The sequence below is a fragment of the Rosa chinensis genome, chromosome 6 (assembly GCF_002994745.2).
Source record: "Rosa chinensis cultivar Old Blush chromosome 6, RchiOBHm-V2, whole genome shotgun sequence".
NCBI classification, from domain to species: domain Eukaryota; kingdom Viridiplantae; phylum Streptophyta; class Magnoliopsida; order Rosales; family Rosaceae; genus Rosa; species Rosa chinensis.
The window spans coordinates 58988284-59114900 of NC_037093.1; the positions used below are offsets into that span (position 1 = coordinate 58988284).

General features: G+C 37.6%; 14 protein-coding genes, 2 long non-coding RNA genes and 1 other non-coding gene across 34 annotated transcripts; 11 read left to right on the top strand and 6 right to left on the bottom strand.

Annotated features, from left to right (window-relative positions):
* The first annotated feature begins 3337 nt into the window (after positions 1-3337).
* On the top strand, positions 3338-8983 carry LOC112168749 (neurochondrin-like). Its single transcript, XM_024305655.2, is given in 19 exon segments — positions 3338-3455; positions 3535-3712; positions 3869-4019; positions 4112-4248; positions 4431-4534; positions 4693-4788; positions 5020-5053; positions 5056-5112; positions 5257-5377; positions 5490-5689; positions 6011-6102; positions 6178-6233; positions 6601-6690; positions 6787-6886; positions 7109-7213; positions 7295-7367; positions 7973-8136; positions 8349-8403; positions 8565-8983. Coding segments are annotated over 19 exon segments (1872 nt in total). The 5' UTR covers positions 3338-3452; the 3' UTR covers positions 8621-8983.
* A 3858-nt stretch (positions 8984-12841) lies between these two features.
* On the top strand, positions 12842-16512 carry LOC112172436 (hydroxyproline O-arabinosyltransferase 1). Its single transcript, XM_024309781.2, has 8 exons — positions 12842-13382; positions 13736-13803; positions 13911-14112; positions 14221-14318; positions 14423-14492; positions 14683-14754; positions 14943-15056; positions 16031-16512. The coding sequence occupies exons 1-8, from the start codon at positions 12969-12971 to the stop codon at positions 16088-16090; spliced, it is 1098 nt and encodes a 365-aa protein (XP_024165549.1). The 5' UTR covers positions 12842-12968; the 3' UTR covers positions 16091-16512.
* A 1008-nt stretch (positions 16513-17520) lies between these two features.
* LOC112172437 lies at positions 17521-19279 on the bottom strand. The gene is made up of 4 exons (XR_002925291.2): positions 18969-19279; positions 18722-18831; positions 18279-18600; positions 17521-17706 (listed from the first exon to the last, which is right to left on the bottom strand). It is a non-coding gene; the product is annotated as an uncharacterized LOC112172437 (long non-coding RNA).
* A 197-nt stretch (positions 19280-19476) lies between these two features.
* Positions 19477-21325, top strand: LOC112172435 (flotillin-like protein 4). Its single transcript, XM_024309780.2, has one exon. It carries the CDS (start codon positions 19682-19684, stop codon positions 21107-21109), a length of 1428 nt encoding a protein of 475 aa, XP_024165548.1. The 5' UTR covers positions 19477-19681; the 3' UTR covers positions 21110-21325.
* Positions 21326-23850: 2525 nt separating this feature from the next.
* On the top strand, positions 23851-36196 carry LOC112169360. Of its 4 annotated transcripts, XM_024306384.2 has the most exons (19): positions 23861-24310; positions 25036-25909; positions 26032-26120; positions 26226-26324; positions 26926-27622; positions 27775-28869; positions 28974-29073; positions 29810-31656; positions 32210-32333; positions 32492-32627; positions 32741-32824; positions 32987-33286; positions 33587-33682; positions 33832-33993; positions 34292-34471; positions 35219-35332; positions 35409-35591; positions 35823-35867; positions 35985-36196. In XM_024306384.2, exons 1-19 carry the CDS (start codon positions 24230-24232, stop codon positions 36117-36119), a joined length of 6441 nt encoding a protein of 2146 aa, XP_024162152.1. In that variant the 5' UTR covers positions 23861-24229; the 3' UTR covers positions 36120-36196. The 4 variants fall into 4 exon arrangements, 3 of the variants coding, with proteins under 3 accessions (XP_024162152.1, XP_024162156.1, XP_024162157.1); XM_024306388.2 differs by lacking the exons at positions 23861-24310; positions 25036-25909 and having other exon boundaries at positions 26040-26124; XM_024306389.2 differs by lacking the exons at positions 23861-24310; positions 25036-25909; positions 26032-26120 and having other exon boundaries at positions 26931-27622.
* Positions 36197-36396: 200 nt separating this feature from the next.
* LOC112169361 lies at positions 36397-40767 on the bottom strand. Its single transcript, XM_024306391.2, has 3 exons — positions 39734-40767; positions 38979-39512; positions 36397-38092 (listed from the first exon to the last, which is right to left on the bottom strand). The coding sequence occupies exons 1-3, from the start codon at positions 40658-40660 to the stop codon at positions 36542-36544; spliced, it is 3012 nt and encodes a 1003-aa protein (XP_024162159.2). The 5' UTR covers positions 40661-40767; the 3' UTR covers positions 36397-36541.
* Positions 40768-41569: 802 nt separating this feature from the next.
* On the bottom strand, positions 41570-43710 carry LOC112169362 (40S ribosomal protein S11). Its single transcript, XM_024306392.2, has 6 exons — positions 43591-43710; positions 43463-43503; positions 43279-43379; positions 42170-42314; positions 41996-42085; positions 41570-41866 (listed from the first exon to the last, which is right to left on the bottom strand). The coding sequence occupies exons 1-6, from the start codon at positions 43600-43602 to the stop codon at positions 41776-41778; spliced, it is 480 nt and encodes a 159-aa protein (XP_024162160.1). The 5' UTR covers positions 43603-43710; the 3' UTR covers positions 41570-41775.
* A 2059-nt stretch (positions 43711-45769) lies between these two features.
* On the top strand, positions 45770-49715 carry LOC112169363. Its single transcript, XM_024306393.2, has 9 exons — positions 45770-46039; positions 46305-46480; positions 47045-47226; positions 47334-47618; positions 47712-47770; positions 47864-47900; positions 48036-48107; positions 48687-49011; positions 49139-49715. Exons 1-9 carry the CDS (start codon positions 45910-45912, stop codon positions 49517-49519), a joined length of 1647 nt encoding a protein of 548 aa, XP_024162161.1. The 5' UTR covers positions 45770-45909; the 3' UTR covers positions 49520-49715.
* Positions 49716-60769: 11054 nt separating this feature from the next.
* On the top strand, positions 60770-62007 carry LOC112174203. Its single transcript, XM_024311940.2, has one exon. The coding sequence runs from the start codon at positions 60889-60891 to the stop codon at positions 61564-61566; it is 678 nt and encodes a 225-aa protein (XP_024167708.1). The 5' UTR covers positions 60770-60888; the 3' UTR covers positions 61567-62007.
* A 4168-nt stretch (positions 62008-66175) lies between these two features.
* On the top strand, positions 66176-69820 carry LOC112173624 (calcium uptake protein, mitochondrial). Its single transcript, XM_024311309.2, has 7 exons — positions 66176-66635; positions 66724-66791; positions 67539-67762; positions 67846-67929; positions 68017-68230; positions 68886-69182; positions 69405-69820. The coding sequence occupies exons 1-7, from the start codon at positions 66293-66295 to the stop codon at positions 69573-69575; spliced, it is 1401 nt and encodes a 466-aa protein (XP_024167077.1). The 5' UTR covers positions 66176-66292; the 3' UTR covers positions 69576-69820.
* Positions 69821-70676: 856 nt separating this feature from the next.
* LOC112174304 (protein PHOX1) lies at positions 70677-74412 on the top strand. The gene is made up of 3 exons (XM_024312048.2): positions 70677-73303; positions 73384-73622; positions 74050-74412. Exons 1-2 carry the CDS (start codon positions 71272-71274, stop codon positions 73530-73532), a joined length of 2181 nt encoding a protein of 726 aa, XP_024167816.1. The 5' UTR covers positions 70677-71271; the 3' UTR covers positions 73533-73622; positions 74050-74412.
* Positions 74413-77017: 2605 nt separating this feature from the next.
* On the top strand, positions 77018-80097 carry LOC112174305 (protein MEMO1). Its single transcript, XM_024312049.2, has 8 exons — positions 77018-77238; positions 77457-77541; positions 77636-77704; positions 77858-77970; positions 78284-78395; positions 78492-78635; positions 79101-79275; positions 79743-80097. Exons 1-8 carry the CDS (start codon positions 77187-77189, stop codon positions 79866-79868), a joined length of 876 nt encoding a protein of 291 aa, XP_024167817.1. The 5' UTR covers positions 77018-77186; the 3' UTR covers positions 79869-80097.
* Positions 80098-80395: 298 nt separating this feature from the next.
* On the bottom strand, positions 80396-87460 carry LOC112174303 (topless-related protein 1). 4 transcript variants are annotated; one of them, XM_024312043.2, is made up of 25 exons: positions 87305-87460; positions 86672-86782; positions 86405-86584; positions 86203-86316; positions 85955-86113; positions 85583-85712; positions 85353-85464; positions 85188-85252; positions 84956-85106; positions 84741-84850; positions 84593-84662; positions 84416-84489; positions 84231-84326; positions 84058-84153; positions 83836-83960; positions 83496-83730; positions 83164-83328; positions 82778-82909; positions 82361-82471; positions 82049-82231; positions 81846-81974; positions 81665-81760; positions 81348-81542; positions 81049-81212; positions 80396-80689 (listed from the first exon to the last, which is right to left on the bottom strand). In XM_024312043.2, the coding sequence occupies exons 2-25, from the start codon at positions 86749-86751 to the stop codon at positions 80485-80487; spliced, it is 3177 nt and encodes a 1058-aa protein (XP_024167811.1). In that variant the 5' UTR covers positions 86752-86782; positions 87305-87460; the 3' UTR covers positions 80396-80484. The 4 variants fall into 4 exon arrangements, with proteins under 4 accessions (XP_024167811.1, XP_024167814.1, XP_024167813.1 ...); XM_024312046.2 differs by having other exon boundaries at positions 85625-85712; positions 87305-87459; XM_024312045.2 differs by having other exon boundaries at positions 80396-80683; positions 87305-87459.
* Positions 87461-103087: 15627 nt separating this feature from the next.
* Positions 103088-104050, bottom strand: LOC121050052 (topless-related protein 2-like). The gene is made up of 4 exons (XM_040508608.1): positions 103965-104050; positions 103694-103873; positions 103496-103609; positions 103088-103385 (listed from the first exon to the last, which is right to left on the bottom strand). The coding sequence occupies exons 1-4, from the start codon at positions 104048-104050 to the stop codon at positions 103088-103090; spliced, it is 678 nt and encodes a 225-aa protein (XP_040364542.1).
* A 1512-nt stretch (positions 104051-105562) lies between these two features.
* Positions 105563-107002, bottom strand: LOC121049706. Of its 3 annotated transcripts, none has more exons than XR_005801114.1 (3): positions 106777-107002; positions 106051-106087; positions 105563-105726 (listed from the first exon to the last, which is right to left on the bottom strand). It is a non-coding gene; the product is annotated as an uncharacterized LOC121049706 (long non-coding RNA). The 3 variants fall into 3 exon arrangements; XR_005801113.1 differs by having other exon boundaries at positions 105563-105808; XR_005801112.1 differs by having other exon boundaries at positions 106064-106087; positions 106777-107000.
* A 7106-nt stretch (positions 107003-114108) lies between these two features.
* LOC112174478 lies at positions 114109-116640 on the top strand. The gene is made up of 3 exons (XR_005801132.1): positions 114109-114592; positions 114691-114915; positions 116073-116640. It is a non-coding gene; the product is annotated as an uncharacterized LOC112174478 (transcript).
* A 5055-nt stretch (positions 116641-121695) lies between these two features.
* LOC112174580 lies at positions 121696-123941 on the top strand. 10 transcript variants are annotated; one of them, XR_005800958.1, is made up of 4 exons: positions 121696-122118; positions 122336-122429; positions 122854-123098; positions 123663-123938. XR_005800958.1 is itself a non-coding variant. In XM_040507496.1 (4 exons), exons 1-4 carry the CDS (start codon positions 121964-121966, stop codon positions 123874-123876), a joined length of 507 nt encoding a protein of 168 aa, XP_040363430.1. In that variant the 5' UTR covers positions 121706-121963; the 3' UTR covers positions 123877-123941. The 10 variants fall into 10 exon arrangements, 2 of the variants coding, with proteins under 2 accessions (XP_040363430.1, XP_024168147.1); XR_005800959.1 differs by having other exon boundaries at positions 122869-123098; XM_040507496.1 differs by having other exon boundaries at positions 121706-122118; positions 123055-123098; positions 123663-123941.
* The last annotated feature ends 2676 nt before the right edge of the window (positions 123942-126617 follow it).

Sequence of the window (126617 nt, forward strand, 5' to 3'; positions counted from 1 at the left end):
GGACCATTTGGTCCAATCATACGGTAAACTTTTTTTTTCTTTTTTTTTTTTAAACGAATAGTTATGAATTCGATTCAAATATCTTGTATGATGCTCTTGTTAGGATTTTAAATGGTGGCCATCATAACTCGAAATATGTGATAATATTGGTTGATGGTGTTTTACAGCTTTGCAATATTCCTCTCTTATCGGTCCATATTTAAAACTAATTAATATCCACGAGACATTAAGAATCCACAAAGAGGAGTACTTTGATTTCTACCTCAAGTTTAGAGAATGACAAAAGAAAAAATAAGCGTTGCGTAATCCAACAATGAATTTTGTACATTCTTACTTAAATTAGGTCAACGTTGTTTAAATAATGATTATTTTTGTCATACTCATAAATGAATAGTTGCTATGTGTAATATTGCTCCTAAGTAATGAAATTGGCGTCTTATATTTAAGGAAAATATATATGAACATGAACATCCCACATTCCATCCAGTAGAGACTAGTAAAGTATAGAAAAATTGAAATTTTTTTTTTTGACCTAGCAAAGCTCTGCTAGGGTTGTGGGCAACGCCCTTAGGGCTTTGTTTCTCTAAACTCTTCCATGTAAGATCCTTACGACACCAGCAATGGTGGCATCATCTTCATTTCTCCTGATTTGTCAAAGCGATTAGGTACAGAGTTGTGTGCTGTGGTATGGTAGTTTTTTTGGCTTGGTTGATCAAATCATTCCCTAATCCGCTTCATCTGTTTATGTTTATGGGTGGGCAGCGACCTAGCCCGGTCGATTGAAGGTTCTCCAAGATTATAGATCCTTAATAGTGTGCGTTTGGGGGATAACTGTGTTTTTAGTGGTGCAACATTGGATGGGTTTTGATCCAATACAAGGTCTAGCCACGGTGGGTGATGCCGGTGTCGGGGTTATTCGAAGACTCTACAACAGATGTTTTAGACCATCTTGGAATTGGACTTCCACCTTGCAGGTTATGATGTTCGGTGGTGGTGCTTGGTCAGTGAACGTAAAGGAAGCTGTGCTGTTGGGTTTGTTGTGCCAGTGGAGGTATTGGATGTTGAGCGTCAGGGATCGGTTTGGTGCCGGATCCAGATTTGGGATCTGGGTGGAATTTGAGTTTGGACTTCGGCCCACTCTTTTTGTTTGGCTATTTTCCATATTTAGAATGGTTTGGGGCCCCTGCTGGTTACTGGTATTGGAATTATTTTTTTTTCGATAACATACTGGTATTGGATTTCTGACCTAGGTATATGGTATATGTTCATATATGATCTTGTCAACATGGCCTTTTATTGACATCGTTGGCCAGCTTCGATCTTTGGGTGGAAGATTGCCCTATGTTCTGCACCCAAATGATTTTTGTCATTTTGTGCATTGTATTTGCATGGGTAGTCAAACCACTGACTACTCACTTCACTACATGACTGCAATCCATGGTGTGAAATTAATTATGCATTCAGACGCTGCTGCTTTTACTTCAATATTATTTCTTTGTATTTCTGATGCAATTTTTGCATCTTTTCTTTTCGTAATGTTTGTTTTCTTTATTGATGCATTTTTGCTTGTATCATTGTACTCTTTCTATTTCAAAAAACTTTGAGTGGTTCTAATTGGACTTCTAAATTTGCTATAAGGACCTCCATCATTTTTCAATAGTTATTAGACTTTGTCAATTCATATAAAAAGACATATAAGGATACAGAGAGAAAGAGAAAAGAAAAAAAAAAACTCTTCTTACCTCCCACGACAAACTAAGGACGTTTTTCTTTTTACTTTTAAAGTATGTTCTTCCTTCAATCTCCATGCTTGGATGCGAGATAATACATTTGTAGAAATTTTTAAATTGTAATTTTTTTCTATTAAAGTCCCATATTTTGAAGATGGAATTAGATAAGTCTGACCTTTATACTTGTAAGCAAAACTACTCCTTATTTGTTTCAACTTTAGGAAGGGATAGATAAATGCAATAGTAACAAAAAATACTTGTAATTTCTTAGTTTGTTCTGCTACTTCCCTTAACTTTTTCTTCAAAGTTTCAATTCTCCATGGCTTACGACACTCCAAAATGTTGAATTGATTGATAGATCCGAGGGAACCAACATCAAAGAATCTCGCTTTTAGGAAAGGCTCTTCTTCGAGTTAGAGCGTTAATACCCGGAAGACTCACGAGCAGCGTTAATACCTGAAACTTGACTTACTTGACTAGTCCAAATCTGCAATTTGATTAATTCATTCTTCTTCTTCTTCTCTTAGTTGAATTAATAGAGATAATAATAAATAAAAAAATAGAACAAAAGATTGTTGAAGAATAAATTTAATTGGTCAAGGATATTTTGATAAAATTAAGGAGGTGCACTTAGCTATTTAAGTATTTTAAAAAGTGAATTAGAGGTCCAATAAGTAGGAGAGGTCCAAATAGCAAATTTGGAGGTCCAACTAAAACCTCCCATAAACTTTTTGACCTCCTTATTATAAAATTAAAAAAATAAAAAAAGTATAGAAAAATTTGTGCAAGGATGGTTCTAGTTGGACCTTCAAATTTGATATTTGGACTTCTCGTATTTATTAAACCTTCAATTTAATTTTTTTGAATACTTAAAAAGCTAAGTACATCTTCTTAATTTTACCAAAATATCCTAAAAAAATTAAATTCATATCTTCACTATTTTTTTATTTTATTTTTTATCTCTATCAATTCAATCACAAAGAATTTTGCATGGGAGTTGCCTACATTTTTGGTGTATCTAGTGGTGGAACCAAAAATTGATTCTTGGAGGGGCCGAACACTTGTTCGATTATGAAGATTTTTTTGTTAATCCAAATCATAGTTTGTTTTTTTTTTGCAATGTGAATAGTTCTAAATCTAATAGAAAGAGTTGACATTGGATCTTAATTAGTAATAACTACACCAAAATACTTAATGAATTTAATTTAAGGAAATTTAGAATTAGATTTTTTTGAATTTACTTTTGTATCATATGAGGGGGCTATGTATAGAGATTAATTATTTTTAAATAATTGTTTTAGGTAACTTATATTAATGGGGGAGGTAAAAAGAGTATTTGTTTTTCTTTTTTTCTATCTATGTCTTTATTTATCTTTTCATATGAGTTGACAAACTCTAATGATAATTGAAAAAGATAGAGGTCAAAAATCAAATTTTGAGGTCCAATCTGAACCACCATTTGTGTGAAAAGAAAAAGAGAAGGGTATAGAAAAAATGAATCCTTTAAAAAAAAAAATGAATTGGGCCAAAACTTTCACAATGATCCCAAAAGCATGGGCCCTCTAATACAAAGTTGGGTTTGGATATGTTCGTCCCGGCCCAAAATCAAATCACCCTGACTCCAAAAAGACACGGGAATCCCCGAAGCCTCCAGAAGTTCAAAAAACCCTCCAAAAATCTCCATCAATTGTTAGACTCTGCTTCTCAGCTCTCAATTCTCCCATGGTAAGCAAATCCCTCTCTCCTTCTCTCTCTTCCTCTCTCTCTATCTCTCTCCTAATTTCTTCTTCTGCCTCCATTTCAGGACCAATCGTCTCCGGCGCTCGATGACTGCTTGAAGCTACTGAAAGGCGAAAGAGACGAGCAGCGCCTCGCCGGACTTCTCCTCGTCACCAAATTCTGCAAAGGCGACGACCTCTCCTCTCTCCTCACTATCTATGACGCCGTCGGCGTCCAATTTCTCGACCGGCTCCTCCGGACTGGTACTGTAGTTCTACGACTTGTTATATTTGAACTTCAATAGCTGACGATTTTGAAACCCTAAATAAATTTGAAGTTCATTTCGAGCTTTGAGAATTAATTAGATTTAGAAATTGTAGGCAAGCATGATTTGGAGTTTTGATTTTTTGACTGGTTAGGAATGGGAAAGGGAAGCATAAGCGAAAACCAAGAGGCGTATTTGCAGCTTTCAGTTACTGTTCTTGCTGCATTCTGCCGTGTTCCTGAAATTGCTGCTTCAAATGACATGGTTTCGAAGATTCCGCTAGTACTTGAAGTTTTATCCAAAGAGTAAGTTTAGGTTTAGAATGAGACTACCAATAATTTGTGAATAACAGTGTTGTTTAGGTTAGAAGCTGATTAGATTACTCGTTGAAATGCAGATCAGGCCCAGCCGTTCTTGAAGAATGCTACGAGTTTCTATATTTGGTTTCTACGGCTTCTGAAGATGGAATTATGACATTTTACTCATCTGGGGGCATGAAAATGCTGGCTTCTCATATGCCCAATTTACCTGATGGTATTGCTCTTATTTCGTTATTGATTGTTTGCTATAATTGCATTCCCAGAACTGTCGTAACTGTGGAGTTTCTTCTCATTGTAATAGTTACCTTCTCATCTTATGCAAAACATTCTTTTGGTGACTCGTGGGATTAGTTCATCAATTTTGTAAAGGACTTAAGAGGTGAAAATACTGTGCAGGTTCACATCAGATGAAAATCACTATGAAACTTGTGCAGTTGCTACTAACTAAGTTCTATCCTGACCGCATTAACAATGACTATCTACCAGAGCTGTCAATAATTGTGAGTTTGTTCTAACATATCCTCTTACAGTGCTCTTCTCTTCCCCGCTCCAGATTTTGTAGTTTAGCTGGAAAAATGAATTGTTATGAGAATTGTGAATCTGATTTGAATATAAGGTGGTATATGATTTTAAAAACTATTTTGCCCTTTCATTTTAGGTGGCTGCAATAGCAAGGCAATTTTCTATCTTGCATGATGCTATGAAATTTGATGCGCTGCACATACTGACGGCCATCTTCTCACCAAAATTTTCGGTATGCAATAATTGTTTTTCTGTCTTTTCCAGAAGACAAGATCATTGGACTGAACTTGCTTGGTTAAACTATAATGGTTACATATTAAATCTTGTTGACGAAACAAAGCTCTTTCAGTCTCAACTAAACTACTGGTGCCTGTTATGACTGTATCTGTAATTCTTGACCGTGGTCTGCAGATTGATATTGGTAATTTTGACACTAAATCTGACATCTATCTGGTATTTTCAGGCACCGCTTTATGATTCTCTTCGTGCACTTCCCGAAAAAATTGGCCCGATTATATGCGTGATGGTATTGCTGCCATTCTACAAAACCGTGTTGGTATGTTGAACTCATGCATATTGTGATTTTTGAGATGACTGGTTCTTTTCGTTCGTTTTCTTTTGTTGTTGCCCATAATGTTATCTTATATAGGCCTGAAAAATTGACGGTTACTGATTTCCTATTCTCATGTGTTGACTGCAGCACCTACTGAAAAGCTTCAGGCACTTATTTTGGCTGAGTCTATGGTGACGATATTTGGGGAAAAGTGGCTGGTAGGTCAGATAAATTCAGCTGATGGAAAAGGGCCTTTTCCAACAGATAGGTATGCTATACTGGTGATATTTCATATCTGCATGGCTGAGTGTGGTGTACTTAGTATATTTCATGTTATGTAATGGGTGGGACTCACAGTCAGTTTTTCTTACATTTGTCAGGTGCTTAGTGCTAGTGCTGGAGCAATCAAGGGTTGAAGTTGCTGTTCTTCTGAATGAGCTAGCTTACTTAAAAGATGAAGCATCTAAGAAATCTTCACCTGCTGCTGAGACAATCTTTTTAAAGAAACGGAATGTAGCTATTGCCTTTTCCATACTGGAAAAGATAATTAATTTAATATCAAATGCGAGTGAGAATGAAGGTATGTCATGTTTACCAGATTACTGTCCTTCTAAGTTCCATCAATCTGTTAGATAATAATCCTAGTGTTCTTTCACTCTTGTTAAAGAGTTGTGACCCTTGAAGCAGGGAAATGTGCATATGAAACAATATTTTGAATGTTCCTGTCCCTTTTCACATTTGGGAGTTCCTTCAGTTTTTGATCTTCTTAGTCTGATATGAATTAAAATCATACAAGACAAGATAAATTAGTCTTGTTGTGTTGCAAGGGAGCTGTTTGAAATTCTAAATGCTTTCTTGTTTGGTCATTGATAGTAATCATCTCTGTTGCAATCATTTGTAGGGGACCTTATCCACGAAAATACTTTGTCAATGGTCATTAATGGCCTTAATGAGACAATTGGTGTAGTTCTAGAGTATTTACAAGATGCAAAGGTAATAGTACTGACATTATAACCTTGGATTTTACAGTTTTTACTATGTTATTTTATTCATATTATGGTTTTCCAGGAACATGAACAAAGGAAGGGAGATGATCTTCTGGCTTCAGTGCGGGTTATAGGCAGGTATTGTGTCATCTCTCTTTGTAATTATATTGGGGAGATTTTTAGAGAAGGTTGCTTTGTTAAATTGTTGGTCTTGAAAACTTCTGACGGTAGTGATGGGTGCATTGTGCATATGAACAGATGCATGTTCACATGTAAATCCATGTTTCTTCCTAAGCTTGCTACTTGAAATTTTAAGTAATGACATCTAAACCTGTTTACGATGCTAAAATTAGTCATCAGCTAATGGCTTTTAGCTGTAGTAAGCAGGATCTGATGTTGCATGAACTTGTAATCATACCACAGAAAAAGCTAAAATTCCTGTCCTTTATCATATGGTATTTAGATTAGTGAAGATAATACTGTTAAGCTGATATATGTGTTGCAGCTATCTTGCAGAAGCACCTCTTGCATGCAGAGAGAAGGTTAGAGAACTTTTAGAGTATATGCTCTCTATTGAAGGTGAAGATGAACCAAGGTTTAGTAACTCTGGCATAATTATTGCTTAATGAGCCAATAAACCTTAAATGTGGTCTATGAGAATGATCTTTATCTGTAACATGTCTAAATGCAGACCCTTCTATGCTATATGCTTTTTGCTTCCAATGCTGTGTCAATTGACAATGGAGGTCAAAGGATGTAAAGCGTTGATTTCTTGTGGAGGTCATAAGTCTGTAAGTCGGTGTCATTTAATTCCTTTAATGTAGATCCTCATACTAGTTTATATCCGACCGAAATACATATTTTTGTTTTCCAATTTCACTGTTGTGGTTTTTATATAGTGGCTTATGAAGCATGTTTAAGTGGTGAAGAATTTGCTATAAATTTTTACATGTACTGGTGTGCGTCACCAACATCTACATGCCATTTAGAAAGCAAATTGATTCTACTTGCAGGTTGTTGATTGCCTTGTAAATTTGATTGGGCCACATGGTTACAAGGTGGAGGATAGGGGCTGCATCTTTTTGGCATGTGACACCATCTTGAATCTTCTTCTAAAGGTAGTGTATCATCATCATTTTATACCATTGGTTACTTAAGTATGCAATTAACGAACATTGTCCGTCTCTTTTCATGAATAGAAAGAGCAAGTGCAAGCCCCATTGGATTATTCGACTCTCGTCAATCTATTGAAAGCGTTGGCACACTGGACAGGTACCATCTAAATTTTCCCTTCCCTTTAATATGCACAATGCACCTGCCTATAATTTCTGTGTACTGCCTATTATTTCTGTTTTGGAAAATTTGTATGTCTTGTACTATCCATATTTCTTGCATTTCTAAAAGCATTAACCTTTTGAATAGTACCTATCTACTAGTAACTTTTAAACCTGAGATCTCTTCCTGTGCTTCTTTTAGAAGCATAAGACTAGATAAATACTGGAGACATGTTGTTTTCTCTGAACTAGAAAAACTCTTAATCTAGAATACTTTTCTCTTTTGCCATACTGTCTTAAACTTGTTATGTCTTTCTGTTCAATGATCATTTTCTGTCTCTGGGTTTCTAATGTCAGATCTTACAATTCTTACTTTTAAGGGATCTTACAATTCTTACTTTTAAGGGAGTTTTGTATCTGTGTTTCAACAATTCTTATTATTAAGGAATTTTTGTTTGCATATTGCAAGTAGTTCATTAGCAATGGGAAAGTTGATAGTGAGCTTAGAGCTGTATTAACGGCATTCATTTTAATTCTAAGCATGTTGTTCCCCTTAATGTAAAAGATATGTCATTAATTGGAATTCTTGTACACTGATTTCAGAGGGTGTAGATGACCCGTCAATCATAATGATGGCATCAAGTATTTGCACACTGCTGTTTGACTTTACTTCGGAGAAGGCTCTTCTTAAGCATCCCGACTTTGATGAGAGCTGTCTTAATAATCTGTCTCGGCTCATTGCAAGAAGTATGGCTGCATGGGGACAGGTATATTGCTGATGTGTTGACTGGCACATAAATATAATACGAGTGTGTTTACACTGACCTTCATGTTTAACATGGAGAGCGAGGCAGTTAGGCCCAATGTATAGCCAAATTGAATTTTGCTTGGACGTTGGACCTTTATCAATGTGTTCACATTATTAACTCTTGAATGGTGCCATAGGAAATTGATTTCCCTTTTTAACTATTTATTGAAGGATATGTCTGATGCTGCTAAAGCAGAAACAGATCTTCTTGAGATTGTTACGGCAGGTTTGTCAGCTGCTCTCTTCGATTTATTTCCTTTTTCTTTTCCTTTGATGCTGTGGGGTGGGTGGAATGGATAGTTTTTTAAGCTTTGAAACATTAGTTCTTTCTCTCTCAGAGAGAGAGAGAGAAGGACTGTCAATCTAACAAAGTGTCCTTTGTTGCAGGATATTCTCGATGGGTCACTCGCTTCCCTTGTGTAAGAGATGCTGTTGAGAGATAGGTAAACCGATCCTTGAGTGAAAAGTTGGTCATAACATAAGTAGATAGATGATTTATTAGTTCTTGTATTGACGCTTTTTTCTCACAAATTAGAATTTCATAGATTGAAAGGTTGTATAAATGAGATAGATTGCTTGACTTGTTCTCCTTAGTCGGATTCAACCAGATGAATGATGAGAATGGGGCAAGGGATTATTCTTGTGTTTGATTCAAATGTGCAACAGCCAAAGAGTAACACCTCATGTGCTCCTGCTTTCTCTGTTTCATCATCGCTTGTTCTGGCATGTTGTATGTATTATATTAATACTCGTATTTTTTCACCTTTTAGAAGAAAATCTTGTAGAGAACTATAATAGTATTAATAGACATAGCTGTGGATGGTCACTGGCAAGAAAAGAAAATGGTTGCAGGAAGAACAACTGAACAAGCAGGCTGTAACTGGCCAAGCCAAAATACTCCAAGCAACAATGATTGGAGATGCCCTTATGATAGTTGCTTTGACCAAAGGAGAAGAAAAAACAACTCTTTTTTCTTTTTCAGTTTTCTTTTCTGGTGTGAAAAGATAACCAACTTGTTTTTGCATGATCATCGTACTGCATATAGGTGAAGCGTATGAGATAGCCACATATTTGACAAAAACTTGAGGAAATGTGGATGGAAATATCACAACGATGCGTTTAAGAGTGTATACGACCGTTTCTAGAGTCCAGGTACTACCAAAATTTCAGTCTCCTCTCACCGGCACAATAACCGTCAGATGAGATATGCTTTTTTCCTTTGGTTGGAAATGAGATTAAAAAAACAAATGATTGGGAGGCGAAAGTAGAAAGAAGAGGAGCACTACGAACTGGCTCCCCAGTCCCCACTTATTGGACATGGACTCAGTAGTGTTGTGGGATGACCGGGCGTTGTCTGCAAACCACCAAGAATAATCATATCTAGCCACAAAGACGGTCTGTCAAGGAGAGGTTAATCTGAACAAGTCAACCCACATAGGACACAGAAGATGAAACTGTGAACGAAGTTGTTACCCAAGGGCATTTAAGGGAGAGGAGAAAGGCATGTGCTTTATTATTGGAGAAGGATCCAAACTGAGAAAGTCTTCTCGGTCATCTTTCATCTCTACAAAATATCAAGATTCCCTTTGAAGTTTGAAGTCCTCGCTTGGTTGATGTCGTGGAGCTCCGGGATCATCTAAAGTCCTCGCTTCTCCGAGCTTTTGATGAAGAAGTTGCAATCTAGATATTTGTTAAGGAAGACTGTCGTCTTAGCTGTAAGCCTCATCCAAGATTTCAAATGACCATAAAGCCTTACTGTTTTCACCGTGACGGCACTCCAATTACACTTAACGGCCTTTTAACAGTCAATTTTTTTTTTTTTGCAGAGAGCAGTCTGAAGTCGTCCTTGGGCCCACCCTGGTGCTCTCTGCATTGGTGCCGTGCAGGGCTGCAGCCTACTCCCTAATCCCTATCATCGCCGTTCTTTTCTTGCAATTAAGTCGTTTCTGCAACTCTACTTCCACTTGTTTATGGACAATCCCTGCAAACCATCTACCTGAGCTTTCCCAGTCATCTAGCTAGCTCTCAAAGGCAACAACTCACTTCGGTATCTTTCTACTAGGGCAGGTGTGAATTCACTTCTTTTTCTACTCCTTTATTTTTCTCCGGTCGTAAAGAACGAAGCATTTTTCTCCTGTGCATGAAATTAAATGTAATTAATTAAGCAAAAGTTGTCGAGTTTACAAATACGGCACATGCTTCAGATCGAGCATGTACGGTAAAATTTTCGCTCGATTAATTAATGGATTTTTGATTCGTCTCCCTGCATATGTTTCTTTGGAATGTAGACATCTTATTCATATTTATACAAATATATTTCATTGAACTCAAAACTGAATATGTTGTCCCTTCTTTAAAAAAAAAAAAAATTATAGATTTCCTTTTAGAGAAAGTTGGTTGACTGTTTGATTCCCATAATCCTGTATTCCCATGAATATTAGAAGTAGGTGTCAAAATGCGGTACTTCCAGCTTGTAAATAAGATTTATTGCTTTTTATGTAGAAATTGTTGAATTTACCACATAGGAGTTTTTAAGGCATAGGAATTGCTATCTGGATTTTTATCTTTGTTTATTTGCTCTTATGAATCCCGCACAGGTACATTTACATTTACAATGTCTGGATTTGCTCAACATAAACAAAGGAGAATGGAAGTAAGCAATCAAGCTACTCCAAATAAAAAAGGAAACCCGTACATTTCGTTGGAAGCTTCAATGGGTGAGGAGCTATATAATGTGTCTCGTGTATCCCCAGTGCGTTGTATCTATCGAGTTCCTTACCGACTGAGACATGTACATGAAAATGCCTATACACCCAAATTAGTTTCTATAGGGGCATTTCATCATGGTAACGCAGCCTTAAAACCCATGGAAGAACACAAAATGAGGTACCTGAAAGCTTTTTTAGATCGGAGCACACTTAACTTGTCGGGTTATATACTGAAAATAAAGGCTCAAGAAGAAAGACTGCGCAGTTGTTACATTGAGACTATTGAGCTTGATAGTGATGAATTTGCTAGAATCGTTCTTGTGGATGCCGCATTCATCATTGAAGTCTTACTAAGGTCCTATTATGGTCATTTGGTAGATGAAGATGATTGCATTTTCCGAAGACCAAGATTAATAGTGGATCTATTGCCTGACATGTTGTTACTTGAAAATCAATTGCCTTTCTTTATTCTTGAGGATCTTTGCCCAGACTTTATCGATTTAAGCTCCGGTGGAACTTCTGAGAGGCTTTCAATGGTCTCTCTCTCTCTCCAACTCTTACATAAAATGAGAGTATCGGGAATAGAAGGAACTGCGCAGGAAAATGTGGTCAATATACGTTCTCAACAAGTAAAAGTAAAACATCTTCTTGATCTGTTGAGAACGTTATTGATACTACCAATTTCGAAATCACAAATTAGAGGGATTTTTCAACATTTTCCTAGCACGACAAAGCTACACCAAGCAGGAGTGAAGTTTAAAGTTGGACCAAGCAAAAACTTGTTTAGCATACGATTCACTAATGGGATTTTGGAAATTCCAAAGTTAACTATTACGGATAACACAGAGCTCATAATGAGAAATGTTGTTGCCTACGAGCAATGTGAATTTCCCTTTGAACTTCACATAAGTGCTTATGTTGTCATCCTTGATTATTTTGTAGATACTGCAAAAGATGTGGAGTTACTTGTCGATTATGGTATTATTAAAAATTGTCTATGTGACAACAAGGAGGTTTCTCGTTTGATCAACAGTCTCAGCAGTGGAGTTGCACTGTATCATGGTGAATTTTATTTCTCTACCGTTTCTCAAAAACTGAGCGAGTATTGCGATGTGAGGTGGCATAAAAGCATAGCAAATTTGAGGCAAAATTATTTCAACACACCTTGGCGTACCATCTCTGTGGTTGCAGCTGGTACTTTCCTTGTACTCACTTTTGTTCAAACTGTGTGCTCTGTTATCTCAGTTGCTTAAATGTACGTAATCCATTGATGAGATATTTTATTGAACTGAATAATAGGAGACTCAAAACGAAAGGTTCCTTCTGGAATCAAAGACTCGGGTTTCCTTGGTGCAAATTATTGTAATAAATTTGTTGAAGCATGCATGTAGGTGAGATAGTGTTGTCGAGTGATTGAAATAAGATTTCGCAAGTGTTGTGGTTAATTTGTAGCTTAAAGTGTTGTTAATAAGACAGCTTGGAGGAGAATCCCTTCCTCTCTCTGTTCATATATATTTATCTATTGCCTCAATTATGTAATGTTTCAAGGAACTCAGATGTTGATATACTAATATGTTGCTCAAGTGATTGTGTTGAGCACAATCCATCACATTGCAAATCTAATTTTCTCCGTTTTCGGCGTTAAACCATTAAACATATCTCGTTGATGTCAGTTACGCTGCCGAAAATGAGAAAACCAAGGTGACAGATTCCAACTTATACACTCGACGGGTCAGGATTCTCATCAGGGATACTATTCACCTCATATCTTTGAGCTTCTATTGAATCGAGAAATCGGTTTGATCATCCATTCTGACACTACCGATTAATATGCTTCTTGGTTTGGCAACGAGCCCACGTAAAAAAAGCCCACGCCCAAAAAACCCTGTTTGCTTGAACTCAGGCCCAAAACCGAGAAAGCGAGGAAACAAAAAAAAAAAAAGTCGCTTCAGCGCTACTGAAAAACTCAACGTTACAGCGACGACTTTCAGAAGCCGCCAATTTTCTTCTTCCTCAGTTCCTGTTAATCTCTCGTCTGCCATTTTTCACAGAAACCAAAAAGTTGAGAGAAAGAGAGACAGCCATGGGCTGCGGGAACTTCTTCTTCACCATTCTGGTGACCTTCTCCGTAGCTCTAATCACATACAACATAATCATCTCGGCCAACTCTCCACTCCAGCAAGACCTCCCCGGCCCCTCACGGTCGTCGTCTTCTTCCTCGATTTCCGTGGACCCCATCATCAAGATGCCGACGGACCGCTCGCGAGGGAAATCGGCCAACTCCAAGCGACTGTTCCACACGGCGGTTACGGCCTCGGATTCTGTGTACAACACGTGGCAGACTCGGATCATGTACTACTGGTTCAAGAAGTTTCAGAACGAACCGGGTTCGGAAATGGGCGGGTTCACTAGGATCTTGCATTCCGGTAAGCCTGATAAGTATATGGATGAGATCCCCACCTTCGTTGCTCAGCCTTTGCCTGCTGGAATGGATCGGGTTCGTCTTCTAATCTCACCTCTTCTTTTACTTTTTCTTCGTTTCTGAATTTAATTTAGCTCTAGAATTTCCATATTTGTTGAGAAAATTAGATTGCTGAAGAAATGAGAGTTCGTTTACATCTAAATTGAGCTATTGTTTGTTAGTTTAGTGAGGTTTTTATAGTTATAGATATGTAGTATGAATTTACCAAATTTGTATCTGAAATTACTGAGTTTAATAGTTGTAGATTACTGGAGGTGAAAGAATTTAAGCTTCCGTAAAGATAGTTTGTTCAAGAATTGCAGAAATTCTGGAAATGTGTGTAGGATTTACCTTTGGATAGTTGCTTACTTCACTTCTTGCGATGACAGGGGTATATAGTTCTCAATAGGCCATGGGCATTTGTACAATGGCTTCAGCAAGCGAACATCAAAGAAGAGTACGAGATGCTTTACTATTAGCTTCGGTTTGTAATGAAGCAATCGTCTTTGTTGTGTTGTTCGTTAGGTTTAACTTGTGTGCGTACTTTTGTTATTGCGTCTGCAGTTATATACTGATGTCTGAGCCAGATCATATAATCGTCAAGCCCATACCGAACTTGGCAAGAGATGGGCTTGGAAGTGCATTTCCTTTCTTTTACATTGAACCTAAGAAGTATGAGACAATACTCCGGAAATACTACCCTGAGGACAAGGGACCAATAACTAACATTGATCCAATTGGAAACTCTCCCGTCATTGTTGGGAAGGTATTTAAACTCGTTGTGGATCAGTTTTAACTACAGTTTAGGTTTCCAGTCTTTTGACTGTGTTTCTTTAAATTAATGATTGATTTTCTTTAAATTAATGATTGATAGGAAGCTCTTAAGAAGATTGCCCCCACCTGGATGAATGTTTCTTTGGCAATGAAAAAGGATCCTGAAACAGACAAATCTTTTGGCTGGGTGCTTGAAATGTGAGCTCTCTCTTGTTAACATAGTTCTTTGTTGACATTACAGTAGATTCCCCATTTCTTTTGCATGATTATCAGACAAAAACTAATTCTGTATCATGATATAGGTATGCTTATGCAACGGCATCCGCTCTTCATGGTGTTGGTAATATCTTGTACAAGGACTTCATGCTTCAGGTTAGTTGGATTATTATTTTTTTAATTTTTTTTTCTGTATGACATATAAAACCTTCATGATGGTAGTTATAAAATGTTTGGATTTAGCCATTTGTTATCTTGAATAGCAAGTGGTTGCTTCACACACATGATGGGGTTGAATGTGGTGTGGTTTTACTTACTAATGTTCTTGTTTTGTGATGCATATCAGCCACCATGGGATACAGAAATTGGCAAGAAGTTCATAATTCATTACACTTATGGATGTGACTATAACATGAAGGTACTCTGTTGTCTACGAGCTCTTGTATACCTTCATCTGAGGTGCTTAGGGAGAAGTATATGGGGAAAATATTGCTTTCAGCTGTTTGATTTATTGCTCAATGTGTTTCTAGTTTTGGAAATGAACAAATCTGTCAGCTCTCTTGTGTAATGAGAGTGGCTAATAATGTTTGATGTTTCTGATTTTAGGGTGAATTAACGTATGGAAAGATTGGAGAATGGAGATTTGACAAAAGATCTTATGATAATGCTGCACCACCTAAAAATCTTCCTTTACCTCCACCTGGAGTCCCAGAAAGTGTGGTATGTAACTTGTATTATCTCTTACCTATTAGCGTTGCTGTAAAATTTGCCATGCTAGTGAATAGAAAAAAACTGGCATTAAGATTGGGTATGACTGGGCAGTCTAAATGAATTGCTGAAATTGACTCGTCTGTGAAGCAAATATTTTATTTTATTTATTTATTTATTATTATTATTTTTTTAATTTGCAAAGTTATCAACCAGTCATGTAACATCTAGGTATTACTGGTCTAGCTGATGAGAAGTGGGATGGGGATATGGTAGGTTGAGTTGGTTCAAATCTAGCCAATAGAAGTAAAGTCTGCCTTTTACTAAATTCGTACACCTTAAGAATTTCCTGTCTGATAGATTAGATGGCCTACAGTTAGATTTTGAGTTTGTCATTTATGGTCATCCTCCCTTAACCAGTTATTATGGTTCACCTGAGCGCAGTCATAATAACAGGGCTGAACTCTAATACTATCATGCTGTTATTACCTTCTAAGTTGTCAAAGTTTAGGCAGTATGCTAATATAACTATGATGGCTTACGCTTACTTTAATCAGTGAAGTTTAGGCATACTGTAATCAAAGAAATTTAGGTTGCTTCATGTTTATTCTAGTTCAGAGACAGTCAAATGGGGTTTCTCTCCAACCCAATGCGTAGTCCTCTGGACTGGGTGCCGAGGACACCTTAGTAATGGAGAGAGCTCTCTGTTTCCTTTTGCAGACCCACAATATATGCATGTATGTGTGTGCGCGCGCATAATATACACACACACACACATTTTTTTTGGGGGGAGAAAAAGGGGACCCACAATATCCTACAGATCTTTTGGCAAAAGGTCTTTATGATACCATTTGCAAAAAATATTACACAGAAATTTGGGCAATGGTGTGAAAATGTGCAAAAAATTAGAAGCTTCTGTTTTGATGTTTGCGTATACTTGAACAATTTCATCCAAGTGACATTTACAAAAATACCAAACCCTGCAGGTGACTCTGGTTAAAATGGTGAATGAAGCCACAGCAAACATTCCAAATTGGGGGTCATAAGAGCAGAGTCGGTTCGAGCTGATGTAGACACACAGCCTGTACATACAAGCTGTGCTGCAATTTGGTACAGAATGCCACGTATGGAAACATTTGTGAATTTCATGTCTCCCTGTCAAGTTGGGTTGAACACTTCATGTCCAACTCAATTCGGCTGCATATATGCCTGATTATGGGTGTAAAAATCAGGCACAACACAGCTACATTCTGTGATGATTGCAGCTTATATAGAAAACTGTAGTATACAATAAATGTTTGCGATTAGGGTTGTATCCCCAAGTTACATAGATAACAAATGAGCTAGATGATTGACAGGGCGTGGCATTGTGATCGATGAGAAATGGTAATATCGGGTTTTTTGTTGCTACATTATTTCAGTTTTTTGTGTGTGTTACAAGTGCTGGGATCTCCTCCCCTTTGTTAGATATCTCTATGAACCTTTATATTAAGTATTCGTATCAAAAAAAAAAAAAAAACTTATCAAGTATACTAGTTGTAACCTCGACGTTTTCATGGCATGAGCTGAAAATGAAGCAGCACAAGGAAAACTTAAAGCCGAACATCTAAAGAGCAATCTCTTGGTTCCCGAACGTACCATGCCATTTCTACCAACATTTATTTTTTCTTTTTTCGTTAAGGCATTTCTAGTGACATTTTTTTTCGGCAAGGCATTTCTGCTAACATTACGCCTGGTGGAGTGTTTGGATAAGTTGAAAATGCATTCCTTTTGTCATTAAAAGAATTTAGTTTCCGGATTTCAGTGCTTCATTTTTGCACATCTTCTCAGTCAAATCTCGTTTACAATTAAGGCTTAGTTTGGGATTGCTGTGCTGTGAGAAGAAGCACTTTCGAACTTGCTGTGAGAGGAAGCACTTCCGAACTTGCTGTGAGAAGAAGCAGCTGAGGTGTTTGGTAAACTATTTTTAAAACTGTTGTGGGAACGAAAAGCAATTTCTAGGTGTTTGGTAAGTTGCAAGGCAAAAGTGCTTTGGCTGGGTATAATTACCAAAATGGTCATACATGCTAAAATATGCTACTAAAATACATAATTTTGTTTTTTGATTATGTAACTATATCAAATAAAAAAATTTCTCATGTATTATCCTTGTACCCTTGCTTGGACCGAATAAAAGATTTACTTTAAACCCTTCAATATGCATATTATGTTTTACTATTACACAAAATAAGTCTAGAATATTTGGATTAATTTCCCTACCAAAGTTTAACAACAACCATTACACAAAATATATTAAAGTCACTTAAAATTTGCAAGTAAATGCTAAGTAGATGCATTCATTAGACTTTGTGTAATTATATTTCTTAACACCTCCATTTCTTGTCTTCTCGAACCATCTCCTTCATGTTCATTATCCTTCATCGCTTCACTTGAGTAATTTTCACTTTCATCAAAATCAATATCTCGTTCAGATAGATTAAAAAAATAAGGTGCCAACTAGCACCTCTATATTTATGTAGTGTATTTTATACTGAATTTTTAAATGAATCAAACTACCCAAACTAAAAATTTACAGATAAACCCATCAAAATTTAAACATCAAGACTCTTCCACCCCAAGGCTTCAACCCTTCCTTTGATACTGCAAACCTTCTACGAACAAGCTGCAAGATAAAATTTGTAGTTATAGACAACTAATACATTAATGCTCATAATATACTTATCGACCTTATTTAATGGTTGGTTAACAATAACCTGCAACACTTTAAATCCTAGTAGAGAGTAATAAACGTTTAACTGACGTACACTAATTAATGAATTCATGTTTTTGACATGAAAATGGAGAAAAAACCAGGCATCACATTCCAGTTTATCATAAACACACAAAATATAACTTACATATCTTCCTTTTACCAAACGGAATGGTCCAAACGCAGGTTTTCTGATTGCCTATAATTATGTCAAAACAGATTTCACTTACTTAGGTCCAGACTTCCATAGTTTAACTTGTTGGAATATGAATTACATCTCCCCGTGTGTATATATATATTGTCTGTAACTTCAATATATATAAGATTAAAAAATTTGTTGTTAACTACAATTACCCTGAATAGAAATACTGAAAGACAACTGAATTAGCTAGACAACATTGTTGAAATCTACAACATCTCAAGGTGTTGAAATCTACGACTAGATAAAGTTGCTACTAATTTTCAAGACAGAGATCGAAACGTACAACTAACTGTAAGTTGGAGATTTGATCACAGCGATTGCTGAACCAAGGGGATTTGATCACAGCAAGTATTGCAAGGTCATGTAACAAATCACAGTTGCTGCTGAACCAAGAGTGCCTCCACGTCCACGTCCACCTCTACCTCGATCCTACATCGCCACTTACACGCCCTCCACCACATCGGCGCCTCCACTTCCTCTACCTCCACCTCTACCACGTCCTCCCCTCCCCTCCCCCTCCACCTCCACCTATGGCAGCTGTTGAGGTAATGATCAAGAACAGCACGAACACAACTTTCCCAAGCATCCTTACCAAAGTTTTAGGACTGAAATATATAAAAGAGAGCAATTCGTACAAATCAATACAGTTTACCAACCCAAAATATGTAACTTGATCAATGAAGCATATAACCAAATTAAGAAACTAGATAGTAAGTAGGTGATTACCATTATACAGTTTCCCAAATAATCATATAAAACTTTGGTTAAGGTAAAGAGGTAATTGCATTGCCCAATTTCCCATGCCCACTGGTTATTGGTCAATCGAAATTCGAGAGCTGCATCAGAAACAATAAACAGAAACCCAAAACTGATGTAAGAGCAAAAGCCAAATTCCAAAAGGAAAAGAAAGGTCAAATAAAATTCAAAAAATATATAATTGAATAAGAATGATCATCTGGCTCATCTTGTTTACATTTGTGTGAAACCTGGATCTGGAGGATGAGAGGCGTACAGCCCACATGGTGACCCGCCGATAGTTGCAAGTAAGATCGAATTTGTGAGTCAGATTGAGCAGTAAATCACTAGAATCCAGATCGATCAGAATCCCGAACGGTCTCACCCATTGGTAAAGGGAGAGAAGAATCGGTGAGACAATCACAGAGAGAAGGAAAGGATTTTTGCGAAGGAAGAGTGCAGTGAGATCGACAGAACAAATCTTATGTTGGTGTAAAACTCATAAAAGAATGAGGACAATTTTGGGAGTTCATTGAATTTCATTAAGTCTCCGCGTCTTTTAATTGATTCCCGCAGAAGCAGAATTCCAAAGCTGCTATTTGTAGCTTCTCTGTTTCCGCTGTTTTGAAAAGCGCTTCCAATCAAAAGCATACTTTGGTTGGTTTACCAAACAGCTCAGAAAATTTCAGGAAGTGCTTTTGGGCTCAAAAGCAGTTTTAAAAGCAATCCCAAACTAAGCCTAAGAGTCCTAATGGAGTTCTATTAACAAACCTCTCGTTTGATTATAATTAGAGTCCTAATGCAATTCCTTCGCAGAATCATATCGCAACTCCAACTCTTCATTCATGAAACCCTGGCCTGTCTATATTTGCCAATCTCAAACTTTACAAGCTTCATTTAAAACAATCAGATCTTCATTGCAGTGAAAATATTTCATCAAACTTTTAAGCCATGTATAAAGTAGCAAGCGCTTCCGAGTATCTGGTGATCACAGGGGCCGGAATCCCCGACCTGAAGATCGCAAAGAAGGCATGGGTACTCCCTGGCCAGTCCTACGCGGTCATTGACCTCTCTCCGGTGAACTACACATTCGAAGTCCAGGCAATGAGCGCCGAGAAGCTCCCATTTGTTCTCCCTGCCGTCTTTACCATCGGCCCCCGAGCCGACGACAGGGAGGCCATTGAGAAATACGCCAGGCTCCTCGCCAGCTGCGACAAGAACTCGAAACACGTCGAGGAGCTTGTCCAGGGCATCATCGAGGGTGAGACTCGCGTCCTTGTGGCGTCGATGACCATGGAGGAGGTGTTCAAGGGGACCAAAGAGTTCAAAGAGGAGGTTTTCGACAAGGTTCAGATCGAGCTCAATCAGTTCGGGCTTTTTATCTACAATGCAAATGTTAAGCAGTTGGTGGACGTCCCTGGACACGAGTATTTCAGTTACTTGGGGCAGAAGACTCAGATGGAGGCTGCCAACCAGGCCAAGGTCGACGTGGCCGAGGCGAAAATGAAAGGTGCTGTTGGCTCCAAGCTGAGGGAGGGGCAGACATTGCAAAACGCTGCCAAGATTGATGCCGAGACGAAGATCATAGCGACTCAGAGGGAAGGGGAGGGGAAGAAGGAGGAGGTTAAGGTGAAGGCGGAGGTCAAGGTTTACGAGAACCAAAGAGAAGCTGAGGTGGCTAAAGCAAATGCTGAGCTGGCAATGAAGAAGGCAGGGTGGGCTAAGGAGGCGCAGGTGGCCGAGGTTGAGGCGCAGAAGGCGGTGGCGATGAAGGAGGCCCAGTTGCAAAAGGAGGTGGAGAGGATGAATGCACTGACTATGACAGAAAAGCTCAAGGCCGAATTTTTGAGTAAGGCAAGTGTTGAGGCCGAAACTAAAGCTCAAGAGGCAAACTGGAAGCTCTACCAAGAACAAAAAGCGGCGGATGCGATTCTTTACCAGAGGGGGAAAGAGGCAGAGGCAATGAGAGCAGCTGCCGAGGCTCAGTTCTTTGCTAAGCAGAAGGCTGCTGATGGAGAGTTTTATGCTAAGAAGAAAGAGGCCGAGGGACTTGTGGAACTAGGAAAAGCGCAAGGTGTTTATCTAAGCACTCTTATGGACTCGTTGGGTGGCAACTATGGGGCAATGAGGGACTTCTTGATGATCAATGGTGGGATGTTTCAAGAGATTGCTAGGATCAATGCCGGGGCAGTGCGTGGGCTTCAGCCTAAGATTAGTATATGGACTAATGGCGGAGAGGCTTCCGGTGGCGGCGGCAATGCGGCTATGAAGGAGGCCGCCGGAGTTTATAAAATGTTGCCACCGTTGTTCAAGACGGTGCAGGAACAGACGGGAATGCTGCCGCCAAATTGGATGGGCACTTTGCCTGCTGATAATTGATAAGCAAGGGAAGCTTGAGACTGAAGTAATGCAACTTTAGCGGTAGTATCTGTCTCATTCAGTTCATTTGTTTGATAGTTTCTGGTCTTCAGTTGCTTTTATTTTTTATGGAATTTTTTGGGTAGCTTCAGATTTGTTTGGATGCAAGCATATATTCTTCATTGTTTCTAATGACTGTTTCCATAATTTATTATTGAAACATGGTTAATAGTTCCCTTTCATCAGATCGAGCTAGTAATAGTGTAGTGTTATTTTGAGTCTTTCACGTACTCGACTGATTTCTTACTCAAGTTTTATTCAATTGTTTTTAAACTTAAGTGTTATCCTTGACAACTTTTTACTTAATAATTCTAATTTGAACACTAAAATTGTATGAGCAATCGCTTTGACGTCAAAAAGAGAAGAAAATGTTTCTAGTTATACGTTTATATTTGGTAAGAGGTGAACCAGAAATTTAAGTTGAGAAGGTTAAATTTCTCTTATGTTGCCGAGTTTTTCTCTAAGAGCATATTTAGCAATGCTAGTCATTTTTTAGTCAAATTTTAGCTAAAGTAGTTAAAAAGTCATTTTAGCTAGCCACTTTAGAATTACGTCTGCATCAAGGCTCTCTATTTTAACTAGTTTTGAATTTATAATATTTTTTAAATGAATATTAAATAGTTTAAGGGCTAAATACATATTACTACCCTGTAGTTTAAGCCCAAAATCAATTCAGCCCTTGAACTTCTAATTTCATCAAAAACACCCATGCACTTTCAATTTTAATCTAATAGGTCCAATTTGTTAGTTTTCCGACAATTGAGTTATTTAACTTGTTAACGTGGCTCATCTATGACCTATGTTTTATGATGTGACGTCTAGGTGGCCTACATAGTCAATTTATGAGTGAGTCATACTATTAAAAATAAATAGTTTTTCAACAAATAATCCAACTATAACTTGAACCCATAACATAATATTAACGAATTAGATCTATTAGATCAAAATTGAAAGTGCATTGGTGTTTTTGATGAAATTAGAAGTTCATGGACTGAATTGATTTCTGACCTAAACCACATGGTAGTAACCAGTATTTAGTCCATAGTTTAAATGTATTTATAAATTACATAAAATAACTTAAAATGAATTTTTTAAATTATAAAGAGCTTCATCTCGCTCTCTATATTTAGGAGCGAGATAGCTAAAAGTTATAATAGATAGCCACTTATGAGTATGGTGCAGCTATTAAAATAGATAAAAAACTAAACATGCTCTCCAAAATAGCTAAGGAGCCACAATAGAGAGTCTGCTAAAGATGCTCTAAGTTCATTCTTTTTGTTTTTTTTCTTGTGCATGTATAATACGAATAGGCTAGGGCTCTGAAATAGCCATGGAGAATCAAATACGGTGGTGGAACTAAAGGAAAAGGAGCCAGAAATAGCCATGGTGGAATTAAAGGAAAATGAGCTAGAAATAGCTATAACAAAAAAGAATGATTGAGTTGTTAATTAGACTTTTAAATTTATGATACCATAAATAAATATGGTGAAATTTGGATGAATTGTCATTTCAATTGTGAAAGTTATCAATACATATAATTTCGAAAGTTGTAAGATACAACTAGACTTAAAGATAACCTCGCTAACTTGATAGATATAAGAAACAGAAGATCAATTGCATTTATCTTCATAGAGAATATGTGCAGGACTCATCAACAAAACTTATCGAGATTGTAATGGAGAAAAAACCTTCTAAATAAACACGCTAGATACAGGAGACTTGGATGATAATTCCCAATACTCCCTTTAATTTCGTGCCTGATTGGTATTCACATTTTCACTTTTGATTTTCAAACTTCTACCCACGACTTCCTAACAAAAGAGGGAGATGGTCATCATGGTTTTGCCTTCTAGGACTTTATATAAAGTTGGTGTGGTTATTTTGTAGTTTCAAGGGTGACATATTACCGTTTAGGCCAGAATGGCTTATGGAATCGATTAATAACGATATGAATGGTTATATTTTTGATAAAAAAAAAAAGGGTGACATATTACCTAAACGAGAGAGGACCAATCACTGTCCAGCAGGGGGGGTGTTTTGGGTATTGCAATTTAGGGAGTATGGACAGTTTTGAAAAAGATGGAAAATTTCATTTCTTTTGATTGGGTGGCCGTAAAGCCACATGGTGGGGAAACCCCAACCTAAGAATTTCTCTACATATTTTTTTTTACTTTGTCAAGGGGAACCCAAAGGCTTTCTAGGCTCAAGATAAACCCCTTCGGCGCATGTGAAATGCTCTAACTGTACATTGCAGCACAGTACCTGGCCACGTTGATAGCTTCGGAGTTCGAACCTAGGTTGAGGAGCACACCCAACTAGGCAAGAGCCACTAGGCCACTTGCAGTGGTTAAGAATTTCTCTACCTAAACAGGGTAAATCACTGGTTCACTACCCTGTACTTGCAAATGCAGGATTTCCTCCCAAAAATCTGGAGGGACGAATTAATGTACTTATAAATGCCACCCTAATACCCAAACATAATCTCAGTAATGGTCCTCTCTAGTACCCACCAGTCACCCGCTCCCACGTGTCCTACTGCCTTGACTACTCAAAGCCTCAGAATCTTTATTGCCTTTAATCGCCCTTGTGACGCCACTGTCTCTGACCCTATGATGACTCTCGCTTCTCCCACCTATGGCACAGAATCCGAGCTGTATTCACAATCAGCGGTCCACATCCCCTCGCTAAGCCGCCCTACCCCAACTAACCAATCCAACGGCTGAAATCTCTCCAGTCCAGACGTGCTCGTGTCAGTTGCCTCGAACCACTACACCATTGGATTCTCTCTCTCTCTCTCTCTCTCACACACACACAACACAAGTCTCCTGCTTGTTCTTGTTTCTTCACTCAGAGCTCCTCTGCTCAGTGCAATTCTCTCTCTCTGCAATCTGTTTCTTCTCCCTTGAAAGAAAGCTAGGGTTTCTCTGTTGCTCTTCACCTCTGTGAGTTCATCGACCGGTATAGCTATGAAGATGGAGTAGCGGTTGGACTGCGTATAGGAATTTTGATCGCCGATTATCATTTCCGGCTGCATTTTACGGCTTTGATGGCGGCAGGCTAGGGTTTCGAGAGCTCCGAAAGATGGAGAACTGCTGGATGAACAAATGTAATTCGACATTGCCTTCAATAGCTTCGTCGTCTTCTCAGGAGCTTCGGAATCAGGTAATTAGTGGTTTAATCTTTATCAATCTATGATTATTCTCTAAGGAATTCTCTTTAGTTTCGTTTCCTTAGCTTTATTGTGTACATTGAGAACGGTCTGTAGCAAATTGTAAGCGAAGCCCATTTCAGCCAGCCTAGGGAGAATTTAGTATGTGGTGTTGAACTATGAAGATGAAGACAGTGTGAAAAGACTAGACTAGCTGAGCAATACGTTTAGTTTACTTGGCAATCTCAGGGCTTTATTAGTTCTAGTAGTTCCACTCAACATTTACTGTGATGCTGATTTCTAGAGCTTTATACCTTTTGGAGGAAAATGTGTATGCATGCTTGAAAATTTGCGTGCTTGCGCGGAAAGGAGATGGACATACATTGTTGTTGTTGACTGAGAATGCCCTAGGGAAACAACGGTTTAAAGGAAACGATCCTGGTCACATTAATTTTGAACGTTTCTCGTGAACTTGCAATGGGTGGCATAGTGATTAGTGTTTGCGCCTTGTTTTTACAACTTATGCTTGTAAAAGATTGTGCTGTTGGTGGAAGTTTTTGTTTCTTTAAAATTAGGGTGTTTTGCTGTTATATGTTTATGTTCTTCACGCAGGTGAAACACATAAGTTTACTAGATTGTACTAAATAGCATTGTAATCTCTGTTTGTATAATTTCTCCTTTCTGTCCTTGGCACGTTTATTTTCATATTAGTGACAAAAATTTCCAATTTTCAATATAGATGGAGAATGCAGGCTATTTTTCTTGTCCGCATGGCTCACAAGATTTGAGACCGGCGATGCTTGGTAGGTTGCAGGATCCTCTGCTTACCAGCATCCAGAGTTCAGGTTCCCACAGATCAGAACATGTTAATTTGGGAAATTCTTTTCTGTCTCTCCTATCTGGGTCGCCATCACTATTGCAGCGTGATTTTCAAGATTTCTCAAATTCCCAACCTATTGGTACCTCTGGTAAAATTCTACCCGAGGGTAATAATTCCATTCTAAACGGTACTCAAAATGCCATCCCATTGTCATCCATCGGGCTACCATCAGAAAAGTTGAGTTGGAAAAATCTGCAAAGTGGAGCAGACTTCTGTCCCAATGGATCATCAAAGGTAGTGCCAAGTTCCATTTGTGCCAGCAATTCTGTATTGCATGATCTGCAGAGTTCAGACCTGGCCAAGGTAGTCATCTGTCACATGGGCCCTGGTAATGAGAAACTAAAGACTTCTTATGCCTCGAGTGGGGAATGGCACAGTGCTGCTCCTGCATCTAGAGGAAATATTCAAATTTCCGAAAAAATGCCACTGGAAGCAAACACCTTCGTATCTAATCAGGCATCTAGAGTATGTCATAGCGCTAGTCCTGCAGATTCATGGAAGGCTTGTAGAGAAAATATTCATACTTCACAAAAAATACCACCGGAAGCAAACTCTTTTATTTCTTATCAGGCATCTAGTTTATGGCATGGCGCCAGTCCTGCAGACACTGGGAAGGCTTGTAGAGCTAACATTGAAACTTCACCAAAAATGCCAGTGGAAGCATACTCTTTTATATCTAACCAGCCACCCAGTTTTATGAATGGTTGCCCTCGTGTTTTCTGCTCGACTACTAGTGAGTGATTTTATGGATATTGAGTGTATCTTGAATTATATGGATATTGTCTTTTTTTTTCTTGTTTGCTGTTATTAGAACCTTTTCTTATATCTGAAATGGTGTTCCTATTATTTGTAAAGGTGGCTATCTACTTCTTAGCAATACAGGACTTCTTGGTATTGTTTGCTCTTGCCATTCTTTCCGCATGTCTGCGTTTAAGTTTTGTGAGGTAGGTTAGTGATTTCTGTTTGCCTACAACATTTCTGGTTGTTTGTATTTCCATAGCATCCGGCTTGTTATTTTCTTAATATTGCATACTGCTTTTGTTTTGTAGCATTCAGGATTATACGGTGTTAACCCAGGGGATGCCATTCGCATGGACAGTGGAGAGACCATTGCTCAATGGTGCAAGCTCTATCTCCTGAAGTTTGGGGTAAGATCTTTTTGGCGAGTACTTAATCTTTTTAATTTTTTCTTACACATGTACTTCTATTTGCATGCACCTTCCTGTACACATATCTATGCGATCCATTCACATGAGCCTGCATGCTTACGTGTATATCTGTATCTCTGTGTGCACATTTTCTGGCGGTTCTCCCTTGATGTGTGTGCATTACGTGGACGGAGGTATGTGTGGGAAAAGTAATATGCTGTATGTGAGATGAGTGTTTTTTCTGTCAATCAATAGTGTTACTCAAGGAACCTGATATACACATTACCTATTCTCATTAAGAATCGCCTTGTGCTCTCTTTTGCTTATTTTAGGCGCAAGGTCGATTACTTTTGGTCATGTTGCATTGTTGCATCTAATTTCTTTCTCTTGGTTCTACTGAAACTATGAGACCACTGGATATCCCCTCTTTTTCTCTTTCATTTTCATTAAAAAAAAAACTTCTTAACCATTCATGGTGGTGCATTTAGTCTTGTAAACAAAATTTTTGTTTAATTCTTGTTTTATGAGAGTTTGAAAATAGATTTTTTAGTGTTTGAAGTTTTGAGAAAACTGGGTTCTGATACATTACATGATGCTTTAGATTAGGATCCCTGCAGATAAGAATGAATGGGACTGGCCTGAAGAATTATCAGCGACTGCCAGTTGGATGAAATCTAGTGTGCCTATGCCAAAGATATCCAATAGCTCGTCTGATTTGGTCTTTTCACCTGGAGGTTCAGTAAGTTCTAAACAGTCTTTTGATGGTGTTTCGCTATCAAAGAATTTTATTCCAAGCCAGAGTTTGGTTATTAGTGCTGTATCAAATAAACCCGAAAGGGCATCATCAGATAGACCCGAAAGGAACATTCAGGGTACTAACAACCTGTTTCTCAAGGCTTTGACTGGTACTTCACAGAGCAATTTGCATATGGCAGATAACCTGCTAATGGAGCGTGCCATGTCAACATCAAAGTTAGTTGGTGATGGAGCACAAGATGGTTGTCAGTCTATTTCTGCTTATAGTGGATCTATGCACAATAGAACCTCTTCCATTGCCCACTCCACTTTACAGGAACGAAGAATCATTGGTACAGAATCAGACTTTTGCAGAATTGAAAACACAAAGGATGGTGCCTTCCGGGATCCTGCGATTTCAAATATAGAGCTGAGGCTTGGTCAACCTTACCAGTTGGCTCAAACTTCAGGAACTCCTGATCTGTCAGCTGTAGGACCACCGCTCTTGGGCACTGTCGTAAATCCAATGAAATCTCTCTTCCCTCAACAGATGATTGTTAACAGTGCGTCAACGTTCATTCTTTTTTTACACTCCTAAAGCTTATTATCTATGGCACATATATGTGTGTGTGTGTGTGTATTCTATTATTTAGATTTTCCTTTACCTATAATGGCTAGTCAACTATGTAACAGTTACTTTTGGATCTTTTTGCAGGAGCGAATTGCAGGGAAGAGGTGGAATTGGGGCAATGTGATCATTTTTCTGTGGACCCATCCAATCCCAGCAGAAATAGAGATCGGAACCAGTTAAACCATGGAATCAATGCATTTGTAATCAGGAATGCCATAGATGATGAAAGGGTAGAGAAATCCAGTAGCAACCTGGGCCAGAATTCTGTGATTTCAGTTCTTACCAATCTCAAATCTCCATCTAACGAAAATACACAATCAAAAGCCAATAACTATATGTTCAATGACAGTGGGAATACTATGAGAAATACACTACATTCTGAACCTCTACCTGTCAAGTATGACCTGGCTACTGTCCTGCGGAGTGCAGGTAATAGTGAAAGGCAACAAGACATGTCGCACTTTGGCTCCTATAAACTAAAAGACAATGATAAAGGGCTGAGTTTTGCTGCTGATGGCTCTTACCTTGCAAAGGATTTGGGGTATAGAATATGTAAGGAAATGGAAGTTTCTAGCTCTTTCAATAGGTTGAGTGGTAATGGTGAACCTAATTTTTTAACAGCATATAGAAACAGCTGCTACTCACAGCAGCTGTCTGGTATACCACTGGGTACACCTGATTCCAGAATAAGTTCCAGCTATCCTGAGAAGGTTATTTCTTTTGCAAATAGTGGGCAAGTTGATCATGTCTGCCTTCGGCCCTTGGCTTCATCTATGGGATCTGGGATGAAAGTTCCTACTCAGGCAGTCTCAAAAGGTGTTCCTGTGAGTGCATCAACCTCTTTAGCAGATCTGATACCACCTTTCTGTAGGGAAGAGTTCATTGGAGTTCACACTCATTTGCGTGATGATAAATTACAAGTGTCTGCACCCAGGCAAATGCAAGAGATATCGAAGCAACCGCATGCGCTGCCTTCCCTTTCTAAGAACCAAGGGGAAGGAAGATTTGGTTGCTCTTCCTATATGCAGCATCCTCTTCTAGAAACTTCAGCATCTGGGAAGCAAAGCCACAAACATAGTCTTAGCAGTAAATATGATGTTTCTGAAGCTGCAGTTAATCCACGCCAATCTGGTGTTACCTGTAGGATTGGAACTGATGAAGGTTTCGTTTCCATGACAGGCAAGTGCACACTCTGTTTTTTACTGTCAATGTACAATTTTGTATGGGGAATCCTCATTTACTCTAGTGGTGTAGAATCTTACTGAAGCTTTGTCATCATGCAGGTGTTAACTGCTGTTGTCACTTCTCACGATATAAACAACGAAATGCATTAGATTCTAAAGAAGTTGATCTGAAACATCAAATTGGGCAGCCCTCACCAAGGTTAGTTCAGCATCTATAATGGAAAATCAGTTGTACCTTTTTTATCATTTTTCACATTAGATAGGTTGATCCTACTTATTGTAAATTAATTTTGACTGGTTGGATTTCACAATTTCTGCTAAATGGACTCTGAAATGTCATGTTAACATCAAGTAAAGGTTGCAACTTGCAAGATGTGATGTTTCAAGGTTATGACATTTTGCAATTTTGAAAGTATTCTTATTGCCAAAGAAAATCATCCATTGTGCTTTCTAAAACTTGCATTTGAATTTGCTTATGAACATATATATATATGTATATGTATATGTCAATATACTTTGGAATTCACATCTGATATAGGTTTTCAAATTATTTTGTGACTGGTTGGAGGCCTTCTATCTGTGTTTATAAATTGATGCCAATTTCCTTCAACCATCAAGTGCACACACTCATGCAGTAACAAATGTAAATCCATTAGACAGATAACCATATACTTACACATACAAAAATATCACACTTCCAACTCTCAGCTTACAGCCTGCAAATTCAAATTAGAAGGTTCAACCCCCCATGCCCACCCACAGAAACATAAATAAAACTGTATCTTATTGCATACTTGGCAACTGTTTGTTCTACTGGTTTAGTCATGAGATTTCCTTCTTTCTGGGTTGGATCTATAATGTTGTTTTTCTTAATTGATTCTCTGCTGCGCTTGTCCTCTAACGATTATCTTCTTTATTTGTTCTTTTTGGCATAGGATTGGAAAGAAGTCCAATAATGTCCCTGAGCCTAGTGAGCAAGAAAGGTGCTGTCACAAAGTGCCCTGTGGTAATTTTCATGGCAGCTCCAGTTGTGCAGCCTACAGAAACTGTTTAGAAAGGAATTTTGAATCAAGAATTGGAAGCTTACCTACTGTGTCCAAGGGTCAAATGGGAACAGTCAATAGTGAAGTCTCTATGATATTTTCTCCACAATTTGCTAACAGCCAAATTATTCCGAAGGATAAACCTGTTTCCTTAGATCATAAGAGAAAGTTGAGTGGAGAAGTACCCAATAACAATGCTTATCATACTTCTCAGTGGAGAGATGTGCCAAGTAAGGTCAAAGGGGTTTCTGACGTGACGCGTGTGGACCGTTTAGCTAATCTGTTTGATGCAACAAGAGAAGACCGAGAGAAACTTGGAGATACTTGCGTTAAATGCTTCAATGGGACTGTGCAGATGGCGAACTCCATGAAAGAGCATGAAGTATCTGATATATCTTCTGGATGCTCTGCGCCCGCGGTTAGTCAGCCATCAATAGAGGTTAACAATATGGGTTCTTCAACTAATGATGCCGGGGATAATGGATGTGGAAGCAATTTTGTTGTTGATGAAGGATCAGGCATTGACAAAGCGTGGTCATCGGATGATGCACTTGAAAGTGAAAAAGGTGCCGAGTTCCTTGCCTCTACTGGTTCCAGCCTGAGAAAAGTCGGGCCTCCCAAGAATTTAAATCGTCAATCTTCATCTTGCCTTCTTGATGACCTTAAACTCCTAAACTCTTTAACATGGCAGAAGGGTCGAGATCATATCCCAGCTGGGCTCGCCCTTCATGATAAAGACAAACATCTTCATAACTTGGAACAAGGCTTGAATATTAAGAAGAGAAAGAGAGAACTGGGATTGAAATTGAATGCTTCATGTCCCAGTTCAGATTTTTCTCGAGTAAGACAAGAGAATCCCAAAAGTAATGGCACTTCTCAGTTTATTTCCCGACCATCGAAGAGTTTAAAGATGCTTTTAACATCAGGGAAATCGGAAACTCATGCCATTGGGAACTGCATTACTCAATCTGGTTCTAAACGCAGACTACATATATCATGTTCAGCAAAGAAGCTCTTGCGTAGAAGTGGTTTACACAGACTACATAATGATAAAGACAGTGAAGTAAATAGTGTTTTCCCGAGAGAACTAAATGGTGGTACTAACAATTATGAAATTGCTGAAGTTTCTGGTGGGGAGACAGGTAAAAGAGATTGCAGTACCAATGCTTTTAGTCAGTTCCAAATAGAAGAATCTAGTCAAGAAGATGCTAAAAAAACAAAGTGCAATTCTGTAGATGGTTTCAAATCAACTTCTAGTCAGCAAGTGAATATTGGTCATAGGAAGGCAAGGCCAATAGTATGCGGAATATATGGTGAATTAACTGATGGAAGCTTGACTGGACAAATGTCAAAACCGGCAAAACTTGTTCCTCTCAGCAGGGTTCTTAATTCTTCCCGAAAGTGCATGCTCCCCAAACATTGCAACTCTAAATCAACTTCCATGAGGAAGAGGAACCTTGGTGGGGATGTCATATGCAATACATATGACTTGAAGACTGAAAAATACAACAAATGTTGTAATGCTACAGTTAAAATCAATGATACTTCCATGAGAAAAAAGAAGAAAGAACGCTCCACTGGAGATGGGGAATTTCATAAAGAGCTGTTCTCGTTGGAGAAACAAGGAGATGCTCAAAGTGAAAAGGATCATCGTAAGCTAGACGGTATTACCCATACTCAATCGCAGCTGAAGCCTAAGGAAATTCGGAAACGCAGCATATATGAATTGACAGAAAAAGGTAAAGATAAGAATATTCTGGTTCTGTTTCATTTAATCTTCGGTTGAAGTTATATAGTTTTCAGTTTCCCCTGGTATAGGAAGTATTCTTGGTTATAGTAGAGCTTTTAGCCTAAGTTCCTTTTAGGGCCTGCCATCCCTGATTGCCGCTTCCCTGTACAGTTTTTAAAACCAAGGAACAATCTTTTCATAATATTGTTGCTGGTATTAAAAAACAAAAAGTAAGTCCAGCTGTTAAACTGGCAAGCAGTTGCACTTCCTGCTCATGCTCATCTAAAATGAGAATACATCTTAAATGCCTAAGTGAAAGTTTAAACTAGCTTACATGTGTATTTAATATTGATTATCATACTTCCTTCCAAAAAGACATGGGGATAAAAAAGAAGCATATCTTGATTTTGCAACATCAGAAAGACAATCACTGATGTAGGGGAAAATTTTCCGAAATTGTGATGGTTCATAAAGAGGGGATATGCAACTGTTACATATTTAAGTTTGCTGTTTACATACTCAATTGTGATGGTAACTTGCTTTTGGCTCTATTTGTTCATCAGGGGAGGATCCTGGCTTTAAAAGTTCTTCCGTCTCAAAGATTTCAATTTGCCTGCCAGCAATGAAAGACTGCAAACTTCTAAATACCGGTGAAGTTAGTGGATTATGCCAACATAGTGCTAAAAAGTGAGCTTGAAAAGATCCCTTTAGTTATTTTGCATTTGTAGTTTTCATATATAGCTGCAAGGAATCAAAAATGAAGGTTTCCGATTCTCACCTTCTAATGATGGTTCTGAATTTGAATTATAAATTGGAGATGATTGGTTATAGTGTTTTGGTTTTAGCAAATTCCGGTGCAGTTCTACTCAAGAGCACTGGTGCCATAGTGATCTCGACTCAGTTGCATTCTGCTGTGTCTGTGGTAGCTCAAACCAAGATGAAATCAATAACTTATTGGAGTGTAGTCAATGTTTAATCAGAGTATGTGGCTATCCAGAGCATGTTCAACTTCAGTTTCCTCTGTAGTTTCTCTTTCAAATACAGTTTGGTGATTAATATAGTGTGGCGATTCTGAGTAGTGTCATGATCAATAGGTGCATCAGGCTTGTTATGGTGTGTCAAAAGTACCTAAGGGCCGTTGGTCTTGCAGGCCATGTCGGACGAGTTCAAAAGATATTGTAAGAGGAAGGCTGTTATTTCAAATTTATTGGCCTATCTAATTTAAAAATTAAAAATTTCTCTTTTTGTGAGACATGAGAGATTGCAAGAGGGATTTCATTTTCATTCCTTTTCAACCCTTATAGTAATTGGCTTTCCAATTTACTTGTTCTTGTGTTTAGGTATGCGTTCTTTGTGGTTATGGTGCTGGTGCCATGACTCAAGCACTGCGGAGTCAGACAATTGTTGAAAGCATTTTAAGAGCTTGGAACATTGAAACAGAAAGTGGGCCCAAGAATGAGCTTTGTTCTGTTAGTAAGACTAAGGTACATAACAGCATTACCATGGGATTAGTTGATTCAGCAACTAAACAGTGGGTTCATATGGTTTGTGGGCTTTGGACTCCTGAAACACGATGCCCGAATGTTGACACCATGAGTGCTTTTGATGTATCTGGTGTTCCAGTCCCTACTGCAGATATGGTAAGCATTGGCAACAATAAATGGACGCAGAATAGATATATGAACAGTGATATAGGATGTGTAACAGATGTGAAACATTTGGAGTCTTAAATCACAATTATTTTTGGGGAATCACTCCAAAGGCAGAGAAAGCATAAAAACATTTTCTGTCAATCACATGATTTATATCCCTTCTTCCCTTTAAATGCATTTGGTGGTATCCTCTATAGTAGGTGAAGTACTAGGTTTTGTTCTCTATGTGGCTTGGCATTATTTCTTATTCTTTTTCTTTTTTCTTTTTTCTTTTTTTCACTTTTCCAGGTTTGCTGTATGTGTAAGCGAGCAGGTGGCTCCTGTATACAGTGCAGGGTTGAAAATTGTTCTGTTCGATTTCACCCATGGTGTGCTCATCTGAAGGTCTTTTTTCTTTCTAAACTGTTAAATTGTACATTTATGACCTTATATATAGTGGTTTCATTTATAGTAGGGAGGTAAAAAAAGGATAAGGCTACTCTTCCCTATGTTGTGCTTCTTGTCATTCGTTTTCTTCTGCATGCCCTATTCAGGGTCTGTTGCAAACCGAGGTTGAAGGCATTGACAATGAGAATGTTGGTTTTTATGGAAGATGTTCACTTCATGCTACACATCCCATTTGTAAATCAGACTATCCTGTTGACACTGACTCTGGTTGTCTGGAGGAAAAGAAATTAGCCTGTGCCAGAACTGAGGTAGTTGGCCTTTCTTTGAGGGTTTTGAATTTTTGTCTTTGTTTTGGTTCTTATATGTGTAAGGGTGTGAGTGTGTGACTGGGGTTACGGGGGACTAAGGCAATATATACATACATATGTGTGTGTGTGTGTGTGTGTGTGTCTGTGTCTGTGTGTGTGTGTGTGTGTGTCTGTGTGTGTGTGTGTGTCTGTGTGTCTGTGTCTCTTTGTCGAGGTGTTTTGTATGTGTTTAAGGTACCTGGGGACTGAGGCATTTATTTTATGATTTTCTTCGTTTTGGTCATTTGTATGTATTTAGGGTTACAAGGGCCGTAAACGTGATGGCTTCAGGCATAACTATTGTGATCGATCGAAAGGAAGTGATGGATCCCTTGTTCCTCAGGAGCAGTTAAATGCTTGGGCTTATATTAACGGGCATAAGTCATGCACACAGGAGCTTCCTAAACTGGCAGTATCTGATATAGAGCACGACTCTCGGGTATGTATAAGAGTGCGTCATCATTTTATTTGGTTAGTGTATCTGTGTTGTATAAAGTATGATGCAATCAAACCCTATGGCTAACAAGAGGTGCATGTAAAAGGTATGCCTCATTTCATATCATGTTAGAGATGCTCAAACTTTGTTTAGTTTTCAAGTCATCATTCCCTTGTGTCATACATGCAAATGAGATGTGGGGTTTTTGGTTGTCCAACATGTTTTGTGGAAATGTGGTGTGGTAAACTATTAGGGCTGACCCACTGAAGAAAGATGGATATGGTATATCATTTCATTATGTGAGACATGGAAACTAGTTGGCTCCTTTATCTTCCTTTGTCAGCTATATATACAACTCAAACACAGACGTATATAATAATATGTTTAGGCTTACGTTTGCAATTGAGCAATATTAGATTTTGGGGATCATATTAGAAACTATCTGGTTCTTGTGTTTTAGAATCCAGTTCTCTTTCAATTTTCGAGCAAAACGTTGCAGATGCTGTGACCTTTATATTAAAAAAAATAACAATCCGTGCAGTTTAACAAGTTTGATGTATTTCATAACCAAGCAAAACGTTTGTTCAACTGGTGTCATTGAGTTTCATCATTTCACACTTTTACAATAAAGAACAACTAATGAATATGGTTTGGATTTGTTTGACTGCTTGTTGCTTTTTGAGACTTCTTCCTCTTTATGACACCATGCACGGACTACTTTACCCATATAACTTTTCCTGTTACTTGCAGAAAGAATACACACGCTATAAGCAAGCAAAGTCTTGGAAGCATCTTGTAGTATACAAGTCCGGCATACATGCCCTTGGTCTTTACACATCTCGGTTCATTTCCCGTGATGAAATGGTTTGATATTTTTATTTTTTAATAGGCACATACTTTTCTATTATTGCAAAAATGATGTATGCTTGGGCTTTTGTAGGTTGTTGAGTATGTTGGAGAGATTGTGGGGCAACGTGTTGCTGATAAAAGGGAAAATGAATATCAATCTGGAAAAAAGCTTCAGTACAAGAGCGCTTGCTACTTTTTCAGGATAGACAAAGAGCACATCATTGATGCTACATGCAAAGGAGGGATTGCTCGATTTGTTAATCATTCCTGCTCGGTAATTCTCTGGTCTTCAATTGGAGTTGGATATGCTTTATGAGACTTTTAAGGCTTTTAGCTGTATGTTTATGTCAAATCTAAACTTTTTGTAAACCAGTTGCTGGTTTTCTTGGATTCCAGCTTCTTTTTCGATCCTAATCTTGTTTCTTGATTCTTTTTCTTTTTTCTCTCAAAGAAAAACCAGTCTTACTCTCACTTTGTTTGTTCTGTTGTTGATGTACCTCACCAGCCAAATTGCGTTGCCAAAGTGATATCAGTGAGGAATGAAAAGAAGGTAATTTTTTGTTCCCTTCTGAAGCATTGTTTGTCCATATAAAAAGGGTACAATTTGCGACATTCAGAATTCGCATTCTCTAGTTAGTAATGCCTTGCTGGTTTTGCCAATTGGCAGGTTGTATTTCTTGCAGAGAGGGACATTTTCCCGGGAGAAGAGATTACATATGACTACCATTTTAACCATGAGGATGAAGGTAAGAAGATTCCATGTTCTTGCAACTCAAAGAATTGCAGGCGCTACTTGAATTGAGACGATGTTATTGTAAATCCTTGTATTCAAGCACAAACTGATCCAGCATCATGAATGCAGCAGTCTTTTTTCTTTCCTTTTTTTGGCCTCTTTGAGACTTTGAATGAACAGTTTAAAGTGCACAACTGCATACCGCACGAAAATCAATTTTCTTCCACGAAAATAAATTAGACCTTCTCATAGGCACAAAAGGAAGTAAAATAAATAACTAGCTTCATAAATTGGCCGAAATGAAAAAATAGTTTTATAAAGAACAAGCAAGTTTTTAGGTGCCTTACATCTGATACTGAGTTACCAACAGATAAAAATTTCAAATAGACCAAAGACCAGAGATAAAACAAAAAGTAAAAAAACCTTAATGCTAAATGCTGACAATATTAGCTCCCCACTAATGCCATCTTAATCAACCACATTCCCAAGCTTCAATTCCTACGCTGAGAATCTTCAACTGACAAAGTTCCCATCCAACTGGGAGGCTGCATTCCAGTTTGGTCTTGGACCGTCTGTAACAATGGTGGCAGTGTCTTATAAAGGCCCGCAATCTCCTTCATAGCTGCATTGCCATTGCCAGCACCAGCACCACCGTCTGCAGCGTCTCCCCCATTAGTCCAGATGCTAATCTTGGGCTGAAGTCCTTTCACAGCGTCAGCATTAATCCTTGCAATCGCCGAATACATCCCACCATTGATCATCATGTAGTCTCTCGCAGCTGCATAGTCGCCTCCATTTGCCTCCAGAAGAGTGTGAAGATAAGCGCCGTGGGCTTGTCCGAGTGCCACCAGTCCCTCGGCCTCTTTCTTCTTTGCATAGAATTCTCCATCAGCAACCTTTTGACGAGCAAACAACTGTGCTTGAGCAGCTGTTTCCGTAGCCTCAGCCTCTTTCTTCTTTTGGTAAAGAATGGCATCCGCTGCCTTCTGCTTCTGGTAGAGATTCCATTCTGCCTCCCGCGCCTTCGTTTCAGCCTCAACGCTGGCCTTGCTCAAGAGATCAGCCTTGAGCTTTTCGGTCGTAGTCTGGGCATTCATCGTCTCCACCTTCTTCTGCAACTCGGCTTCCCTCAACGCCACCGCCTTGGTCGACTCCACCTCCGCCACCTGCGCCTCCCTGGCCCATCCGGCCTTCTTCATTGCCAGCTCAGCATTGGCCTGAGCCACCTCAGCCTCCTTCTGATTCTCATAAACCTTGACCTCAGTCTTCACCCTAATCTCCTCCTTCTTCCCCTCTCCTTCCCTCTGAGTCGATATGATCTTCGTCTCTGCATTGATCTTCGCCGCATTCTGCAGGGTCTGCCCCTCCCTCAACTTAGCGCCAACCTCCCCCTTCATCCTGGCCTCCGCCACGTCAACCTTGGCCTGGTTGGCCGCCTCCATCTGAGTCTTCTGCCCCAAGTAACTGAAATACTCATGTCCTTGAACGTCCACCAACTGTTTGACGTTCGCATTGTAAATTATAAGCCCGAACTGGTTGAGCTCCAGCTGAACCTTGTCCCAAACCTCCTTCTTAAACTCTTTGGTGCCCTTGAACACCTCCTCCATCGTCATAGAGGCCGCGAGCACACGAGTCTCGCCCTCGATGACGCCCTGGACCAGCTCCTTCACGTGGTTGGAGTTCTTGTCATGGTTCGAGAGCAGCTTGGCGTACTTCTTGACGGAATCCATGTCGTCAATGCGGGGGCCGATTGTGAAGACGGCAGGGAGCATGAACGGAAGCTTCTCGGCGCTCATGGCTTGGACTTCGAAGGTGTAGTTGACTGGAGATAGTTCGATGATTGTGTAGGTCTGGCCGGGGAGGATCCATGCCTTCTTTTTCACCTTCAAGTCATCGATCCATGCACCGGTGATCACCAGATACTCGGAAGCGTCGACCACTTTGTACCAGCATGGGAAACACATGATGTCGATCTGTATTTGATTGTTTAGCAATACAAAAACAAAGGTTGAGATTATGAGTCTTTTGAACTCTGTGGTTGGCTATATATACAGGTACTACTGTATGAAGAACCTTCGTTTCCTTGATGGATTCTGTTTCCTTTCTCTTCTCTATGTAGTAACTAGAATGCTGATTGAATACGAGAATGATAAGGACTTTGCATTAATTCAAAATTTCAAATCCAAATTAGAGACTAATTAGGGTGTTTTGCTCCACCTCTAATTTGTGTGTTTTGCTCCACCTCTAATTTGTGTAACACTAGGATTCCATTTCCGAATCTCACTAGAATATTGTGTTTTACGTGGTTTGTTTTCCCTCTCGCTGTAAATTTCTTGAGCCATTAAAACTAGGACCAAATTAACTAATTAAGCTCCTATAGAGAAATCCTTTGATTGAATTCATTCTTAATCAACATGCACGTTACGAAAAAGAACCTTGCACAAATAGATGAAATTCCTCTCAACTGAAGAACAAATCCGGTCAGATGGGTAATACTCAGTACAGGCTAAACCTTTCGCATACAACTTCATGCAGATTTTTATACCTCTCTCAATAAACAAATAGATTTCAGTGTTTCTATTACATTGTTGTAGTATACGATATTCATCAAAAGAGGAATCTCGAAATTTATCTGACTTGGACCACCGAGAAAACAAACCGTATCCATTTTTTTTATCATACTCAAGCAGAAACAGAAATTAAATGAACAAAAATAAATAAATAAATAAGGGGCATGACTTCCGTCGTGACTTTTGTCAGACGATAATTTCGAATTAATCTGTTCACTAAACAGAACCAATATTAGAAATAAACCTCCAAAAGTTCCAACACTTGACAGAACAAATTAATGATAACGACAAACCAATTTAGCATACAAAAATGAGAAAGATCGGCACTGGGGCTATGCATGTGCACATTTCAATTTGAAGTCAAGTCGCTAGAGCTGCCTGACGGAGATTTATCAGGCAAAGTAGCCCTCCAACTGGGAGGCAGCACTCCAGTTTGTTCATGCACTGTCTTGAACAACGGTGGTAACATCTTGTAAACTCCAGCAACCTCCTTCATAGCTGCATTTTCATTGTTGCCACCACCATCCACGCCCTCCCCGCCATTAGTCCAGATACTAATCTTCGGCGCAAGCCCTCGCACAGCCTCGGCATTAATCTTAGCAATTTCTTGAAACATCCCACCATGGATCATCAAGAAGTCCCTCAACGCTGCATAGTTGCCTCCCAATGAGTCCAAAAGAGTGCGCAGGTACACACCCTGGGCTTGTCCAAGTGCAATTAGTCCCTCAGCCTCTTTCTTCTTGGCATAGAATTCTCCATCAGCTGCTTGTTTACATGCATAGAATTTTGCCTCTGCCATTGCTTTTTGGGCCTGCGCTTCTTTCTCCCTCTGGTAAAGAATTGCTTCCGCCTCTTTTTGTTGCTTGTACAACCCCCAATTTGCCTCTTGTACCTTTGTAAATATATCAATGATCAAACAAATGGTAGTTTTAGCTTAAGAAAAAATAAAAAGCTAAAATGGTTCAATAAATGAACAAATATAAGGTTGAAAAATTTATGGTACATTAACATATTAATTAGTACATCAAAGATAGAGCTACTACTTATCACAGTTGTCTACTTAGTGTATCCATATATGAATGTAGAGAGGACAAATCCATATATTAGGGTTACCTTGGTTTCATATTCGACAGTAGCCTTGCTCAAGAAGTCAGCCTTGAGCTTCTCAGTCATAGTCAATGCATTCATCCTCTCCACCTCCTTCTGCAACTCGGCATCCTTCATCGCCACCGCCTTCTCCGCCTCAACCTCGGCCACCTGCGCCTCCTTAGCCCACCCTGCCTTCTTCATTGCCAGCTCAGCATTCGCTTTAGCCACCTCAGCTTCTCTCTGATTCTCATAAACCTTGACCTCCGTTTTCACCTTAATCTCCTCCTTCTTCCCCTCCCCTTGCCTCTGAGTCGAAATGATCTTCGTCTCGGAGTTGATCTTGGCTGCGTTTTGCAATGTCTGCCCCTCCCTCAGCTTAGAGCCAACCTCTCCCTTCATTTTGGCCTCCGCCACGTCAACCTTGGCCTGGTTGGCCGCCTCCATCTGAATCTTCTGCCCCAAGTAACTGAAATACTCGTGTCCCCTAACGTCCACCAACTGTTTAACATTGGCATTGTATATCAAAAGCCCGAACTGATCCAACTCCAGCTGAACCTTCTCGAAAACCTCCTTCTTGAACTCTTTAGTCCCCTTGAAGACCTCCTCCATCGTCATCGAGGCCGCGAGCACACGTGTCTCGCCCTCGATGATGCCCTGGACGAGCTCCTTGACATGGTTGGAGTTCTTGTCGTGGTTGGAAATGAGCTTGGCGTACTTCTGGAGGGCCTCAATGTCTTCGGCGCGTGGACCGATGGTGAAGACGGCGGGGAGGACGAAAGGAAGCTTCTCGGCGCTCATGGCTTGGACTTCGAAGGTGTAGTTGACTGGAGATAGGTCGATGACCACCGAGGACTGGCCGGGGAGCACCCATGACTTCTTTGCGATCTTGATGTCTTTGATTCCGGCACCGGTGATAACTAGATACTCCGATGGGCTTGCTATCTTATACATGGTTTCGTTTCTTAATCACACAGAAACTTAGCTACTAGCAAGGACAATTGTTCTAATGAGTAGTGGACGTATGAATTACGAGCTTCTCTCAAGTTATAGAACTTTACTAGGAGTGAACAACGAGTTTGTTAACAAACAGGAGATAATCACGGTTCTAATATATCGTGTTTGAGTATATTGGTTCAAATGAATATAACTGATAGTAATTCAAATGATCGAGTTTAAGATAAGAAAATAGGCTGATAAGTATTCGATTGTTAGTCCTACAATCCCACTACTAATTTTCAGCCATCTTCTAGAATACACACACTCTTGGTCAGCAAGGAAATCTGAAAATTATGATCTCCAACCTAGATATTTTTTTGTTCGAGATGGATTGTTTTGAGAACGTATATGATAACAGAAATGGTGATTCATTGAAAAGGTTCAACCTCAGTGGCAGACAGATTGGGCCGCCAAGCTCTGGTTAAAGGGTGTGACTTGTGTGTTGACCAATTCTGATTCTTTATTTTCTATTGATTCTTTTCCAATGGATCCATGGTGTGTGTCATATGGATCTTGTTCATGCGACGAAAGAATACATGAGACATCTGATACGACTTCTAAATTAGGGTAGGGAATGAAGGAGGAATGTTGCTGAAACAAAAAGCTACGCGAAAATACACCAGCTAACACACAATCACTGGACTAACGACCAAAAACTAGTTTTGCTAGAGGAGGCCAACAAATTCAGACAGGCAGAAAGAGGGAGAAAACAACAATAAGCATGCATCTCAACACAGATACAACTCAACCATGTATTGGTCACAACCACGTGGATGGGAGATGACACTGAGGCAGAAACCACAATGTGCATTACACAAGTATGAAAACAAGCATGCATACAGCCAGTGCGATTCTGCCCACACATAATCAGACAATGGCAATATAACAATTGTTGTCAGCAGAAAACACAGTATTTTGATAATACGATTCAGAATTATGGTACTGAAGAAAACCTTAACATTCAGAGTACATGAAGGTGCAAATTAAAATGGCAAAATTTAGATGTTCCAAAAGAAACTCAATCTAATGTAGTTGCATAAATAACACTAAGAGACCACCCAAAATGCTGTCTAAGCTCCAGTAAATGCCTTCTTCCCACCAGCAGAAGCCCCAGCTGGAATGACCTTCAAAACATTAAACCTAACCGTCTTTGACAATGGCCTACAAGAATTGAAAGAGTAGTTCAGATTAAACACACAGGAAATGCAACATAAGATTCAATGGAGGTGAAACCTACAGAAAAGTGAAACGGCAACATTTTCAAGATCAGGTAATATGTTTGAATCTAACCTGCACTGCCCAATGATGACATGATCTCCCTCCTTCACACGGAAGCATGGTGAAACATGGGCTGGGATGTTTGAGTGCCTCTTCTCATATCTAAAATGCATTCACAGTTTAATTTCCCTGATGCAACTAATAGAACACAACACACTTTTTCATGGTGATAGTCACGTGAATTACCTCTGATATTTCTTTATGTAGTGGAGGTAATTGCGCCGAACAATGATAGTCCTCGACATCTTTGCACTGTGGCAGGTACCAGCCAGAATGCGACCCCTGATGGAGACATTGCCAGTGAAAGGGCACTTCTTATCAATGTATGTTCCTGCAGAGAAAGACAACCAATTTGTTATTGTATACCATAAATACCAAACTTGCTTGGAGATTTTAGCAAAACAATGCACCGAGATAATTTCGTCCCTACTTCCACTCAAGTAACAGAATCACCATTTGTCATACCCTGATCAGGGAACCATTTTAGCCAACGCACCTAGCCAACTTTGTGGTGGCTTAAAATTTCATTCAAATTCCAAAAAGGGCGGAGCTAGTTCGTTTGAAACCTAGGAATATCTAGTTTTGAAATACTGGTGCCATGAAGAAGATTGAACAAAGAAAGCTACTAAAAGACACCAAAAGAACAAGACTGTTTTCAAAAATTCCTGCAGCAGACCTGTAACTTTGGAAAATCATAACTAAATCAAGAAAAATCGTTTTCAGGAGATGTCAACTCTCAAATACTCACTGACAAGTCTACTACAAATTCTCAGAAGAAAATAACTTCAAATTATGAACAGAAAAGTACAGTTTTACAGAAACACATTGTTGGGTCTGCAAAACTGTAGTTTATGAAAATATACGTATAGGTGAAACCAATCTGATAATCATGCAGCTACAAACGAAACTGATGTTAATTGAAAGGTAAATACATTGAAATTGGACTTGGTATTGGAGATTGGAGAATATATATGCGCCGTTATAGAGTTATAATTGTCAAGATAAATTATTTGGACATATACAATTGAAAAAGAGTTTGAGTAATTAACATCATAGAAGTAAAATGTGGGTAATTTAACCAAGTACAAGAGCTTATTCCATTTGGTTTCTATAGAAACAGGCCTTAATCAAAGAGAGAGCTAAAAGATATCATTTTTCAATCTTTTTCTACAGCCAAACAAGTAAACAGAATAGAGCTTTGCGGTTTTGATCAAATCAGATTAGGAGGACGATAAGTGAATCTACAGCAGCAATTAAACTTCCAGCATGAGAAAAATAAGGTGATGGAAGCGAACCTTCAATGGCATCTCTGGGAGTCTTGAATCCCAACCCAACGCTCTTCCAGAAGCGATTGCCTCCCTTTCCTGGCCTCTTCCCCTTGCCAGTCTTCTTGGAGCTGCAATCAATATTCTCTCTCAAACTCAACCACTCTATAAGCTTCAGCATTTAACAACACTATAGAATTGAGTTGCTGCTTACCTGAGGAAGACCTTGGGCTGTTTCAGGAAAGCCTTCTCCGTCTGCAACACAAAATCACAGATTCAGTAACACGTACCGGAAGATGAAGTCAGAGAAGGAGAGAGAGAGAGAGAGAGAGAGAGGCGAACCTGTTCCGCCATCTTTGAGCTTTCTGGGGGAGTCTGGTTGAAGACGAAGAAGACGACGACGGCGCGCGAAAAGGTGAGAGTGCGAAGCTTAGAGATGAAAATATATGCGGAACCCTAGTTTGTATTTAGTTTGCGAGGCCTATTGGGTAAACTAAATTGTTGTTCCCGGGCCCGGCCCATATTGAAAAGTTTCTTTGTTTTGGAGCCCAATGTGAGGCCCAATCTTGGAAGGCGGGAAAATGGGAAAGCCGAGAAACCAGCCTGAGATTGTGGTCCTATTTACAATTCCTCGAGTTACGAGCCGTTTAGGCACACACGGTTTTTGGGACCCAATCACCTTTTTGAATTTCTACACCCCCACTTTAAACTCGCTCGACATTGACGATTCTACCCTTCTTCTTCGGTGGATTTGATTTGATTTTCATTTTTATTATTGTAGTTAAGTGCTTATGCCATTTTCTATCTAATTTTTTTAAATACTAGGTGATTTAGATTATGTTGTAACTTGGAGCTTTTTAATTTTGCGATGAAAGGAATTTTTTTATTCAACAAACAGTTACAAAGAAAGATCTAAAACGAGTTAAAATAATTGAAAAATAAACAAGTCCAACAAACAAACAAAAACAAGGCCAACAAGCCCCACAAGCTTCAGCCCATGTGCAAATCCATTAGAAGAGATCAGACGTAGTGATGTCACAAGCCAAAATCGATCATGACACAGAGTCATAATCGGATCAGCCTGCTAATAACTTAGATGCCGACCAAATTAATCCCGCGCTAGAACCCCAGCACATAACACATCCAAACTAACACAATATCTCCACAATCCAAATCTTAAAGCCATACAAAACATCTTCAATTACCAACATTATTCAGGCAAGTACATGCAAGGCCACAAAATAACCTAAGAAAAAGAAAGATTGAGATCAGCAGTAGCGGATTTTGCCAATGAGCTGATGTGAGACAAGTAATACAATGCTGAAATCGGAGCTCCGAAAGACTTGCGAACATTCTTTTAAATTGATTCTGATGGGTGAGGAAGATGTGTGTCCTAATGATGAAGATCCATAAAAGTTTAAAAGTAGATGAAGAGGAGAGAAAAAGAAAAGAGAGAATAGGAGGGGAGGAATGAGAAGAAAGAGAATCAGTGGAAAAGACGAAGAGAATGGAAGAACAGTGGGTTGAAGAGGATGGGTAATCTAAATTGAAAGATTAGGAAGGTATGGAGGAATGGGATAGGGAAGGAAAAGAAATTAAAATTAAAATCAAAACCATACCTGTCACCGCAGGAGCAGAGAGCTACCACGAAGAGGATAGGGAAATATGAAGAAAGAGAAAGGGAGGAGGAGGAGAGAGAATAGAGCTTTCCCTCTCCAAAAGGTTTTTCATACCAAGTACGAACTTAAGTTTCCGTTGTTAATTTGTAATTGAATGGTTACATTTGAACCTATAGTAATGTACTGTAGTTAAATGTTATGTAATGTTGTCACTTCATAGTTGACTGTATGGATGGACTTGAACTTAGAGTAACATAGAGAAATTTAAAATTTGGGAGACATATAGCATTAAATATCATAGGCGGCAACTGTATTATTAATATTTAAAACCTATCTCAACATTACGAAACTTATTTGTAACTTCTTGTAGTAATAGGTAGAGTATGTTGGATCACCATAAATAAAAATTTAAATATTCATAATCACAAAGTACAAACTTTTGCACACAAAGTGATCATACAACGATGTAAGAGCACCTTACCCGTTGAGCATAAAACATAGGGAGTGGTTATGCATGATATAAAATCTAGGTAGAAGGTTGTTCTTCTCTATGCATAAAACATGTACTGTAGATTGGATTTTGCATCTTAAAAGAAATATACGAATTGTTTTCACATTGTAGAAAATAAATTCATCCTTATTTGTAACATCATGCAACAAAAAATTTATGTTCTACATTTGCTTAATCTTATCTTTGTTTGCATTCTCCCAAAAAAAAAAAATCTTATCTTTGTTTGATACTCTCTTTTTAATAATTTGCGTGAAAATTATTAAAAGAAAAAAAAATAGTTCACATTATATATGCAAAAAAAAAAAAAAATCATGAGGGTATTTCTGTCAGAATAGCTCCCGGCTCACAAATCCAAAAGAGATATCGACATGCTGGTTAGTGGAGGGCCGGAAGTGTCCAACGTTCCTCTCCCTCCATTCCCATTGCAAGCTAGACCGTTACTATTGCTCTCCGTCCCTCCCTTCTTCTTCTACTTCTTCTTCTCTTCCCCTGAACCCCTCTGCCTCCCTCTCTCAGCCTCTCAAGTCTACAATGATGTTATACTACACATCTCTACCCTCCTCTCTACTTCTGGCCACTTTTCTCTTTCTCTTCTTCTCGCACGGGGATTCTCACTTTTCAACCCTCCAACTCCAAACACCACCCCCCTCTACTTCACCAGGTACTTACTTTGCTAATGCCAACCATTTCTACATTTGGGTTTTTTTTTGTTTTTTTGTTTAGTAATAATGCTTTCACTTTCGCTTTTTCCATCACACTAGTACAGATGAAACTTCCAAATAAGTAATTTTGGGTACTACATTGTCCACCACAGTTGGGGCTGTTCCTTCTTAATGGAGGATTACGCTGATACAATACCCTACTGTATATATATAGCCTTCTATTTTTCTATTGTGTTTTATGTTGATTTCTTGCTAATTTTGCAGGATGGGATTTTGAAGTGGGATTTTCAGGGAAGTCTCTTGTGGAGGGACCCTTTAGTGCTCCGATTGAGACCTCGTCGGTTGTGTTAGCTGCGCAGCGAACACGCCGGAAAGATCCTCTTGATGGGTTCAAGAGGTACACAGGAGGTTGGAATATCAGTGAGCGCCATTACTGGGCTGTAAGTTCGTCAAACTTTCTAAACAACTTTGCTTTTACCCTTTTTCCTTTTGAAATAAATAAAGGTTAAATAAACATTGTCCCCTTTTTCTGTTAACTGTCTTCTATTATTATCATAAAGGTGTTTTCGAAATCAGGGAGAGAGGAGAAAGTTACTACATTTTTGTTTTCTAGTGAGAAATTTCTTTAAGCAAAAACAAAAATGTAAGAATTTAGTGTTATTTTCAGCATTTTAACACTTTTCACTGGCTTGGTAACATGTGTAACCTTATGAATGACATTTTCATATTATCCAAATCCACAATCTCAATCAGTTTTGAGAGATATCATAAACTGATGTTCAAATATATTTGAATCTTGATCTCATACTCATTTTAGAGGTATCTATTGGTAGTTTACTTGTTTATGGTCAGTCATTCTGGTGATCTTTTAGTGGCACATTCTAGCATTTCTCTTGCATGTATGTTATTTCTGATTGCCATATAACATTTCATTTTCATTCAATATGGACTGTTGGATTTCTTTTCACATACCTTTTTTGTCGATATTTTTTGTTGGAATGCAGTCTGTGGGTTTTACTGCAGTTCCCCTGTTTGCCATTGCTGCAATCTGGTTCCTGGGCTTTGGTTTGTGCTTGCTGCTCATCTGTATCTGTCACTTTTGCTGTCAAAGACAGGCTTATGGCTACTCTCGAACAGCCTATGTTCTTTCTCTTATATTCCTTGTACTATTCAGCATTACCACAATGTACCTCTCTCTCTCTCTCTTATTTTGTTTGCTTCGTGTTTAGCTGCACTTCATAAAATAATAAATAATAAACAAATAAAAACTGATCTGCAATTTGGTTCTTTCAGGATTGGCTGTGTTGTGTTATACACTGGTCAAAAGAAGTTTCATGATAGCTCAACAAGTACATTGGAGTATGTCGTAAATCAGGCAGATATTACAGTTGGCCAATTAAGGAATGCATCAGATTATCTTGCTGCAGCTAAGCAGCTTGGAGTGGATCAAGTGTATTTACCTGCTAACATTCAAACTGATATAGATCAGATTGGTGGAAAGCTTAATTCCTCTGCTAACACCCTTGCTCAGCAAACAACAGAGAACTCAGATGACATTAGAGATCTCTTGGATTCTGTGTAAGACAACAACTATCCCAGGCCTTCTTTTTTTTTTATCGTATTTTTTTTCTTTTATCTCAGCATACAATTGGTATCTTAATGTACATGCAGGAGACTGGCACTTATAATAATTGCTGCCATTATGCTTGTCTTGACGTTTTTGGGATTCTGTAAGTTGTTGATATCTTCATTAAGATGGTATATCTGGTTCCGAACATGTTATATAGTGGTACTTACACATTTATTATGACTTTTTTCTCCAGTGTTTTCAATGTTCGGCATGCAATTGCTTGTGTACATGTGAGTAAGAATCAGATGCTGCAGTTGTTTTTATTGCTTGTCTTTTTTTCTCCTCATTTTCTTTCTTTTCCCCTTGGTATATTTTAGTTGTTAGTGATATTTTCTCACAGAACAGTTCTGTATCAACTGCTGCAGACTAGTGATCACGGGATGGATACTTGTTGCTGGAACACTTATTCTGTGTGGCACATTCCTTCTTCTTCATAAGTAAGTCTTGTGTAGTAACTATCTAGTACAAAAAAACAAATTCTTCTTCAGTATATGCGAGTGGGTACTTTGACCAAGTATTTATGCACATGCATAAGTTAAACTCTTGGTTTTTTTTTTCAGAAACAGATACTTTGGTACATAGTTTCACATAATTTCCCCCCATGATTGAACTATTCTTCTGGTTTTATCCCATGGATATTGATATCAACATTGAATTTTATGTAAATCTGCTACTTTGAGTCCATTATCAATTTGAAGCCTTTCCTAGCTCAGAATTAGATGAGGTGTTGTTCTTGTCCATGTTTCTGAATGCTGAGAATCTCATGGTAACAAATGCCCTTCTTGGCTTTTAATCTAAAGTTTTCCATAAATTTTCAGCTCTGTAGTTACTTTGGTCATCAATATAAAAGTTCAATTCCATCTTAGCACTAGTTTTCACTTTGCTTTTATATGTCTCTGTAAGTTTGTGTGCGTGTCAGCGTGTGTGTGTTACTTTTTCTTTCATAGGTTTGGCAGTTCCTTACTGGTAACGGTTATGATTATGAAGCTAACATGTTCTTCCCTTTGACATACTAGTGTGGCTGCTGATACCTGTGTTGCAATGGATGAATGGGTTCAAAACCCAACTGCTCATACAGCATTAGATGAAATACTGCCCTGTGTGGACAGAGCAACTGCCCAAGAAACCATGTTGCGAAGCAAGGAAGTCACTGCTCAACTAGTCAATTTGATCAATGAGGTCATCACCAACGTCTCAAACATAAATTTTGCTGCCAACTTCGTGCCAATGTACTTCAATCAATCTGGTCCATTGGTGCCACTCCTCTGCAACCCATTTTCTCCCGACTTGACTGATCGGGCTTGCACTGCTGGCGAAGTGAACTTAAACAATGCAACAGAGGTAAAAGTAGCCGAAAACCTCCAAAATTAGTACATAACTACTTGATTGATCGAGTCTTGGCAAATTTAGGATAACCTGCATTACATTTATAGACCAATTTTTTAACCTTCACTCACAATTTTTTCAGGTATGGGGAAGCTATGTCTGCCAGGTTACACCTAGTGGGATTTGCACCACAACAGGGCGTTTGACCCCGACATTCTACAGCCAGATGATTACTGGAGTAAGTCTGAGTAATGGCTTGTATAACTATGCTCCTGTACTCGTTCAACTACAAGACTGCACATTTGTGAGGGAAACTTTTAGTGACATATACAGGGATCATTGTCCTGGCCTAAGAAGATACAGTAGATGGATCTACATTGGCTTGGTGATGGTCTCTACTTCAGTTATGCTCTCACTCGTCTTCTGGGTGATATATGGGAGAGAACGACGCCACCGTGTTTATACTAAAGAGTCAATGGCTGAATCAGCTCAAGGTACTGAAGGGGAAAAGGACATTTCTTGAAGGAAATTTTTGCATCATTCCACTTTGCTTAACAATATTACATAGCCTTTGGATTCGATCTGTTCGGTTTTTGCAGACTTGGTACATATTGAATGCTAGCTTTCTATGTTCACTTCTTGTTTTGCAATTCTTTTCGATTCCCAACCTTCATGAGATGTTGACAATTACAAGAAAGGAAAGGTTGTCATTTTGCGAATGGCAGTAGGCTTATCTAGTCTTCATAAAGTTCTGTTCCTGGGTCCTTTCTCATGAAATATACACCCCATAATTCAATTAGTATACATCCACATTATTCAAACATTTCCCCATTGCTCAAAGTCACAATTAGGTCTAATCAAAAAATTGAATGATATCAATTTTTTCAAATAATAAGTCACAATTAGGTTTCATTGCTATTTATTTCATCACACCACCAAGAGTTGGACATGAGGAGAGTCGGTGAGGAAGTCGTCAGGGCTAGTTTAGAATTGCTGTGACTTTTAAAAAAAAAACTGATACTGCTGTGTTGTGAGAATAATTAGCTGTAAATTAAAACAATTTCGTGTTTGGTAAATAATATCTTTAAAAGTGCTGTCAATACATAAAACAACTGCAGAGCGTGTTTTGATCCATAGCAGCTTCTAAGAGCAACTTCTGGGCTGTTTCTAAAATCTGCTGCCAGTGACCTATAACTTTCAATTAAAGTTGTTTTTTTATTTATTTACCAAACACAATAAAATCTAAAATTCTAATTCTCTAAAAGCGAAACAATTTAAAACCCCTAGATTCTCATTGTCCCTAATTTTATGTCACTTCAATTTATTATGCCACATGTAAATGACTAGATGTTATTCAACATTTTCCACTCAAATAGACCAACTATTAAATTGAAAAATATTTCATTTTCATCATTCGCTTTCAAAATTCTAAACAGGATAAGTAGGGCGAGTCTGAAAATTTTCAAATTGTCGAGTCACTAGAGTCCTATCCCACTCATAAATTGTGGATGGGGACCTGGAACCTCCCTGATAAAATTCATTTGCAGTAAGACATGTCCTGAATTTGCCTCCTGGTCTGGGAAAAATGTTGATAAACTTCTCTGCTAGACATAGAGATGAGGATGAGAACAAACAAAAATAACACAACTTCCAGATTAGATTTTGGTGCTTCATAGCTCAGATAAGACAGTAGTACTCAGTAGCTACATGTCCCAGCTGTCTTCCTCAAATGATCTCACCCTCATGAACTACTCATCCATGTGCATGCTCATGTGAAGTGTTCTTCACCAACTTGGGTCCCCAAGTTCTTATTATTGCATTGCAGCTCCAAGCCTCCAACATGTGACTCATCCCAATCCAACCATGCCTTTCATGACACTATTCCATGTTCTGCTATACTTATATGTAATAGGAAAAACACTGTTTTGGGTGAAAACATGCATCATAATCAAGAATAGAGGCGCTATAATATTTAAGATTAGAGAATTAAATATCTTTGTTAGAACTTAGAAGTTAGAAGCAGCTTGGCAACTTGCAAGTTGCAAGTGCAACATTCTCAAGGTCAAAGAAACTTTCTTCTGCAGTTAATTTCATCGGTTGACCTAATCGACAAGGGAAATAATACTTTATTGCTGCGACAGGCTTGATTTTTTCTTTTTTCTTTTTTCTTTTTTGCAATTATTGGTACAACATGATTATTGTTTTAATTTTTCTCCACGATTTGATGCAGATATCTTATGCTTGAAGCTGAAGGTAAGTTTTAGCAGAATGATGTGCTTTATAGCAAGTACTTTGCACAGGTCTTCAATATTATGCTTGAAGGAGAATTTTGTAGAATATATTATATGTTTTACTCTGCACCAGTACTCTACAAGTCCTTCATATCACAAAGCAAACAAGTTCCTATAAACAAGGATCGTGTATATAATGCAGTACTTAAAAGTCATTAAAAAAATGAAAAATATCCTGAGTGAGCTATAATATTAGATCAGCTTTTATTATGCTTTACCAGAAGTTTATACATAAATTCCGGTTCATAATGCTTAACCAAAAATAGAGATCAGATTCATAATGTTGCTCATAGTCTGGAATTTTATAATTTATTATTCCCATTATTTAACTACATTATTACAGAAGAATATTATACAGAAAATAGTACATTAAATTCGAAAATTGGGATTATGTTCGCTGGTTTTGTACATATGAATACAGTTGAATTTGGTTGCAAAGTAGTTGGCTTTGTTTATCTTTGGAAGTCACTTAGCAGGTGAGCATTCATTGTGATATTTGCTATAGGTTGCCTTCAATCATTTCCCTGTCCTTAAAATCTGAAACATTGAGAGTGGCTTGCTGACTTACTCCCTTTCTGACCAAATTCTAAGTATGATCATTTTTTTTCTTTTCTTTGAAGCATCAGAGATTAAGCGATATTAGCGCCTCGAAGACAGATAATATAGGAAACATGTCCCACCTTCAAATCCGAAGGTGAAGAGCTTGCCCCATTTTGGGAACCCACCGCCCGTCCCCCTATTCAGTTTATTAATAATAAAGGAAAAATACAAAGTACAAAAGAGGTACAAAAATGTCGGTGAAAGAGGAGAGAAAGGGAACAATTCTAAAAGAAAGAAACAGCCACGAAATTAAAAAGCTAGCACCTAAATCTAAAATATGCCAAATTTTCTCTTGCATCTTCCTGAAGTTGATCATGTAGTTAACCTTGCACACAACTTCTTGAATTAAAAGCATCTTCACAAGGTGTGTGCAATAACAACAAACCAAGAGAATTATCTGGGCCATTATAGTGTCGGTGAATTGTCAATTGAGTAGTACTCTCAATAACAGGGAAAACCAATTACTCAATAATACTCTACAAGCGATATACTTGCTCCAATACCACGTTAAATCCACGGGTAGATTAAGCCTGTTTTCATAAACTGAATTTCAAGAAAATAACAATGGTGTGTGCACGATAATACACTCAAAGAATATTCAAATGATTTGAGACTAAAATAACACGCACGAGCATTCAAGCAATACTCTCTTTCACTTCACCTTTCACAATTTGGCCGGGCTACCACTAGTACAGTGGTGGTGCCTGATAACCAAGATAGATAGTCCAGCTTGATAGTCCAGATTGTGGGTACTTCAATATCATTTACTCTATGAATCAATGGCAGATCCTAAATCAAAGAGTATTGATTTCCTGATTGTTATCTGTTTCTTGTATCTGCTTTCAATCCAATATATTCTGTAAATCAATCAATCAGTTTTTACCTTAGATAGACTATAATCCTTGTATAAATCTAGGCTTTGTACTGTAAAGTAATCATAAAATTACAACAGATTATTCTAATCTTTTCTTATGTTCTTTATGGTATCAAGAGCCTAATTTTTTTTCCCTCTCTCTTACACGTCCCATGGCCTCCTCATCCTCCACCCCTGAAAATACTCCTTCTATTACCAACTTCCTCACAATCAAACTTGACCGAACCAACTATCCCCTATGGCTTGCTCAGATCCCTCCTATTCTGAAATGTCGCAAACTTTGGGGTTTTGTTGATGGTACCAATCCATGCCCCCCCTTGCTTCCTGCAAGACAAGGAAGGTAACCTCACTGATCAAGTCAATCCCAACTTCGAGCCTTGGCTTCTACAAGATCAGATGGTCCTGATTTGGATCAATGGTTCCCTCACCCCCAAAGTCCTCTCTACTGTAGCCCGCTGCACCTCTTCTCAAGCTACGTGGACTGCCTTAGCAACCCGATTTGCTTCTCAATCCCAGCACCGTGTTCTTCAAATCTGTGCTGATCTTCTTCGCATCACTAGAGGTACTATGTATATTTCAGATTACCTGGACAAACTCAATTCCATTGCCGACAACTTGGCCCTTGCTGGTTCTCCAGTTCCTGATGCGGATCTTGTCAACATTATCATGTCCAATGTTGGCCCCCTCTATGAAACAACAATCAGCTCCGCTCAAGCCCGTGATTCTCCTATCACTTATGAAGCCCTTGAGGCTCTTCTCCTCAGTGCGGAACGCCGCGTCTCTGAATATACTCTTCCCGCTTCTACCGAAGGTATCCATGCACTTCATGCCTCTCACTCTCGTGGCCGAGGTCGGAACTCATTCATCTCTGGCCGTGGGGATTCCTAAACAACGCCAAGTCCTCAATTTTGGTGATTCCTCACACTCCCAAGCTCTAATTTCCCCTTATCTCCCAAATCAGAGTCCTTCTTCGCCCTCCTCTGCACCAACAGCTGCGTCACCACTTCCTTCCCCCTCGTCCCACATCGATCCCCTTTCGTCCACCTCTCTCACCACTAACAATCCGATTCCACCATTGTTATCCTCTCCTTTGGGGTCACAGGTGCATAATCATTGAGGCATAGTTACTCGCAACAAACATGGAATTAGCAAGCCTAATCCCAGACATGCTATGCATGCTACTCTCCTAGCTCTTCCTCTTGAGCCTACTTGTTAGACACAAGCTGCAAAGTCTCAAGAATGGCGTGAAGCAATGGGTCACGAGTTCAACGCATTGCAACAGGCAGGTACTTGGTCCTTAGTTCCACCGTCCTCCTCAATGAATATTCTTCCTAATAAATGGGTATTCCGAATTAAGAAACGCTCCGATGGGAGTATTGAACGATATAAGGCGTGGCTAGTCGCCAATGGCTTTCATCAGCAAGAGGGCCTTGATTATACTGAAACATTCAGTCAAGTTGTTAAGCACTCCACAATTCGCCTTGTTCTTGCTCTTGCAGTCAGTCATCGATGGCCAATTCGACAGTTAGATGTCCAAAATGTGTTTCTCCATGGCTATCTCAATAAGGATGTCTATATGAAGCAACCTGTTGGCTTTGTCGATCCCAAATTCCCACAACATGTCTGCAAGCTCCACCGTTCTTTATATGGTTTAAAACAGGCCCCTCGGGCTTGGTTTTGGTGCTTTTAGGATTACTTAGAAGAACTTGGCTTCCTGGAATCACGGGCTGACTACTCTATGTCCACATTCAATAATAGAGGCATCTATATCATTCTTCTCATTTATGTGGATGACATACTGATCACGGGTAACAACTCTTCTCACATATCACACCTCATTCATAATCTCAACTCCTTATTTTCTATGAAGGATTTGGGCTCTGTTCATTTCTTTCTTGGTATTGAAGCTGTTTATAATGGTGATCATTTGCATCTGACACAACACAAATATATTGTGGATTTGTTGAAAAAGACCAAGCTCCATGATTCTAGACCTTATCCTACACCTGTTTTATCTGGCAAAAAGCTTAGTGTCTATGATGGTGTCAAGTTAGAGGATCCTTCTGAATATCGAAGTATTGTTGGGGCTTTACAGTACCTCACTCTCACTCGTCCTGATATTTGCTATGCTGCCAATCAAGTGTGTCAATTTATGCACTCACCAACTAATGTTCATTGGGTAGCAGTCAAGAGAATCCTACTATATTTGAAGTGTACCATTAATCAGGGGTTAGTTTATCAGCTAGGTTCTCACAATTTAGTTGCCTATTCAGATGCCGATTATGCCGGTGATCCCGATGATCGTCATTCCACTGGTGGGTTCTGTGTTTATCTTGGTCCCAACTTGATTTCTTGGAGCTCAAAGAAACATAAAACAGTCTCCAAGTCCAGTGCTGAAGCTGATTACCGGCAGCTTGCCTACACGGCTGCTGAATTGTCTTGGCTTCGTTCTCTATTTCGTGATCTTAATGTCTTTCTCTCATGTCCTCGGATCTGGTGTGATGATGTTAGCTCTATATCTTTGGCCTCCAATCCAGTTTTCCATTCCAGAACCAAGCATATCAAAGTTGATTATCATTATGTGAGGGATAAGGTTGTTTGACAAGAGCTGGCAGTTTCTTATGTTTCTATTGATGACCAAACAACTACATTTTCACCAAGGGTTTATCTACTCAGCGTTTCCAATTTCTTGCATCCAAGCTTCCGGTCCGTGCTCGTCCTCTCAGCTTGCGGGGATATGATAACCAAGATAGATAGTCCAGCTTGATAGTCCAGATTGCAGGTACTTCAATATCATTTACTCTATGAATCAATGGCAGATCCTAAATCAAAGAGTATTGATTTCCTGACAGTATCTGCTTTCAATCCAATATATTCTGTAAATCAATCAATCAGTTCTTACCTTAGATAGACTATAATCCTTGTATAAATCTAGGCTTTGTACTGTAAAGCAATCATAAAATTACAACAGATTATTCCAATCTTTTCTTCTGTTCTTTAGTGCCTCCTATGGATGGATCGGAAAGCCTTGAATTCCTCCCCAATTGATCCATATCAATCACGGAGGATCTGTAGTTTAAAGTTTCTTCCTCCTCAAGTTCTCAACCAATTTCTTAGAACATTCCCACCACCATCAATTTGACTATTGGAGTAATCATTAGTCTTCTTATAATTCAAGACACCTACTACAGGGCTTATGTTGTCATGGACAAGACAATAATGTAGCATCTTATTTCATAGGGTATCCAAACCAATATGAAGTTACCAAAGGGTGAAAACTATTCTTTGCTTCAAGCAATCATTTATGTAGCCATCAATAAGAGTCATCCGTCCCCTAAACTTTGCCAAAGGGCAAAGGGATACACACACACACCAAGTCATAGCTATTGACTTAACCTAATAAGCACACCGAATCAATAAAAAATGTATCGACACGATAAGGTTTTATGTTCCCTTCTCAATTTTGACAAGTTTTTTATTATACCTCTTAAACAAATTTATACTTTGAGATTTCTGATACACTTATTCAATCACTATGAGGTTCAGATGGCTAAGTTTGTATATCTTTAACCTTTCTCTAATGGGGTTCGAACCCCCACTTGCCCATTTTTCTATGTTTTATGCCTCTTTTTTTTCCACCCATTTTCTTCTCCATTCTTCTTTGCTTACAATATTTTCTTCTCTTGTTTCTTTTGCTCTTTCCCCCTTTTTTTTTTTTTTTCTCCCAAGTCTTTATTAAAGAAAAAAAAAATCTTTTTTAATTCTCAGTGTCTCAAAAATTTTAGAAACAAAGACATTTTAGATTAGTTCACCTCATTTTTGTATCCTGAATCCGCCGTTGACTACTGTAAGTTAAAAATCAAGTTTTATTCTATGGCCTGTCTCAACTCTCACGCAACAAAACTATGGAACTGTTAAGACATGTATAACTGTATAAGAATCAAGGTCCCCAAGAGACCAAGGCATATAGAAGAATGGGACAATCCTTCCGAGTGCTTTGCTTTTCAGAGCTACTTTAGGTCATGGTCAAAAGTTGAGACTATTTTCACTCTTTTGTAAAAGGTTGCTTTCTTTTCTCCTAGCTAGCTCCTAAGCACAAAACCAAGATTATAGAATCATCTGCAACACCTCGCCTATGTGACTACTACATCAAATTAAAATAAGGCTGCTTTACTTAATTACTTTGGGTCACTTCCATGACCATACAGTTGTCATATTCTCGATACTCTATTATCATCCTCCGCTTCCTTATTAAGGTTTCGTTTGTTTCGCGGATTTGAGGACTTGGGAAATGAAAGTTATTCATTTCCTTTGTTTGGTAACCACAAACTCCGGAAATGCTTTCCTGACATAGGGGAAAGTTGGGGGTAAACTCATTCCACTCAAACTTCATGAGATTGAGTTTCCCATCTCATTTCCTAGCATTAATTGCAATAATTTTAGACAATAATACCCCATCATTAATTGCTTGAGTACCCTTGGTAGTGTTGAAAATTCAAATAGTCTTTCCTGGATACTTTCCCTGCTTTACCAAACACAGGAAAGGAAATCTGACAGGAACTTTAGTTTCCTTTCCCCACGGAACAGACAAGGGAATTGATTTCCGTTTCGTGAACCAAATAAGGCCTTAGTCTACCTCCATATCTCCTTGAATATCACAACAACTTGTATTGATACCCCATAAAACCTTTGTTTAAAGCTCATGACCTTATCCTTGAAGAGCACTAAGTGACAACAAGACCTGGTAAAAGATATGCACCAAGTACTTAAATCATTCTACAAGAATAGTGTTTTAAACTATTCAGGGCTACACTCGATCCCCATTTGACAAATGTGAAGTTATCTATTGTCTATTGATGAGAATTAAGGACTGCAACTTATAATATAGGCCGGTTGAATCTTATACTGTGGAAGGACGCAAGTTTCCTAGTTAAGGGTGAAACGCCCAATGATTAGCTAGCTAATAACCTTCTGTAAGATTTTCCAACAGATCTGCAAATTGGATAGAATGAACACCAGCATAGTTTAATATTTTCTTGGGTAATATCACAAATTATTATCTAGCAGAAGGAGACGATAGCTATGAGATATAGTAGGTTAAGTTTGGTCAAATTATCCAAGATAATGCTTAACCTCTAAAATCGATTAATGAGGTACCTACAGTACCAAATCACCCAAAACCTAGTCTTAGCAATAGCAACTAAGGAGAGGGGATAAAAAACACTCAGATTAATTCAATTTTCACCGGGGCAGATCTTAATCATGATTGGAGAGGGGGAGGAAGACGGATATCTGTTTCGAGGGGAGACATTAATATGAGAGTTTGGATGCCTAGTTGTTTGACATACTGAAGTTCAGACACCATTTATAATACCACACCATTTTATCTTAAGTTCTTAACTGCATCTCATATTCTCATTTCAAGCAAAACACTTGCACTATTAGCCACGCAGTCAAATAATGCAGAAAATAAAAGAATCAAACTGTTCCTAGGTTTCATTCTTTTACGGATTGTGATGTTAAGAGGGCTAAATTATGATATTAAGTACAAGATAAAAGAATCAAATTGTTCGTAGGTTTCATTCTTTACCGGATTGTGATATTAAGTGGGCTAAATTATGATATTAAGTATGACATTTGAGTTCGTCAAGTTGCAGAGTACTAATTAGGTCACCAACTCTAGGTTTCCCAATATGTTAGTGGCAGGAGTCAGAAGTCAGAACAGAATGAACTTGAACCACTATGAGCCATACGCATTAATGCAGAAATACAGGGAATTTCAATCACCATCATCGTCCATCACCACCATATATCCTGGTGGAACCCTTCCTTCTTTTTGAAGAAGAGCTTTTGCATACGACCCCTAATAGAATAGGTAGGTATATTTCACTTGGTCCCCAAATCAGAATTGGGCGAAGAGTTTATGCCAAATTTAATTAGGTTCAAAACTGCCCAACTAATTAGTTTGGGGTTTGGAAATTCTTCTTCATCAACTTTCACTTTTCCATGCATTTTTGCTTGTGAAACAAGGAATCTGATTACCCTTTTGCTCACTAGCCTTGGAAATCGTTTATGCATATGTATGAATGAAGTTATATTCAAGAATCCAGAATTGGTTGTTTCAATAAAATCTGCAGGGTAAAGATTAGTCTATTCTCTCCGCCTTCTTCTGCATCTTCTTGTTCTTCTTCTTCAATCCTAAGACATGTTGACCAATTTGAATTAGTCTATTAAAGCAGCCATTCATTTCAACTTGATCATTAATTCAATAGTCAATGCTAAACAGGTTACACATGAGAGAATTGGGATGTAGTTCTAGCCTGATGCGTATGTAATTGTTTACTAATCCATGTGTGGGGACTCTAGTGTCCGTACAAGAACCGTCACTTAAGTTTTTTTTTTTTTTTTTGCAAGCTTACAAATGATAATTACATTATAGTGATTATACAAGGCACAACGTTAAAACATCTAATCTCAGTAGAAAGTTATCAAACCATCTAGATCAAGATAAGCTCAATTCTCTTCTCCATTCTAAAGCTCAATTTTGATAGTTTAGTTAGATTGGTTGTAAACATGTCATTTGTGTTGTGCAAGATCTAGTAATTTAGCACCAGCTCTCATAATAGGTGGTCCTGGAGTACCACGTGGCACTGCTATGTGGTGGTCCCAACCAATAATATCACTAGAATGTGGTGGGATCCATGCAGGGGTGAAAAAAGAAAAGAAAAATTAATTTAAGATACCAATCAGAAATCATTACGAGTCACATGGGCCAATAATATCATTCCGGACCACTACGTGTACTATAGTCCAGGACCATGTAATAATTTCCCTAAAGTCGCATAGGTAAACACATTTTCTTTGAGTTTCTTCTACTTGTAGAAAGTGAATTTAAAGATATTATAAATTTGCATTCAAAGTTGGTACGTGATTTATTCTAAAAAAAAAAAAAAATCATTAGTCAACCCCACCCTTACATATGTTAGTGAGAATCGAACTCATGACCTTTACAAAATTGGTACGTGATTCATTTAGTATATCACAAATTTATGTAATTATGGCATTGTGCATCAGAATAATTTTTTCTTTAATATCTTCAAGTAACGTAATAGTAACAATTCACAACATGCTAAATTGAGCAATAATCATTACTCTACCAATTTAACTTATATATGTTTTTTTTTGGTTGAATCGTAATTTGACACTTTGATTACCAATAACTAAAATTGTATGAATGACAAGCTTCCCATTCATCAAAAGAAAGTAGATCCAACTATTCAAAAACATAATCAAATCGAATCAATGTATGTATGGTAAAAAATATTGAAAAAAGAAAAAGAAAAGAAGAGTGCTTTTCAAAGAAGATTTGAAAAAAGAAATCTCTAGAGGACAAGATGTGCACACTTAATTGAGCATTACAAAGACCACGCCACCTAACGAAATGAATTTCAACCTAAAAGGACCTAACTCATCATTATTATTGGGAACAACCCAATCACAATACAGTTATGCACCCCATTTTTTTTTATCTCCGCATCTCAAACTTCTCAATAACGTCATTTCAAAAAAAAAAAAAAAAACTTCTCAATAACGTAAACAAGAAACCCAAAACCTACCAGTCTTCTCTTTAAAAAAAAAGGAAAAAAACAAAAAAACAGAAAAACCTAGGACAGTAGGAGGAAAAAGGTAAAAGTCCGGGTCAGTTTGGGAATTCCACTAAGAACCAGCCAATGGCAAGCCGTAATTAAGGTAACGGACCTGGGCTTCTGGTACATTCACGTGCCAGCGTTTCCAAACGTGGCAGGCTCTCCAGTAAAAGCTGTTGGACAAGCGGCTCCAACCCTCGTCCTTTTGCTCCAGGTCCCTATCACCACAGCCGTTGGATAAGATTCCCAACGTCTAGAGAAACCACCACACTGTACAGAGAAATCCCCAAATCACCACTCAACTTCCAACTAATTCCCACCCGCCCTCGCCCCTCAGATCTATAAAACCCGCCCTTGAGACTCGTTAGGTTTGCCAAACCAATCCCCCAAAGGGGCCCTTAGGGCAAAAGAAAGAAAAAAAAAACCTCCCCCCGCTCTCATATTCTCCTCCTTCTCACCTTTTCTCTCTCTAAACTCTCCAATGGCAACTGCATCTGCTTCATCTTCCCGAACCAGAACCCGGTCCAGTGGACCAGTTCTTCGCTCTCTTTCACCCTCTGGAAGGTTCTACACCGGCTCTTCCAATGCCTCAATCCAATCCACCGCTTCGGCTTTCGCCTCCTCCACCAGCTCCAGCTTCTCGTCTCGGTCGTCCGCCTTTTTCAACAACCACCAGGACCACCAGAGCCACTACCACCACACCGACTACCACCACCACCGTTCGGCTTCACCGACACGTGTCAATCTCTACACCTCCAGTGCTCTGTCACCAGCAGTCCGCTTCTCCATCGAGCACCGCTCCATCTCCCCAAACCGATCCATCACCGCTTCCAAGAAGAACGGCCCCATCGCGGCGGCCAGGAAGACGTGTATGTGCTCGCCGACGAATCATCCAGGCTCGTTTCGCTGCAGTCTTCACAAGAATCAAGGGAGTGCGAATCATCACAGCCACAATCAGACGCCGTATCCCAACAACAGGCTGAACATGCGTCGATCTGCCATGACGAACTCGCTGGTTCGAATCAGCGGCGTCGAGGGCGAGTGGGTGAAGAGAGCCTTGACGGCTCTGATTCGTCCTTCTTCGCACCAGCAGAGGCGGAGAGCCGGGTTCCAGCCACGGCAGAGCAGACTCTCCGTCATGTCCAAGGCCGGTTGCTGAGTGATGGATCTCTCTGAATTTTTTTGTGTACAGAGCGACACAGGTTGGTTATTTTCCGGTCATTTCTCTATTTTTGCGATCTTAGATTCCGGTGAGTCAACTCCGAGCAGCCGCAAGTGAACAGATCCGAGCACATCAGATCCAAGGCTCTTGCTCAGTCCAGCTCAACTGGGACGAATTTTGAAGCGGTGGCGCCGAGTCAACCCGGCGAGTTTTGTGCGCTACTGAACGCCAGCTCGAAACAACACTGTTGAAGAGAAACTCCATATTTGTACAGTTGAAATGATATGATTTGCTATGGAAATTGGAAGGAACAATTTTCGGAACCATTTAATCTAATCCATCCCTTAAAAATCTCCAAAATAAAATGTTAATCAAGGGAGATCCCTAGCAGATCTTCGGGTAATAATTTCAATTGTAGAACCGGTTCAGTTTGGTTCTCGATTTTGTCACACAGCCGTTACATCCATTTGTGTTTGCAGCGTTTGGGGTTCGTATTGTTCACCGTTGTGTTTACCCGTTCACCGTCCCGTTCAGTGGATCGTACCTTTCACTGCCCCGTGCAGTTCCGTTCCGTTCCGTTCCGTTCCGTTCGGTGGTTCGTAACGTTCACCGTCCCGTTCCGTTCAGTTGTTCGTACCGTTCACCGTCCCGTTCAGTTCCGTTGCGTATGCTGCGTTCCGGTTACTCCGCCGTATTGTTTAGCAGGTTGCGTTGGGTTTATGCCAGGTATATTCCTTCATTTATTTCATTATTCTTCTTTGTTATTCTTGTCTGGTTAATGTCATTGCCGTCCTTTGAATTTTGAATTTTATTCTTTTCTTGAGCTGGGTGCGTCTGTTGCAGGCAAGATATTTGACTATTTTGATGGACTTTTGAAGGTTGAAATGTTGAAAAATATGACTTTGGAAAACTGGATTTCTATGAGGCTGTGTCTCCAGTGACATTGATGAAAGGAACAATGACTTCAGGACAGTAAAAGGTTAAAAAGAAGAAGAAGAAGCTCGATCCTAACTGTAATAAATGTGACAAAAACGAAATTCAATAAGAATATTCTTTAACATGGTAACTCCGATATTTACCAAACAAGAATCCAAGAGTAAAGGTAAGAGTGTGTTTGGATGAGGGAAAAAATGATGGAATTTAATTGAAACTGAGGATTTCATAATTTCTAAAAACCAATTCCCTCGTTTGGCATTATCAGATTGGAAATTTTCGCTATTTAAATTCCTCACTTCAATTTCCACCAAAATAGGTGTCATTTACGAATTCCTTTGCAGTATTCAATTTTTATTTCGACTTTTTTCTATTTTATCTTTTTATTTGTTTTAAACTTTCTTAATGTATTACACATTTCAAATCCTAAATAGATGCAACCAAACAATAGAAATTGCAATTAATAGAATTTTAGATTGATGAAATTAAAGATTCCATCATTTATAAATTTCTACGGATTTTATAATTTTCTCATCCAAACACACCATAAAGGAAATTCTAAATAAAAAAAGAATCTTTAGGGGACCAAACTTATTAATGAGAAAATAACTGGCATGTTTGGGAAGCAAGAAAGTAATGGCAGAAGATGACCTGGAAATTTGAAGGCAGAAGGCTGGAAACCACCATTAATATCACCTCTCACCAGGCGTTAAATTTTGACGTCAGGCGTGATCGGTGCCGTGATTGGAAAACAAAAAAGAAAAAAAGAAAAAGAAAAAGAAAAAAAAAAAAAAAAAAAAAAGGTAAAAAGAGAATCTTGAATGGGAGTTATGGACACTAGAAATGCTACATAATAATGGGTGATGATGACGTATGCAGCCACATGGCATCATGGCTCCGTCTCATGACTCATGAGAAGCATCTCCAACCTCAAGCTGAAAATCTTTTTCAACCTTTTGAGGTGGCTGGTTGCGATGTCCATATCAATATTCTTTACAGAAACTTGTTGCAGCTGGCAGCCATGATCTAATACGACGTCGTTGGCGGGGATGAGGCGATAAACACCCACCCTTCTTGTGTGGAGCGCATATGGGGTCACAATGTTAAACCAAACTCTTGTTCCGGGTCGAGGTTGACGTCTCGCTCCTTATTCTAGATTTACTGGTGTTACAATTCTACATGGAAATTGGATTGAACCAAATTGGCAGTTTCCTATTCCTGTGGTTGAGATTCTTTGAATCTACTTTTCCATATCGGATACAGGTGAGGTCAGGTTTGCGTGGGAGGCTGGGAGCTACATGCTTCCAAACGTGATCTCAGGGCATACACATGAATTCACATCAAATTTTATGTCAAGTGGTGTGGAGGCGTGAAGCTGATGATGCTGTTGTTATTCGACTAAAAAATTTGTTGACGGAAAAGATGATTTCACGGTTTTTGCACCTTTTTTGAGTGAATATTTTATTTTCATAATGAACAATAAAATCCGATAAAACAGTGTTTAATGTGTAAATATAGAGAGCCGAGAAGAGAAAGCAAACGAAGAAAAGTGTGTAATAACTATTAGCTAATCACATATATGTCGCATGATACATTATCTTTGGTTGAGATATAACAATAGGTTTTTAAAAACATGTTACCTAAAGGGTTTGCTCTGCTAGGGTTGGGAGAGTGCCACCTTCGGCCTCTCTGTACCTTCCTCCATCATCGATGGAGTGCTGTTTCGGTACCGCTCTCGATGTCAGTTATCTCTCATATGGCTCCTGTCGTGCCCATTATCAGGTCATGTGTCGCATGTCACCCTGTGACCGTTTCTTCTTCCCAGATCTTCTCTGACCGGGCCACCGTTCAAAGGGGAGAAGCCATGGCTGCACTGCTTTCTGGGATCGGGTCTGCACCGAGAGTCGAGAGTCTTTGGCCAACTCGGGCACGACTCAAGTCTTCGACGTGCGGCTTTGGTTTGGTGGTGTTGTGGCTAAGTGAGGGAATTTGCCAGGGTTCGACCCAGTTTCCTGGTGCGTTGGAGCTGCAATTAAAGAGGAGCAAAGATTGTACTCTTGGCCGGATCAGCGTTCCGGTTGGTGGTATTGGTGGCGGAGATCGGCGTCGAGTTGGTGGGGCTGGGATGCTCCTTCTTCGACAAAGGGTGGTGGAGCAGAGATCGAGGTCGTGGTCAGGGAAGGGAAGGGATGGTGCGAAGTGAGATTTTGGGTGCCCAAAGCAGGTTGTGGATTTGGGCATTTGCTCTGTTGGACGGCCCAATTAGGGTTTTAGGTTGGGTCTTCATTATTGGGGCTTTGCAACTGGTGTATGAGCCCATTGCTGTTTGGGTTCTCATTTGGGATCCAGGAGACTTTCTATGGACCCTAAATTATTATGAACTTTGGATATGCTTCTTTGGTTACTTAGGTAGGAGATTGCTTTCTATTCGGTGTATTTTTTTGCATGGAGTAGGCAAGGTTGGTTACACTACCGCCGGTTACCTTGATAGAAGGTACCCTTCTATTTGACATATATATTTGGTCGAAGTATAGTTGGCTATACTATTGGTACCGTTTTACATAGTTCAGATTATGTCCGGTGCTTAATCAAATGCTTAATTGCATCCGTTAATACCCTTGTTGTGTTTTATTTCCGATACATTGTTGCATCTAGTATTGTTCTTGTTATTTTATATTTTGATGTAGTTTCTACATCTATAAGTTGTAATTTTTCTTATGACAATTATTAATAAAGTGGTTGACTGATTCTCTAAAAAAAATTTAAAAAAACAATTTGTTATATTACAACGCAATGACCAATAAAATAAGTTATCCTAGGGCAATACTATGTTAATAATTATTAATTAATATGCGAAAATAATGACAAAAAAGAAAATGCTAATGCAATCCCACCATTGTTCAATAAAATAAAATAAATAAATAAACTGATAACCTCCATGACTAAACAAACTCAGAAGATTTTTAAAAGATAAAAATGGATCCTAAAATATTACAAACTCCATAATTCAAAGCGACCGATCAAATGAAAGCCCAAGGCCGAATTCGGATCAAAACCCATGACGGGACTCGATCTACACCTTGAGCCCACTCAACAACCACGGCGGAACCCAATTTGACATTCAGATGACATTTACCCCTAAATTTGTTATTAACCCTCTCATCTGTCATATGAGGAAATCTTAGTTACCAACATAAAAAACTTCCAAGATCCATAACCCACATATCATGCTGTCTCTGTGTTCTTATGAGGATAACCCATCCCGTGTAATGATTACATAAAAATTCAAAAGCCCTAATTTTAAAAATGTTGAAGTACTTCATAATTAACCCTATCATTAACAACTAATAGAACTCCCCACCAGTTGTTAGAAGAGAAATACAAGAAGTGGCCGATCATAACAATATGACATTATTGATAGCTGACGAAGGACTCGTTAAGAACGGAGAAGATTATTGGTCTCCAATTTGGGTTTAGGAGTTAATATAAAATGGTTAGGCTGAAAACGAGCTCAATTTATCATAAAACATGTTTGGGCCAGGCTACCCGCGCTAATGTAATTGTTGGGTTCTCCGCGCGCCAAACCTAGTTAAGCCCGCCCCGCCACCGATCAATCCGCCAACCTACCATAACTACCATGTGCGCGTACGCCCGCGGTTTTAACCAAATCAGACGGCCCCTAAAAAAAACAAAATCATACTCCAACAACTGACCCTGCTTTACGTCGTCGTCTCTGCACATCCCAAAACTCTTGACTCTTCATCTCTGCAAAATTTGGCGCAATTTTCCCATGTCCCTCAGACGATCCGCACCGTCGATCTACCAACGGCTCCATATCTCCCAGCTGTCCACAGCCCCACAGCCTTCTTCGCCGCTCTCTCTGATCAGCAGCGTCTCGGGCTTTAGCTCTAACCCTCACGAAAACCCCCAAAACTCGTACCTCAAATGGATCTCGGGCATCGCGGTCGGGTCGGGCCTAGGGTTGCTCTACTGGTCTAATCCCGATTCCGATTTCTTCAAGAAGTCGTCGCTGGCTTTCGCTGACTGGTCAACCGGTTTGGAGGGCCGGCCGACGCGTTCTTTGCTGCAGAAATTATCTTTACCTGAAATTAAGGCCAAGTTTCTCTTTGGAGGTTTGGATTTTTTTTATTTTATTAATTTCATTTTCTCTTGTATTTTTGCGTCGAATTTGTTTTTAATTTTTTGATTGGTTTGTTACAGATGCCTATAGGAGAAGGATTTTCTTCAACTATGAGAAGCGCATGAGGTTGCGGAGTCCGCCTGAGAAGGTACTCATTAATTTAATTTAATTTAATTTTTTTTTTTTTGGGGTACCTAGGTACTCATATTAATTATTACGCGGCCTATTGTTAATGAGTTTCTGCTATTGTTTAAAACTTTATGAGCACCTAATTTGGTATCTTATTCTTCGCAAATGTACTGGTATGTTAAGTACTTGTGATCCTGAAACAAATTTAGAACTGTATACTTATTGATAATTAGGTGGCGGATAGAAGACTTGATTTTGGATATAAGAAAGTAAGAAAATGTGGCATTGCTTTTAATATGTGTATAAATGAGAAATAAAAGAAATGTAGTTTAGTTGACAATGAGCTCATGGTTTGGGTTAGGATATGATGCCTGATTTCTGGGCAGGGAAGGGGATCGATTTCATAGGCTCAGGGCCTGGGTTACTAAGGCTATAGGATTTCAATTGCAATTATATACCTATGGTACACTTGTTAGATCTGATGTCAATACTTTTTTGGATGTTCTGTTAATATTTTATTATGTAGAAAGTTTATTTTGTTTTTTTTTTTAAGTTTTGTAAATAGATGTCTGACAACGAAATGGCCATTTAGTTAATTGTCTCTTTTATACCTTTTCTTTTGTTTCCTAAAAATAACATGTTCTCTTCTTCTCCCTTGACTTGCTTGAAAATTCAAGTCTAGATTATTTTAGAGAGCTTGATTATTGGGGCTTGAGTTTGTAAAAAATATTCCCTTCACGACCAATGTCTCTGCTGTTTCATATAGGTGTTCGAGTACTTTGCATCTTCGTGTACAGCAGAGGGAGAATTACTTATGAGACCAGAAGATCTCATGAGGGCAGTGGTTCCTGTTTTCCCTCCATCTGAATCCAACCTTGTTAGAGACGGGTATTTGAGAGGTGAAAGGAATCCTGGCGAGTTGCGCTGTTCGCCCTCAAGTTTTTTCATGCTTTTTGATGTAAACAGTGACGGATATATTTCCTTCAAAGAGTGAGTTGCTCTGTTTTCTTCATTTTTAATTTAAACAATGATACATTTTTTTTGCCACTTCTAACAAGTATTCCCTTTAACAGGTATATTTTCTTTGTAACACTACTAAGCATTCCAGAGTCCAGTTTCTATGTGACTTTCAAAATGTTTGACACTGACGATAGTGGGTAAGTACCTATAAATTTTTTTATCTATTTCCTTGATCTTTATTATATTTAGTACGGTTGTGACTTGAATGTTTGGATCATACGTAGAGAAATTGACCAGGAAGAATTCAAAAAAGTGATGGCATTGATGCGAGCCTGCAACAGACAGGGTGCTCAACACAGGGGTGGACTTCGATCTGGACTAAAAGTTAGGGGTTCTGTAGAAAACGGAGGGCTTGTGGAGTTCTTTTTTGGTGAAGATGGGAATGCTCGCCTTCAACTTGATAAATTTGTCAAGTTTTTGAGAGATTTACACAATGAAGTAAGATTGCAATCATTCTGTTCCCTAGACTTTTAGCTTTTTTGAAATATCCAATACACTGGTCTCTTGTTCAGCTTTTCTAGGTTTGTTGCATTTAGCATTCTACCTTCAGTCATGCTAGGATATATGCTTTTCCATGCAGCTTAGGTTCTGTTGAATTAAATTCACGTGGAATGAGTTAATAGTCAATAATTTAACCAAACTTAGCTATTGGAAATTGAAATCAGACTTGATTGATTTACAGCCGGTGCAAATGAATCTATTTTAGCTAGACAAATGGCAATACCCTGTCTAGGAAAATGTATAGTTGAATATACTGGAACCTCGTGATCACTCTCTATGTCTAAAAAGAACCGAAAATGCATTTTAGAGTGCTAATATACGCCTAGCAGAATATGCATGCTAATTTCAATTTGGACTAATATATATCAGAACTTACCAGATGTTTCAAGCTACACTCACCTTTTTATTCAATATGGTTTACACTTCTACGCTACGAAAAGAAAACAACTTTAGTTTAGGCTTTAGATACTAGAGATTCATAACTGACGAGTTAATTTCATTTTCAATTGCATCTTGCATTGTATGCAATGCACTTGTAGTTTGTTCTTATTTAAAATGCACATTGAATTTAAATACAAAGTTGTATTTGTAGATGCTGAGGTTGGAGTTTTCCCACTACGACTATAAAAAGCGAGGAACCATGGTGGCAAAGGATTTTGCATTATCCATGGTTGCATCCGCCGACATGCGTCATTTAAGCAGTTTGCTTGATCGGGTTGATAAATTGGACAATGTACCAGATCTTAGAGACACTCAGATCTCATTCGAGGAGTTCAAAAACTTTGCAGAGCTTCGCAAAAAATTGCAGCCATTTGCTTTGGCCCTTTTCAGCTACGGTAAAGCAAATGGCATGTTAACACGGGAGGATTTCAAACGAGCTGCATTTCTTGTAAGATACTAGTCTTTGTTACCTTGATTATAACTTTATTTCAGTCTATTATTAAAGCTCTACAAGATTCCCAGAATATTTTGGATGGGTTTGGGGAGCTGTTGCCTTTCATTGTTACTGATAAGATGTTGCTTTTCATAATTTGACATAGCCATTCTGATTATCTCAGGCAACAGATTATCAAGTATAAAATTATTATCATGATTTTGTTAATGAATGCAGGTGTGTGGCATAGCTCTCAGCGACGATGTGGTTGAAATCATCTTTCATGTGTTTGATTCGAATCAAGATGGAAATTTAAGCTTAGATGAGTTTGTTACCGTTCTAAGCCAGCGCGAAAGGGACATTGCTCAACCTGTGGAGACGGGAATCATGGTTCATGATTGGTTTTGATAGCCCAAGGAATCTAATCGTGTTGTAAATCCTAAAATGTAACCTGTAAGTAGTCTTAGATTAAGTTATAGCTCAAACAACTGCTATTGTCTGCGCATCGACGAGTCCCCAGTCTCCCTCTTTTTAGTGTAGTCTGGAGTTCCATTTTGTGTAGTGTGCATGAAGAATGCAGTTGAACCAATGACCGTAAGGCTTTTTTGTTTTATAGCTTGCTCCTGAATAAAAGAAACTCAGATTTGCTACGACTTGATCAGTTTTGGTTTTTATGAAAGTCGGGTTTTGTTTAGCATTATGAACTCGAAATGATTAATCGCAAATCTCAGAACAGATTACAGTTGAGCAGCAACTGGCATTGGCTTTGCTGTTGCCTACCCCATATGAGCTGCCAACACATGTAGGTCAGACATTTACATGATTATTAGCAGCATTATCTCAGCGATAGCAGCGCTACATCAGCCCCAACCTACCTTTACTCAATTATTCTGCACTTTACATCCCATTACTTGTGTAACACCAGTTCACTCTTACACCACGGTCATGATTAAACCAGAAATTTTTGGAATTATTGAGTTCTGCTAATCTTCGCATCGAGAACAGTAGGATCGCATAAGAGTCGGCAAGTGTGAAGGCTCATACCATGAAGTCTGCAGTTCACTCTGCGTCTCAAATTACTTTTCCCGATCGATATCAAGGATGAGAATTCGAACTTAAAACCTCGATGTCATGGCGCCGAGGCCCTATAGGCAAGTTCCCGTTTCTGTCTGTATAACAAAAAGAAATAAACGCAGGCGAGGAGTTAAGTCGTGAAAAACAGCACCTTCCTTTCCTGGAATGCTGGAATATGCCCATGTGGGGCCCACTAAGATTTTATTCCTTCCCAGGCTAGGTAAACTTACTGACTGTAAATTTAATTACACGGATTGGATGCCTTGGCTACCTCCAATAGCCCACCTGTTTCATACGCGTGGGTCACACTCACACCTGAACCCGATCGGCTTTTGCGAGTTTATTGAGTCCAAAATTCCGAGTCATTTCTGAGAGATGGCGCGTCAGTACACGCGTTCTCGGAGAAGGTGAGAGCGACAGTGTCATGTTGGAACGTTGACCTGGTATTTCAGGAAACCCTAAAGAAAGAGAAAACTTGTTTCCAGCAAAGGTGGTGGTACCTTTCCATTTCTGCAGCCATTGATATCCCACTCTGTCTTTGTCTCTCAGCAATCCAGAGCACACAGAGGTCATTAAAATTCAATGAACTTGTAATTAGGCTCTTGGTTGTCTCTGGATCAGTTTTCCCAAATTTCTGATTTTGCAGCCTCAAAAAACATCAATCAGGTTCAGAAGACTGGATTTTTATTTCATTTTTACTTTCATTTGTGGAATTAGTATTTGGGGTCTTGGTGCTCTTAGTGCTTATTTGTCAGAGTGGGTGGTTGTGATTATACCTTTTCATATTGGAATTACTCGAGCTTCAATTTTGGGGCCGTTTAGCTTCCTCTGGCTGTCAAACTGTTACAGTTGTATTTGGTTATAGAATTGTGTGATTATACCTTGGATTTCATTAAATTCAAATTAATTATAATCATATTGGGGCAGTTTCCTCATTTTATGAGAAAGGTTTTTGGTTAAAACAGAGCTTTCAGAACCCTTTGTTTTGGGGGGCTCTTTTTCTCTGTGGCTGTGTGTTGTTGAAATATCAATGGGAAAGCCAACTGGGAAGAAGAAGGACCATGATGTGCAGAAGCCTGGGAATGCTGCGAGTAAGCAGAGCAAAGCTGCGGATCGAAACTCGAAAGCCTTGGATGAAGACACTGCAATCTTCATCAACATGTCCCAAGAGCTCAGAGAAGAAGGTAACAAGCTCTTCCAGAAGCGTGACAGTGAAGGCGCAATGTTGAAGTATGAGAAAGCGCTCAAACTACTGCCCAAGAACCATATTGATGTTGCTCATTTACATAGTAACATGGCTGCTTGTTATATGCAAATGGGTCTCGGTGAGTATCCTCGGGCAATCAACGAATGCAATTTGGCATTAGAGGTGTCACCGAGGTACAGTAAAGCGCTGCTGAGAAGGTCGAGGTGTTATGAGGCTTTGAATAGGTTGGATTTGGCATTGAGGGATGTTAATACCGTTTTGAGTATGGAGCCGAACAATCTAAATGCATTGGAGATTTTGGAGAGCGTGAAGACGGTGATGAGCGAAAAGGGGATTGTTTTTGATGAGAAAGAAATTGGTATTGCTAATGTACAGCAGATCCCTGCTGCTCGTTTTCGTAAAGTGGTGAAAGAGAAGCTAAAGAAGAAGAAGGGTAAGAGGGTTGAGGAGAAGACAGAGGACAAGGCTGTTGTGGAAGAAAATGTGAGAGTTATTAAGGACAAACAATTGGTAACAAAGACTGTTGAGGAAGACAAAGCAGTCGTAAAGCATGTTGAGGAAGAGAAACAAGTCATGAATCATGTGGAAGAGAAGCATATTAAGGAGGAAACCATAGTTACAAAGACAGTCAAGTTGGTGTTTGGAGAGGATATAAGATGGGCACAGTTACCACTGAGTTGTAGCATGAGGCTGGTCAGGGAGATAGTTAGGGATCGATTTCCTGGCTTGAAGGGTGTTCTGGTGAAGTATAGAGATCAAGAGGGTGATTTGGTTACAATCACTACTACGGATGAGTTGAGGTTGGCTGAGTCATCATGTGATATGAGGGGATCACTTAGATTTTTTATAACAGAAGTCGGTGCTGATCAAGAACCAATTTATGAGGGATCAAGTGAAGAGGAAGTGCGTAAGGAAGATCCAAAGCCAAGTAATGTTGTTGAGAATGGGGACAGTGGGAATCATACCGAAGTAGGAAAGGGGTCTACGACTTGTGTTGAGGACTGGATTATCCAGTTTGCAAGATTGTTCAAGAACCATGTTGGGTTCGATTCTGATTCATACTTGGATCTTCACGAACTTGGGGTGAAGCTATACTCGGAGGCAATGGAGGACACTGTAACACTTGATGATGCTCAAGAACTTTTTGACATTGCTGCAATTAAATTCCAAGAGATGGCGGCTTTGGCATTGTTCAATTGGGGAAATGTCCACATGTCTAAGGCAAGGAAGCGGGCATCCTTGCCAGAAGATGCTTCAAGGGAAACCGTTATTGAACAGATTAAGGCTGTATATGAATGGGCACAGAAAGAGTATAAGAAGGCAGAGAGTAGGTATGAAGAAGCTGTGAAAATAAAGCCAGACTTCTACGAAGGTTATCTTGCACTCGGCCAACAACAGTTTGAACAAGCAAAGCTTTCTTGGTACTATGCGATTGGAAGCAAGATTGAGTTGCAAACTGAGCCTTCTTCAGAGGTGCTTCAGCTTTATAACAAGGCTGAGGACAGCATGGACAAGGGAATGCTATTGTGGGAGGAGATGGAAGAGCGGCGTCTAAATGGACTCTCCAAAGAAGATAAGTATAAAGCCCAATTGCAGAAAATGGGATTGGATGGCCTATTTGAGGAGGTGTCTGCTGATGAAGCTGCAGAACAAGCTGCAAATATGAAGTCACAAATATACCTCCTGTGGGGAACCTTGCTGTATGAGCGTTCTGTTGTAGAATATAAGCTAGAGCTACCAACTTGGGAGGAATGTTTAGAAGTTGCCATTGAGAAGTTTGAACTTTGTGGAGCGTCTCCAACAGATATAGCTGTGATGATAAAGAATCATTGTTCCAATGAAACTGCAGTGGAAGGTAAAGGACACATGATCCTGGAAACTTTTTACAAATTCTAAAATTTGAAACATATGATGAATTTGCCCATTTAACTGCAGGTATGGGGTTCAAAATTGATGAGATAATACAGGCGTGGAATGAAATGTATGATGCTAAGAGGTGGCAGTTTGGTGTTCCCTCTTTCCGGCTTGAACCACTGTTGCGTCGGCGCGTCCCAAAACTTCATTCTATCTTGGAGCATGCTTGAATTCTTTTTGTTTCATTGTTAGTTGGGTGTTCTTTGGAGGCTTTGACAGTTTTCCTTATTCAAAAGTTTGCAGGCTGCATGGCTGCACAGGTAACTTGTTTCTCTAATTTGAGAATTTCATAAATATGCTGCCTTTTAACTATTAACATTCATTCTCAAAAAAAAAAAAAAAAAAACTATTAACATTCAGATGCTCTGGTTCTATAAATTAGTTAAATTTTAAGAGGATTCTTTAGTGAAGACATATTCAATCTGAACTCCAGCTCTTTTTAACTATTAACATTTAGATGCTCTGGTTCTATCATTTAGTAGAACAATATGATTCAACTGAAATAGTTGAATTTTAAAATGGATTCTTTAGTGAAGACATATTCAATTTGAACTCCAGCTCTTGTTGTTTGGCATATCGATTTCTTGATTTAGCGATCACTACAATTCTTTGAATTTTTCATGCTTAGTGCAAAATTATATAACTGGACTGAACGAAACATAATCTCTGTTTCTTGGGTGAATGCAGGTATTTTAGTTTTTGTCAATGGACTGTTGTGTGCATCTTCTTGTTTGCTTTGGGAGCAACAAAGGTTTGTGTAGTGTTTGAATTTGATTATTTGGTGTGGGAGATTGGCTTGCAAAACCAGTCCCATATCACTTGTTTTATTTATTGGAGATTCTTTAGAGAGCAATTATTCACTATTGGGGTATAGGGTATAGGATTGGATTGGATTTGTTCATTCAAAGAATAAGCTGTGGCAACAATATTTTGGTTGTTACTTGCCTGCTTAGTCCAGGTTTGTTATACATCATAGATTGTTTATTTGTAAGTTGTAATGATTTGTTGTGGTTGTACAATAGCAGAGAATGCTATTTTCCCTTTACATGAGTTACAGAAGGATGATTGAAATAAATGTCGTGCTAATAATTGAAATGAAGTCCAGTGCAAAAGGAGAATTACAAGATGCATGAATACAATATTATCTTTTTTACAAAAGAAGGAAAATAATGATCAGTAGCAACAAAAGACAAGTTACACACAAGATTTGAAATTACTAAACAGCAATGGAAGGTTTCTGTTAATTTCTGTGATACTGTTCTGTTCTTGGTTGTTGGGACAAACCAAGTTGTTTCTGTTAAAGATGGTGACAGCCATGATTGGGGATGGGAGTAATCTGTCAGAGAATTTGCAAAGAAAGAAAGAAAGATGAAGTAAAATAGCATTGATTGTTATAAACTAGAGAATAAGAGAGAGATTGTGGGAGGAGGTAGAAGTGTGTGTTTTATTCTCATTAGACTCTTTTATATAGGAGTAGTGTTTACATCATAAGCACTTAACTAATGAATATTTACAGTGGACGGCCACATATATATAATATTTACAACATTGATTTATTTATTTGACACAAAAGAAGGTGCATAAATACAAGAGTAATTGATAGCAACAATACACAACATAAAATTTGAAACTTACTAACAAAAATTAGGGATCGGATTGAATATTTAATCCACTTTTAGGTTACAACGCTGTTGGGAAAAACCAGAATGATTTTGTTGAAGATGAAGGTGGCCTTGGTAGGTATAGATTGGGGATTTGTTTGATGCTCCCATCTTTTAGAGAATACACACCATACTCCTCAGTTAACGGTTGTTCTTTGAGGATAAGAGTGAAGTATATATGATCCTCTTCAAATTGTGAAGATTCTCCAACTGGTAGAGAATAGCATCCTTCTCTTCCCCAAAACAATGCTTGATGATCTCCCAAGCTTTGCAACTTGACCGCATTGATGTTGCCAGAATTCCTAACTTTAGCTAGCTTAAAAACATCAAATCCAGGTTTGAAGCAAGTCGTTAGGTTATCTTCTTACGAACAAGAGATCTCCACCAGACTCCACCAAGTATGCCTCATCTTTTTTGCTATTATTAGCTATGCCACGAATAATATGATACTGTTCAATGGCAAATTGTTCTGTATCAAAAACATGAATTACAAAGCATTTTTCCCTAATTGCCAAAGCATATAGTTCCCCCTTGTATAATACTGTATCATCGAATTCCGAGGAGTATAGTACCTGGAATTTATAGTTGGTGTAGACCATTGATCCCCTCGGATGAAGAAGCATAATGAGAGTTGTGACAATTGACTCAGTACTAGAGGTTGACTCCAATACGAGGAGTTTCTTGATGTTCTTAACGTCAAACCACCAATAATCACGCGGCGGTGGTATCATTCCGATTTGAGCATTCAAGATTGGATTCACTAGCTTAAGATGAGAAGAACGAGGACTTTCAGTCAGCAACCAGCCATCGCAAGACATAGTTACAACTTCATAGTCTTTTGGTACTACATTGTTAAACTTGTACCCTTTTGTCTTAGAGACAATGAAACCTATACTTCCATAAGTAACTGCCACGACCACGATGACCAAGCATCAGCCATGGCTCCGGCATAGGAGGAGGACGATGAGGCTTTTCAGAGATCACAACAGAGAGCCATGCCTTGCATACTGAACCAAAACGAATTTGATCATTTGTGTTCTGGTGGCAAGAAAAACTCTTTGGGGGAGTCTTTGTTGTGCATTTTGTGCTCGTCCCAATATCGTAGACTCGTAGTGAAAGGTATGGCCAACTTCAAAATCTAGAACACAAGAACAATTCAAGAGAAACTCTCAATTATCTGATTGTTAAATTGAAATCAGCTTGAGTTGGCAAACCAAGTCCAAAAATAAGAATCCCAAAATCTTTGTTAAGAAGGAAACCAATCCAAAACCAAAAAGGAAAATAAAAAGTCCCTCAGCACTATAAGAAGTTAGGATGCATTGCCGACACTCATCTCGAAAATTTAGGACACCATACTTTGTCAACATGAATTTGTTATTAAGGTAATATATAATAATCAACATATAATATAAAAAAGACAAAACAGTCAAATTACCCCCTAACTTTTTCCATAGTTGCCAATTTATCTCCTTACATTTTAATTTTGATTTTTCACACTCTAATTTTTCTAACTCTTGCCGACTCACACTCTACCGTTAACTTTTAGATTTTCCATCCAATTTTTCCGTTAACTTGCTCGGCGTTTTCGTCTTTCCAATTGTCACCAAATAAAAAAAAAAATGTTTGTACGTATTGATATTCTTGAACAATTGTTTGTTTAGTTTTTAATTTTGGGTGACAATTGGATAGACGAAAACACCCAGCAAGTTAACGGAAAAATTAGATGAAAAATCTAAAAGTTAACGGTAAGGTGTGAATCGGCAAGAGTTAGAAAAGTTATAGTGTGAAAAATCAAAATTGAAATGTCAGGGGGTAAACTGGTAGTTATGGGAAAAGTTAGGGAGTAATTTTGGCTATTTTGCCAATTCAAAAAAAAAAAAAACTTTAATAAATATAAAAATATTAATAAACAAAAATACAACTGTAATCATTAAAAAAAAAAAAAAAAAAGTTTAATATCATTTTTTGTTATAAAATGAAAAAAGAATAAAAAAAACAAGCACACTGCTCCAAAGTTTCAGCACCCACTTAACTCCCATAAGCCATGAGGAGAGCTAAGCAAACCAGCATCTAATTATTCTGATTTCTGCTTCTCACTCTCTCTTAATTCACTTGCACCGATTTTGGGGTTTCCTTGTCATCTTCATCCTCGAGATTCCATCCATGGAGAAAGTCAGAAGACCATCGCACGCCGGTTCTTGGTACACCGACAACCGTCAGTATCTCTCTCTTACACTCTAATTCCTTCTGTCTTGCCCAGAAATAGTAACCCAGAAAATTTAATTCATATGCATAGATTATCACTGCATCAATTATTAGAGGCGTTTGTTAAAGTCATCAAATTTGTTTTTTCTTCTTTGTTAATTAGAGATTGAGAATTAGCTTATTGGGTTTAAAGATGTGATTTTTATGCTTAAAGATTTGATCTTTCAGCTAAAAAGTTAGCAGAAGAGCTTGAAGGGTGGCTCAGAGAGTCTGGGCTCACCAAGTCTCCTGATGTACGAGGTGTCATTGCTCCGTGAGTTCAATTTCAAGTAACTTCTTTTTGAATTTGTTTTGTGATTCTTAATGCAGAAATTAACATATTGTTTGATTCTTGTGTGGAATTTCAGGCATGCAGGTTATTCATATTCGGGTCGTGCTGCTGCCTATGCATTTGGCAACATTGACCCAACAAACATGTGAGTTATGTTGTCATGGTTTCTCATTAGTTCTCTAGATGTAGTAGGAGCTGATTACATTATAGTATTCATGTTTGAAGCCATAAAGATTACTTGGCATTGCAACGAGTTCCACAACATGTTGCTAATTTTGTGAGAAACTTGCCTTGTCAGTACCCGGGTGTTCCTTCTTGGTCCATCTCATCACTATTACACTCCAAAGTGTGCTGTTTCAACAGCCACAGTTTACAGGACCCCCATTGGAGACCTACCTGTTGATTTGGAAGGTACGGGGATTTTCAAAGTTGGATTACAGTGTGTTCGTGGTTTTGCATTCCTGTGTTAGATAAGCCTTGATGATGAATGCACTGTAGTTTCTCATAATATAGTGGAGATTGTGTGTATAGTAACTTGGGGCATGACTTGCATCTCAGTTTAAGTGGATTCTTTTTTTTAATTGTTCCTGCTGAGGAAATTTTCAGAAGATAACCCATCATTAACTTCTTGTTGAATTATTCAATGCTTCAGTGTAGGAGTTTACTACATTTCTGTTCACTTTTGAGGGGGGTTTTCTATAATTTATTTGTTACCACTTTTCAGTGATTGATGAGCTAAAAGCTACTGGAAAATTCGAAACCATGGATATTCGTGTTGATGAGGCTGAACATAGCATGGAAATGCATTTACCATATCTTGCTAAAGTTTTTGAAGGGTACCGTTTTCATTTTTGTTTTTCATTTTCATGTAGAATAGTTATGTTCTTTAATCATTTCTAGAAGGAATAATTTTTGGGGATACTTGTATGCAGGCACCCAGTTAAAGTTGTACCAATTTTGGTTGGTGCTCTTAAAGCTGAAGCAGAAGCTATGTATGGACAGCTCCTTGCCAAATATGTAGATGATCCAAAAAATTTCTTCTCTGTGTCGTCGGACTTTTGTCATTGGGGATCTCGGTATGTTCCATTCATAGTTTTGTGTACAAGTTTGGTCTTGGTCTTTGCTAGCTAGCACAAGTGCCAATGTCAATGCATATCTAAATTAAATGCTCTGGATTAGATGAGGCCATCTTACGGTACTGGTGTGTCGCCCTGAGAGATATGCGCATATGTGTTGTAGGCTCTCAAACTCTATCACACACAGACACATACTGACAGCTGGTATTACATTTGGGAACCTACCTGTTACTTTTAGAGCATTTTTACCCAGGAAAACAATGCAGTGTTTTGATGCAATTTAAATATTACTTACAAATCACACACTGAATATATCATTATGAATGATTTCATAGTAATATGAATTGATTTGTTAAGATGACGGTTAGCATGATTTGCTTATTCTCTTCTCTTGCCATACTTTCTGAATATATGCATGAAGCTGGGCAGATGTTAACCATGCCTGCGTTTGCCGTTCTTTGTCAGGTTCAACTACGTGCATTATGACAAGAAACATGGGGCCATACACAGATCCATTGAGGCTTTGGACAGGATGGGAATGGATATAATAGAAACAGGAAATCCTGATGCATTCAAACAGTATCTGTCAGAGTATGATAACACCATTTGTGGGCGCCATCCAATAAGTGTTTTTCTTCATGTAAGTTCCCCATATAGTTCCATTAGTCTCTGAAAGGGAAGCTATCTTTCTTAATTTTGGCAAGAATATCACATTTCAACTGATGCGAGAAAATGGCCTCCTAGGACGAAGCAGGGATAAAAAGGCTATAGATATAATTTGACTATTTGGACCTGTTCTAGGGATATATTGCTGTTCAATATAAAACACCGGTATCCTTTTAAAAATTTTCATATGTATCTAGGACCTTAGACCATTCTCTCTGGAGAGAAGTATAATGAAAGCAACATCTAGTTCCATGTTATTTCTCATTTATGTTGACATATTAGTGATCAGCCATTTTGCTAAAGAATTGAACTTAGTTACCTAAACTACAAAGTGCTTCTTTTCCATTGCTTGTAGAGGCTTTTTTCTTTCTTTCTTTTTTTCTTTTTTTTCATTTTTACTTTTTAATTTCTCACCTTTCAATTATACTACTCTGAATGCAGATGCTGAGAAACTGCCCAACAAACATAAAGATCAATTTCCTCCGTTATGAGCAATCAAGTCAGTGCAAAACTATGAGGGACAGCAGTGTAAGCTATGCATCCGCAGCAGCAAAGTTGGATGCTTGAAGATTTATTCCATCAAGACATTCAGCAATTTAATTTTTTTCAAGTCAACTGTAATGCTTAACTCGAGTAAATATGCATTTCATGAACAACCGTCCCTGCTTGTAGATACTAATATAAGGATCATGTTGCCTCACGCATTGGTTTATCTTTTTAATCTTGAAAGGCTCCTTTACTCGAGCCCAAACTATGAAATAGTGACAGGGATCAATGGTCCTCCTTTTCTCTGCCAGCTATATATGCATCTATAATTTTTTTTTTTTTGTTTGGATGAAAATTTATAATATTTCGTCTGGTAATGTTTCGTTTGGTGACTTGAATTTTGGTTCGAAAGACTCGGTAGGAAGACGTTGAAATCCTATACTGATCTTGTGAATTTAAATTTTTTAACCAAGGTCACCTTGGGTAGCTTAGCATAAAGCATGAGTATATATGGGTTTGTGTGTAGTAGCGGATGAGTTCAATAACAGATTTTTTGGAACCTTTAGAAGGTGATCGATCTGCATTTGCTCAAAATAACAGTTGAAATCTGAAACAGAACCAACGAGTACAAATTTTTCATTGAAGTCACAAAATTACGCAAACTATAGAGTTTAAGACTTAAAATTGTTTCTCAGATTTATTCATACAAGAAGCCCCGAAAGGTAGATTTTGCAGGCGCACTGCTCTTCAAAGTCCTTTTAACCGTGGGCAATATACCCCATTTGCCTTCTGATTCTAAAGGCTCAAGCACATGAACTTCACCATTAGAGAGTCCAACGGCAAACTGGGTTGGTTTTTGTGGATGCCCAGCAATGACGACTGGGTACACAGTATAACTGCAACTAGCAACAACCAAAAACAACATGAGCCCAACGGGAGTTGACTGATTAGACCACAGTTCATTAAGGGAAAGGGTCGATTCTCCAAGGTAGAAAATCTACTGTTCTAAGAGAACCATTTCGTAGCAGTATGTCCGTGTCTATTGATTAGTATGTGCAAAAGATTTTTAGCAATTAGTTTAGTTTTATATTTATACGCATATATATATATATATATATATATATTTTTTTTTTTTTTGGAAATGAAATTTATACGCATACATGTTACTAGAAACTTGGAATATTCTATGGGAAAGCCTAAAAAATAACGCATGGTGAGCTGGAGAAGCCACTAGCTACCAGATAATGATGCAAGGGTATACCTTATATCGGTAGGAAGGTAAGCGGAGGGCTTGATAAGACAGCATAGTACAAGAACAGAAGCGTCAAATATGCCTATGGTTCCATCCACAAAGCTGGCATATACTGTCTGGCTATCACATGAGAACGTTGCATGGGAAATTGGTACAGAAGAATCTGAGACCCACTGCACATACAAAACAGAAAATTTGATCATTTATATCCTCAAACAGATCATGATACATCTGCACATACAAAACAGAAAATTTGATCATTTATATCCTCAAACAGATCATGATACATCTGCTAGCGAGAGACAAACCTCGTTTACACATCCTAGTTCTTTCACTTCGTATATTGCAAGGTGAGTCTTGTGTACGATTAGGAAATGCAGCTGATCCTCGTGAAACTGGACATGGGTATCTGAGTCTGATAATGCTCTCAATTTGTTCCAATCTGGAATCTGCAGCACTTGGCTTCTCTGTATTTTCCACTCATCAGCATTCCACACAAAAATCTGCAGGGAGAAAATTAAATGACATAAATGATCTTGACTTAATAAGTAAATACTAGGTATCATACTTAATATTTTAAAGAAGTCTGCAAGTATTTCTTTCTTAAAAGAGTCTTCCTCTTTACCTGAGCATCAGCACCAGAAGAAACAAGTGATTTCATAGAGGTAGAGAAGGCAAGGGAAGTGACTCTTTTGGTGTGACCAGCAAGCGTTTTTGTGACCTGAAAAATGAAGGCAATTAGGACCAACATTTTGGGTTTACTTCATGACAGCGTCATCACTTGTTTCTACAAGTACACTAGTTACCTTATCCAAGCGAGCATTATATATCATAATTGTGGAATCATCCATGCCAATAACAACTACATTGTTGTCTCGAGGATCAAAAGCAAGGCATGTTGCTGCAGGTGGTGGAGCCATGACTTTCCTCATTGTCTGTGTTGTAAAACAAATAAGTCTAAGAATACAATCAGGTAGATTTTAGATTAGTACTTTTGTCTTGAGTTTACCTTAAACGATATAACATTAAAAAGGGAGATCATCCCTCCTGATGCTGACATAAGATATGAATCATTCTTGGACAAAGCAAAGCATGGCATGGCCTCTTCAGGGTTGGTGCTGGAAAGGTCATTGCTCATCAGCTGTAAGCCACTCGTTGGTCGCCATAAAAGAGGTTGAACCTTGGTAGTTGCCTACATTAAGTATCATCGATCAGAATCACATAACTACCTAATTCCAGTTTGCAAAAGAGAAAATGGGACTTCAAATGGAAAAGGAAAAAAAAAAAAAAAACAACTAATGGCTGTTGCCCACTTCATCACCTTTCCACTAGAACTAAGATCGTTCTGCGGCCATTTCCAGAGTAGATGAATGGCATTTGATGTTAATGCCAAAATGGCGTCACCAGCATTGGTGTAGATCAGCTTGGATATCTGCATTGCCAAAGACAATGCTAATGAAAACCTACTGAAACATTTGAAAATTTACTACTGAAACCTAATACGTGAATTCCCAAAATTTTGAGACTTAAAATCCTCTCAATTATTTTCACCAATTTGACATGAACTAAACAGTACATAATCATCATCATTCTCTGTTTGGAAGAAGAAATCTGCTAAAGTTTACACTGTAAATGGCCATCCAAGAGACATGGTTCATGAAGAAAACATATAATCTTGGTAGATGGAATAAAGAAGTTAGAGAAAATAAAATGACAGAGAACGAAAATAAGTTCATACCTTGGTTCTTTTGACATCAGCACATAGCTGCAAAGATTGGCATTGAGAAGGTCTCTCAATAGTTTCCCATGCCTTTTCTCCGTAAGTGGCTTCTCCTGTTGTTTTTGAATTCACTTCTGCCACATTCCCATTCTACAGAATTCAAGTCTATTTTGGTTATACATGCTAAGAGATACTTTTAATTTCAAGGTAATGAAGAAAGATAGACCGTTTCAAAACATTAAAATTCATATCAAAAAAAAAAAAAAAAAACCAATTTTCTCCAACATGAGGACATCAGCAGTTCAGCACCAAATCACCAATAGCAAGGCAGATAAAATTAAATGCATTATCAGGAAAGTATTCAATAACACACAACAAAGAGGTAGGTGCTTTGAGATGCTGACCTTTCTTGAAGTTTCAGATTCAACTCCAGAGGCATCGATAGAATCATTCCCACATCCTTGCAGCAAATCAAGACCATTAGCATTTGCCAGTATCTTGATTTGGTTTCCACTTGAAGAAACAGCTAATAGGGAGCCATCACTGTTGAAGCGAATATGTGGATTTGCCTATTTAGAGATAAAGGAGAAAATAAATGACTAAGATTGCTCCTTTTATCATGTAGCCAATGAAATTTGAATACTGGTTGGAATCATAAAAATTTAAAAGCCAATTGAAAAAAGATCTTCATACACATCGATATTCTTCTAGGATAAGATAAGCATAATGAACTTACTGGTAATCCACCATCAGCATCAATGGTATTCAAAAGTTGAGTGTTGTCCATATGCCAAAATTTAACCATATGGTCATCACCAGCAGCCAAAAGCTGGTTACTGGTTATATCGAATTGCACGGCAGACAATGGGTTTGGCCCAAGTCCTTTGTAAACTCTTTTGAAACAACCAACAGTATCATTCCATTCAACAAGATATGATTCCCCTCCTTTACTGGTCCCACATGAAAAAAGCCTGCACAAATAATATTTCAATGAAACTAGCATCACTTTTCACACGTATCAATCTGGGAAAGAAAAAAAAAAAAAGGTTATTGCAGTCCAGGCTATTTAAGTTGACCTCTCATCAGCACTGTAAGCCATTTTGGTGCAACCAAGACCAGGAGCATCATAATCAATTCTGTCTCCTAAATTGTCATATAACCACACTTTGATCCTGCCAACTGTTGAGACTGAAAAGATAAACTGTACCATGAAGTATGAGAAAGTGTCACATAATATACAGTAAACAGAGTTCATCAAAGGATTAAAACCGAGCAATCATAGCCAAAGTAACCCTTACAGGGATATTGTCTTTGATATGAGGACAGATGGAATAAACAGGAGCATCATGACCTTCAAAAGTAAAGCATCGGTTACCACTAACCACATCCCACACCTTAAACATACATTAAAGAATGTGCCGTCAGTATCACCACGACATGAAATTCAACTATCTGATGTAAAAAAACCAACCTTGATGGTCCTGTCATCACCACATGTTATGACCAAAAGTTCCCCTTCAGGAGAAGAGAATGCTAAATCATTTACACCACCCAAATGAGCATCAATCTACATATGAAAAATTCACTGGCAGATTTAAAATCACATACTCCTTGAGAATTTCATTTTGAGAATTTATATTTTCTCTAACAACTTACTTCCAATATTTGATCCAGTTCATCTCCTCCAATATAAGAATATAATTGCACAACATGTTTTGAATATGCAACCCCTGTCAAATGACAAGCATTAAAGTAGTGAAAATGAACTAGAAAAAAAAATTAAAATAAAAAACTATAAAACACTTAACTATTTAAGTCTCCTAACATTCTTACCAAATAAGAAACCATCCGGACTCCATAACACACGATTAACAGAGACATGTGAATCTTTTTCTAGTGCTACCTGCATATAATTATCATGGGTTAAAATGTCTGATCATGTAAAAAAGGTTGAAAGGGTCACATCCAGAAGCATGCACACCTTTAAGGCCATCGAGCATGCTCCAAGATCCCAAACATTAAAGTTTCTGGCAACCATTTTTCCACCGCAGCTAATATCCCACAGTCCTATTTCCCCAGCAGAAGTTCCAACTGAAGAATTGCATTAGAAAAATTCGTGAGTGCAATATCACAAATAGTTCTCTCACATAATCACCCTGAAATGGTAGTGTAAACCATAATTTCTCATCAGTCAACCTAGAAGAACAGTAAGCCAAACGGGATGAAAATCCATGCTCACTGGAGAAGACCCCTCATCCAATGTACGGACAACAGTACTGGGAAGATTTTTGGATATGGCAAGTTCCGAGATCTGATTTTGGCCATGATCAGTGATAGTTGATGTTACCTAAGAAAATGTAAGAAAAACAAGGTAAAGAAGCTATACAATTTATATTAAGCGACCGTGCACAGAATTTGGATCCACTACCTCATCCCCAGTTACAATGGGCATCCTTTTGGATAAAACATCAGAATCCTCAATAACCTCAGTAGCTGCAGCGATATATATGTCATTACTAGTAACTCTGAAATCAAAAAATAAAATGGATAGTAATAGTACACCACGACATTATTGGAACGATTGATTCAATACCTGGGTTATTTGCAGGGAAAGATCCTCCAATACACGATGCATATTGTGCAATGGTAGATAGACTTGACTTCACAGAACAAGTTGGAGATTGATATGATGTGGTCCGGGAAGGCTAAGCACAAAAGGTTAGAACAATGTTAGAAGAACCCAAAAAGACTATTAAGCAGGAATAGCTTGGATAATAACAACATACTCAATGGAGAAATTCAAATCTCTAGAACATATCTTACTTTTGCATTATTTTCAATTGATGGAGAATGTTGTATACAGACCTGTGGGTCACAAACATGATCAATAAAAAGGGTGTCAATGGCTGGATTTGGATGAGGATCTTCACATTGCATATGCTGCCAATTCAAGCTGTCAAGTTAAATATGTAAGTCAGTCCCTCTCCCAATAAAGATAAAAATAAAATGACACTAAATCTTACAGCAAAAATAAGAATACTAAATCTTACACCAAATATGTTAAAAATCCAGTTTCTCTCTTAAACAGACATACAAATTAACAAAATATACAATTCAATGTAATTCAACATAAATCAACAAATAGAAAGGAAAAGAAGAAGAAGATGAAGAAAGATTACTGAGTAGAAGTATAACCTTTGGTTAATCAGACGCCGTAATCTCTCGCCTTTTACGATAGGAAATTCCAGTCTACCACGGAAAATTGGATTTGCCTCAATTACCCTCCTGATTTCTTTCATCATAACCTTCCTTGCAGACTTTGTATCTCTATACATAGAGAGTGACTCATGTTCCCTGTTGGTCCCGATAGAAAGTAATAAAGCTGAATGAGAAAGTTACAGTCAGAATGGATGAAATTACATGAACTAGTACAGAAGTCATACCTTATATTCTCAAATGTCATAAGTTGAGTCATTTCTTTGAATAGCTCTTCATTACCTTTAGCAAAAACTTGTAGATCATTTGTGAGGACATCTAAAGCCTCGGCAAGACATTTTCTGTCAATACCCAACCCATATCATTTTGAAAATTCTTTAGAACATGATATTTTGTAGAGAATGCTTATTTAGAAATGATAATTCTTACTTGTCAAGTGCCTCAAAGTAATGTTGCTTCCTGATTTCAAAGTAGATCTTAGTCGAGTACTTATTGTCATCGAGCTTTGTGAAGCCGGTGAGGTATTTCTCTGCTTCATCCCATTTTCCACTAAGCACCAGCTCTTCAAAATAATTCATGTCAAAGTAAAGCCCACTTTCACGCTCAAGCCTGCTCGATCAGTTTCGAAAATCAGCAACAATTTGACTAACAAAACAAATGTATCATGTGTATTGATATAGAGATAGAGAAACCTACATGTGGGCGGCTTCTTTATAACCTTCCTCATCCAAATACTTTAAGACCAAGAACACAAGATCTTCACTGAGATTAGACATCCCACAATGCCCAAGGTAGAGAGTCTGGAACCTTCATGTACCATCAGATGAAATCAATAATTATTAAAGACAACAATAAAATCAAACCCAATTACAACAGCAACTTTAAAACTAGTCTATCAACTAGACACTGAACTCCACAAATCTCATTTTTGCTTTCTCTGATTTCTCATTAATTAATAGTAGTATCCTCATACGGCTAACAAGCAACAATTAAACTGGACCAGATTTATTTAAAAAAAAAATGATAATTACTGATGTTCTTTGAGAGTCAAAACCCAGGAAACAGATAACTGTCATGATCTGGGTGGCAAAGAATTCTCTCCTTCATTTTCATATCAACCAAGCAAGGATCATCAACAATCCAAAAGGAAAAAACCCAAAAGAGCAAACTATTCATCAGATGATCATCTTTAACTTGACAAATGAATCCAGAACTATTTCCATCTATTTGAATTCAGACTTTTATCCAGAAAATCTAAAGCAAGAAGCTTTTGATAAAAAAAAAAAAAAATACCATGAGAATGAAAAAGCAAAGGTCTTGAAATCTCACCTCAGAAGTTGAGAGTTTCAAGACTGAAGAGCAGAGGAACAATTGTGATTGTGTCTCTGATTTTAGCTCCACTTGCTGGCATTTATGTAAGGTGAGATATGTATAAACGGCAGAGAAGTAAACAAAATTACTATTCGCACCACATATCACAGCATTAATATTTTAAATTTTTTGGTAAATATTTTACAATTTTTAACTGATAAAAATATTCCAGAAACTGACCGGTGCGAATGGCCTAGAAGAAAAACGACCAGAAAATCAAAACTGGCGAAGACGACGAGAAGATATGCTGTCCTGCTTATAGTGGGACCTATTAATGTCATTTCGATAAGACAATGGCCTTATATAAGTGGGAGAGCTTCCTATAGTTCCGTTTGGCCCGGCGAACATATATTTCTTCAATGTCACTTTGATTTTATCAATCATTAACCCCTTATTTGATGTAATATTGGCAAATGAATTGAATAAAATGATGGATTCTATCACTACTTAGGACACAAATTATGTTCCAATATTCCCAAATTCTAAGTGTTTAGCTGGACTTGAAAGCCAGAAATGAGGTTACAATTTGGACATCAGTCGAGAAAGGTAATTCGACAACTTCGAACAATGAGTTTTCAATTTGTGGCCTCAAACCTTTTGAGCTAAAGTTCTAACCATTTGTTTTAGTTGTCTTTGATAACATACAATTTTAGCGGTGCTGGAACGCATGAGTAGTGTAATTGAGTAAGATAAATTGATAAAGATGATGTAAGATAAAACATCTTTAGTTTCTAGAACGTAATTGTGAACACATGAGCAACATGAAACTGTTAAGAAAAATACAAGTAACGTGGCAAGTGATAATAAAGTATAATGTCATACTCGAATTTTGAAGTAAGTAATGTCAATTTGTTACTATGATTAAATTCTGTTTACTACCCTGTACTTTCAAGGGTTCATCAGTTCAGTCCTTACACTTTTAATGTAATCAGAAAAGACCTCGCACTCTCCAATTTCATCAAATCGATCAATTCCATCACTATTATATCAATTTTCTCTATTAAGGTGCTGACGTGGCACCTTTTCACAGGGAAAATTCCCAAAATACCCCTACTCAGAGCTACAACCGACTCTTCTTGCAGAAGTATGCTTCCCTCTTTAAGTTCTACGAACACCTTCAACTTTAGGACTCAAATCCATGTCAATGAAACTAGCTAACTCTGTACTATATGCTGCCATCACATCTCTAAGAAAATTTTACATTGCAGACATTAAGTCCCTCTCTGTTATAATCTCACTAGGACCTTTCGGCCCTCACATCACATATTCCACTAGGGGATGATAAATTATAGAAACCAACAAACCTCACCACATCACCCAAATGGTATCTGTAAATTCCTCTAAAAGTAGTAGCGAGCACTTCGTACACCTTCCCCACTTTAACACCTGAAACATCAACTACTTCTCTACCAGTAGCCTCACCCCCATTCATATCAAATGGAAGAAACTCAAAATAGGCTGCAGTTGGCCATAGCTTGCTCACAATCCCACCCCAATTCCTTCCCTCACACACTGCTCGAACTCTCATTGCCAACTCTCAATGTACATAGAAATAATAAGGATTAAATAAGAGAACCCAGTCACTTCCTCATGTCTTTTGTTTTATGTACATTTCTATGTATATATCTAGCATACGATTTTTCCAAAAATCACAATCACACATAAGGAATGATAGAGATTCATAGTTGGACTTGTTTGGTGTATGTTCTAATAAATGTAATCACAAAACATATAGTATTCTAATTCGAAATGGATAATTGTTACCCTGGATCACAGATTGATCGAAATTAACACTCATAAAGCTTCTGAAAGAAAAATGAGATGGCAACACATGAAGAATTAAAGCAGACATATGATTTATTGAATTTAGTAAACTGAAAATTAAAACCAAAGCATACATATATGATTTATAGAATTGAAACTGGAAATTAATGCCACAAAGGCACAAACTAATAAGCAAACTAAAAACTAATTTATTTCCGCTAATCGATTGCCTGGGTTCTACTGGTACTGCTTCAAGCTTGAGGAGGTGTTGGTGGGGGATATTGAATCTTTCCGACGAGAAGAGGATTCACCTCCAAATTGGTTCTCACGAACCCCAGCCTCTCCATTCTCTCCTCTTCAGGAACTCCATAATACGCGAACGCTTCATGAGTCCTGCAAATCATTTGAAACCATATAAATATATAAACTTTAATGTCTATATATATATATATATATATATATATATATATATATATATATCACAGCGTTTAAAATCTATCGTTACACTTTCAATCCATACCGGAAATCATTCAAACTCGCTAACTCGCTTGCAGAAACAACCAGATTGGGGTGGTATCGCTCAAAGGGTCTGAGATCTTCGTCAATGATTATTTGCGCCTCAGTATGGTCGTTCCTGTAGTGCACCAATGTATACGCAGTAGTAATTAGTTAAATAAGGTAGAGCATGACGAGTTTGAAGGCTATAGATTATAGCTAATTATATGAGTGTTACTTACTCATCAAGCACCGCCAGAAACTTCTGCCTGTTTAACTCGAAGTAAACATTGACGGAGTAGACATTACCGTGGATACTTGGAAGAAAGCCAGCGAGGTAGTCCTCAGCCTCTTCGAAATATATATCCCCGCACAAAGCAGTGTTCAAAATAAGCCAGGTTGAAGAAATAGCCCGTTTCTTTTTCCAGCCTATATATGGTTAATTGTTGTAAATATTTGTGGATAATCATGTAAATAGATGATGAGTAATAGATGCCTATCCCTATAGATTGGTGATTGATAGGTTGTAATTGTAGGAGTGATTGGATTGTAATTAAGCATTACCCTTTTGTGTACACCATGTAGTCCTATATAAGGCTCCTCATGGTGAGATGAATGAGACACACATTCTATTCTCTGTGTCCAAACTCTCTCTCTCAAAATTTTTTCTGTTTTACAACACATTATCAGCACGAAGCTCTAACCCAAGCCCTAGCCAGAAGAAAAAAAACCCCCTGCTTCAGCCTGTTTGCACGCCCCGAAACTTCTTGATCAGGACTTCAGATCAAAATCTTTTCTTCATCAAAGTTGTTCGTCTCTGCCTCTTCTATCTGACCTCCAAATTTCAGCCCTATTGGAGTCGTTTTGAGACCTGTACACCATTCGAAGTAGGAGCTGTCCAGAAGAGGCGAATAGCTCTTGGATTGGCTGAGAAGACAACCTTCTCAGTTCTGCACACATAAGCTGAAGATTTATCCGTCCTTCATCAAGTAATGTTTTCCAAAACCTAATTTTATATTCATGTTTATTGAGCCTATTGATTGAACATGAAAAATCCTCCATGATGCATGAACCCTAAATTCTGATTGTTTTATTTAGAATATTTATACCTGTTCATGTTTTAGATTGTTTGATTGGAAAAGAAAAGAGAAAAATTTATGGACTGCAACTATATATCTGTAGTACTTGGTCCAGTAGTACCAAATCAATATCAGTAACATCAATTCAACAAGAAAGAAAGAAAAAACAGATTATGTAGTTGCTGGGATTCGAACCCAGCTAAAATAGGTACCAACTCAACACGTTGTCCGCTGTACCACTATGGCAAGTTAGTATGTGTTAACACTATTTAGTATTAATTCTGCCAGAAGCAGATTTGAGGCCAATTAATTGGTGATTGATCAACCCGTGATTTGATTTTGATTGATTTTGTCCAAAGCAATTACCATTGTAATTTATGCTCATTACCACAATCACTTCATTATCACATTGAGACAATTCTGAATTATTACGTGAATTATGATAGAAGAATTATGGGCTTAATTTTTGGTTACACTAATTTGAATTATGCCATTATAATTCCTTATGCTAGAAGCATTATTGGCTAAATTATTACGCGATTATTACCTGTACGTAATGCCAGAAGCATTTGCCAAATTTATTACCTGTACGTAATGCCAGAAGCATTAATGGGATTTGAACCCATTTCCTTAGGTATATAACCGCTGCATTAATTTATTTATGTTACGATTTAATAACATATATTGAATTTGGTTATGTTATAATTGTAAATATTAATAGAGGCTGAGTCAGAAGGTCAAATCAAGCCCAAAGTCATAGCAACAAATTCGAGCCAGAAGCTCAGGCCCAAGTTGCAAGGCCAGAATAGAAGCTCACTACATGTTACCATGACAAAAGTTATGAATCTTCTCAAACTAGGCTCATCCAGTTGGATGCGATGTCTAGGAAAGGTTCAGATGAGGCCGTGTACTTAAGCGAGCCTCGCTCCACCTAAACCTCATCTTTCCTTAACTGGTCGTATTCAATTGGAGTTACCGAAATGGTTGAGTAATAACTTTTCATTCCTTGGCAGACTAGCCTGAGCCCAGCAGGCCCACTCTTCCTCTGCAGGACCTAGCAGCCCAGCAGGCCTCACATACTCTTTGACTAGCGCATGAAAGCCTAGGTCACGAGCCCGCAGACTAAGCTCGATAGGTTTCACTATCAAGCTCACTCCTTCTTTGATCCAGCAGAATCAAAATAAAAGGAAAAATGATTTCATATTGTAAATAGATTCACCATATTTAATATGTGTAATTAATTGGCAGAAGCATTTATTCGCATAATTGTGTGATAATTAATCTGTTATATTACTAGCATGCAATTAATATCTCAATTGATTTGTGATTTCCATTTAGCCAATTTGTGAGATATTATTACAATTTGCTCTATTCGATCAATATCATTTTGTTACTTGCCAAATTTTCGCATTAGAATATATGTGTAGAAAATGCAGGTATCTGATGAACCAGTAGTTCATACATATATAAATCGAACTTGTAGTTTCGATAATGCCATTTAAGAAACTTGAAGTTTCCTTCATAAATTCACCACACATGATAAAACTAGTAGATTTTACATGTCTAATCCGATTTTTCATACCATGTTATAGAACCTGAAGTTCTCATTACTTGCTTATGGATGATATTACCCAAAGCACTAATATTATTTGTTCCTTTCCTGTAAGAAATGTCAAATCTCAACATGTTTGACTTTGTTGCTTTGGATCTCCAGAAGAAACTATCTAAAGTGAACTCAAGATGTGAAAATTCATCTGACTGCAAAGAAGATGAGATCAACAATGGATATTGACAATGTCGTCACTGAGGCTTTTGAGGCGAGTGCCATAATGTTCATAAAGAAACATATGGAGAGAGCACTCCAAGTTAAGTACCCGATTAAGAGGATACACAGACTCTTTAGGTTGCTCTGGAAGAGCACTTTCACCATCAGATGACCATTTTCTTGCTTGAAGCAAGACATGATTGGCAGAACAAAATAACCCATATGACCATCAGCCACGTGGCCAAGTCCCAAAAGGCCAAGGTGCATGTAATCCAGCTCCACGTGGCCAAGGCCCACGTTGTGGGAACCGTGATGCCCTAACTCAACAAGCCTGAGTTGAAAGGAACACTGGTCCGGCCCGTCGCCACCAGAATCAGCATGATCTTTGTTATCGATGTGGAGGAATTGACTGTTGGTCCTGCACCTGTTGTGCGATAGCCGAAGCAGTAGATGAGTATTACGCCGGTCGCGGAACTAGAAATACCAATTTTATTAAAGGGTCATTTTCTATTGATTCCACACTAGAGATCATGGATTTTCAGGCAGTTATTGAACATACCGAATACCGAGGATTAGAACTCAAAGACATGGGTATAATTGATCCCTTGTGTCATATCTATTTCATCTTAATGAATGAAACATCTTCAGATTTTGGTGATTTATGTTTTCAATTATTTTGGATTATAGAAATGTGGTTATGTTCGAATATATTTAATTCAATAAACTTATTCATACATGTGATCCATTGAATTAAATAAATGAATAGGCATATTCTGTGGGGAAGTTTGTTGTCTGGTTAAAAGTGCTATTATGCACACCATACTCCCAGATCGGAGATATTTTTCAAACTTATTGTCTATTCATACCTCTGTGACAACCGTATCAGGCCAATCCAACCTGATAGAGGGCTATGGCAAAACCCACTATATGTTGTCCAATGGTACTGAACCTACCATTAATGAGGCCTTATAATCTCCACATTCCAGAAGAACGTTATTGAGTATTAAGGATATTCGAACCAACAGTTACCACGTTGAAACCACTGAGAAAAATGCGTGGAATATCTTTGCATAACCTCCGAGTGTGCGGCCAGAAGCATACATTGGAGAAATTGAAATCTGTTAGCTAGAAGCTAACTAATTCAAGCAATTACTTGCTATGGCATGACCTTTTGGGACACCCAGGTCAAAGTATGATGCACCATATCCTCAATTCATCGCAGGTGCACCCCCTTCTGAATAAGGGTCTTGTATATGCCATACTAGACCATCATATGCAAAGACTAGTACATACACCACCATTTTTCTGCACAGAATGCAAGGGAAATTTGTGGACATATCCAACCACCATGTGGACCAGTTAAATATTAATGGTTTGGGTTGATGTATCGACAAAGTGATCACATGTTACACTACTGTCCACAAGAAAACGCTGCTTTTGCTAAACTCTCACCCAGATCATGAAATTGAGGGTTCACCACTCGGATTATCCCATAAAGTCTATAAGACTTGATAATACCGGAGAGTTTACATCGAAGTATTTCAATCATTATTGCATATCCCTTGGGATTGATGCTGAACATATAGTTCCCTATGTTCACACCCAAGATGGTCTCGCAAATAGAATCTTGGTAATGCCCACCAAGCTCCTAGTTTTTATGTGGGGCTATGCAATCTTGCATGCAGCTATGTTGGTCCCGTTGAGGCCCACTGCTACCCAACCTTACTCCGCGTTACAGTTGGTGACTGGGTACGAACCTGATGTTTCGCACTTACGCGCATTTGGGTATGCAGGCCTCGTGCCAATTGTGCCGTCACAACGTACAAAATTGGGTCCTCAACAAAGGATGGGCATACATGTCGATTATGAATCCCATCCATTATGTGCTCTTTCGAGCCCTTGATAGGCGATCTCTTTACCACTAGATTTGCGGATTGTCACTTTGATGAGACAGTCTTCCCGCCGTTAGGGGGAGATAAGAACATTACCGTTCCTGATGAACGACGTGAATTGACGTGGAATGTCCCTACTATGTCTCATCTTGATCCCCGAACCGCACAATGTGATAATGAAGTGCGGAGAATTATAGATCTACATAGTGTAGCCCAAAATATGCCAGACGCTTTCTCTGATCAAGCTAAAGTGACGAGATCATATATACCTGCTGCAAATGTGCCTGCAAGGATAGACGTCCCTGTAGGATGTGTCGTCCCAGATGGACGAGGTACGACCATGGCGGCTAACCAGTATGTCCCTGCCCTGAAGTGAGGTAGATCATTAGGTTCAAAGGATTCTCATCCCTAGAAGAGGGTAAACTTGGCACAAACGAATCCTCTTGACATCTCAATCTCAAACCGATTCATCTCACAAGATAAATCCGGATTATGGGTATGTCCTAGAAGAGACTATGTTGGGGGACGCTCCAACATTTGAACCCACTCCCGAGAATAGAGAAATCTTGGTAAATTTAGTGAGATTTGGAATTGGGTTGAGATTATCATCGATGATATATTAGTATTTGCGGTGGCCACCGAAACTATAATATGCGATGACCTCGAACCTTGCTTTGTTGATCAAATTCAACAAAGAGACGACTGGCCCAAAATGAAATAAGCAATCCAGGTCGAATTAGATTCCTTGATAAAGAGAAAGGTGTTTGGACATGTTGTTCCTACACCTCCCCATGTTAAACCCGTAGAATTTAAATGGGTATTTGTAAGGAAGCGTAATGAGAAAAACGAGATTGTGATACACAAGGCTCGTCTAGTGGCACAAGAATTTTCTCAACGCCCTGTGATTGATTACGAGGAGGCGTATTCTCCCGTAATGGACGTCATAATGTTCTGCTACCTTATCAGTTTGGTAGTTTCTGAAAAACTGAATATGAAGCTTATGAATGTGGTCACAGCTTATCTCTATGGGGATCACGATATAGAGATATACATAAAAGTTCCAGAAGGACTTAATATACCCGATGCAAATAGTTCTAGACCACGGAACACGCTCTTCATTAGTTTTGAGGCGTTCACTTTATGGATTGAAACAATCCAGACGGAGGTGGTATAACCGTCTAAGTGAATATTTAATCGGGATGGGATATGTGAATAATAAACTATGCCCATGCGTGTTTATTAAGGAAACAAGTTCCTAGTTTGGAATTGTGGCGGTCTATGTCAATGACATGAATTTGATCGATACTCCTGAAGAGATCAAGGAAACCGCAAAGCACCTGAAGTTGGAATTTGAGATGAAAGGCCTTGGGAGAACAAATTATTGTCTCGACCTGGAGCCCGAGCACAGTGCAGATGAAATTTTGGTCCATCAACCAAATTACATCCAGAAGATGTTAAGATGCTTTAATGAGGATAAAAGCAAGCACACCCATGGTCGTCTGAAGTCTAGAGAGAACCGTATCATCTTGCAGATGATAACGAAGAGATATTGGTGCCAGAAGTCCCATATCTAAGTGTAATAGGCGCATTATTATATTTGGCTCAATGCCCTACACAGGACATCTCATTCGATGTGAACTTGTTAGCTAGATATAGCTCTGCGCCAACACGCCGCCACCGGAATGGCATAAAAGACATTTTTCGCTACCTTAGAGGTAAGGCAGATATGGGCTTATTCTATCCCTACGCATCAAGGAATGGATCAAACCCTTGATCCTCAGAATGATGCTTGCCTTGTTGGATATGCTGATATATACTATCTATCAAACCCGCACAAGGCACGTTCCCAAATTGGTTATGTCTTTACCATTGGGAATACTGCAATTTCTTAGAGGTCTACAAAATAGACACTTGTTGCTACCTCTTCGAATCATGATGAGATACTAGCTCTTCACGAAGCAGTATGTGAATGTCATGGCTAAGAGCCGTTACAAACCATGTTCAAAGCACATGTGGACTGCATTCCACCACTGATGAACCAACCATTATCTACGAGGATAATGCTGCTTACATAGAGCAGATAAAGATGAGTTTCATCAAAGGAGATAACACCAAACATATTGTATCGAAGTTCTCCTTCAATTAGCAACAACAGGAGCATCAGAAGATTGAAGTTAAGCATATTTGATTTGAAGACAATCGTGCAGACCTCTTTACCAAGTCACTACCAAAGTCTACATTCCAGAAGCATGTTCAAGGTATTGGTCTACGTAAACTATCTGAATTACCTAACATATAATTTTCAGGGGGAGTCGAAATCAGGGGGAGTATCTTGAAGCATACCCACTTGACCATTGTGTACTCTTTTTGTCCTTTGTCCAGGGTTATTTTGTCCCACTGGGTTTTGTTACCTGGCAAGGTTTTAACGAGGCACATCTTTAGCATGGTCACCCCACTTATACTACATCTTGAAGATGCTTTGATTCGACATATACATGCATTTGCTCATCTTTTCCCTTCGACCACGGGTTTCTCTCACTGGGTTTACTGGGCAAGGTTTTGGTGTAGCAACTCTAATGCATCCCTCTCGTAGACATACTATCTACTTATGATGTTGATAAGAAGACTTCACCTATCTCTAAAGTTGTGATACTGCTACTCCACACTCAAGCGCATTGTGCTCTTTTTCTCCTTCGACCAAGATTGTTTTTTTTCCCACAGGGTTTTTATTACTTGGCAAGGTTTTTGACGAGGCAACTTAGAAGCGCTCAGCCTATGCAACACTATTGACATGGAATATCCAAGGGGGAGTGTTGTAAATATTTGTGGATAATCATGTAAATAGATGATGAGTAATAGATGCCTATCCCTATAGATTGGTGATTGATAGGTTGTAATTGTAGGAGTGATTGGATTGTAATTAAGCATTACCCTTTTGTGTACACCATGTAGTCCTATATAAGGCTCCTCATGGTGAGATGAATGAGACACACATTCTATTCTCTGTGTCCAAACTCTCTCTCTCTCTCTCTCAAAATTTTTTCTGTTTTACAACATTAATGCAATTAAGATTAGAATTTAGCAAGTAATATTAAGGTGACTATGAGTAAAAGATAAACCAGCCGATAGAGAGCAATTGCCAACTCGTGTGCTGAAGGTTGCTAGCCGTTAATTAATGTACATTTTTGAGACTTGTTATAAAGGCTCTCATATACCTATATATGGCTAACACTTGTTGCATATGCACCTAGTTGTTGGCAATCTAGTGAAGGATTAATGAAATCCTACGTACGTACGAGCAGTTTCATGACAATGAGTTGCGTCAAGAAATTCAATCACAGCAAAAACCTGACGTCTGTGAGCGTCGTCAGCCATTGCAGTATATTAGACCTGTATGAGTTCCAAACATGCATCAGCCAAAATGAGCGAAAAGAAATTAGTAAAAAAATCATATCAGAAAATATATAAACATATATGCAGATCGATCCTAGATAGAATTTTCTATAGAGGTTTAGACATAACAACAATCTTGTAGCTATAGAAATGAGCTAAACAAAGAGAACCAGAATTTGAGAAGTCCTTCGAAAACCCCAAAACCATTTGTTTCGTGGAGACAGTATGAAATCATAAACTCATTCTAATAGGGAAGAAAGAGAATGAACACGATTTGTTAATCAAAACGAAGGAAGAAGTACTATATTGAAAATGGTTCTCACTAAAGCTTTGTGTATTTTTTAGTTGGAAAATCCTATAGTACATACCAGTATCTCATACACATTTTTACAAATGTGACAACAAATTTGTTGTCAGAGTGGTAATGTTGAGTCATATTTTGTGTAATCTTAGTTTTAATAATGGTAATTACACCTCATACGACATTGTTACAAAGCTTTAGTGAGAACCATTTTCAAGAAGTATTATATTGAAAATGGTACAATATGAAAATTGTAAATTCATTCATGTATGAAGTATTGTGAGTCAACCAATAACTATTAACGTACTTATTAGCGTGATAATTTTCAGTGATTTTAACAATCAATCAATTCAAAATCTATGAGAGAGATCGAGTAATGAATTGCTTTCTAGATTATCAATACGTGGTTCATTTTATCGTTCTAAAGTTTTTCAATAAGCACTCAGTGACTATATTATAAATATGTACTTTCAAAGACATAAAGGGCAAGTCAATGTGAAATGCAAGACACTTAATAAAATTTCACTGCCCTAACATTAATAAAAGTCCAAACCTAAAACTAGGGTCGAGATATTCTGGAAATAGGTACCTTGAGCGATTCTTAGCTCAACTTGGGCATAGGTATTGAACCATGCTAGACTTCTTTGTGCTAGCTCTTTTGGAAACCTAAATTTTATCAGTGTCAGAGAGTACGTCGTCTTCAGTGGCGGAACCAGAAATTAGGGTTACTGGGGTACAACAATAAAATAAAGATTAAATTCAGTTTACCCACCTGAGATTTGGGGGTAATTTCATGTTAGTCTCTGTCCTCTCAATTTAATCAGTTTAAGTTTTCAATTTTCCTCAACCGTGTCCATTCCGTCCAATTTGGACGTTAAGTTTGACAAAAACAGCCCACTTTAAGGGCTAAAATTGTCATTTCAAGGAAAAAAAACACCATGACAAAAAAAAAACCATGATAAAAAAAAATTATTCTTCTTTTTTTTGGTCATGGTTTTTTTTTTTTTTTCTCAATTCTCTCTCATTGAAGAAGAAGAATTTTTTTTAGATTGTCATTTCAAGGAAAAAAAATTGTCATGGTTTTTTTAAATTTTTTTATTTCTCTCTCATTGAAGAAGAATTTTTTTTTGGTCATGGTTTTTTTTTTTAATTCTCTTCTTCTTCTTCAATGAGAGAGAATTAAAAATAAAATAAAAAGAATTTTTTTTGTCATGGTTTTTTTTTCCTTTTAATGACAATTTTAGCCCTTAAAATGGCTTTTTTTTAAGACTTAACGTCCAAATTGGACGGAATGGACACGGTTGAGGAGAATTGAAAAGCTCGAGGGGTAAAATTATTAAATTGAGAGACAGGGACTAACATGAAATTACCCCCAAACCTCAGGGGGTAAACTGAATTTAATCCATAAAATAATAATATCATAACATAAAAAATCTTAGAAAATAACAAGAAATTTGTGATTGAGTTGAGAGTTGATACATGTTGCAACTATGATTTTCTATTTTAAAGAGTTTTTCAAATCACCAAAAAGTAACAATGAGTGACGGAGCTAGAACTTCATTTTAGGTGAGGATCTTTAGAAATTGAAAAGAAAAAATTTACAACTCAAATTATATATCAAAATTTTAATGAAATTTGATAAAAAAAATAAATATTATAATCTAGAAATAAGATTAATTTAAGTTAAGAATATTGTTAAAATTTGGTCAAGTTTATAATAGCAAGCAACATGAAAAAATAGTAATACTAATAATAATTAGTTTTGCACGCTAGAGTTAAACCTTGAAATCTTTTTTTTTTTTTAAATAATGAAATTAGCAAGAATCGAACCCTAGACCTGAAAGGTAGGAAAAAAGTGCCTGACCACTACACTATGATAGCCAATTGCCCAATTGTAATACTTGATAACTCTAATCAATTATATGGTGAAAAGTTCACTGGGTCACGGGATCCAGTGTGCCTCTATGTGGCTTCGTCACTGGTCATCTTATTATATGGTCTCTAGAGGAGGATAAATTTTGTGTTTCACATAAAATGTTGTTAAAGTCTGAAGTTTGGAGGCGATTCAGCATGCTTGGGCATGCTTGGGTGGATCTAGGATACTACTAAAACCCTAAACCTTAAGCAAGCCGCCATAAATTTGTGCATATATATTAAGGAGTGAAATCCACACTCTCCATTTTACAATCCGGCCACACTCTATGTTTACTTTTTTAGTATATTAACATCACATGTTTATAATCCACACTACAAAATAATAAACCTTAAGATACTAAAAAAGAAAACATGGAATGTGGATTGTAAAATGGTAAGTTCATAGTAAAAACTGCTTACCGGTTTGCTTATAGCAGTTCTCCTTCTAGTGTTCCAATTACAAGCACTTTGGGACCGGTGTTCTAGAAAAAGCTTTGGAAGGCTTTGATTCCAAGTTCTGCTAAGTTACATATTTGGAAGATCTGTCATAATATAGTACCATCTTTGGAACGTTTGACCTCCAAGAGAGTGGAACTGGACTCTTTGATGTGTGTTCTTTGTGCTGAAGAATTGGAGACTACTGTGCACCTATGTTGGGATTGCTCTTTTACTCGACAAGTATTGCGGCCTAATGCAACGTTCAATCACGTATGCTATTCACAAGCTGCTCTTTCACTTGATATTGTCAGTTGGTTGAGGTTCTGCATGGAAAATTTAGTCACTTCAAGGTTGAAAGAATTGATTTACTTGCTTTGGGGTGTGTGGAAGGAAAGAAACAATCGAATTTGGGAGAGCAAGAGAAGTCAGGCAGGAGATGTGATAATCAATTCTATGTCTAAACTGTCTGAATATCGGTTTCACAATGCTAAGGCTGGTAATAGTCATAGTGCTAGGGCTCATAAATGGGAGTGTCCTCCTATTGGTTAAAATCAATTTTGATGGCTCTTTTAATCTAAGCTCTAGGAAGGGTGGAATTAGATTTGTTGTTCGTGATTCTAAAGGGAGGATGTTAGCAGGAGGTGGACGTCCGGTTGCCAGTCTGATTTCTCCAGAACATGCTGAAGTCCTAGCATGTAAGTTGTCTCTTAACTACATCGAGGAAAATTCTTGTTTTCCTACCATTGTTGAAACTGATGCACTGATGGTTCAACGTCAACTTACTGCTGCTGTAGAACCAAATTTCTCTGCTCTAGGTAGATTGTATGACGATCTGGTTGAAGTTATTGAAGGTCGGGCTCTGAAGTTTGTCCATGTCAAGAGATGTGCTAACAATGTTGCGCATTTGATAGCAAATCATGCTGCAAATTCTAGTCAGGATTTTTTGTTTTTTTCTGCTCCTCCTTTTTTATCTGCTGCTGTTGCAGCTGAATTGAGTATTGTGTAATTTCTCCTATTATAATAAAGTTTCTGACCTCCTTATTATAAAAAATAATAATAATAAAAAAATTATAAAAAAAACTCCCTTATATGATACTCATTTGATGGAAATACTTAGAAACAGACACAAAGCAAAAGAATGAATGTTGCTTAATTCTACTAATTAATTTATCGTAGTCTTAACTTCAGAGCCTTTGGTACTTAACATGACCCTGAGTTTAAGCGCGTGGGAGCCCTGGCGTTGGTAATTAAGATACCCATATTCACCGTTGGATGGATTACCATAAAACCCTTTTACCAAATATGTGCTGTGGCATTGTAATTAGACATTCCATTTATAAAATAATAACTATTACCGGGATGTTCGGGCCTAACAAAAGAGGAAATAACTATGTCATAATTGGCGTCTAATTATGTCAAAATATGTATGGAAAAAAAATTAAAGAAAGGGAAATAATATTCCTTGGCTACTTTACTAAATTAAAAGAAGGATAAGCATGAAATTTTCCTTTCTCGTCGTTTTGAATTTGTGTGTGTTTTTTTTGGTGTCACGTAATCCATTTTGGGTTATGAAGTAAATACATACGACCCAATATATACTATTGAACAACTTACCATAAAACCAATTACTCTATTTAAAAATTATACCGCTGGCAATCATTTTGAATGCAACATTGCTAGTATTATATCGACTCATTTATCTACTATCTTCTGGTGAGAAAGGATGAAAAAATTGTTGTATATATGCACTTGTAATAATGTACGTATACAATGAAAAGAGAAGTTGTGCAATCCACATTCATGAAAATTGAAGGGTAAATTGTATACTGCATGTGATGGTAGTTATAGTTAAAAGTACATTTATTTACTATTGTTGTGGTCTAACACTCAAATTCCAAAGTGCTTGCAACAAGCTAGTTCTAATTTGATGAAAAGAAAAAACTTGATATATCGATGGATAGCACAATCTAAAATAAATTTTAGGGTAAAAGTTATAAATAGTCCTTATAATTTGAAGTGATGCTCAAAATTAATCTTGTGATTTAAAAATATTTAATTTTACCCTTGTGGTACGTTTCAATTTATTTATTTATTTTTCAAAATCCTCATGCTGGTATGTAAATGTACTATACCTACATACATATTACACACCACAATACATTAATTAATATCTAATTACTTCGAACAAGGTGACACATTTTCTTATGTTGCATTTAAAGGGAGGAAAATTTTCAGACCAAAAAGTAAGTGTGCGTGGATTCTCTTTGAAAGTTATCTCAAGGAAATCAAATTGGCTAACTGGAAATGGGGGTCCGTAAATTAGTTTGTCAGCTCTTAGATTAGTTTTTGGTTTTGAAAAATGCAAGGCAATAGAGCAAAAGTTATCTCATGAAACTACACGTCAATCTTCACCTATTTTACAGATTGAGATAAAAATTAAGCATGCAGAAAGAGATTTATTAAGATACCAGCCAATACATAGAAAAAGTAAATAACAAATTCATCATATCACAAACAGCTGCAGGAGAGTAAAACAAAGACTACATTGACAAGGAAATTGAAACTCAAACGACAATATTTTGACGTTTGATGGACTCATAATCTGTTTTAAAACAAACAGATCGAAAACATAACTAACAACTGAGACTCATCCTCGATCTGTATTTGAAACAAACGAAACCAACAAGTTAAGGCCAACATTTAGGTCCTCCGAGTTCTAGGAAACCAGCTCGGAGTAACACTAAAATTCCTCGGTCCCGGTAACGCTAATGGCCGGGGAGCTGCTCGAGGTGCTGGAATTGGAATTAGTGAAGCGGCAGGAACTGCTAGAGCTGTTGGAACTTGAGGTGGTACGATGACTGCATTATTCACGTTGGGAATGGGATACCGAATTTTCCCAAAAAATATAGGATTGGACTCCAAGTTCACCCTAATGAACTCCACCCTCTCCCTCCTGTGGTACTCTGGATCCCCGTAGTAAAAAAAAGCTTCATGCATCCTACAAATATTTGAATCGAAAAAATCAAAATTAATTAGTACCTGAAGTTATGCAGTGTATTATCTCACTCAAATTCAACTTTCGAAATCGATCTCATTTTAATCCTATACCTGAAGTTATGCATATTCACTAGATAAGTAGCGAAGCCAACCAACTCTTGGTTGTAGATCCCCAATGGTTGAAGTTTTTCGCGGATGATGACTCGCGCCTCCTCACGATGATTTCTATGCACCAAAATATAAAGAATAATCGGTTAACTAAGGTATAGTTTGAGTTCGAAGCCTATAAGGTGTTAACTACTGATTTACTCGCTTAGGGTGGCCAGGAACTTGTGCCACCGGAGCTCAAAAACCACATTTATTGTAAATATGTTGTCATGGACTCCGGTGAAGCCCATCATGTAGTCCTCAGCGGCTTCAAAGGCTCCACGAACAAAACAGTCTTCAAAATAAGCCAGATTGAAGAATAAACCAGATTCACGCTCCAGCCTAATATAAAATAATGCGAGTAGTATTAGAGAATTATATCTAAGGTGGCCAGTGAACGAAATTGGAGAGTACTTAAGGAAACCCCGCGTACATTCTTGCGGATTGCCTCAGGTTGATTCTATCGAGATATTGAACAATAGAGTCAATCGCATCTCTCAGTGTGTTGGAAACAGCCATTTTCTTCTCAATAGATCTGCACCATTTCCACAAACATCAACCAAAACGAGCCAAAATCAGAAAATAAATTTCACTTTCATATAAGAAATTACAGAAATAGCAGATCTTAGATAGAGTAGGAATTATATTTATGTAAGATATATGATTTCAGAAGATCTCATGAAAATCCCAAAACACATTAATTTGTTTGGAGAAGAGTAGTCTAGAGTACATGAACTCATAAACTCGTATAATAGGAAAGATAGATCGAGCTTATACTAACTGAAAGAGCAGACGATTTCTGAATCAAAAGGAAAAACTAGAGGAATTGCTTCGACTTAAGCTTAGTGAGGATTTGTGTCTCGCTTTAGCCTGAATTCTGTCTGCTGTGAATGTGATGGCTTTGGGGGAATATGAATTTATATAGAAGCGGCGAGGGGTATCATGGCCAACATAGGTTTTGGTTGGGGCTGAGATAAGGTTTTCCACCTGCATCAGATTCAACAGAGGCGTTTGCAAACACGCGCGCTGTTCAAAAAGGGGCAACAGTATGGTGCAATCATTCACATGGTTTTTCCATGCACTCTTCCTTGATAAACCAAGAGGTTAATTAGATATCAAATTATTCAAATCTGTATCATTGTGTAGAATTATTTGCCTAACATTTTAGTTGATAAACTAGATATAGGTCAATATTTTAGCATGCCACTGATTATAAAGTACCGAGCTTGGAAGTTAAGCCTATTTGGATGAAAGATAGATAAATTTTCAATATTTTGTTATATATATTTAGGGTTTTGATTAGGTCTCAAGTGAAACTTAAGAAGCGAGTGAAGTTCGCGATTAGAAAGCGCGTGAAGATACCAAGTTCCGTACATTTAATTAACATAAAAAATATACAGTAAGTCGATTAGTTCTTGATAGTTTATGTACATTTAATTAACATAAAAAATATACAGTAAGTATATTAGTTCTTGATAGTTCATTAAATGATTATTAATTTCAACGATTTAAATTCCGTAAAAGTAAATAACTAATCGCATTTAAGATGACTAATAGTTTGTAGTTATTTTGAAGTTATAAAACATTTAAGAAACAATCGTATCAAAAAAACATTTAAGAAATAGCAAATTACCACTACCTACACTTTTAGTCCATAAATTACCATTAGCAGGCCTGTTTTTTTAAATTCTCATGCGGTACTGTTTATGGCCCATGCGATCAGACTTCTTCACTTTTTGAATTATTTATATTGGTAAGTAATTTACGAATCTGCCCTTGTGAGTTTGATAATGTGAATTAACACTGCTGAATGTCAGTAGCATTATAAAGAAATAATATTTCTATATTCCATATTTGTTTTTCCTAAAAACAACTCATTTATTTAATAATTCCAAAAACTATTTATAAATATTACAATATGAAACTTGAACAATATATCATTTATTTCTAGCTTTGCTGCTTGCACATACAAGTTGCATTGAATTTCACCTCTTCTTGGTGAAGAAGTTTCTCCAGCAGGATTTCCTAGAGTACTGACCCTCAGTAGTATATTGAGCCCCAGTAGTATACTAGCCCCAGTAGTATACTGACCCTCAGTAGTGTACTGATCCCTAGTAGTATACTGACCCCCAGTAGTATACTAGCCTGGCCTTCTTGCGTTTGCTCACATCAGCATTGCTTTCATTAGCTCCATCCTGCAAGTCAACCGGCAACACAGAGCAGGGATGACAAAGTGTGCCCAAAAATGCTTTGGCGATTACAACTCTAATCCTTTCACTTCAAAAATCACAGCATTGAAACACATAAAAATTGTCACTAAACTTAGAGACTAATCTCTATAGTTTCTTCTACTTCTTTCCAAGATAGAAATTGGAAAAGAAAAAAACGAAAGGAAGTAGAAGATACAAGCAGCAAAATTTGCAACTAATCCATGAACTTGCAAGAACAAAGAACCATAAGAAACTAACATAAACACAAACTAAAGCTACTGACCCTCAATACAAAACTAATAATCATACCATAGCTACTGACCTACAAACAAAATGTTGCTGAGCCCTGCAGAAATAACAAACAAATTAGGATCAGTACAGCTCCACCAACTTGCAAAACAAATAAACAACACAAGGTCATTATAGCTTACCCATGCCAAAACCTGTGACAACATGAGGCTAAAGGTACTGACCCTCAGAATTTCTCAACCAAAATTTCTTAGCTAAAGCTACTAAGCATGATCAAATTTCGACAGTATTGAATGCATAATTAGCTATTGACCTTCAAGTGATAAATAGCAAAAATGAAACCAAATTTCAAAAGCACTTTCGAAATTCCTTTTATTCTTTCACCAGTACAATTATCCGAAAACCAATCCATTTTTCAAGATTTTGTGCAAAAAAGATAAGACAATCTCCACGGAAACAAAGTTTCAAATCTGATTAAACCCCCCGAAGTTGAAACAAAAAATACATATTAATTTTCAAGCAAACAAAGCTAGATACGGTAACATAAAAATTTAATTCCCAACTTCATCAAAACAAGTCCAATTTTCCACAGAAAATCCAAACAAAATCAAGCTAAAAAAAACAAGAGCAGCACAGAAACCAAATCCGCAGCCATAAAACCAATCAAATTCAATAGATCTCATCAAATTCAACGCCAAAAATCACAAAACCACGCACAAAATCCAAAACGAAGATAAACCGAAATCAATCCCAAAGCCAAGTGAAAGATCCGAAGCAGAGCAATACCTTTTTGCACCAAATCGAAGGGATCCATGAGCTAGTATAAGCCAAGCTTAGAAATATAGTGAAAAGAAAGCGAAAGAGAATCAGAGATTTGATGCTCCCTTCGCAGCCTCCCTTCACTGGCTTTGCAGCCTCGTCTCGCCGGCTTCGCAGCCTCCCTTCGCCGCCTCGATCCACCAGTTGCTTCGTCCCCTACTTTCGTCGGAGCCCTAGATCGATTTAGGGAGGATTTGGATTTTGGGATGGTTTTGATTTTGGAATCGTTCTGATTTTGGGAGAAATGGGTTATGTGAGTCTCAGTGGCATGTTTCGTAATTTTCTTAATATTTGAGTGTTTTTTCTATAAAATGGGCTGACAACCTGTTTTAATTATTGGCCGCATGAGCTATTGGTTTTGGAGTCTGCTATTGGTAAATAGTAGTGTCATTTTGTAGTTATTGGTAAAAAGCTCTGTAAGAAACAATCACCTGGATAGGTCGGCCTCGCCGACAAAGATAAAGAAGAAGTGCTAGCTTATTCAATGGAAAAAATGACAAAATGCTCATGATTGAAAACAAATACACATATAATAAGAAATTCATCACTTCACTTAAATTAACGTTTAAATTCTAAACCTAAAACGAATGTCCATTTGTCAAGAAAATTCAAGATAAATATTTCGGGAACATTAAAGTTGAACTCTAAATAAGGAGGTCTAGATAATACAATTTCATAGTTAACCATTAGTAATTCGGATATACTAGGACCCAAATTATCAATTTTGTTATCGAATTTTAGTAGGTGCAACCCTCCAAACCATAATGAGTAATTTTATTTTTATTTTTACTAAGAGAAGTGATAAAATAAAATATTAGGAATGAAAATTATTCTATGCACCGATTAGGAAAAGAGAAGTTTACATGTTAGTGTATGTGAGTTTAACCGCACTAGAACATTAACTCTCATATTTTTCCCTGTATTTAATTATGGTAACATCATCCTCAAAAGGAAACAAAGTAAAACGTAAAACGTAATTAAACCGCCTATTCTGTGTTGTCAATGTGTGTGCTCTCATTAATTTTCATTTGACTGGGTTCGTGAACTCAAAGCAACCCCATCCAAGTGCGTTTTATATATGAAAGCCGCTCTGGCACAGGTAACTGAAATTATTTGAATTTGGCACCTCCAAAATATTAGTCATTCAAAATAATCAACATTTAGTTGTTAATATTATATAATGATGAATTATGAACTTCTTTATATGACACAAACAAAAGAACTTTACATGCGAAGTTATCCATGTCTTAAGTTTTGGCCAAGTGGTAGAAAATTAACTCGGGAAGAAAGAGTTCATTACCCTCTACTACTCATGCATGGCCATGTGTGTGACAACAAATCCTGTTGAATTTGATGTCATCTGTGGATAAACAGAAAGAGAATGGAATACCTTCCTTTCGTGGCTTTTATAAATGAAATTAAAAAAAATAGTACAAGGGGCGGATGTAGCCAAGTGGATCAATTCCCGTCGTTCAATGGGTGATTTTTGTTTTTCTTAGGAGGTTGTGAAATTCTGGTTTTTATTTATTTTTAATTTCATTTCTTATAAAATTTTTAATTTATTTTGTTTTCGTTTTATTTTTTTATTGGGATGACAAATTTATCCTTACACATGACTTGCACATGACAAAGTTTTTGTCAAAATTAGCTTTTGGACCAACTTTGATCGATTTCGCAAATCACAAAGGTAAAATTAAACAGTTTGAAACCAGAAGGTTAATATTGAGTATCACTCCAAATCACATGAACCATTTCTAACTTTTACCCATTTAACTAAAAAGTGGAAACAAATTTCCTTTTTTAAGTTTTGAATCCATTTTGGGCATGAGCTTAATTAGTGAATCCAGGTACATTGTAGGAAAATCTAACTAAAAAAGTGGAAACAAATTTCCTTTTTAAAGTTTTGAATCCATTTTGGGTATGAGCTTAATTAGCGTATCCAATAATCCAAGGTACATTGTAAGAAAATCTGAGGGTTATTCAACTTACTCTGACCAGCATCTCCATATAGTAACAAATCCTTTTTCTCTTGTCTGAAATCTGAACCATTTCTTTCTTAGATTTTTTTTTTATTTTTTTTATGGGTCATGAATAAATTCATTAATTGAAAAATGATCATATGATCATACGAGGTTAAACTAGAGTACAATGATGGTTAGAAAGAAGTTCATTATAGTGTCGAAGCCACACTCGGCCAGACTAGAAGGCTTTCTAGCATGTAGTATACTAAATACGAACAATTAAGCACACTTTATTCGGTGACTACAAATGAAAAACCAAAATGCTAGAAGTTAAACCGAAGCCATCAATGAGGGGTCTGGGTAGCAGATGGAGCAGTACGAGAATCCATTTTGGGGTTGTTCTGCTTAGGAGCCTCAAGCCCCTCAGCGTTCGCCTCAAGCCCAGGATGCAAATTGACAGGAACGAGGTCCAAACAGTGTCGAGAGCGCTTTCTACGCTCCTCCTCCTCCTTCTCACGTTCACGTCTCATTCCTGATAGCTGCAGCGACGCCGCTGGCGGAGTGGGGCGAGGCTGAATAGTGACAGGTAACTGCAAGTTCGAAAATAGACAAGAGGATAATGTGGTGGAGTGTTTGCCCTAAAAACAAGAGGTGGCGCTGTCAAGTTTAGCACAGAGACAAGTTTAATATAAGACACCATGAAAAAAGAAGAAGAAGAACCGAAGTAAATTAATATCAATTATTCCTCCTATGACGAACTAAATAAACATTAGTCCCCGAAAGCACGGACAAAAATCCAGCAATTCATTGGTCCATGAAGTGCAACATGAGGAAGTACCGGTGCTGGAGTCTGATTAGCTTCACTTGGACCTGCTGTCAGAGTTGACGGAATTAATGCCAGACCCGGGAATGGTGTAGCTGGATGCACATGATCCGAAACCCCGAAATTCCCCGCAGGAGGGTACACAATCTTGTTTTTCAACAATGGATTGGCCTCCAGGTTGTTCCTAACTTCCTCCATTGCATTCAACCTTGCAACTCCAAGGTCCTCGTATTCTTCACCTAGCCCATCTCTACATGTAATGTTAAACCCGAAAATTAATTAAGACGTCACACTGATCGAACACAAATTTTGAAATAATTATTATATTGTTGTTATTATTATAATTTTCTCAAACCTGAAATTATCCAAGCGTAAGAGCTCGGACATATTAGCTTTGAGACGACAGTCGAAGCGCTGAAATGTTTGGAGTTCTTCTCTGAGTATTCTTCTCGCTCTCTGACGTTGCTTTCTGGACATTACACTGTAATTTAGATTGACGATGGTAAATAAATAGGTATATAGTAAATTCAAGTTTGAGGATTAATTACAAATCCAGTGCTAGTATGAACTTGTGCCATCTAATCTCAAAAAAGAGAAGAGTCGAGAAAGAATTGTCATTGACGGAGGTGAAACCGCTGAGGTAATCATCAGCTTCGTCAAGTTTTCCACCAATGAAGCAATCCTCGAAATACTTCAAGTTGAAGAATAAGGCAGAGTGGCGCTCCAAGCTACACATATTACCAATATTTTGCGATTAATTAATAAATGTCAAAATTATTAATATATAATTGAGACAAAAAAAGAGAGAGACTAAATTAAAGATAAATACTGATCATTATTGCATTAGACAAGAAAGCACATGTTCATTGGCAATTGTCCGTCACTGATATATGTGAGAGACCCACATATGCAGATATGCTAACACTAACAACTATCTTGCACTCGTGATGACTGTTGTTGTCTAGCTATGTAATTCATTAAGCCTAACATTCAGTTTGAATGGAGTGATCCAAATCTAAAAATTTTGTTAAAATTGTGCTTAGTTGCTTTTGTAGACGATTGCAATCTACGCTTATCAAAATTTGAGTTGGAAGAAGCAAGGATAACAAAACATAAGAATTTCAAAAGACCATAGTTATTTGAAATCCACTTCAAAATATATTTCATCTAGTGATATTCTAAATGTATTATATATATATATATATATATATATATATTCTTTTGTACTTTTTTTAATTAAAAATTTGTTTTCTTTTTCATACCAAATATGTAGATTTGATATTATTCCATTCAAACTAGTCTCAAGAGAATTATATAAATTAGATATACATTAGAAGCGACAGACCTTCGCGCAACTACTGCAAGATTGGTACAGTCAAGATATTGGATCATTGAGTTGACGAAGTTTTTGTGACGATTATCTATCATCAATAACGAGCCACAATAAAAAGAAAATATTAGATAATATATTAAGTGGGATCTAATATTATATCTAGTCTACAACTAAACCAACATAAACAAATAGGATTTGAGAATTCATAAATGGAAATTCAAAAACCAGCTGAATATATGATTTCACCTGCAGCCATTTTTGATAGAGAACTGTAATAATGAACAAAGCAAAAGGAAATGTTTTTGGAGGAGTCTCTCACTCTGTCACTCACTGATATAGTGACATGAAAGATTGAAATGACTGGGTGTGAAATGGTTTAGGGAGGGCATGAATTTATAGAACCGGCCGCTAAGAGTTTCTCATGGTGAAGATAAATTTTTCTTGGTCATATTTTTGTGGGCCCCATGTGAAAGAAAAAAATATCTATCCCACTACCCATAGAATCATCAGGGGCGCGTAGGAACACGCTCTCCAGAATAGGAAATGGTGCAGGACTATAGTGCATGCATTCTCATTCTCTTCTCATACACCGTCACTTGATGACCAGTTGATTAAACATCAAATATATACACATTTGTAATATTACGCATTATAGTACAAAGAGTTCATTTTTTTTTTCCAGTATCATTAAATAGTAAGTGGGCCTTGCCCTAACCATTCAAGTGCAGATTTCAGTTTGTTTGCAAAATTCGTTAGTGACTTGTAACTTAATCTCATTCAACTCATGCAATAATTTTAAAAATTGCTGTTAAATTTGTATGCCGAGGATTTATGAGAAACATTTAAGTATATGTACTTAGTTATTGAGTTTGTTTATTATTGTTGCCAAGCATGCATCACGTGACGTTCACTGTTAGGAGGCGCGTGAAAATATTAAAATCATGACAATATATAACAAGATCATCATCTAATGGTACTTGTTCAATAAATTTAAAGATACTTATAAAGATTCATAATCGTTACAGGTAATTAACTATATATGAACTAAAAATTTATTTGAGTTTAGTGAAGTCACTAGAAACTTTAATTGAAGTAAACGCGTGGCAAGTTAGTTGACGAAGGAAAGTACATTTTTAGAGAAACAACCAGGCAAGTTGGTCGGTTAAGAAAGCTAGGCCTTCAGTAGTTATGGGCGACAAATTATGGACTAGGGTATGGATAAAGGGCTTAGAATATATGTTTATGTTTTTTAATTTTCTCATATGGGTTGATTAGAGCCTAAATGAATCACCGCCTAGGTTGTCTCTATTCGTCGAGAATAACACAATTAGTAACACTAAAATTAAACTTAAATCTATATTGTAATGTATGCGAAAAATACATTAGTTTTTTCTTTCGTTTTGAACTTAATTTTGATATTATGAAGAGAAACAAAATATCAATAAGTGAACATCTAATCGATCAAATGCATCATATATTACAAGCTATGAATTCATCAACTCAACTCCAATATATTTTTTAATCAAATTATGTAATATAATAATAATAATAATAATAATAATAATAATAATAATAATAATAATAATAATATTAATATTATGTAAAACAGCTAATTTATTACATTTTTCACTAATTATGTAAAGATGATAAATTAGAAAGAAAAAGAAATGGACATACTAGAGTCCATGGTAATTTGTGTGAGTTCGGCCCTAGTGTAACATTGCCTCTTGTGGCGAGTAGAGAACTAGAGAATGTGATTATTGGGAGTTGGTGTGGGAAGAGGTTTATTTTGTTCAAAATCGTATTCAGGAGACTTAATTACAGCATCCAAATACATGGTAAGAAATCTGGTCTTTTTCATGAAAATCCAGTCTTATTTTGACCCAATAGATTAGCTAGTTTAACAAAAAATTAAAATTTTGACTAATTTTGAAAAAATTTACCATTCCAACAGAATTTATTAAAATAATCAAAAGTTAAATTATCTCAAAATTAGTTATAACATAATATAGTTTATTTTCTCAATTCTCAAGTTATAACAAATTTGAGAGTTGAGAAAATATATAAACAATTTCATGTTATAACAAATTTGGTTACTTTTGTGACTTCAGTAATTTTTAGAAGTCTAAGGTGTGTTGATGTTTGTCATACATCATCTTTTTAATTAATATATATTAAATTAAATTAGTAGGTGAAACCTGTTGTACAGGTCAACAGGTTATCCAATTATAATTTGACATGTGTACTTAAAAAAAAAATTACCATACTAAGTACTCATTTATTCTTTTATACGTAAATCGTTCAAAAACTTGTAATGAATATCATAAATATAGTAATTACTTTTATTACAACTATAATTATCATTAAATACGTCCAATGTGGTCTTTTGTTGTAAAATGCCTCATCGATGATATAATTTACAAAAGAAAGGACTCTAATTACAAAAAGAACAACTGGATTACAAGAATAAGGACTTGAAAAGTTTTAGGTCTAATATGATTATTTACCATATAAACAAATCATTTGTTGTAGCATTGGTAAGTGGATCGTTTTTTTTTGTAAATGGATCATATTTCATGTAATTATCATAAAAACAACCATAATTACCACTTTATACCTCAATTGTTGTAATCTATAGTAAAATGCATTGTCAAACGAGTAATTCTCTCATGGATGATGAGATTTACACATGAAAAGTATTAATTACAAAATATAGAACTTTAATACACAATTACGGACTCCGCGCCTCATTGACAATATATACATAAAGTTTTACCACTTTGACAGCAATTCGTTGTCACATTAGTAAAATGGTTCTTGGACTTGTAATATAAAAAATTACCACAAATAAGAGTTTGATTACTACTTCTACAACAATTCGTTGTCAAACTTGTAATATTGAAGAATTACCACAAATACAACCTTGGTTATTACTTTGGACCTTAATTGCCGTAAAATCTAGAAAAAACATTGTCAAATAAGTAAATAACTCCTAAAGGACAGTAATTACAAAATAGACAACCTTATTACACCATAAAGGACTTACTGCAAATTTACTTAAATATATGAAGTTTTACTATTATAGCAACACATTCGTTGTTTTATTAGTAAAGTGGTTCTGAAAACGTAATAATAAAGTATTAAAAAGTGAACTCATTGTGTTTTTTTTTTTTTTTTGTTTCCGAACTGAGGATTGGCCGATTGGGTTCTCTATTTCCCTTTCTCTTCCAGCGTCCTTCTTAGTTCTTCCTTCTTCCTTCTTGGTCCATAGTTAATCTTTGGCTCTCAGATTATTTGCTTCTTCTTTTTTTCTTCTTTTGTTGTCATTTTTCTTCATTCTCTATCTTTTACTTCCTCATCTCTCCTCCAGTCGCTCTCACCCTCAAAAACCAGATCGAAAAACATACCAAACACCAAACAACCAAATCTGAATCGTACCTTCGCCATCCATTTCGTCATCCTTCTCTCTTAGCCTTTCACATCCTGCTTCATTTCCTATGAAACCAATCTTGGCCCAAATTCCGTAATACCCAAATCAAAAAACCTAACACCTCAGCCCCAAATACCTCCTCCAATCTCACTTGCTCTCTCGACTTCTTGCTTAGCAATCAGTTGCTTGTCGCACTCGATTTCTGTACTTGCAATCGAAATCTTGTGGCTCGTTAGGTATTTCTTGCTTTTTGGTATATGTTTGCAGTCTATTTTCGGTAAATTGGAGTTGATTTTGGTTAGTTCTTTGGTTTTTGAATGTGATTCTATTGCAGAAATTGAAAGGGTACAAGGCTTCGATCAAATTTGTAGATTGAAGAGCTCGGGAGGACGACGTGTCGTTTCATAGGCTGCCGAAGGGGTCATCGACGAGGTGGAAGGGGCTTCTGGGGCGGAAGAGGACCGCGCACATTGGGTCCAAGAAAGCTGAGAGAGGTAGTGATGACTCTTCTATGGAAGGAAGAAGGTCTGGCCTTGTGCATGAGAGTTCTTCTTCACAGGTATATGCAATTTGTTTTAAAAAAATTCACCCTATTTTGGTCTTTTTTTAATTATTTTTTATTGGATTTATATATGAATTTGAAATTTGTATGAAAAGTTGTGTTCTTGTTAATTTGTTGGAGGAGGTGTTGAATGAAGGAGGGTCAACTTGGAGGGGGTTTGAGATTGGAATATAATGGTGGCATTGAGTAATGTTAGGGGTGACCTGATGAATTTGTAGAGGTGTGGGAGTGCTGTAATTTTTTTTTCTTTGTTTGGATTTTGGAGGTTAGAAAAACAGGATGATCAATTATTAGTCCTGTATTTTTTTTTAAGGTCAGGGTTTTTGGGTAAACTTAGAGGTTGTGATGACTTCTGTGGGAATTGAGTTTTAGAGTTTCTGTGTTGTAGTTTTATTTCAAAATTTCTGGGTTGGGATTTGGTCTTTTGGCTGTTCACTGTACAAAAATGTTTGCGGTTGAAGAACTCGTGCAATGCTAATTAAGCTTTTGTTTCTATGTTATGCTAATTAAGTTTAGTACATTCACTAAACTCTTAGTCCAAATTGGCTTTGGGGTTACATGTCTATGCCAGTTGGGTTGGGTTTGATCGATGTTTCTCACCTCATTTTAGTTGCTTTGCCCTTACTGAATATTGGTATGTTCTGTTGAGTTGTTTTTATTAGTTTTATTTTTTGATTGCTATAATCAAAGTTTGACTGAGTTGGAACTCTATTTTGGTTATTCAATCATTTTTTGATAAAGATGGATAAATGCTCGAAATGATTTATTTTTCATTGATATGCATTTGTATAACTGCATAAATGCTCACCCCACTAGCTTCTATTTATGACCTCTCTGGAGGATCTGTCTTTGATACTTGGCTGATTAGGATCCTCAATAATTCCTTGACCAAGTACACCATGATGGCATGATACATATCATATTGTGAGGATGCTAACATTCTTTCAATTTGGGGTAGCAATTGTTGTAAATTACCCTTGTTTTATAGCAATACTGTTATCCTCTCTTAAACAAGATTATCTGAGATACAATAGGTATTTTGATTAATAATTGTCTTCTTTGATGTAGGTCCTACTTGTTTTGTAATCATCATTCAGCAATGACAAATTTCATTCCACCGGAAAAATTACATTGTTATTTCTTCTTATTTGCAGATCAACTTGAAAGGGTTGGATGGCATCCAGGGTCCAGTTTATGTGGGAACTGGTTGCTGTTTCAACAGGCAAGCACTATATGGGTATGATCCTGTTTTGACTGAGGAAGATTTGGAACCAAACATCATATTAAAGAGTTGTTGTGGTTCAAGAAAGAAGGGAAAGACCAGCAATCAGAAGTATATTGACAAGAAGAGGGCTGTCAAAAGAACTGAATCGACCATTCCCATTTTCAATATGGAAGACATTGACGAGTTAAGGGTATATTTTCTCTTCATTGGCAGAGCTGGTTATGGCGCGCTCAGTTAAGAGTGAAGCATATGATATTCAAGAACTAGCCGACATGTTGCAGATTGGGTCCAAATTCTATGTAATTGGAATCTCAATGGGGGCTTTACCCTGTTTGGAGTTGCTTGAAATACATACCGCACATGCATGGTACTTACTTGAAGAGCCATGGCGCTATTGTTTTCTTTTTTGTTTTGAATAATGTTTCTGACATTTTGTAGAGAGGGACATTTACTAAACAAATATAGCTTGCCCACCAAAGCAGATCTTTTTTAACAAACCAAACCTATTTAGCTTCATTTGGTGAAATAACTCATTGATCTTTTTTTACAAGGCATTTAGTTTGTCCTCATCCATAGCAGTTCAGTTAAACCATCAAAACCTAAAGTGACACCTAAAGAAATGCAGTTCTAACAATCAAATGTAACTTGCAAAAGAGTATGATAAAATGTAACTAGTTGTAACTTGGTGTGTGCTATTAGTTATTTCTTAGGTTTATTCTTTAATCCACGAGGCCGACCAGGACCTTTTTTCTTGTTCACGTTGGCTGCATCTATTTCGTGGATTGCCTTCATTTTCTTTGGAGACCTTTGCAAACCTTCATCAGTATCGCTGCGTGCTGTGCTATCTTGATCTATCTTCATTGTGTTTGGTCCACGTTTCTTGCATATAACTTTTTGAAGTGACCTTTGTCTAGCTTCAGCAATATTGTTGCGTGATTGGTTGTCCGGATGCCTCAACAAGGTGAGAGCTATGCGCAGACGCTCGTTCACAGAATGATACTGCATGCATGAGTTTATTAGAATTTTTATAAAGAAATAACTTGAAAAATTAGATGCTGAATTTCAGATAAAATAAATACCTTGTCCCCTGCTTTGGATGCATTCTCATAATCCTCCATGAATTTAATCATAAAAATACCACAATCGAATCCATTTTTTTGTACTGGAACACAATCGGGATGGATAATTTTAAATGAAGAGAATGTGCATCCTTCATCGAAATGAATCATAATCTCGTTATTAAATATCATGTCCAGTGTCTTCAGCTGCATCGTTAAGAATCAAGAAGGTGTGATTTTGAAAATGTCTACATATAATATGAAATAATAACAATAATGCATCAAATAATTTATTACCAAATGATAAGCTAGATTCTCTCGTGGAGTCTTGCGTGCGGAACTAGGAAAACTATCCAATATCTCAACTTCCTTGCTTCTTATTTTTACTACCATCAGGAACCAGTGGTTCCCTTTTACACCCTCATCCAGGATGGGAATAAAAATCTGCACACTATAAATTGTTACTACATGAAATATCTGTTTGAGAAGCTCAATTAAACAAATTAAAAGTGTATATGATACCTTTTCGCATTTCTCAAATACAAAGTATCGGAACTCAGCCTTATTTTCTTTTTTCGCGTTGGCAGCAAATTTTGACAAATCTTGACCTTCTTTTTTAGAAAGTGCTTTGCCCTACATTAAAATACTGAACTTAGTCTCCTACCGTCAAATTTTGCACAAACAATCCAAGTATATACAACCTTACCGTCAAATTTTGCACAGACAATCCAACTGGTATCCAGGAAAAAATATGGTACAGTTATAGTTACGAAAAAGATGTAAACATGATGACTGAAACAAAAATTGTACTGTACATGAAATTCATACCTTGTTGTTGACATATTGACCGAGCTCTAAGCATCTCATATCAGCACGGTTTAGGAAGTTATCGTCTGTTTGGAAAACCATAAAGCTGCAGAACAAATTTATGTTTTAATTTTGTACATGTATGTATCAGATTCTTGTTGAACAATGTATGAAAAGTATGAAGGCTTACTCCTTTTTATATTTTTCATATATAAAACTCAGCAAATCACAATCATCATCGTCAAAATCGAAAGGACCGTTGAATTCACCAATTCTCTTCAAATTTAGGGTTCTCCCATGCAAATATTCGTCCATTTGCTCATCATCTAATTTGAACCCAAGCTTCACAAATGGATCTGATATTGCTTGACTTGGCTTCCTTTCAGCGGTGCGCCGCGTATTGATCGGACTGAATTTAGTTGATTTAGTGTCTGTCCTGATTGTTTTGCCTATGACAAATTCTTCCTTAATCTGTAAAGAAAAAAAAAATTAAAGCTGTTTTTTGCATCATAATATGTACACTTGTTAGTAACGATTTTAGAAATAATTACCAAGATTTTTATTTTTATTTTAGATAAAATTCAAATAAGAAGTTGATGCAAAACATACCTTAGGATGTGCTGCCTCAGAGTTGTCGTCACTTTGTATTTGGCATGATGATTCGTCATTAACCTCAACTTCTTTTGAACTTTGAGTTTTGAAATCATCACTTTCTTGATGGTTTTGCCTAATAGTATCATTTGCTGACAGATCCACAGTCTTTCTTTCATGATTAGCCTCGTCCCTTTTTATATTGACATCCTGATCACCATCTTGTCTCACTACTTTGAACAATCCTTCTTGTATCCCTCTAAGAAGACCTCCCAATTCATCAATCTTTTCCTCCACACGCATAATGGTACTCTTCACGGATTCAACATCAGCTCGAAGGGCAACAACATTTTCTGCCTCATGTTTTTGTTCACTTGAATTATAAACTTTGGAAACCAGAATGTTTGGACTTTCATGACCCCCTTTACGCAATATCCATTTAATTAATTTTGCTAATTGCTCCTCTCCCCAAGCTGCAATTGAAGGCTTCTCACAATCAACAAGTGCCCTTCCATATCCGATGACATTATAATAATATAGTTGGAAGAACAACACACATCCAGATATGTACTTTGCTTTGTTATGCTTGAACAACCGCACACTTTCCAATAGAAATTCAAATGAAAAACTTGCCCAGTTCATACTTCTTATATTCTTCAGATTCTTCAATGCAAGAAGATACTTTGGATTGAGATGTGTTGATGTATTTGGGCAAAGCAAGGTTCCCAATGCCAACAGAATGAAGCTGACTCCAAAGTGATCATCTACTACGTTTACTCCATCTAACTTTGCAATTATGTCTGAAATTTCTATATACCCAGAATTTCCGACATAATAATCAACCAATGGTTTCATGTCAGGGTCTTCAATTGAGCCGCTGAAATCTACATGTATTCCTCCTTCAGGCACACTCATAATCTGTTTAAAATCTGAAGAACTCATTTTCATACTCTTACCATGCAGCTCAATCAAACACTCCTCAGTGTCAAACTTATCAATCAAAAATCGACATAAATCTCGGCGTACTCGTGTGCATGACAATTGCACTAATGTACCGAAGCCCAATTCAGTTATTGCTGCAATTTGTTCCCAGAAAATTTAGAAACAACTTGTTGAAACTGGTGTGGACTACATCGAGTGGATATGGTAGCTGAGGATTTGGATGTATTCCTACTTTTCTTCGTAATTCCAGATGAAACATCATGGCCTAGAATATTGTACTTGGCTTTTTCAGTAGGCGTGAGTGTATGCCACTTAGAAGACACCAATTTCTTAAACTGTAATAGATTGGAACCACATATTTACATATTAAAAGTTGCAAATAGAAAAAAAATAACGTAAAGCAATCTCTTAGAAAATTAACCAGTTACCTCATTATCTTTCTTCACATTCTTACCGCAAGCAATCAACTCATCCGCTTGGATTTTTCTGATGAAAATGAGAACATAAACAAAGTTAGCTACAATTAATATTCAATGGATATGATATAGGTACATATACTTACAGGTATTGGTTGAAAGCAAATTGCCCAACAATTACTTTCTGTTCCTTTTTGTCGTCTGTTTTATTCTTCAATTTACTGTTGCTTTTTATTACTTTCGATTCCGCCATCATCTGCAGAACGGTTGAAATATATTGAAACAAGAATATACCGGAGCATTACGAATTATGAACAAATGAAGAACTAATTAGCTATGGTCACTAAATATATCAGATATTTATCCTAGTCCTAACTGATCCACTCATTGTTTGGACTACCTTTATGTAATATTTGATTGTATTATGTTTCAACCGAGCGTAAACAACTTGTCATATCTCTAAGAGACCTAATACAAGGTTTGACCCCATATCGAAATAAGCTGGTTTCCTCAATCTAATTGAGTGAACCACATTCTACTCACTAGCAGAGCTTAGCAGTTCATGCTTGGAAGAATAGCGAAAATAGAAGGTAGGTTGAATTGTGCCTTTACCTGGATACGAAGCCTTGCGCAACTCTGCTAGGTTGAATGATGGTAGTTGTTGAATGAACGATGGGGTGGCTGAGATAGTTTCTAGTCTTTAGGAATTAGGGTTTAGGTCGTGGACTATAAGTTGTAGGGTTATAATTTTTGAACGAAATTGTTCTCATGTTAGAGATTTAATTATTCTTTTCCCTTTTCCATTATCATAAAAGATTTTCATTTAAATATATTGAAAAAATTAATGCTTTCTGAAATGTAAAAGACCCTACACCCTAAACCCCAAATCCTAAACCCTAAATTTTTCAGTTATTTGGAAACTACAATAGAATTCCTAATCTATATTAAATGTTGTTTAACAAATTTCAAAACAACAAGATATATTCATTACCCTAAACCCCAAACCCAAAACCCTAAACCCTATCCCCTACATTTTTATATATTCATTACGAAGCTCCTATATAAGATATTTCTTTCTCAATGAAATATATGATTCTTGATAAGATATCTGCTCCTTGATAAGATATTTCTATCTTAACGAGATACCTTCTCCTTCACAGGATATTTGCTCCTCGACAACATATCTCGCCTTAACAAGATATTTGCCGCTCCTCGACAACATATCTCGCCTTAACAAGATATCGGCTCCTTGACAACATATCTCGCCTTAACAATATATCTGCTCCTCGACAACATATCTCAACATTGACAAGATAACATATCTCACCTTAACAAGATATCTGCTACTCCTCGACAACATATCTCGCCTTAACAGGATATCGGCTCCTCGACAGCATATCTCGCCTTAACAATATATCTGCTCCTCGACAACATATCTCAACATTGACAAGATAACATATCTCACCTTAACAAGATATCTGCTACTCCTCGACAACATATCTCGCCTTAACATGATATTGGCTCCTCGACAACATATCTCACCTTAACAATATATCTGCTCCTCCTCGACAACATATCTCGCCTTAACAAGATATCGGCTCCTCGACAACATATCTCCTATTCAATAAGATATTTGCTCTTCAACAAGATATTTCTTTCTCCACGAGATATATGCTCCTCTATAAAATAGTTCACTGATACATTGCATTACCATAGTTTAGAGCTCTACTACAAAATTTATCTCAAGTCGTTTATGTTTACACTTTGACCACCTTTGTCAGCTGAATAAGGATTCTTCAATCACATTTTTGTTAATTCCACTAAGCGAAAGTGAAGTGCGATCCGTTTACTCCTTTGTTCTATTATTTCAGCAGTCAGATAACGAGTTCTGCTAATTTGTTTTTCACGCGGATCGAGCTTTCTAGCCGTTGATTTAATCCAAATGAGTTTTCAATACAATTCATCACTTTTTTGGATACATAAGTTAGATTTCTCTTCTTCGATATATGCTCTTCTCTGTTTTCTCCCTTAGCTCTCTCTCTCTCTCTCTCTCTCTCTCTCGGTGCTCTTGGGACGACGTAGTTCCTCCATCGCCGCCTCCACCTTTGCTACTCTCGGTGACCAGATCAAGTTGGGTCTTTGCATCTGCAATCAAAGCCAGGTATTGGGGATATGCCGGAGAGCTTCGCGGCGGAGATTCTAGACCTGTCCCACTCTCTCTTGAAGCTTCTCAATCTGGATCTGGCATATCGCTGGACCATCAACCATCGTCTTCTCTTTTTCCTGGCATTCGCTATCTTATTATCTTTTCATTTTATTCTTCTGTTGAAGTTTACAACTTTGGGGCTCGTATCTTATCTTTATATTCTTTTTTACAGCCATGGATTCTTCTTTTCAAAACCAAAGAAGGCTACTTTTCTACTGTCATCGCACAGAGTTGGTATTCAAGATTATGAATTTCCTGAAGCCAAGGTAGATTTTTCAATCAACAACTCAATTTGCCCAGTTAAACTCTTTATCAGTAATTTCTAATTTAGATTTCGTGCCTTTCTTGTTAAAGTTTACAATTTGGCCATTAATTATGTTGATTTTGCTTCATTATTGGGATTTTAGGATTGTTTTAGGGTTCAAATCATCAATTGGGTTACTATCAGGCCTTTGGGTTATGCCTTGTTGATTCTTGATTGATATTCAATTGGGTAATGGTAGTGGGTATAAGCACCGAAGCCTCTATAACCTCAAATTTTAATGATGCCATGTTCTGCATCAGTAGATTGATTTTCCTGGGCACTATGTTAAAATATCATCTCTAAAATACAATCTTGTGCTGAGATGTTATAAAACAATGTATAGAATCTAATTAGTAGTGTGTTTGCTTCTACAAAACAATGTATAGAATCTAATTTTGCAGGTATCTTGAACAAATGACTAATTTCTTTTGTTCCTGGTAATCGTTGCTCTCTGCTCTCCCGTTTTCCTTTTCTATTTAATTGAATTTAGTTTCCCAATTGCACAATTTCTATTTATTCCCTATCATTATGCTTTCCATTGATTATCATTATCGATCATCACTAAGGATGTTTTTTTTTAAAACTAGATTGGAATATTGTCTCAAGAATACAAACATGGCAAAGAGAACAGGTACTCTTATCCAGATTATATTTGATTTATGCAGTTATTTTTTCCCATTTATCTCAACCTGTAATTGTATTGTTTTGGATTTTCTTGGCTTTTGCAACCTGTTTCTATAAATTCAGTTTCATAGGGAAGAGAGTAGGTTCTCTCAATTGATGTGCGATAAGGATAATGACGTATGGGTTTATATATATCAGTGTTGACATTGAATTCTATCAGGGCACTAACAACTTTCTAATCATATAAACCATCGTCCTTCATGTGTAACCTTGAGCAGTCTCTACACTGATGATAGACTCCAGTACTCACTTCAGAAATCTCCTATAAATTAAAGTCTTATTTGTACCTTCAACAACCTCTATACTCCACCAATAGCAGTAATTGTCAATTGTTTCTGGAATTCTTCAGTCATTGTAATTTCATAAATCGCTACCAGTTCTCGATCTTACTTCATGATAATTCTTTCCCCATGTGTGTTTATTCTTTTGAGTATTAACTCTGCTCAATATTCTAGGTGAACATATTAATACTAACTCTTTCCTTTTGTTATTTTCTTTCATTGGAGTGCAGATGCAGGACTTTGGAATATGAAGTTGCTTTGGAAGGATTTAGTTATGTGTTTCTTTTTTACAATTATGAGCTCTGGGATCTTAACATTTCAGGGGAGAAACTTGAAGAAATATGTATACGCTGGGAATTTGATTCGAGTGATGATTCAAGATGTGGAATTTATTGTACTCTGCGTTGGTCAATTCATGATTTTTTGGAAGGATTTTTCATTTAATGCTATCTTTTACCGAGAATGTTATTGCACCTTTCGATATTAATGTTATTTTGTATTCATCATCAGTAGCCTCTGTTTTGAATGCTCAAATTACTAAGTTTTAAAGTAACTCAAATGAAAATCGCCAAAAGATATCAGAAGGATAAAATGATGGCCAAAACTAATAAAGACACACAATAAGATGTGTATAAGAAAGGATTTAGACAGATCTTTTATACTGAAACTGAAGTAATTAATGATAGTAATCATAAATAACTAATAACTCATTGTAAACAAAATTTACACTAACAAAATTAGATTGACCATAACTGTTGGTAAATAATTGAAAAATTCTTTGTTTACAGAAAACAATTATTACTCTGGTTTCAACCAAATGTTTCAAGCTCTGTTTCGTCGACGTTTTTTCTGCGGGCATGTCGTTTTTGTGTGTCCATAGTTCTTGCACCAACTACACTATCTAGATTTTTTAATACTTGTGGTCTTTTGGGTGCCTTTGGTCCTCACCTTGATTGGATCTTTAATAATATTACTGCAGTGCTCTGGAATAACAATTTTTTCTTTCTCTTGCTTCCACAAGTCTGATAGTATGGGCTCTAGTCTGATGAATTCTCTGTTTAGGATGTCCGTGCCCTCCTTTGTTTTCGATGCAAGAAAACATAGTTTACTTCTAAAACAATTTAAATCTCCGTACCTGCACGATATATGATTTATTATTGATTGTTCATCACACTATAACAAGACATCAGTTAAGATTCACAAATGAGCCTAAAACTAATCATAATGTGTTGTTAAAAAAAGAAAAGAAAAGTAAGTGACATGTTAATGTAAAACAAGAAGAATTATTGAATATAATTAAATGAAGTATGTACCTGGCAAATTCTATAGCTTCATTAGGGACGTTGTCTTCATGAACTGATATTTGCATATTAGATTTTGCAGACTTCGTCCACCTCTTCATTAATAAGGATGAAGGAATCTCATTCATACGATCATGTTTCATAACGTTAAATATATGACAACATGGAATGCCTTCGCATTCAAACAGCTTACATGAACACTCCATACGAGGATTGTTTTCATCAGGATAGTAAACTGTGGTGTACTCAATCTCTTGTTTGTTGTCATTGTAACTAGATGCAAAGTATACACGACTTGAACCAAACACCATAGTTCGAGATGTTATTAAATCGCCGACCCCATCAATCTCGTTATGTACATGCTCAAACATACTATCAGTGAACATAGTCCTGCATGATGTTCCATGTTAAAAAAAAAAAAAAAAAAAAAAAAAAAAGACATGAATAAAGTTATGGGTCCTAAAATCTTTAAGTAGATGCTAAATCTTCAAGTGAAAATAATACCTGCATGATGTTCCAATTTTCGAAGTGAAGAAGTAAGGATATGACTAGAGTTATTGGACTTAAAATCCTCTTCCACAACCTTGTTCCTAAGCCGTAACAATGCCCTATCAAATGCCAGAATAAGTTCAAATAATTTCACACCGCTTTTCAGATAACCCTTCATATAGCTGTTCATACCCTCACATCTCTGAGTGCTTCTCATACGGGCAAAAAAATGGCCACTAATAAATGCCTCTGCCCATATTTTCCTCTTTTCATACATCATCTTAACCTAATCCTTATTGTGGAGACCATGTGTGTTAACCATAGCATTCCAACGTTTTTCAAAACCATCTGGAGTGACTTCATCCCACATACAACGTCTAAATTCAGAAAAGACACTGTTCTTACGCAGGTGCCTCCGGGCATTTTTTGCTATGTGCCACGTACACAAACGATGAGGACAACCAGGGAGTACCACTTCAATAGCCCTTCGCATGGCTTCATCCCCATCAGTCAAAACAGCAACAGGCCTTTTGTTATTCATAGACGATATAAAGGTCTCCAAAACCCATCTGTAAGTCTCAATCGTTTCATCCATGAGTAATGCAAAACCAAAAACTGTGATCGATAAATGATTGTTTGAACCAACAAACAACACTAACGGCTTCTCATAAGGATTGGTTTTGTAGGTACTATCAAACACCAAGACATCTCCAAAACAAGTATAATCCACCAGAGAATTAGACTCTCTCCAAAACATATTTGCCAACCTGTTATCTTCATCTATGCTAAACTTGCAGTAGAAATGCGAGTCTGTGGCAACTTTGCCTCTCATATATGCAAGTGCAGCTTCTACATCACCCTCAAGTAAAATTTCTCGGCGTCTTGAATCTAACTTGTTGTACAAGTCCTTCATAATAAACCCGACATTCTTAAAACCTCCTGATCTACAACAATGTATTCATATGTATGACAAGGCTTAACAAATACTCTCTGCATAGATGTGGCCAGTGCTAAATGATGATCTTCAACTGATATGTGTGATCGAAGAAGACGCGACTCATGTGCTTGTGCAAGCTGATGTGAGTGGTTCGTTATGAAATCATCAACAATATAGGCATTAATATTCGAACGGTACCTTACTTTGAACAAGCATGGACAATTGAATCTTGTTTCTTTCTTTGGCTTGCGAAGTCTTTTCTTGTTACTTATGTACTCTTCTCTTCTTTTCCCTTGAGCAGAACAAACCAACCGCAATGAAGTGACTCTCCATGTTATGCGTATACTTAATCTCTTGTAGTCGCTTCTAACATCAAAACTCATAGCCTTTGCATAAGCATTGTAAAAGGACTCAGCTTCCTCCACAGTCTTAAACTCCTGCCCTTTAAGATCTTCTGT

Excerpts from the sequence above, each read along its gene's own strand:
- LOC112169362 (XM_024306392.2), bottom strand. Across the intron at positions 43,380-43,462 it reads CAGCCCAAGGTCTTCCTCAG|CTCCAAGAAGACTGGCAAGG; the intron begins GTAAGCAGCAAC and ends TATTGATTGCAG. Across the intron at positions 41,867-41,995 it reads GTCATCATTGGGCAGTGCAG|GCCATTGTCAAAGACGGTTA; the intron begins GTTAGATTCAAA and ends CAATTCTTGTAG.
- LOC112172435 (XM_024309780.2), top strand. The coding sequence starts at position 19,682 with ATGTATAAAGTAGCAAGCGCTTCCGAGTATCTGGTGATCACAGGGGCC.
- LOC112174303 (XM_024312043.2), bottom strand. The coding sequence starts at position 86,751 with ATGTCTAATCTCAGTGAAGATCTTGTGTTCTTGGTCTTAAAGTATTTG. Across the intron at positions 82,472-82,777 it reads CTGATGTCAAAAGAACCAAG|ATATCCAAGCTGATCTACAC; the intron begins GTATGAACTTAT and ends TTGGCAATGCAG. Across the intron at positions 81,761-81,845 it reads ATAATGCTCGCTTGGATAAG|GTCACAAAAACGCTTGCTGG; the intron begins GTAACTAGTGTA and ends TTCATTTTTCAG.
- LOC112169363 (XM_024306393.2), top strand. The coding sequence starts at position 45,910 with ATGATGTTATACTACACATCTCTACCCTCCTCTCTACTTCTGGCCACT. Across the intron at positions 47,901-48,035 it reads ATGCAATTGCTTGTGTACAT|ACTAGTGATCACGGGATGGA; the intron begins GTGAGTAAGAAT and ends CAACTGCTGCAG. Across the intron at positions 48,108-48,686 it reads ACATTCCTTCTTCTTCATAA|TGTGGCTGCTGATACCTGTG; the intron begins GTAAGTCTTGTG and ends TTGACATACTAG.
- LOC112172436 (XM_024309781.2), top strand. The coding sequence starts at position 12,969 with ATGGGCTGCGGGAACTTCTTCTTCACCATTCTGGTGACCTTCTCCGTA. Across the intron at positions 13,804-13,910 it reads CAAGCGAACATCAAAGAAGA|TTATATACTGATGTCTGAGC; the intron begins GTACGAGATGCT and ends TTGCGTCTGCAG. Across the intron at positions 14,493-14,682 it reads ACAAGGACTTCATGCTTCAG|CCACCATGGGATACAGAAAT; the intron begins GTTAGTTGGATT and ends GATGCATATCAG.
- LOC112174305 (XM_024312049.2), top strand. The coding sequence starts at position 77,187 with ATGGAGAAAGTCAGAAGACCATCGCACGCCGGTTCTTGGTACACCGAC. Across the intron at positions 77,971-78,283 it reads CCTACCTGTTGATTTGGAAG|TGATTGATGAGCTAAAAGCT; the intron begins GTACGGGGATTT and ends ACCACTTTTCAG. Across the intron at positions 79,276-79,742 it reads CAATAAGTGTTTTTCTTCAT|ATGCTGAGAAACTGCCCAAC; the intron begins GTAAGTTCCCCA and ends CTCTGAATGCAG.
- LOC112174203 (XM_024311940.2), top strand. The coding sequence starts at position 60,889 with ATGGCAACTGCATCTGCTTCATCTTCCCGAACCAGAACCCGGTCCAGT.
- LOC112174580 (XM_024312379.2), top strand. The coding sequence starts at position 122,130 with ATGCCGGAGAGCTTCGCGGCGGAGATTCTAGACCTGTCCCACTCTCTC. Across the intron at positions 122,430-123,054 it reads ATGAATTTCCTGAAGCCAAG|ATTGGAATATTGTCTCAAGA; the intron begins GTAGATTTTTCA and ends TTTTAAAACTAG. Across the intron at positions 123,099-123,662 it reads AAACATGGCAAAGAGAACAG|ATGCAGGACTTTGGAATATG; the intron begins GTACTCTTATCC and ends ATTGGAGTGCAG.
- LOC112173624 (XM_024311309.2), top strand. The coding sequence starts at position 66,293 with ATGTCCCTCAGACGATCCGCACCGTCGATCTACCAACGGCTCCATATC. Across the intron at positions 67,763-67,845 it reads GGATATATTTCCTTCAAAGA|GTATATTTTCTTTGTAACAC; the intron begins GTGAGTTGCTCT and ends TCCCTTTAACAG. Across the intron at positions 67,930-68,016 it reads TTTGACACTGACGATAGTGG|AGAAATTGACCAGGAAGAAT; the intron begins GTAAGTACCTAT and ends GATCATACGTAG.
- LOC112174304 (XM_024312048.2), top strand. The coding sequence starts at position 71,272 with ATGGGAAAGCCAACTGGGAAGAAGAAGGACCATGATGTGCAGAAGCCT. Across the intron at positions 73,304-73,383 it reads CAATGAAACTGCAGTGGAAG|GTATGGGGTTCAAAATTGAT; the intron begins GTAAAGGACACA and ends ATTTAACTGCAG.
- LOC121050052 (XM_040508608.1), bottom strand. The coding sequence starts at position 104,050 with ATGGCTGTTTCCAACACACTGAGAGATGCGATTGACTCTATTGTTCAA. Across the intron at positions 103,874-103,964 it reads CTGAGGCAATCCGCAAGAAT|GCTGGAGCGTGAATCTGGTT; the intron begins GTACGCGGGGTT and ends ATTTTATATTAG. Across the intron at positions 103,386-103,495 it reads GTGAATATGCATAACTTCAG|GATGCATGAAGCTTTTTTTT; the intron begins GTATAGGATTAA and ends AAATATTTGTAG.
- LOC112169360 (XM_024306384.2), top strand. The coding sequence starts at position 24,230 with ATGGAGAACTGCTGGATGAACAAATGTAATTCGACATTGCCTTCAATA. Across the intron at positions 35,333-35,408 it reads TCATTTCCCGTGATGAAATG|GTTGTTGAGTATGTTGGAGA; the intron begins GTTTGATATTTT and ends GGGCTTTTGTAG. Across the intron at positions 35,592-35,822 it reads TTGTTAATCATTCCTGCTCG|CCAAATTGCGTTGCCAAAGT; the intron begins GTAATTCTCTGG and ends GTACCTCACCAG.
- LOC112169361 (XM_024306391.2), bottom strand. The coding sequence starts at position 40,660 with ATGTATAAGATAGCAAGCCCATCGGAGTATCTAGTTATCACCGGTGCC. Across the intron at positions 39,513-39,733 it reads CTGTCGAATATGAAACCAAG|GTACAAGAGGCAAATTGGGG; the intron begins GTAACCCTAATA and ends ATATTTACAAAG. Across the intron at positions 38,093-38,978 it reads GCAGCTCTAGCGACTTGACT|CCAACCACAGAGTTCAAAAG; the intron begins TCAAATTGAAAT and ends CTGTATATATAG.